The 144,179-nt window shown below is 44.1% G+C and overlaps 2 protein-coding genes across 4 annotated transcripts; one reads left to right on the top strand and one right to left on the bottom strand.

Annotated features, from left to right (window-relative positions):
• Positions 1-25,706: 25,706 nt before the first annotated feature.
• SLC9A2 (solute carrier family 9 member A2) lies at positions 25,707-116,079 on the top strand. The gene is made up of 12 exons (XM_055400270.2): positions 25,707-26,133; positions 55,190-55,653; positions 63,078-63,328; positions 81,872-82,089; positions 83,480-83,682; positions 92,569-92,658; positions 93,276-93,346; positions 101,277-101,438; positions 106,026-106,122; positions 110,260-110,391; positions 112,158-112,248; positions 113,455-116,079. Exons 1-12 carry the CDS (start codon positions 25,851-25,853, stop codon positions 113,823-113,825), a joined length of 2,433 nt encoding a protein of 810 aa, XP_055256245.2. The 5' UTR covers positions 25,707-25,850; the 3' UTR covers positions 113,826-116,079.
• A 3,302-nt stretch (positions 116,080-119,381) lies between these two features.
• Positions 119,382-131,850, bottom strand: SLC67A2 (solute carrier family 67 member 2). 3 transcript variants are annotated; one of them, XM_088841595.1, is made up of 7 exons: positions 131,658-131,850; positions 130,551-130,638; positions 129,381-129,424; positions 125,840-125,969; positions 123,930-124,139; positions 123,756-123,848; positions 119,382-122,341 (listed from the first exon to the last, which is right to left on the bottom strand). In XM_088841595.1, exons 1-7 carry the CDS (start codon positions 131,829-131,831, stop codon positions 121,551-121,553), a joined length of 1,530 nt encoding a protein of 509 aa, XP_088697721.1. In that variant the 5' UTR covers positions 131,832-131,850; the 3' UTR covers positions 119,382-121,550. The 3 variants fall into 3 exon arrangements, with proteins under 3 accessions (XP_088697721.1, XP_055256308.2, XP_055256309.2); XM_055400333.2 differs by lacking the exon at positions 123,756-123,848; XM_055400334.2 differs by lacking the exon at positions 123,756-123,848 and having other exon boundaries at positions 131,670-131,850.
• Between the last annotated feature and the right edge of the window lie 12,329 nt (positions 131,851-144,179).

Raw genomic sequence — 144,179 nt, 5'->3', positions numbered from 1 at the left:
AAGGAGTAAGCGTCTTTTAATTTCCTGGCTGCAATCACCATCTGCAGTGATTTTGGAGCCCAAAAAAATAAAGTCTGACACTGTTTCCACTGTTTCCCCATCTATTTCCCATGAAGTGATGGGACCAGATGCCATGATCTTCGTTTTCTGAATGTTGAGCTTCAAGCCAACCTTTTCACTCTCCTCTTTCAATTTCATCAAGAGGCTTTTGAGTTCCTCTTCACTTTCTGCCATAAGGATGGTGTCATCTGCATATCTGAGGTTATTGATATTTCTCCCGGCAATCTTGATTCCAGCTTGTGCTTCTTCCAGCCCAGTGTTCCTCATGATGTACTCTGCATATAAGTTAAATAAGTAGGGTGACAATATACAGCCTTGATGTACTCCTTTTCCTATTTGGAACCAGTCTGTTGTTCCATGGCCAGTTCTAACTGTTGCTTCCTGACCTGCATACAGGTTTCTCAAGAGGCAGGTCAGGTGGTCTGGTATTCCCATCTCTTTCAGAATGTTCCACAGTTTATTGTGATCCACACAGTCAAAGGCTTTGGCATAGTCAATGAAGCAGAAATAGATGTTTTTCTGGAACTCTCTTGCTTTCTCCATGATCCAGTGGATGTTGGCAATTTGATCTCTGTGTAGCAATAAGTAAATCTCTAGTCATAAAACCCACTTGAGATGGAATTCAAAACAACAAATTCCTCATCAAATTATCAAATTATTTTTGTAAACCTGCCTAAGATGCCAGGTTTGTCCTATTTATTTTTCCTCACACACCCTGTCCCTGAGGCTTTTGAACAGTGCTAAAAATGATACAAAACCTGAGAAATTAACAATAACATAGTTAGAAGCAACAGAGGAAAGGAAACCAAAGATGGGGCCAGAAAGGCTAAAAGTAAGCATAAACTTGGTACCCATGTGTCTCTTAGTCTTGGATGGGCCACAAATGTGTCTTTAAGCCTTTCAGCAGCCAAGGTGAAAACAGGAGCCTGACCAAGGACTCCTGTGCAGACCTTCTAAGATAAAAACAAATGAATTTCACAGAAGACAACCAAGGCTTCCTGGTATTAAAACCAAGAGAGGGAGGAAAAAAAAAAAACAAACACGTTATGCTCAGTCCCTATGAAAAAGAAACTACACAGTAAAATAAACAATATCTTCAACAACATATTAATACAAACTTTCATAGGACTTTTCCTTAAGTTATTTCTCAGGCTGGGGTGCCCAGGTTAACTTCAATTCCAGATAGACAAGGGAGAATGCTCTCATAAAACAATGATTCTTTGTTTAAGTGTTGATACAGATTTAGCTGGCACCCTGTACTATTTGTGAAATAGCGTACTATTTGTGAATTTGTGTACTATTTGTGAAATCTGGCAGCACTGGCCTAATATAGAAATGCAGATCCCTCAGTCTCTGTGCGTTTGCAGTATTGATCAGAGAATATGACTTTGTGCAGGGGCCAGCAGCAAGATCAGTGGTGTCGCTTAGTCATCGTAAGTATTCAGGGGAAAAAACGTTCACACGAGCTCAGAAGTGATACCATCTGATGAGAAAGCATTTCTGGGCTAGTTAAGAATTACAGGAGGTTTCATTTTAAAAAGCACATAAATCTACTATACAGGCAGGTCATTCCTGCTTCCCTGCAATTTGTGGAATTGTGTTTTTGCTTGCTTATTTTTCTGTTTGGTGCCATATACAATCACTGGACACTGACATAGATTAATACCTTAAAATAATGCTTCCAATGTATACAATGGGGCATGAGAAACGAGTAAGACTTCCCAAATGCATTTTTTAAAAAGATTTTTGTTGTTGTTGCTCTTTTGATGTGGATCATTTTTTAAAGGGGCTCCCCAGGTGGTGCTAGTGGTAAAGAACCCGCATGTCAATGCAGGAGACATAAAGGATGCGAGTTTGATCTCTGGGTTGGGAAGATCCCCCGGAGAAGGGCATGGCAACCCACTCCAGTATTCTTGCCTGGGGGATCCCATGGATAAAGGAGCTTGGAAGGCTACCATAGGGTCTCACAGAGTCATACAATACTGAAGTGACTTAGCATGCATGCAAGCATTTTTTAAAGATGTTATTGAATTTGTTATAATATTTCTTCTGTGTTATGTTTCGGTTTTTTGGCTGCAAGGCACGTGGGATCTTAGCTCTCCAACCAGGGATCAAACTGGCACCCTCTGCATTGGAAGGTGGAGTCTTACCCATGAGACTGCCAGGAAAGTCCCCCAAATGCATTTTTAAGCATTGATTATTGATAGAGGCATTTGACAGTCAGTGCTCTGTGGCAGCCTAGATGGGTAGGATGGGGAGGGGAGAGGTAGGGGGCTCAAGGGCGATGGGCCATATGCATGCCTGTGGCCGAGTCATGTTGATGAACGGTGGACACCATCACAATATTGTAAAGTGATTATCCTTCAAAAAAAATGAAGAAAAGGCATTTGACACAAATGACAATTTTAAAAGTGTTTTTAAGTTTGAATGCATTAGATCTAGCTACAGATACAATAAAGCTTAGAAATATTTCTAAACACTAATGACCTATTTAGTATGACATTTTAAAACTAAATTTAGATGCTTAGGGAAAAATTCCCATCACCAAAGCAATTTGAGTTTTCTTCATTTATTTCCTAGACGGATCACCCCCCATCATGGTTAGTTGTTAATATCAAGAAGAATAAATGGAGCTACTGTATTCACTTGATAACTTATTCTACTAATCTTAGCCTGAAAAAAATCAAGTACTGCATGTTTTAGCATATCCACAATAAACACATAACCAAGATGGGGAACGGAATTTTCTTTTCACATTCAACTCGCTAAATATATTTAAAGATAGTTTTCAAAATCTGTCTTCTAGGGACAGGTTAAGACTCTGCACTTCCAATGAAGGGGATGCGGGTTTGATTCTTGTCCAAGGAACTAAGATCCTACATGTCATGTGGTGTAGCCAAAAATAAATAAATAAAAGATAATTAATATTATTTAAAAAGTCTGCCTTCTAAAATTTTGTATCTGCAATAATAAAATGTACTCCCAATACTTTAGAATTCAAAATTAATCACTGATTTGACATTCAAGAATTTTATTGAATTCACAAAGCAAACTTTGAGGTATAAAATTTCTTGATGTTTATTAATCTGTTGAGACACTGGCCCATGAAGGGGTCAGTTCGTTCAGGTTGATTAATACCAAGTTTTTTCACAAAGCGACCTGAACATTAGTCCATAAATTTTGAGGGAAACAAAACAATTTATTCTATATTCTAATTAAATTTATATTGGCTCTTAGGGAGAAAATAAAGCTGATCTCTCAGATCAGTTGTGTCTTGGGACAAAATGGGGACTAGCAGTCTGATTAGGAGTCTGCAAACCAGAGAAAATTCTTTACCCACTTTGACTGGTTTTGATACCTCAGCCACTTCACTTCTCTGATTCCCAGGGTTTAAGCTCCCAACATGGAATTTGCTATTAGCAAACTTCATATCCATCCCACCCTCTCCTCCCCTCGCTGTGTCCACAAGTCTTGCGACCCCATGGACTGTAGCCTGCCAGGCTCCTCTGTCCATGGGATTTTCCAGACAAGAATACTTTCTATTCCCTTCTCCAGGGGATCTTGCTGACCCAGGGATTGAACTCAGGTCTCCTGCTTTACAGGTGGATTCTTTACCATCTGAGCCAGCAGGGAAGACCCAATTATGAAAGAGGCTACAATAAACATTCTTCTGTAAGTTTTTTTGTGGACAAGGAGTCTTTACTTCTGGGGAGTAATAACTAGGAGTGAAATTGCTGGGTCATGGGGTAAAGCTTATCTTTATGAAAAATGGCAAAGGAGTTCTCCAGTGTGGTCAAGCATCTCTGTACCCCTACCAGCAATAGATGAGTGTTCCAGTTTTTCACAGGTTCCTCAACATTTGCTTTGTCGGGGTGTCAAGTTTGGGGGTAATATCTCCACTAGTGTGAGTGAAGTAGTATCTCATTGTGGTTTTAAGTTGCATTTTCCTATGGCTGATGACGGTGAGTACTTTTTCATGTGATTACTGGCCATTTGTATTCCTTCTTTTGTGAAATATTCCTCCCCCTTAAGGTGAGGTGGATTTTTTTGTTTGTTTTTGGAGGGGATTTTTTGCCATTCTAAATTGTCTTTTTTATTATTGCTTGATATGAGTTCTCTTTTTTTGGTGGGGAGGGAGTGTGGGTTCTTAAATTCCTTAGTTCCTTGACCAAGGATCGAACCCATGCCGTGTGCAGTGGAAGCATGGAATTCTAATCAAGAAATTTCCTGAGTTCTTGATACAGTCTGGATTCAACTCTTTAGTCAGACATATGTATTATAAATGCTTTTTCTAAAAGTTCATTTTTAAAAATAAACAATGGCAAGTTTATATCATAACCATTCTCTGGAATAGCTGTACCCAAACATTCAAGTGACAGACATATCAGGAAATGACTGCTACAAGAATTTAGTGTTAAAAAAAAAAAACACCATCCTGAAACTCAATAACTTAAAGCCCATAAACCTTTATATAATAGCAATGGGTCCAGGTCAGTTGGGGTCAGCTGAGTTAGGCTGAGGGCAGCTGAAGCACCCTGGCTGGAGGAACTCTGCTCCGTGGGTCTCTTATTCTCCTCTGGAGCCAGTGGGTGAACATGGTCGTACTCTCCTAGGTGAGGCTGAGGCACAAGATGACTGATAGAAACACGCACAGCCTCTTGAGTCTTAGACCCAGAAGGACGCAGGGTCATCTTCACATCAGTCTATTAATCAAAGCAGACAGCGTGGTTGAAACCAGAGTCAGAGGGGGGAAACTGTGTCTCCTACCCACAGTTAGAGACCTGTGCAAAATCACGTGACAAATGACACAAATCCTGGGAGGGGAGGAGAATGAGAATAATGGAATCTATCACAAGTGACCCTGGTGGTAAAGAGCCTGCCTGCTGATGCAGGAGACGTAAGAGACATGGGTTCGATCCCTGGGTCAGGGAGATCCCCTGGAGGAGGAAACAGCAATCCACTCCAGTATTCTTGTCTGGAGAATCCTACAGACAGAGGAGCCTGGTGGTCTACAGTCAATGGGGTCATGAGAGTTGGACATGACTGAGAGATTCAGCATATGTTCACTTCAGTCGTTCAGTCATGTGCGACTCTTTGCAACCCCATGAATCACAGCACGCCAGGCCTCCCTGTCCATCACCAACTCCTGGAGTTCACTCAAACTCACCTCCATCGAGTCGGTGATGCCATCCAGCCATCTCATTCTCTATCATCCCCTTCTCCTCGCGCCCCCAATCCCTCCCAGCATTAGAGTCTTTTCCAGTGAGTCAACTCGTCGCATGAGGTGGCCAAAGTATTGCAGTTTCAGCTTTAGCATCAGTCCTTCCAATGAACACCCAGGACTGATCACCTTTAGAATGGACTGGTTGGATCTCCTTGCAGTCCAAGGGACTCTCAAGAGTCTTCTCCAGCACCACAGTTCAAAAGCATCAATTCTTTGGCAATCAGCTTTCTTCACAGTCCAACTCTCACATCCATTCATGACCACTGGAAAAACCATAGCCTTGACTAGACGGACCTTGGTTGGCAAAGTAACGTCTCTGTTTTTTAATATGCTATCTAGGTTGGTCATAACTTTCCTTCCAAGGAGTAAGCGTCTTTTAATTTCATGGCTGCAATCAGCATCTGCAGTGATTTTGGAGCCCCCAAAAATAAAGTCTGACACTGTTTCCACTGTTTCCCCATCTATTTCCCATGAAGTGATGGGACCAGATGCCATGATCTTCATTTTCTGAATGTTGAGCTTCAAGCCAACCTTTTCACTCTCCTCTTTCACTTTCATCAAGAGGCTCTTTAGTTCCTCTTCACTTTCTGCCATAAGGGTGGTGTCATCTGCATATCTGAGGTTATTGATATTTCTTCCGGCAATATACAGCCTTGACGAACTACTTTTCCTATTTGAAATCAGTCTGTTTTTCCATGTCCAGTTCTAACTGTTGCTTCTTGACCTGCATATAGGTTTCTCAAGAAGCAGGTCAGGTGGTCTGGTATTCCCAACTCTTTCAGAATTTTCCACAGTTTATTGTGATCCACACAGTCAAAGGCTTTGGCATAGTCAATGAAGCAGAAATAGATGGTTTTCTGGAACTCTCTTGCTCTCTCCATGATCCAGCAGATGTTGACAATTTGATCTCTGGGTTCCTCTGCCTTTTCTAAAACCAGCTTGAACATCTGCAAGTTCACAGTTCACGTACTGCTGAAGCCTGGCTTGGAGAATTTTGAGCATGACTTTACTAGCGTGTGAGATGAGTGCAGTTGTGCGGTAGTTTGAACATTCTTCGGCATCGCCTTTCTTTGGGTGGGACTGGAATGAAGACTGACCTTTTCCAGTCCTGTGGCCACTGCTGAGTTTTCCAAATTTGCTGGCATATTGAGTGCAGCACTTTCACAGCACCATCTTTCAGGATTTGAAATAGCTCAACTGGAATTGCATCACCTCCACTAGCTTTGTTCATAGTAATGCTTTCTAAGGCCTACTTGACAAACAAGTAAATGTTATATGTTTACGAATGTGTTTTTAAGCACTAATGATAGAACGCAGGCATTTTAAATGATTTTTAGACTATTTTGCCCTCATGCACCACCTCATTGTTTGATTTTTCCTCCCTCAAACCAATTTATTTCCATTTATTCTTAGCAAGTCCTAAAACAATTCACTTATCTAGGAATTCATGAAATAAAGAGCTATGTAGAACACTCCCTCTATGCCACAGCCACTGTATACCAGGTTCTAGAACCACAGCAATGAACCAGACAGGCAAGGTTTCTGAAATTACAAAGTGGGGAATTCCAATTCAACAGTATGTTACAGGAGCCCCCTGGAAGGGCTGTTTACCTGGATTCATGGCATTAAGGTGTGTTTTTACAAAGAAAATGACATCTAGGCCAAATCCTGACAGGTAAGCATGTGTTAAACAGACAAAGGTGGAGAAGACTGTCGGTATGCACGAGAGGTAGTTGAGGGCAGGAGACTTAGAAGTTAAAATAGCTGGATGAAGGACTTCCCTGGTGGTCCAGTGGTTAAGAATCTGCATGCCCACACAGTGGGGACACGGGTTCGATCCCTGGTCCGGGAAGATTCCACATGCCATGTGTCACAACTACTGAGCCTGCACCCTAGAGCCTGTGCTCCACAACAAGAGAAGCCCTACAGTGAGAAGCCCCTGAACCATCACTGGGGAGAGAGAGTAGCCCCTGCTGCTGCAAGTAGAGAAAGCCTGTGTGCGGCAACAAAGACCCAGCACAGCCAAAAAAAATTTTTTTTAAATAGTTGGAGGTAGCATGGAGGTTGAATGAAAAGATCCCCGTGGCCACAGAATGGAGAGTAGGTTTCAGGCATGGAGAAACACGTGACGGGGAGGCTCCTGCATTATCTAAGCCAGAGGTAATGGTGGAAAACAGGTGGATGCAATAGGGGTGGACGGATATAAATGGCTTCCAGTGAGCTTTGGAGTCATCATGAGGAGTCATGGAGTTCGATTCTATGTAGGATTAAGGGGGAGTGAGAAATCAAGTGAAATGCCAACATGTCTTAAGCAATCAACATATGGTTTTGCATTTAATGAAACAAGGATTAGAGGGAAGTGTGCGTGCATGTCCAACAGGCATGTCCAACTCTGTGGGACCCCATGGATTGTAGCCTGCCAGGATCTTTTGTTCATGGGATTTCCCAGGCAAGAATACTGCAGTGGGTTGCCATTTCCTACTCCAGGGGATCTTCTCAACCCAGGGATCGAAACCAAGTCTCCTGCATTGGCAGGAAAATTCTTTACCCACTGAGCCATCAGAAAAGCCTTAGAGGAAAGGCTTACATGGAACTGATGGGAGTAATAGATAATAAATTTTATTCTAAAAATATTGAGCTACCTGTGTTAAAAGATCCATTAGTAGTAGTGATAATAGTGTTGGATGCTCAGTTGTGTCTGACTCTTTGTGACCCCGTGGACTATAGCCCACCAAGCTCCTCTGTCCATGGTATTTCCCAGGCAAGAATACTGGAGTGGGTCACCATTCCCTTCTCCAGGGGAATAGATAACTTATTTTATCTTAAATTATTTTAACAATTTATTTGAACAAAACTGGACTCTAATCAGGCAACAGCCAGTCTAACAGATGGAAAGGAGCTCGGAGGAGGTGTACAGAAGGAGAGATTTTTATCTGCAGACAAGAGCAGAAACAAGGAAGTTACACTAGGCAAAAAAAGCAGGCTGGTTATGGCAAGATTCCTTTCTTCTAGGGGAATGGCAGGGTCTATTAGGCAGGTGACCTTGCTAGTGCTGGCGAGGTGATTTCTGATGAACTGGTTTAAGATTCCATTTCTGGGAGAGCTGAAACTGTAATTTAATTAAGTCTGGATTTGGCTACTTGGAGCTTAGATAAGTGATTTCATTTGGGGCTGTTGTCTTATTTTTAATAACCATGAAATATCCTGAAGGCATTGCTCTGTAATAAATATGAATCTGAGTTCCAGAGAGCATTTAGGTATGCATGCATCCTTAGTCGTGTCCTACTCTTTGTGACCCCATGAGCTGTAGCTCTGCCAGGCCCCTCTGTCCATAGGACTTCTCAGGCAAGAATGCTGAAGTGGATTGCGACTTCCTTCTTCAGGGGATCTTCTTGACCCAGGGATTGAACCTGAGTCTCCTGTATTGGCAGGTGGATTCTTTACCACTGAGCCACTGAGGAAGCCCAGAGAATTTAGAGCTGGTGGTCAATTTATGTATCACAAGATTGGCAGATTTGGACACTGGGGTGAGGGGGGAAATGTTCATGGAAAATACAAGAATAGGAGGACAGACAGAGGATAGAAGCTCAGCAATTAAAGGACAGATGTAAGGATCTTGCCAGAAAGGCTGTTTAAGAAAGTGCCTCCAAAGCCATGGGAGGAAGGACGTAGGGGAAGAGTGGACCCCTGCTTGTTTGGAGGGTGAGACTGAGGAGCCAAGAGCCGGGGAATCATCAGGACAGCAACTCCATAACAAGCCTCAAGAGAATGAGATATGCACAACAAAATTTAGGTCAGCAGCATGGCCCTCTTCAGTAGGAAAGAGAGGAAGCGAGTAAACAATTAATCTGGTGCAAGTGAGAGAGTTTGCACTGGTGGTTTCTGTTTTTTTAAGAAGGATAACATGGTGTGGGGAGTAGGTGAATTACTATCCTTGAGACAGAGAAAGTTTGAAAAAAATGAAACAATATAAACTGGGAGAGAAAATTAAGAAAACCTAGTCAGAGTCCTGGCAGAATGAAGGGTCCAGGGATGGGGGGAGACTGTGAATTGATCATGTCCCATGCCTTACTGGCTGTGCGGTTTTCCACTGGCATCTGTGGCCACATACAGAGAAGACATTTGGCTTCATCCAGGCAAGAGTTTGCCAAGTGCAGTGTCTGCCAGAAGGACAATGCAGTGAGAGATTTGAGGACGTTGGGTTTACTTTGCTCAATGCCAGCTTATTTTTTTTTAATTTTTCCTAGAATTGATTTAAAAATTCAGAATTTATTTTTTTTTGATGCTACTCAAAAATAATCAACTGCTTAGTCCATGGTAAAGAAACAAAAATGGCTTTCCCATAACAATGCATGCTTACTCCTTCAATCTCTTATACGTATGCTTAAGTTTCTTTTCAAGTGACTTCAATGGATGCAATCAATTTATTAGCTTTTCTTATTCTCTATATCCAAAGATTATTGAGGTAAGAGTCAAAGATAATTTTTAATATTGCATTTTTATAATGAATTTACTAATATAGAAATTCATTAAGCTAGAAAGCCAAGTAAATAGGATTGTCAACTTCTCAAAATTCAATATAAATTCACTAGCAAGATTGAAAATAAAATTCCTTTCAATAGAAATTTAAGTATAGACAGATGTTGAAGTACAGACTGTATAGATAAGAAATACCTCAGGAAAAAGCCTCTATATTAATATGCTAACTGACCACTATGCTTTCAAAATTTTTGAAAAAATTTATACAGATCAACAATTTACATGTTAATACATCTAACTAGGAAACATACGTTTTAATAGGCATCATTTCAACCACAGCTTTTCAGATCAAAATACAACCATGACTAATGAAGTATTTCCCCATTTTCTGGGGTGTAAACGCATCTTAGGATAGAGACACACTGAAATGTGGGTGACAGCGTGAGGGTGCCATTGCATTCAAGACTCGTGAGGAAGCATCTCGTGATAAAGTCGTGCGTGTGTGTGCGTGCGCGTGCGTTCATGAGTGCTTAGTCACTCAGTTGTATACAACTCTTTGCGACCCATGGACAATAGCCCACCAGGCTCCTCTGTCCACGCAATTTCCCAGGCAAGAACACTGGAGTATATTGACATTCCCGATCTATACAACAATTATAAAAGGTGGAATGTGGGTACTAGTAGAAGAATATAGGCCTATTTACAGAGACAATTGCACAATCTAATAAAAAGATTTATAGAAATACGTTCTTGTCTTCTTGTTACAGCCTAACAGAGGAACTGGTTTTACAGCTTTGTTTGATGTCTGTGAATTAAACAACAGGTCTTAAGAACAGGTTTGTAACTGGTTCTTAAATAGTAAGAACTGGACTGCACTGTGGGCATATTTTTCAAAAGTAAACTTACTCTTACCTTGAGTTGAATATTCACAAGGTGAGTGAGCCAAATATTCCATATATTTTGATTCTCTTCATATTCTTAGGACTCAGGTCACAAGCAACACCAGTGATTAAAACTGACTCAGCAATAAGCCAAATAATTTGTTCTTGTGAATACAGCCTAGCCACTACTTTTAGGTTAATGGATATATCCTTTTTTTTTCTTCTTGAAGTCAAATTTCCAGATTTTCCTGGTCATTTTACAAGCTTAAATCCTAGAATGTCTTCTCTCTTGGGACCAAAGCAAATGATGTTAATGAAATGAAGATGTTGAGAGTAATGAGAGCTCACTCTCCAACCAGCTGAAATAGACTGAAAACTCTGGAGCAGGTTAAATTTAGACTGGATCATGAAGAAAAGGAAGCATGCCTCCTGTTTAGAAGGGGAGAAGTTACAGGGGTGAAGATGATAGACAGATGGATGTATGGATGGATGGAGCAAACTGGATACTGATATACTATCATCAGATGGAATCATTTAATTCTCGATACACGGCTTCAAGCAGAAGTGTGCGTGTATGCATGTGTGCACGTGTCTGTGTGCATGTGTGCGTGAAAGGAAAGAAAGAGGAGGGGGAGGAGACGGAGGATTGGGGTAGGGAGGTTTTCTCACACACACCCTGAGAAAACACGTGAAAGCGCAGGGGACTGTCCCCGCCCGCCCTGGAGAGTCATTCTAGCTTCTCTACCCTCTTTTGTGGAAATGCAAAGGGAAAGACAAAACACAGCAACATGCATGTCTGCTTACTCACACAGTTGTGTCCAGCTCTTTTTTGACCCCATGGACCGTAGCCCTGCCAGGCTCCTCTGTCTGTGGGATTTCCCAGGCAAGAATATCGGAGTGGGAAGCCATTTCCTTCTCCAGGGGATCATCCCAACCCAGGGATCGAACCCAAGTCTCCTGCATTGCAGGCAGATTCAGATTCTAAGCCACCGGGGCATATAGAACTGACTTAAAAAATAAGTAAATTTGAGAATGTGTGCTATACATTTAAACACAGCTCCTAATATGGACCATACGTAGCATGAGAGAGTCAGATAGGGACGGGGAGTGACTGTTTTGTTGGGGTTATATTGGAGGCCAGGCCTGAATCATAAAAATTAAATAGAGAAGAGAACGAATTATACAGGTAATTTAGGGGAAAAAGCATGATCATTGACATAACCATTTCTTTCCTTTTGCTTCATTCATCCGGATAATTTAAAATTTCAGTAGACCTGAAGTCTGAAAAATAGTAAGGATCTTATTAAGTGAGTAAATGCAGAGGAGAGGAAAAGCAGGGTTGAGATTTCTTTTCTGCTTCCTCCTCATCCACAACCATGGAGATTCTTATCACAGCTGACCTTTGTTCCTGAGGTTTACCACATGGGAGCAGTTCTGCTTACTCACCAAGGCCTCCTCTCTGCAGCTGTTTTGCTAATCGGGGCAGGCCAGTCTGCGGGCGTCTGGAAAGCACGACGCGGAAGGCAGCAGGTGCTGGTGTCAGTGAAGCCCCGCCTGACTTTCCGGCTGAGAAGCCAGGCCACCACTGCGCTAGGCTGTGCGTGTGTCTGTGTGTGTATATATGTGTCTGTATCTGTGTGTGTCTGTGTGTGTGTGCATACGTGTGTTGCAAAATAGTTCCTTATTTATTAAAGAGTTTAGCCTGATTTGGCCTCAACTTCTGAATGAGCCTGTATTTTCATGGTGAATCAACAAGAACTTTCCATAATTCTTTCTTTTCTGTCGGCCAGAAGAATGGACCAGGTTATCTTGCAGACTTGCTCTCTGAGCTCAGTTGCTCAGTCGTGTCCAAGTCTTTGCGATCCCATGGACTGTAGCCCGCCAGGCTCCTCTGTCCACGGGATTTACCAAGCAAGGACACTGGAGTGAGTTGCCACTTCCTCCTCCAGGGGATCTTCCTGACCCGGGTATTGAATCTGAGTCTCCTGCGTCGTCTGCATTGGCAGACGGATTCTTTACCCCTGAGCCATGGGGCTTCCCTCTGCAGATTTGGGGATCAGAAAAATCATTTGTTTCTCTTCTCCTAAATCTCACTTACCTTGACAAACTTTCAGCTAACTTTCCCCCCGCTAAGTTTCATCTACCTTGATAAAAATATAGTATTTCAAAATGACAATCGAGTAGTGTGGAATCTCACTATGTTTGAACAATTTCTGTGATTATGTCTTTTATTCATGAAGTATCTTTACTGAGGGCACATATTCACATGGGAGATGTTCCATTCAGTTCCAGATAGGTACCTGGAAATATTTAAGTTTCATTCACTTTTTCAGAGGCTATGAGGATTATTAAGGTGAATGTCAAGAGACCAGGCTCTTGGATCAGGAGGTCAGAATTCCCTCCTGGGATGTGGCACTGACAGTTGCATCTGTCAGTGGATCTTTCAGGACCTCATTCGTTCTCTTCACCTGTAAATGCGGGTGTTGGAATGGAAAAAGATCGTATGTATGTGTGTCTAAGTTTTCCCCACAAGAGGAAAATGTAGTTCTTTTTTCTCAGCTTCATCCTTTTCAATAGATGCCCAAAGATTCATTTATGAGAGGAGAGGCACTGAACACGCTATTCTGTAGAACTGGCTTATGGACATCTCGCCTCCTTGGTTTCTTCTACTGGTTCGTATCGTGGAGATAGTCACACCCTCTGTAAGTGCTACTGAAAAGGCATCTGAGCCCTGTCCGCTTCAGGGATTCACAGGGTGTCAGTTTATCAGCCGGGTCCATGCTCATCATGTAACCACAAAGCATGAACATCTGGGAAACATCCCAGGCCAGTGTAACTTCACCGGCACCCCCTTGCTGCACCCTCCTCCCACATCCGCCTCCATGGCGGTAATTCATGTGTTCTTAAATTATTATTGGAAGTCCTTTCTGCTAGCCTTTAACCTCAAGGACTACCAGTGTTCTGGATATTTGAACCGTTAATTCTTTAGCTTAGTGACTGTATCAAAGTTTCCAAGTAGTTGGACGTGAATCCAAACATGGATGAATTTAATCTGGAACTCAAAGCCTGAATTTAAACCTTAGCAGACCTGAACTCTATCTATCAGTTCTAGTCCCTTAAATCTATTTCTTACTTCCATGGTATAATCATTAGGGATTTGATTTATGTCATATCTGAATGGTCTAGTGGTTTTCCCTATTTTCTTCAATTTAAGTCTGAATTTGGCAATAAGAAGTTCATGATCTGAGCCACAGTCAGCTCCTGGTCTTGTTTTTGCTAACTGTATAGAGCTTCTCCATTTTTGGCTGCAAAGAATATAATCAATCTGATTTCGGGAATACCAGAACACTTGACCTGCCTCTTGAGAAATCTGTATGCAGGTCAGGAAGCAACAGTTAGAACTGGACATGGAACAACAGACTAGTGCCAAATAGGAAAAGGAGTATGTCAGGTTGTATATTGTCACCCTGTTTATTTAACTTATATGCAGAGTACATCATGAGGAATGTTGGGCTGGAAGAAGCACAAGCTGGAATCAAGATTACCAGAAGAAATATCAATAACCTCAGATATGCAGATGATACCACCCTTATGGCAGAAAGTGAAGAGGAACTCAAAGGCCTCTTGATGAAAGTGAAAGAGGAGAGTGAAAAGTTTGGCTTGAAGCTCAACATTCAGAAAACTAAGATCATGGCATCTGGTCCCATCACTTCATGGGAAATGGGGAAACAGTGGAAACAGTGTCAGACTTTATTTTTTGGGGCTCCAAAATCACTGCAGATGGTGATTGCAGCCAGGAAATTAAAAGACGCTTACTCCTTGGAAGGAAAGTTATGACCAACCTAGATAACATATTAAAAAGCAGAGACATTACTTTGCCAACCAAGGTCCGTCTAGTCAAGGCTATGGTTTTTCCCGTGGTCATGTATGGATGTGAGAGTTGGACTGTGAAGAAAGCTGATCGCCGAAGAATTGATGCTTTTGAACTGTGGTGCTGGAGAAGACTCTTGAGAGTCCCTTGGACTGCAAGAAGATCCAACCAGTCCATTCTAAAGGAGATTAATCCTGGGTGTTGATTGGAAGGATTGATGCTAAAGCTGAAACTGCAATACTTTGGCCACCTCATGCGAAGAGTTGACTCACTGGAAAAGAGTCTGATGCTGGGAGGGATTGGGGGCGGGAGGAGACGGCGACGACAGAGAATGAGATGGCTGGATGGCATCACTGACTCGATGGACATGAGTTTGAGTGTACTCCGGGAGTTGGTGATGGACAGGGAGGCCTGGCGTGCTGTGATTCATGGGGTCGCGGAGAGTCGGACACGACTGAGCGACAAACTGAACTGAACTGAGACCTGAACTTGTCTAGTTGAGAACTAAAATGATTTTTTTATTTGTAGAGCCAACAGGATCCAAGCATTCTTGGTGTACAGTTCTATGGTTTCAAAGGTGGATGGAGTGCATGGTGTAGACAATTATACCCTCCACCCCCATTATTTTTCTTTCCTCATGACTGTTTCCGTAGTGCCTACATAATCAAAATATAAAAGTAAGATGACAAGTTAACTTTGAACCATTGAAAATTGAAATCCTTTGGAATCATAAGGATAAAAAAATTCATTTCCTATCTACACTTGTGAAGGAGTTACAGCTCCACTAGTTCAGACTGGGACCCTATGGGTAAGTGGAATGAAGATTTCTGTATATGAATAGATTCCTGTTTCTTTCTGGGATTCGCAGAGGACCCAAGTATCCCGTATGGATGGTCATTAGGCATTGCATCACGTGATACAGAGGATCTTGGGGCTGGCAGGGACCTCCAGGAACAGTGTAGGAAGGACAGCCATATTCATTCAGTGTGCACTCTTTGCAGACACAGGCCAGGTGCTGGGTCACCCATTTTCCCATCAACTCTGACAGCAGCTGTCTGTGGTAGACGATATTACTTCAATAGCATGAGTGAAGAAATATAGAAACTGAGACCCGGGAAGCAGCAGAAATCTGTGTCCACATAAGGACGCCCACAAATACCATTCACCTGCATGATAACTACCATGTTTTCCTTACCATTCATTCATCGTGCCTGTATATCATCTCTTTTCTCAACTAATTCTAGGATAAAAAGGTATTCACACCTAAAGAACAATTCAAGACAACAATATGATAAGTAAAGGTTTAAAATTTAAGTTGAGTCATCAAAGGAATAGTAATAATAATATGCACTAAAAAGTCTAATATTTGGTCAATGATTCCAGAAAAGGGACTATTTATGACTATTTATAGAAGAGTGACTTTACTTCCTCAACAGAACTCTCAGGGAGCTTCACAGTGATGTGAAATTTCATTTCCAGGGCCAGTGGTTGTGCCTATTTGAATCATTCATGTTGATAACGCCATATTGCCTCTTATAAAGGAATCCTCTTTGGATGTTTATAGCCTGTAATTTTATTATCATTATTATTATCATCATCATTATATCTAATGCAGCATACTATATACTTGTTAGTTGGCTGAAATTATAGTTATCTCTTCAAAGCTATTGCAGTATTTTTCATAAAATGAAATCTGCATTTTAACTGAGAAGAACACTGACAATATTAAATGCACATCATAAAATGTGCATAGTTTTAGGGAGTAAAACTTTCTTGATATTTGAAACACAATTTGTGCAGAAGTTGTGATAGGTATCTTTGCAAACAATGTACATGAATAATCTTAATTCTCTAAACCCATGTGTGTGTGCTAAGTCACTTCAGTTGTGTCCGACTCTTTGCGATCCCATGGACTGTAGCCTGCCAGTCTCCTCTGTCCATGGGATTTCCCAGGCAAGAATACTGGAGTGGTTGCCATTTCCTTCTCCAGGGGATCTTCCTGACCCAGGGATTGAACCTGCATCTCCTGCATTGGCAGGAGGGATCTTTACCATTAGCCCTGCCTGGGAAGCCCTCTATAAACCTAGAATGAGCAAACTGTTCTTCCCGGAGATGGTATAGGCAGGAAATGTATACTGTTTTCTAAAAATGTAAAAGATTGAAAATATAAGTAGCATATTAATCAAATTAAATGTAATATAATATGGTTCTGCATTAATATCCAATTTTATTTCCAAAAGGGAACACGTAGAACCATTTCCTTTGTCCTGCTTTCTTATGGTCCTTATATTTATCAGGTTCATCCATTTTGTATCTCCCATTATTATTACACATTTAAGATCTAATTTTTCTATTTTTAAGATTTAAAATACAAAGGTTTGATTCACCTGGTCCATTTGCGAGGACCTACACCTCATGCGACGAGTTGACTCACTGGAAAAGACTCTGATGCTGGGAAAGGTTGGGGGCGGGAGGAGACGGGGATGACAGAGAATGAGATGGCTGGATGGCATCACCGACTCGATGGACATGAGTTTGAGTGAGCTCCGGGAGTTGGTGATGGACAGGGAGGCCTGGCGTGCTGTGATTCATGGGGTCGCAAAGAGTCGGACACGACTGAGTGACTGAACTGAACTGAACCATACTTCAGGCACAGTCTGACCTGGGAAATTAAGAAAGAGTCACATGTAAGGCACTTTCACGGTAATGTTTGCACAGCCTAGAAGAGTGGAGACAAAGTCCTGGAACAGCATCAGCTCTGTCACTTAGCAGCTGAATAGAATCAACTTTCTTAACTTTTCTGAGTCTAGGTTTCTTCTACTGAAACAAGGGGAAATAATGCTCACCATATGGCTTCCAGTGAGTAACAACAACATCCTCAAAGTTCCGAATTCACGCTGACATCATAGTTATCATCACCATCAGCAGCATCACCACGACTGTCACCACCTTCAGACACCATCTCCATTTTCACCAGCGTTGTCATCGTCATCTCCATTGTGTTATAGCATAGTGTTTAATCGTTTAGCTTCTGGGTTAAATGACTTGTATTAAAATACTGACTAACTCTGTGACCTTGGGCACGTTACATCACTTTTCCATGTTTACACATTTGTGAAAGTGGCTGTACCATTAATAATAATATCCATAATCGTAAGGTATTATGAATATTTAATGAGATGAACAATACAGTGTTTGAAGACAGACCGTCTCATTGTGTGTGCTCAGTAAATGTAGCCATTGCTATTATTCTATCTTTTCTACCATGCTGTGTAGTTCTCTAGGGCAAGATTCATACAGCTTGTCTCTGTATCTCTTGTAGGAATTAATGCCCCGCACATACTAGATTGGGTTTCCCAGGTGATGCTAGTGGTAAAACACCTGCCTGCCCATACAGGGGAAGTAAGAAAAGTGGGTTCCATCCCTGAGTCTGGAAGATCCCCTGGAAGAGGGCAACCACTCCAGTATTCCTGCCTGGAGAATCCCATGGACAGAGCAACCTGGTGGGCTGCAGTCCATAGGGTTGCAAAGAGTTGGACACCACTGAAGTGACTTAACATGCATGCACATACTAGGTTCTCAAAAAGTTTACTTGATGTTTGATTGTTTGAAAAGATAAATGAATGGGTGAGTGGATGAAAACATAGGTCAAACATAGGCATAGCATAATGAAGCACACACTAAGTTTTAAACTAATACTGTCTCTTTAAGCTGTTTTCAAGTTTTAAGACTGATCATAAAATAGTAGGAGTTCAAGGACTATAGGAAATACAGAAATTCCAAAGTATATAGATTAGAGTTTGATCCTCCCCATTGGGGAAGTACTAGGAAACCACAGAAACAGTCCACTTTGAACAGCGAGGACCAAAATTCACACTGGAAGCAGCTGATGAGATTTTCTGAGAGTGAACTCTTATTAAATAAAATCTGCACAAGCATGCTTTTTAGAGTGACCTTTGGACAGATAAATGGAAACTTAAAAACTTTAAGGATTTATTCAAGATTGAAGGGGGTGGAAAGTAGATGAAGATGCTTAGATGAACATGTAAAAAGGAGCACGCTTAGAAGAAGATCAGTGTTTTAAACCCTGGTTCCTTTATTTCTAGGTTTGGGTTTGGTCATATCTCTGCCTCCACTATGGAGGGTGGAGGAAATATTACTTTTCCTCCCCACAATCCGTTGAAGCACTCTGACTTACTGGTTTCCATAGATGCCAAGAAACTTTTAGTTGCAGGTGCCCAGCAACTGTAGAGGTTGTATAAATCTAAGTTGGATTGATGAGTGGGTGTGCCTTACGTGTAATAGTGGGATGCTCCTCAGAAGGTCCTATCGGCTGTCGTTGTGCATTCTGACTGCATTGCACATCAGGGTAGAGACACAATGTGGCAAAGCTTGAAGGACAGGGTGACAGTGACCTTCCCTCACAGGGGACATTGAGGTCCCTGAGTAAGGTGAGGAGGAATGCTGGTGTGTGTCCTCTTCCGATAGACTTGTTGGATTCAAATGCTAGAACTGCAAAGCCTTTTATAAAGAAACAAATCTTCTTGTTCCAGATCTCTCATTTTATGAAGGAAAACTAAGGCTCTGAAAGACCTCCCAGTTGAATATCTCAAGGCAGAATCTCATTTTAAATATATTAGGAGATTTCCATATTAATAGTACCACTCTTATAACCTGGAATTTGCAGGCAGTAGCTTTTCACAAAGGAAAACATTTCTCTGCTGAAATGAAACAAATACCTCTGGCTACAAAGAAACAGAGAATGACACTTAATTCCATGCCACATCAATAAAACAATTCACACCACAGCACAATGGCAGGATCCTTCATAAGGCTGCACTCTAAGAACAGGGCTCTAGATTTTTGCTGAGAACTAAGTTTTCTTGTTTTTTTTTAAAAAGCTAGTTAAGACTTTGACTTCAAATATAACAGTAAAATCATCAACTGCATACCACAGCAAGATCGAAGATTCCCCATGCTGCAACTAAGACCCAGTGTAGCCAAATAAATATTTTAAGTCAAACCTCTCATTGTGCTGAACACATGAATGTATTAACCTATTTTAAAATTAAAAATTTAAAAAAAAACAAAAACTAAAATCAACAGTACCACAGATGTTGACTTTTCACAAGCAAATATTTTGAACTGCAATATTATTATGAAACTAAGGGAGGGAGGTGGGAGGGGGGTTCAAGATGGGGAACACATGTACACCCGTGGTGGATTCATGTCAATGTAAGGCCAAACCAATATAATATTGTAAAGTAATTAGCCTCCAATTAAAATTTAAAAAATAAAAAAAATTTATATAAAAAAAAAGAAACTAAGTGTTTATGGTTGTACAGCGCAGATTTCAAAGATGGGGGAGTTAAGGGATGAATATTATAAAAATGTGTAAAAAATAAACAGTGTGAAATATCAGTTCTAACTATTATCTAACTATTTCTAGGTACTTTACCGACAATTATACTATAATCGTATAGTGATGGAGGCTTTCTCTGTCTCCTGGCTATTGATTAAGCTCACACCGTGGGCTGGACGCTCAGGGAGTCGCTGACCCGTGGAGACGGTGCTGGCGCCACTCAGTGGAGGCGGGGGACACTGCCATTTAGGATCAGATCGCTTCCCCCTCCACCAGCCTCCATTCTGCATCTGACAAGCAGAGCTGGGATAGTCAACCATTCCGGAGCTGTTTGTCAGTGCAGAGACCAAGATCTCTGCTTGTTCTTTTTGCACAGCACTTCCTGGGGGATCAACACACAACATCTCTACACTCCGAGCTCTGTGTAGCAAGAGAAAGTGAAAGTGTTAGCTGCTCAGTTGTGTCTGACTCTTTGAGTCCATGGACTGTAGCCTGTCAAGTTCCTCTGTCCATGGCATTTTCCAGGCAAGAATACTGGAGTGATGGGATCTTCCTGACCCAGGTCTCTCACATTACAGGCAGATTATTTCCCTTCTGAGCCACCAAAATTAAATCTCAGGTCCTCTAGAACTTTCCACAGCAAAGGGCATGGGGTGGGGAGAATTTAAGACCAGCTTTGGACTTGGTGATAATTCTAATCTCCTCCGCAGGGCTCATATTTTTATTCTTTAAGGTACACTTCCTCCTAAGCTAAATTCCAAATCCTTCATGAGTTTTAGTGATTCCAGAGATACTGTCCTTCTTCAGTACAGTTATACCTGTTAAAAGATCCATTAAATATGATTACATTAAAATTCTAATAGGTCTTCATTTTTTTGTTTGTTTTTGGTTTTGTTTTGGCCACACAGCATGGCATGTGGGATCTTAGTTACTGGACCATGGATCAAACCCATGCTTCCTGCATTGGTTGGAAGGCAGAGTCTTAACCATTGTACCACCAGGGAAGTCCCTCAATAGACCACTTTAGATGGACAGGCAGAAAAAAGATATTTACTACTTTGAGAGGATTCCTATGTTCCTAGGAAGCATTCTTATGCTAATATGTGATGGTTCATCTCAAATCAGGTAATTATTATAAATATTAAAAGTTTCAATATTAAGTTTATTATTAATTTTAAAATAAACTATAATTTTAAAATATATCTATACAATTTTATAAAAATATTAAATATTTTAAATAGTTTGATATTTTGATAATTTTTATATTAAAATATTGATATTTTAAAATTTATTTTTAATTGGAGGATAACTGCTTTACAATGTTGCATTGGTTTCTGCCATAGAACAACATGAATCAGCCATAAGTATGCATATATTCCCTCCCTTTCCAGCCTCCCTCTGCTCCCCGCACCCCACCTCTCTAGGTCATCGCAGAGTGCCAGGCTGGGCTCCCCGTGTTACACAACTACTTCCCACTAGCTGTCTGTCTCACATGGGAGTGCATGTCTCAGTGCTACTCTCTCCAGGTAAGGGGCTTCCCTGGTGGTGCAGTTGGGAAAGAATCTGCCTGCCAGTGCAGGAGAAGTGGGTTCAGTCCCTGGGTTGGGAAGATCTCCTGGAAAAGGAAATGGCAGCCCACTCCAGGAGCCTGGAGGGCTGCAGTCCATGGGGTCACAAAGAGTAGGACATGACTGAGCAACTAACACATGACAACGGAACAAGCATCTGGAGACCGCGTGCATGCATGCTCAGTTGCTCAGTCCGGTCCGACTCTTTGTGACCCCACGGACTAAAGCCCGCCAGGCTCCTCTGTCCATGGAATTCTTCAGGCAAGAATACTGCAGCGGGCTGCCATTTCCTTCTCCAGGCAATTATTATGTATGAAATTATTTAGAAATCACACCATGTGATTGGATTTTCACATTTGGGTAGAAAAGAGAAAAGGAGATGTGAGCTCCCAAAATAAGAACCAGGATCATTGGAAGGAAACGTTTCACATGGAGCTATTCACATCCAACCTGAAACTGATCCAACCATGAGAAAGTTCTGTAGTCCATGTTCCCAAGGCTGGAGGACCGTCATTCTAGGTCAGACCACTTTTATTCACCAGGCACATACTCAGTGGGTACTTACTGTGCTCCAGGCATTGTGTCAGGAACTAAGAATAAAAGATTGAACCAAACAGGTCATCCTTACGTTCATGGAGCTTTCTGTCTAGCTGGAGAAAAGGAAAATGACGAAGTGCTAAGACAGAAAGGTAGGGGGAGAGATCAGAGGGCATCTGTTCAGTTCAGTCGCTCAGTCGTGTCCAACTCTTTGCGATCCCATGAATCACAGCACGCCAGGCCTCCCTGTCCATCACCAACTCCCGGAGTTCACTCAAACTCATGTCCATTGAGGCGGTGATGCCATCCAGCCATCTCATTCTCTGTCGTCCCTGTCTACTCCCACCCCCAATCCCTCCTAGCATCAGACTCTTTTCCAGTGAGTCAACTAGTCACATGAGGTGGTCAAAGTATTTCAGTTTCAGCTTTAGCATCAGTCCTTCCAATGAACACCCAGGGTTGATCTCCTTTAGAATGGACTGGTTGGATCTCCTTGCAGTCCGAGGGACTCTCAAGAGTCTTCTCCAGCACCACAGTTCAAAAGCATCAATTCTTCGGCGATCAGCTTTCTTCACAGTCCATCTCTTACATCCATACATGACCACGGGAAAAACCACAGCCTCGACTAGACGGACCTTGGTTGGCAAAGTAATGTCTCTGCTTTTTAATATGCTATCTAGGTTGGTCATAACTTTCCTTCCAAGGAGTAAGCGTCCCTTAATTTCCTGGCTGCAGTCAGCATCTGCAGTGATTTTGGAGCCCCCAAAAATAAAGTCTGACACTGTTTCCACTGTTTCCCCATCTATTTCCCATGAAGTGATGGGACCAGATGCCATGATCTTCATTTTCTGAATGTTGAGCTTCAAGCCAACCTTTTCACTCTCCTCTTTCAGAGGGCATAAAAGGGCCTTAATTAGTCCAGAAATGCAGGTGCCAGGTAATTGTTCCTTGATCCAGTTACCTTTGAGCTGAGACCCTAGCAGGAGTGAGCAAAATGTAGGGCAGAGGGCAGAAAGTTTCCTCTGCACAGGGACCAGTATGCAAAGACCTTGAAGTGAGAGGGATCCTAGAACATTGATCTGAGTTCATAGAGCATTGAGGGTGGGGCCCGGAAGCGAAGTAGTCAAAGGAAAGGGCAAAGGTCAGATCAGGTGGGTCACTGCAGAGTTTCTGTTTCGGAAGGTACTGAGGAGCCACTCAGGGATTTTTAACTTGGCAGAGATTTCATTCATTCCATGGGTACAGTAATAGGTGATGTTTTATCACTTTTAGGAGCTGAGTTCTTAGTCAGGCGGCCCTTCAGAGAAATGGCTCATCCAAACCCTTGTCAGCAAGGGGATGTAATTTAACTCTCTCTTGTTTGAGAGATGACAAGAGTGTTTACAGTCAAGTCATTCATCTTCCATGGATAAGAATAAATAAAACAGCATTTTTCCAAATGTAAGAAAAAGTTGTTAACCTTCAGCTACAGTGTTGTGTTAGTCCCTCAGTTGTGTCCAACTCTTTGTGCTTCCATGGACTGAAGCTTTCCCCTCCCACCCCTCCCCACCCAACCCCAGCCTCCTCTGTCTATGGGATTCTCCAGGCAAGAATACTGGAATGGATTGCCATTTCCTCCTCCAGGGAATCTTCCCGACTCAGGGATCAAACCTGGAGTTTGCAGTCATTACAGCTCCCATGGGCAGGAAGGTCCCACAATCATAGATTTGACCTTCATCATCCTGGTTCTGGGGTGTCATTATCCTTAAAAGGATTACGTGAGTTAGACTCCTAGAAATTACTGTCAGAATGTGCCCTTGGCCTACCATTATTTCACTCAATGCGTAGACCTGGCCTGATTTGCTGACTGGAAATAAGACTTTATTCTGCTACAGCTTTCGGGGATATTTCCTAAATGAATCTCCACTATTCTCTTTGAAAGCCCCTAAGGAAGTAACCTACTCTTTGGGGAGCAACTAGTCACAGGGTGGAAGGTGGGCTGGAACCAGTGTTACCTGGACAGGCCTGGGCTGGAATTCCGTTCAGACCCTTAACTGATTTGCCTGCTTGAGTAAGTCTTTTTGCTTGTTTGCTTTTACCTTTCTTCATCATAATTCTTCACTCATAAAATGGGTACAATGGGTACAGCATGTCTTTGGTTTTCAGGATGATTAACAACAACACACACAAAAAATACCTTGCATTGAGCTTCCCATGTGGAGATACACTTGTGCTTTTTTAAAAGCAGTTATTTGCTGCTCCTTCCTTAGAAGGAAATGTTAAGCTCACACTTTAATACAAATTTCCAGCAGATTTCCAGACAATTTCCAATAGAGAAGGGGAGGCAGACTTTTTGGATGGCTCAATTATTATTTTTTAAAGAGGACAGACCATTCTTAAATTCTACCCTGCTGCACTTTTTAAACAGATATGTTCTGTAAAATATTAAGGGAAGTGTTCTGTGCCCTCTGCTAGAATTCTCCCACTTTTCTCCTGGACTTGTCTCTCCTCATTTCTTCCAAGGTCTGAAGACGGCTGTTCAGGTCAGGAATTTTTGTTTTTCTTGTCCTTTTTGCTGACATTTCAGATTCCCCATGTTAGAACTTTGAAAGTAAAATCCGCTTCAAATATTGAACCTCAGGGTGTTTTAACAGTAGGAGCCATGTCTGGACACATTAACAAAACGAGGAAAGAGAAGGGTTTTGGTTTCGTAACGAACGCAAAACAGTTTCAGGTCCTGAAGTGGCCACTGGTCTGCTTTCAGGGAGCCTTCAGCTCCTGGTGACAAAGATGCTGCGACAGCGGATGGCAGGCAGCAAGGTCAAGGACGACTCCCGCGAGGCCGCTGCGCTCGCTCGGAATCTCAGAACCAGGACGACCGGCTGCGCGGGCAGACGGGGCTCCTTCCGATCCAGAAGGGGAACCGCGCTTCCTCGCCTCCGCTCTCCAGACCACAGCCTGTCCTGTAATTAGCGGAGCGGGTTCATCTGAACTCTGCAAATCACCGGCTTTCCACGAAATAATGATGTTCTGCTACTCGGGGACATGAACACCTCGAAGCCTGAAATCAGAGATGTTTTTCTTTTTCGTGACGGGGGCGGGAAGAATAGTGGAACCGACAGGGGTCTGGCGATTGACAGCCGAGCTCGGTGGAAAAGAAAAGCCGGGGCTCGGGTGGGAGCGCGGAACACGGCGCCCCGAGAGACAGACAGAGACAGAGAGCCCCAGGCGCGCCTGGCGAAGTGCAGGAAGGGGGCCCGGGAATCTTCCCCAGACCTTCCGCGCCGGGCGCGCCCCCGGGTCCCCCGCGCGCGCCGCGTGCTGCGCCGGCCCCTTCCCTGGATGGATGCCCGACGCGGCCTCTGGGGCGGGGACAGCTCCGGTCACCTCGCGCCCGGCGGGGCCGTGCGCCCAGAGCTCCCCGGCTCCGGGGCTGGCCGGTCTCGCCGCGCGGGTGGGCCCCAGGCGAGCGCGGCCGCCGCCCCCAAGGCTCCGGGCCCCGCGTCGCCGGCGGGCTCGGCAGGTGCGTCGCGCGCCCGCCCCGGGCCGGTCCTCCCGCCCAGCGGCCGCGGGCGCCGCGCCCGCCCCGCCCCGCCCCCGCCCGCGGGCCGCCCGGGGCCGGGCCTGCAGCCGCGGCGGGCGGCGGACGGGACATGGGCCGGCGGCCGGTGGCGACGGGCGGCTGAGGGCGCCGAGGGTCCGCGCTGTGGCCTCGAGTGTCCCGTGCGCGCCCGCCAGGCGCTGAGCCTGCTCGCAGCAGGGACGCGGCCGGAGCGCCGCAGACTCCCGGCCCCGAGCGGCGGCGGGCAGCGCTGCCAGCTCAGGGGCGATGCGCTGAGCGCACGGAGGGCCGACCGCTCGGGCTACAGCGGCGCGGGGAGCAGAGCCCATGGAGCCGGCGGGCCCTGGGCTGAGCGGGCAGGCCCCACTGCTGCTACTGCTGCTGCTCCTGCAGGCGGCGGGGCCGGCGGGCGCCCGGACCGAGACCCTGCTGGACGCGCCGCGGGCCCGTGGCACGAGCTCCATTCCGCCCAGCCCCGCCAGCGTGGTGGCTCCGGGCACGACGCCGTTCGAGGAGAGCCGACTGCCGGTGTTCACCCTGGACTACCCCCACGTGCAGATCCCCTTCGAGATCACCCTGTGGATCCTGCTGGCCTCCTTGGCCAAGATCGGTGAGCGCGCGGGATCCGCGGGGGTGGGGCAGGGGCCCGGCTCCGGAGGGCGTCCGGGTCCGCGGCGAATTGACCTCTGGGTCGTGGCCGCCTCCCTGGGGACCCGGGCAGGGGCGACAGAGCGGCTTCATCTGGCTGAAAGGGACCTCCCCTTCCCGGGGGCGTGTGGGGGAGGCCCACTTTATGCTTTGGTTCTTGTGGAACTTAGCCTTGAAATAGCCCCGGAGTTGCAACCTGTAACCAACTTAGCGATTCGCTGCTTCCTCTGCCTGGCATGCCGAGTGACAGCCCTCTGGCAAAGTGGAGACCTGTTGATTGCGGGAGGAGGGGAGTGGGGCGAAATTTAGGGTCTCACTTACTAGGAGCAGGGCGCTAGTGCTGCTAGAATGGTCGAAGCCCTTGATGCTTGGAGATGGATGCGCCTTGGCAGCGATGCAGACCCTGCCCCGCAGCTGACTGCTGCGGTGTCTGGAAAAGGGCATCAGGGACACCTGAGTGCCTGCAGCGCCGACGAGGTATCGGGAAAAGGGGCCCTGTGCCCTCCCTCCTCTGGGCCAAGGCTGGAGAGTGACAGCTCTCCAGGAAGCATTTTCATGGTGACTAAGGCCAGTGAAGCCAGTTGCGTGTTTAAAAATAATTAACCCACCTTTCAAAAACTACCTTAAACTCTCATTTGCAAATATATATCCAAATCTATTTTCTCACCTTTTTTAAAATTTAAAAAATTAATTTTTTTATTGTATTGGAGTATAGCTGATTAACAATGTTGTGATAGTTTCAGGTGGACAGCAGAGGGACTCAGCCATACATATGCGTGTATCCATTCTCCAAACTCCCCTCCCATCCAAGCTGCCACATAACATTGAACAGAGTTCCCTGTGCTCTACAGCAGGACCTTGTTGGTTTATTCATTCATCTTCGTCTATTTTCACCCCACATAAATTTTATTATGATTGTGGTGCTTTATATTATTTTTACTTTATATGTATATACTTTAAAATCTTAGAATATAGCAGTTACTGTTGTAATGATTCCAAAAAGTTCTCAGGTGGACAGAATTTATGCATTATTGCATATGTTTTATAGATTTGCCCCTTGAAAAGACCCATGCTCTAAGGTCTCCATAAAGGTTAAAAAGACACATTGCTGGCATCCTTACACCTGGAGATTGGGGGCAGGGGATGGCATACAGCCCAGTAATCATAATCCAGAAAAGTGCTAGGTGGAGTAAGACATTCGGAAAAGATAATATGCAGTGTAGGGAGAAGGGAATCACTTCCTCATGCTTTAGAAACATTTCAACTAGGTTTTCAGGGATGACCAGAAGACAGTCCATTGCAGATGAAAGGGGACAACATTCCAGAGAGGAATAAAAAAAGACATAAATTGAGAGGGAAGCGCAAAACAAGTTTGTGGAAGGTGCAAGTTGCAGGAAAGAAGCCGAATCTTCGATGTTAGATTACATTAACCAGATTCTGTTAACGGTGCCCAAAGAAGACATGTGCTTTACAGCCTGTAATTGCCCGGTTTTGACTTTAAAACTGGTTGAATGTTTTAATTTCCCTTGGGAAATGGAATAAGGGGGAAAGGATTTCTCCATTAAGCAGATGTGCACATTTGCATAAAAGTGTTGCCTGTCCTTGTAAATGCAGGTGCTCATCTCCTTATATGGTCTGCAGAGCAACCCTGCCAGGTAGGAAGGGCAGATAGTATATACCTGCTTGGTCGAGGTGGAAAATAAAACTCAGACAGGTTGCACAGACACACAAAGCGGAGAGCTAAGAGTTCGCTGTTCTCTTTCTCTCTTTGAATCTTTGTCCCTGGCGTAGTGCTTCCTTCCCCTGTTTCTATGACTGCTTCTCTGTTGCCATTTCTGTTCGACTGTGGCTCTTTCTTCTGTCCCTCACTCTTGATTATCTTCATCTGATCACTCACACTAATAACAGCCGCTGGTAGGCACTTAAGTTCATTATCTCTAATTTTAACAATCATCCGGGGCAGAAATGATGACCGCATTTCATATGCAAGGAAATTGAGAGATGGGGATGTTACCTTGCTGCCAGATGGTGAGCCAGAATTCCACCCAGCTCTGCTCAATGTCTCATCTTCCTGTCTACCCTGGAGGCTTGTTTGGTGTCAGGGTTAAATGAGAAGAGGTGTGTATAACCTTCTTAGGACAGCTGGGCATGCAGTGAGTACTGAGTATTGTCACCATCAGAAGTGGTAGAAGAGAAGCAGAAATTACTCTGACAGTTTTCTGGCACTATGGTGCCTTTGCCTCTGGACTGGGCTGCCTCTCCCCTTTTCCTGCTTCTGTCTTAGTCTCTGCCTTTTCCAAGTGTTCTTATCTTCAGGTTGCCTTTTAACACTTGCTTTATTTTTCTGTCATGATCTGTCTATCTTATTTGACCTTATCATGTTAATTGTACCATGTTTTATTAAAAGGCATTCTTCCTTGTGTGAGCTCATGGATGTATTTATCTTCCCATTGGCAGTTTTCTCATTCAGATGTGTTTATATTCCCTGGCACTTTGCTGTTCTGCCCATCTCTTTGCCTCCTCCAAATTTGGAGTTTCCTCTTCCCTTCCTGCATGTGATGTGGCATCCAGATGGAAACAGAGGATGTTCATGTCTCTTGGCCAGAAGGGTCTGAGTGGAATAGAGGCCACCGTGGTGGGATGAGGGTGTGGTTCTCAGAGAAATAAGGATATGCTAGTGCTGTGCTTAGTTGTTCAGCTGTTTCTGACTCTGAGACCCCATGGACTGTAGCCTGCCAGGTTTCTCTGTCCATAGGATTCTCCAGGCAAGAATCCGAAGTGGGTTACCATGGCCTCCTCCAGGAGATCTTCCCAACCTAGGGATCGAACCCAGGTCTCCCGCATTGCAGATGGATTCTTTACCATCTGAGCCACCAGAGAAGCCCAAGAATACTGGAGTGGGTAGCCTATCCCTTCTCCAGGGGATCTTCCCAATCCTGGAATCAAACCAGGGTCTCCTGCATTTCTGGCAGATTCTTTACCAGCTGAGCCACAAGCTAGTGCTTGAGGTCTTTTCTAGGTTCTTCCAGTGTATAGTCTCATCCCTGTCCATCTGCTGTAGCTCTGTTCCTAGAAGAGCTATAAAATGCCCAGGGATCTGCCCCCTCCTGTCCCCAAGGCCTTAAACTTGCTTTTTGGCTTTAGGGAAGACTGTGTAGGTCCCTAAGACATTTTTACAGCCCATTAAACAGTGGTCTGGTCATTCAGATTCTAGTTGAACTTTTGCACTGGAAAGACTGAAGCGATTTAGCATGTACACTCTGGAAAGACTGTTACTTTGGCAGGACTTGTACGATGTGATTAGCTCATATTTGGGTAGGGTGATGAATTGAGCAGTCGGTGCAGAGGATGTGAGGGTATGGGGGAATGGGATGGTAACTCACGCAAAATGTCGTGGTTTGCATTTAGGGCAGGTTTTTTAGCGTGTACCTAGTGTACCTGAGCTTACCTGCCCCAGAGAACATGGAGGAACATTGCTAGTGATTAAGCTGAATGTGGATCACAGGTCGCCCCCAATGGAGGCACCTAATAGCATTTGTAGGAGGTTGAAATCGCTTCCAGTGGTGAATTCAGAATCATTTTCTAGATTGCTGTCTACTATAACCTTAGAAATACAACAATCAGAAGTGAGAAAATGCATTTTCAGTGTTGAATGATTCAGCTTTAAGCTTTCAAATTGTGTTGGAGAAGACTCTTGAGAGTCCCTTGGACTGCAAGAAGATCAAGTCAGCCTAAAGGAAATCAACCTTGAATATTCATTGGAAGGACTGATGCTGAAGCCACAGCTCCAATACTTTGGCCACCGGATGCGAAGAGTCAACTCATTGGAAAAGACTCTGATGCTGGGAAAAATTGAAGGCAAAATAATGGGGAGACAGATAATGAGATGGTTGGATTGCATCACTGACTCAATGGACATAAGTTTGAACAAACTCTGGGAGGTAGTGATGGACAGGGAAGCCTGGTATGCTGTGGTCCATAGGGTTGCAAAGAGTCATACACAACTTAGCAACTGAACAACAACTTGATTATCAGGGACAGTCCACTTTCTAGTGACTTGATCAAAAAGAAAGTTCTGTAGTTTAAAAGTTTCCTAAATTGATGATGATGATGTTGTGTGTGTGTGTGTGAAGTGGGTTCAGTAAATAAAAGAACGCAGCAGATTCGGTCCACCTTTGAAAAGTTTTGTTTGGTTTTGTTTTTGGCAAGAAAGATCTCCTGAAATTTTTTTCGCTTAGATCCTCATGCATTTGAACTCTTATTGTTCTTTCACTTTGGATGTTTATATTTTGAGTGACTTGATTTTTTTAAACAGTTATAAGTGCTCAGTCTGCCTGGTAGATCCTGGACACAGGGATGGAGTTCTATGGTCTGGAATAATAGTAGCCAGAGGATGAAGAAGAGAAACATTTCCTGGAGTGATCTAAGATTGTTTGTTGCTTGTTTAGTCATTGTCATGCCCAGCTCTTTTATGAGCCCATGGACTGCAGCCTGCCAGGCTCCTCTGTCCATGGGATTTTCCAGGCGAGAATACTGGAGTGGGTTGCATTTCTCTCTCCAGAGCTCCTTCCTGAGGGATCAAACCCATGACTCCTGTATTGGCAAGCGGATTCTTTACCACTGAGCCACGTGGGAAACCTGTTCATTCTAAGTTTGTCTCCTCTGAAGGGTGAGCTTGGGCATATGTTCTAACTCTGCTGAGGGTCCTGGGACATAGCAGTGCGTTCCCTGCTGCTCAGGGTAACACAGCTTCCCTGTGTGTCTCCGTGGTTCCCCAGACACCCTGTCACCCATCTTGCAGTCATGTAAAGCTGGACTGTTTGCCTCTTCCAGGTGTCATCTCTTACCTTTGCCCTTGAACTTGGCTTAGCGTGCAGAATTTTCGTCTTCTCTTCATCCTGTTGTCTTGAAATGAAATAATTTGTTATTTTAGGGGGAAGACAAAGCAGTTTGGTGCATGAATGTTTCTCCTCCGGGCTCCAGGAAGTTCTGAATTTAAATATGAAACCAGAGAGCTTCTTTGGTTAATATCCACCTGATTACTGAGATCTTGATCTCTGGAAAAACCCATCCTTGCCTTTGATCTGTTTCTCTTTGTTACATTTGGTTTTCCTGAAGTGTATTCACCAACTGGTTGGTCAGTGGATGAGGCTCATGATTTTCATTTATTATTTGAACCACATCTCACTTTGAACACACCTGTAAAGCCAGGTGCTCCTGATGACGTGTGTTTGTTCCTAATAAAGCTCAAAGAAGAAATCTAATTTCTTACTTTCTCAAAGCCACCGTCTCTTCCTATTGGGCCGACCATACTTTTGCTGTTTTCTGTCCAAAAGTTGACTTCAAGCGTCTCTTTCTAAAGATCGTTTCAAATGCCTTCTAGAATTATCACTGCACTCTACCACAGATATAATTTTGTACCTTTTAAAATAACAGCAGGTGATTTCCTACCAAAAATGTTGGTCTTTGGGTCAACTTTTAAAATGAGAATAATATTTATCATTAATGAGATGCTTTGTCTTTTACAGAATTCTTTTGCATAGCTTGATGTCCTAAAGAGGTGTATAGAAATCTTTTGTATAAACTTATTTGTTCCTTGTAGGCTTGTAAAAGCTCACTTATAAAACCAGGTGAATTGGTTGGTTTGTGTATGGGTATATTTTCACTAATGATTCAATTGCTTTAAAGTTTATTGTTCTGTTGGCTTATCTATGTCCTCTTAGGTCAGTTTTGGTGTTTTTATTGTTCTAGAAAATTATTATTTCATTTGCATTTTTAAATTTATGGGAAGAAATCTATTTTTCATGATTTAAAAAATCTTCACTTTATTTGTGTTTAAGTTCTACTTTATTTTTCCTAATATTGTTATTTTTTTATATTATATTACTTATATATAATTGGGGGCGGGAGGAGAAGGGGACGACAGAGAATGAGATGGCTGGATGGCATCACCGACTCTGTGGACATGAGTTTGAGTGAACTCCGGGAGTTGGTGATGGACAGGGAGGCCTGGCGTGCTGTGATTCATGGGGTCGCAAAGAGTCGGACACGACTGAGTGACTGAACTGAACTGAACTGAACTGAATTATTTTACAATATTATATTGGTTGGTTTTGCCATACATTGACATGAATCCGCCCCGGGTGTACATGAGTTCCCCCTCCCAAACCCCCCTCCCACCTCCCTCCTCCCCTTATCCTCCCTCTGGGTCATCCCCGCACACCAGCCCCGAGCACCCTGTCTCATGCATCGACCCTGAACTGGCGATTCATTTCACATATGATAATATACATGTTTCAATGCCATTCTCCCAAACCATCCCATCCTCACCCTCTCTCACAGAGTCCCAAAGACTGTTCTATACATCTGTGTCTCTTTTGCTGTCTCGTATACATGGTTATCATTTGCATCTTTCTAAATTCCATATATATGCGTTAGTATATTGTATTGGTGTTTTTCTTTCTGGCTTACTTCACTCTGTATAATAGGCTCCAGTTTCATCCACCTCATTAGAACTGGTTCAAATGCATTCTTTTTAATGGCTGAGTAATACTCCATTCTTGCCTGGAGAATCCCATGGACGGAGAAGCCTGGTAAGCTATAGTCCATGGGGTCGCAAAGAGTCGAACACGACTGAGCGATGGAACGGAACGGAATGGAATACTCCATTGTGTATATGTACCAAAGCTTTCTTATCCATTCGTCTGCAGATGGACATCTAGGTTGCTTCCATGTCCTGGCTATTATAAACAGTGCTGCAATGAACATTGGAGTACATGTGTCTCTTTCAATTCTGGTTTCCTCAGTGTGCATGCCCAGGAGTGCGATTGCTGGATCATATGGCAGTTCTATTTCCAGTTTTTTGAGGAATCTCCACACTGTTCTTCATAGTGGCTGTACTAGTTTGCATTCCCACCAACCGTGTAAGAGGGTTCCCTTCTCTCCACACCCTCTCCAGCATTTATTACATGTAGACTTTTGGATAGCAGCCATTCTGACTGGTGTGAAATGGTATCTCATTGTGGTTTTGACTTGCATTTCTCTGATTATGAGGGATGTTGAGCATCTTTTCATGTGTTTGTTAGCCATCTTTATGTCTTCTTTGGGGAAATGTCTGTTTAGTTCTTTGGCCCATTTTTTGATTGGGTCACTTATTTTTCTTGAATTGAGCTGCAGGAGCTGCTTGTATATTTTTGAGATTAATCCTTTATCAGTTGCTTCATTTGCTATTATTTTCCCCCATTCTGAAGGCTGTCTTTTCACCTTACTTATAGTTTCCTTTGCTGTGCAGAAGCTTTTGATTTTAATTAGGTCCCATTTGTTTATTTTTGCTTTTATTTCCAATATTCTGGGAGGTGGGTCTTGGAGGATCCTGCTGTGATTTATGTCAGAGAGTGTTTTGCCTACGTTCTCCTCTAGGAGTTTTACATAATTAGCATTACTTTAATATTTTCAGTGATAAATACTTTTATGAACTGACAAGCTCTACAACTGGCATGGCTGTATGATGTTAGTCTGATTAAAATGAACAAAGATATTTAAATAGCTTATTGTTATAACTCCTTCTAAGCCATTTCCTTGTCACCATCTTGTGCAAAATATGGCTATTTATTTATTCTCATTAAATTCACAGCTGTGGAAAACTGACACTTGAGACTATGTTATAAACAAAACATTTATGATACTCTATTTTGGAGATTAATCCTTTGTTGATTGTTTGAAAAGACACATGCACCCTAATGTTCATTGCGGCACTTTTTCAATAGCTAGGACATGGGAGCAACCTAAATGTCCATCAACAGAGGAATGGATAAAGAAGATATGGCATATATGCACAACGGAATACTACTCAGCCATAAAAAGAACAAAATACTGCCATTTGCAGCAACATGGATGGGCCTAGAGATTATCATACTGAGTGAAGTAAGTCAGACACGGAAAGACAAATATCATATGATGCTGTTTATATGCGGAATCTAAAAAAATGGTAACTAATGAACTTATTTTCAAAACAAGAGTCACAGATGTAGAAAACAAACTTATAGTTACCAGGGGATAAGGTCAGTTCAGTTCAGTCACTCAGTCGTGTCCTACTCTCTGCGACCCCATGAATCACAGCACGCCAGGCCTCCCTGTCCATCACCAACTCCCAGAGTTTACTCAAACTCATGCCCATTGAGTCGGTGATGCCATCCAACCATCTCATCCTCTGTTATCCTCTTCTCCTCCTGCACTCAATCTTTCTCAGCATCAGGGTCTTTTCAAATGAATCAGCTTTTCGCTTCAGGTGGCCAAAATATTGGAGTTTCAGCTTCAACATCAAGCCTGATCTCCTTTAGGATGGACTGGTTGGATCTCCTTGCAGTCCAAGGGACTCTCAAGAGTCTTCTCCAGTACCACAGTTCAAAAGCATCAGTTCTTCGGTGCTCAGCTTTCTTTATAGTCCAACTCTCACATCCATACTTGACTACTGGAAAAACCATAGCCTTGACTAGGGTGAAGAGAGATAAAATTGGGAATTGGGGATTGACGTATACACACTGTGCTGTGCTGAGTCTCTCAGTCGTGTCTGACTCTCTGCAACCCCATAGACTGTAGCCCGCCGGGCTCCTCTGTCCATGGGGATTCTCCAGGCAAGAATACTGGAGTAGATTGCCATGCCCTCCTCCAGGGTATGTTCTTGACCCAGGGATCGAACCCAGGTCTCCCATTTTGCAGGTGGATTCTTTACTGTCTGAACCACCAGGGAAGCCCAAGAATACTGGAGTGGGTAGTCTGTCTCTTCTGTAGGGGATCTACCTGACCCAAGAATCAAACCGGGGTCTCCTGCATTGCAGGTGGATTCTTTACCAGCTGAGCTACCCAGGAAGCCCGACATATACACACTGCTGCTAAGTCACTTCAGTCGTGTCCGACTCTGTGCGACCCCATAGACGGAAGCCCACCAGGCTCCCCCTTCCCTGGGATTCTCCAGGCAAGAACACTGGAATGGGTTGCCATTTCCTTCTCCAATGTGTGAAAGTGAAAAGTGAAAGTGAAGTCGCTCAGTTGTGTCCGACCCTTAGCGACCCCACAGACTGCAGCCAACCAGGCTCCTCCATCCATGGGATTTTCTAGGCAATAGTACTGGAGTGGCTTGCCATTGCCTTCTCCGATATACACACTACTATGTATAAAATAGATGACTAATAAGAACCTGCTGTATAGCACAGGGAACTCTATTCAGTACTCTGTAATGGCCTGTATGGGGAAAGAATCTAAAAAAAAAGAGTGGAGACATATATATATGTGTGTGTGTGTATATATATGTGTGTGTGTGTATATATATGTGTGTGTGTGTATATATATGTGTATATATATATGTATATGATTCACTTTGCTGTATACCTGAAATTAACACAACATTTTAAATCAATGATACTCCAATAAAAACTTTTTAAAAATAAAATAAAAAATAAAAAGCATTCATGGTACTCTAAATTTATGTAAATTTATCTATCGCAAGTTATAATAATAGCAATAAAGAAAATGGTAAAGACTAAAGAATTCAGGGAGATGATGCAAATGAAATTGCACTTTCCTGATAATTGGTGTGAGATCATTACTGCTTTTTTAACTTGCAAACCATCTGTATTCTGAGGAGAACTTAACACCATACATTAGTGGTAAAGCTGGAAACATGGCTATCGGTGATGCTTCAGAACCTGTAAAATACAGTTTGGTCTTTATGAAGTCAAATAAATGCCTCATGAAATGAAATAGGAATATTAAGTGAAACTCTTCTTAAAGATGAATGAATTCTCATGATCCAAATGTGTATAATTTAGAGGAATGGTAATATATGTATTTAAGGCTAGAAATGCATCCTTCTGATCTTGTTTCAATTGCTTTGCATGGTTTTGATATATAGAGGTTTCACTTTAGCTCAATTCTCAGTGTTTTAAATTTTCCTTGTGATTTTTTATTGTAGCCCAATAATTATTTGGGATTATAGTTTAAGTTATAGTAATAAACATTTTGAGATATATGGTTATTTTTTAAATTTTATTCATAGTTTAGTCCATTTTGGTTATATAGACCTGATTGGTTTTTTATATTGATTGAGACATCTTCTGTGGCTTAATGGGGCTTCCCAGCTGGGTGAGTGGTAAAGAATTTGCCTGCCAATGCAGGAGACACAAGAGACTTGTGATCCCTGGGTTGGAGATATCTCCTGGAATAGAAAATGGCAACCCACTCCAGTGTTCTTGCCTGGAGAATCCCAGGGACAGCGGAGCCTGGTCAGCTGCCATCTATGGGGTTGCACAGAGTCAGACACGACTGAAGCGACTTAGCAGCAGCAGCAGCTCAATATTGTTACAATCTTCTGAGTAAATCCTTCCTTTACTTATTAGGTTACTTATTAATGTCCCTATTTTGAATATTTTTCTTGTGGCTCAAAGTCTATTTTTTCTTATATTCCTATTGCTATTCAAAATAAACTTCATTTTGCACATATATTTTTTCTGTATCTATGTTTTCCATACCTATATTTTCCAGACATATTTTTTTCCTAACCATAATTATATCAAATCAACTGGGTAATTTTCCTTTAGCTGTATCTCGTTAAACCACATGTAAGTAGACTGTCTATCTTTAATTTAAAATTTCAAATATCTGCAGTTTAAGGAGAAGGATAATTACGTATGTTGTGCATAATGACATATTTGGACTTTGCTGTCTGTTTACTACACTTTTACCTGGTCTCTTCAGTTCTCTTTTCTTGTCATATTTTCGCTTAGTCAAATTTTCCCTTCATTTTTTAATATATTATCATATATCCTCTTTCCATTTTTTTGTGGTTACATTTCAATTTTGATAAGATACCTGATTAAACAGGATCTAGTCCAGTCTGCCTTGGCTCACATCTCAGGAACATTTTCTTGCATTTGTAGTTGTATGATTTTTTGGTATGCAACTGAAATTCGGAGCTCAGTTACCCTTTGGTAAAATGGGGATAGTAAAAGTGCCATTGTCCTAGGCTGTTGTGAGAATTAAGTTTGTTAATATATGTAAAATGTTAAAATTACATTTGGGATCACAGTAAACATATTATTTTCTGTTTTATTATTGTTTTGTTATCTTCATGAATAATATTTAAATTAAAAAGTGTTTACCTGCTATCTCCTATTTCAGAATTATATCTTTTTACCTTATAATTTAGACCTGATTTGTACTTAATTTCCTCCACGAGTTAGTTTTTAATTTTTGCAAACAGTGTCTACATAGATTTCTAAACATGCTTACCATTTTTTCTTCATTGTTACTTCTTCTGTTTCCTCTTTTTTCCAGATTGTTTTCTTTTTAATGAAGTGTGTAATTTAGTGGACACTTTGGGAAGGGAGGCTTCCGTTGATAAATTCTCTTGATCTTTGTATGAAAATGTCTTTCTTTTGAGTATTCTCTTGAATGGTTATATCACAGAGTATAGGAGCTGAAATTATAATCATTTATCATCTGGTACTGATTAGTCACACAGTTTTGTCTGACTCTTTGTGACCCCATGGACTGTAGCCCACCAGACTCCTCTGTCCATGGAATCCTCCAGGCAAGAATACTGGAGTGGGTTGCCACTGCCTTCTCCAGGGGATCATCGCAACCCAGGGATTGAACCTGCATCCACTGTGTCTCCTGCATTGCAGGCGGATTCTTACCTGGTGAGCCATCGGGGAAGCCTTATCATTTGGAAGGTATTATTTCATTACTTTCTGTTCTCTTTGGTTGTGAAGGAGAATTTCATTGTCACTCTCATCGCACTTTGAGTTGACCTGACTTTTCTCTTGACCTGTAGTTACCATACTTGAGTAGAAGAGAAGTAGTTCAGCGGTTGAAGATGTGTTGGACCTACTTTTGGAAAAGATGTCTCCCAGTCAGAGGGTGTTGTTGTTGCTGTTGTTTTTCAGTAGCCCAGCTGTGTTTGACTCTTTGCAACCCCACAGACCACAGGACACCAGGCCTCCCTGTCTCTCGGCAGCCCCCGAAGGTTGCCCAAGTTCATGTCCATTGCATCAGTGATGCCATCCAGCCATCTCATCCTCTAACGCCCTCTACTCCTTCTGCCCTCAATCTTTCCCATCACCAGGGACTTTTCCAATGAGTCGTCTGTTTGCATCAGATGACCAAAATACTGGAGCTTCAGCTTCAGCATCAGTCCTTCCAACAAGTCTTCAGGGTTGATTTCCCTTAAGATTGACGGGTTTGATCTCCTTGCTCTCCAGGGAAGTTCCAGGCGTCTTCTCCATCACCACAGTTTGAGGGCATCAATTCTTTGGCGTTCTGCCTTCTTTATGGTCAGCTGTCACCCCCGCATGTGGCCACTGGGAAGACTGTAGCCTTGGCTACACGGAGCTCTGTCGGCAGAGCAATGTCAGAGGTAGGAAGACAATGTTCAGTTGCACTTCTGCCATGAATATTGTCTTGTGGTCCTGGCAGGTCTTCGCCTACTTGGTTCTTGCGTTTAAGGGTAGAAGCTGGGGTCTGTATCTGCTCCGAGCTGTTTAGCATTTCCATAGGGATAATGTGAAAGACTCTGTAGGGAAAGAAAACATTCGTAACAAAGATTTTACCTTTTATAGCAAAAGGAAACTTAAGCTGAGAGAAACATGTGTTCATTATATTAAAGAGCTGTGTGAACATGGGCGTCTTGTCGTGCTAAATGAGACATGCACAATTGCAGCTCACTCTCTGGCAATTACACCTTTTAAATGTAATGAGTCATAATTGATGTACTTCCTGGAACAATCCTGCACATTGTTCATCAGTGTCCAAGGGCTTTCTGATCTTGATTTTTATAGATTCATTTCTGTTTGAAGATGTGTGTGTTCCTCTGTCTCTAGTAGTTCCAGGGGAGGGCATGGGAATCCCTGTGCAAGCTCTCCTTGTGGTCATGAAAAGATCATATTTTTAAATGTAGTTCACTTTAATTTTTTAATTGAAGTATAGTTGATTTACAGTGTTGTGTTAGTTTTAGGTGTACTGCAAAGTGATTCAATTATATACATACATGTGGGCTTCCCTGGTGGCACCATGATAAGAATCTTCCTGTCAACGCAGGAGACTTGGGTTTGATCCCTGCGTTGGGAAGATCCCCTGGAGGAGGAAATGGCAACCCACTCCAGTATTCTTTCTTAGAGAACTCCACGGTTAGAGGAGCCTGGTGGGCTACAGTCCATGGGGTCGCCAAAGAGTCAGACATGACTGAGCAGCTGAGCACACGCACACACACACATACACATATGTATATATTATTTTTCAGATTCTTTTCCCTTATAGCTTATTACAAAATATTGAGTATAGTTCTCTGTGCTGTACAGTTGGTGCAACCACTATCGAGAAAAGTATGAGGATCCTTAGAAAACTATAGAGTTACCATGTGATACCACAGCCCCACTCCCGGGCACATATCTGGAGAAAACCATAATTTGCAAATATACATGCACCCCAGTGCTCACTGAAGCGCTATTCACAATAGCCAAGGCATGGAAACAACCTCGACACCCACTGACAGATGGATGGGTGGTACACACACACAGTGGAGGATTACTCAGCCATAAAAAGAATGAAATAATGCCATTAGCAGCAATGTGGATGGACTTAGAGATGGTCATACTAAGTGAAGTAAACCAGACAGAGAAAGATCAATATATGATGCTGCTTATATGTGGAATCTTAAAAAAAATGATACAAATGAATTTCTATACAAAACACAGACATAGAAAGCAAACTTACGGTTACCAAAGCAGGTAATGGGAGAGAGAGAAATTAGGAGTTTGGGATTAACAGATAACACACTCCTATATGTATTAATAACATAGATAACCAACAGGGACAGAAGTCATATTTTAAAGGTGAATTTCATGTTATTCCTCAGTGTTGGCCTACAGAGGCTCACGTGTCAAGGAAAGAGAAACGAAATTCACAGTTGTACTTAGCAGTTTTGACTGATGATGAAACAGAGTACACATACTCGCCCGGCATTGAAAGCACTCTGAAGCCACTTAAAGGTTTTGTGAACCATGGACATTCCTCATTGAGGCCCAGGACCAAGAAACACCCCACTGCTGTATTTCTGAGATCCTGCCACTGCCGGTCCTGCTACTCCCAATTTGTGAGCTTATTTCCTACGATGGGTGGGCTGTGACACCGGAGCCATATTATGCGCCCCGGCACGGCAGTGTCTTCCCCTGTGGCCTGGAGGGTGGAGATGGGAGAGGCTGATAGTCCCGGTATGGTGGCCTCTTTCATGGAATCATAATAGCTCACAAGGATGGAGCCTTTTTTCATGCCAGGAATCTGAGTCAGGTGCTTTACACCCAGTATTCTCTTTAATTCTCACAGTAACTCTTGAAGGCAGGCACCACTACGATCCCCAGTTTCAAAAAGAAGATGAGGAAACAGGTTTGGAGAGCTTAGGTGTCACAGCTATTACGTGGGAGAGGTGGGTCCATGGGGAGTGTGCTTGGGCACTCCCCTGCGTCTCACCCTGGCAGCCTGCCTTCTGTGGAGAAGACTATGAAGTTCGGAAATCTGCCCATGGTCTCCAGAATGTCTTGACCTGCCTGGTTCATTCAACCTTAACCTGGACCCAGAGACCTTTGCTGAGGTCCCGCTTGAACCTTATTGTCTTGTGTGGACTGTCTCAGATTTTCACTGTAAAATCAGACAGTAATGAGGATCATTAGAGGAACCAACTGAAATGATACATGAAAGCAAGTTGTGACTGCAGAGTTACGGTTAGGATGACACATGGCGGCTCTGTGCTGAGTTAGCATAGAAAACCACAAGAAGGCAAACCCCGCAACCCTAGAATTCCTCAACGTGCGTCTAGAGTTCCTGGGTCCTGGTCTGTCCTTCTGCACCTCCCTAACTCAGGGACTGTAGAATTTGAACGTGTGTTTGAAATCTGTACTTAGTTTCTCCTGTATGGCAGAGTGAATCAGCTATATGTGTACAGTGTTGTTGTTCAGCTGCTAAGTCATGTCCAACTCTTTGTGACCCCATGGACTGGCACACCAGGCTCTCCTCTCCTCCACCTCCCAGAGTTTGAGCAAATTCATTTCCACTGAGTCCGGGATGCCATCCAACCATCTCATCCTCTGTTACCCGCTGCTCCTTTGTATATGTGTGTGTGTGTGTACATATAGCCCCTCTAACTCAACATTGTAAAGCAACTATCAGTTCAGTTCAGTCACTCAGTCATGTCCAACTCTTTGCGACCCCATGAGTCACAGCACGCCAGGCCTCCCTGTCCATCACCAACTCTAACTCATGTCCATCGAGTCAGTGATGCCATCCAGCCATCTCATTCTCTGTCGTCCCTGTCTCCTCCCGCCCCCAATCCCTCCTAGCATCAGACCCTTTCCAGTGAGTCAACTCGTTGCATGAGGTGGCCAAAGTATTGGAGTTTCAGCTTTAGCATCAGTCCTTCCAATGAACACCCAGGACTGATCTCCTTTAGAATGGACTGGTTGGATCTCCTTGCAGTCCAAGGGACTCTCAAGAGTCTTCTCCAACACCACAGTTCAAAAGCATCAATTCTTCGGTGCTCAGCTTTCTTCACAGTCCAACTCTCACATCCATACATGACCACTGGAAAAACCATAGCCTTGACTAGACGGACCTTTGTTGGCAAAGTAATGTCTCTGCTTTTTAATATGCTATCTAGGTTGGTCATAACTTTCCTTCCAAGGAGTAAGCGTCTTTTAATTTCCTGGCTGCAATCAGCATCTGCAGTGATATTGGAGTCCCCCAAAATAAAGTCTGACACTGTTTCCAGTGTTTACCCTCTATTTGGGGATGATCTTCGTTTTCTGAATGTTGAGCTTCAAACCAACCTTTTCACTCTCCTCTTTCACTTTCATCAAGAGGCTTTTGAGTTCCTCTTCACTTTCTGCCATAAGGTGTCATCTGCATATCTGAGGTTATTGATATTTCTCCCGGCAATCTTGATTCCAGCTTGTGCTTCTTCCAGCCCAGCATTCCTCATGATGTACTCTGCATATAAGTTAAATAAACAGGGTGACAATATACAACCTTGACATACTCCTTTTCCTATTTGGAACCATTCTGTTGTTCCATGTCCAGTTCTAACTGTTGCTTCCTGACCTGCATACAGGTTTCTCAAGAGGCAGATCAGGTGGTCTGGGATTCCCATCTCTTTCAGAATTTTCCACAGTTTATGGTGATCCACATAGTCAAAGGCTTTGGCATAGTCAATGAAGCTGAAATAGATGTTTTTCTGGAACTCTCTTGCTTTCTCCATGATCCAGTGGATGTTGGCAATTTGATCTCTGGTGCCTCTGCCTTTTGTAAAAGCTGCTTGAACATCTGGGAGTTCACGGCTCACATATTGCTGAAGCCTGGCTTGGGGAATTTTGAGCATGACTTTCTAGCATGTGAGATGAGTGCAATTGTGTGGTAGTTTGAGCATTCTTTGGCAGTGCCTTTCTTTGGGATTGGAATGAAGACTGACCTTTTCCACTCCTATGACCACTGCTGAGTTTTCCAGATTTGCTGGCATATTGAGTGCAGCACTTTCACAGCATCATCTTTCAGGATTTGAAATAGCTCAACTGGAATTCCATCACCTCCACTAGCTTTGTTCGTAGTGATGCTCTCTAAGGCCCACTTGACTTCACATTCCAAGATGTCTGGCTCCAGGTGAGTGATCACGCCATCGTGATTATGTTCGTCGTGAAGATCTTTTTTGTACAGTTCTTCTGTGTATTCTTGCCCCCTCTTCTTAATATCTTCTGCTTCTGTTAGGTCCATACCATTTCTGTCCTTTATCGAGCCCATCTTTGCATGAAATGTTCCCTTGAGCAACTATACTCCAATAGAAGAAATTAAATAAAAAGAATTTCATAAGAGTAGAACATTTCCTTAAATATGTGAAATCTCTGAATAAAAGCTAATTATTAAAACAATATGTATTTAACATGTTAGAGACTCATAGGTTAGAGATTCCACCCGTATAACTTGAGCCACCGTGTCAATGTTAATTGGACAAAGTTCTGTTTCAGCAGATTGACGGGAGAAAAGATGTTAAATCTGTTTGACTGCTGCACATGCCCACTTACTAAATTGGGCACACGCACACATGTACATAGGCATGCATGCTCGTGTCAATGACCCTTCAGGACACAGGCTTCATGCAGGAAGGGGGTTTACTTATTGACTCACTCTCTAGAATGATGCCTGGCTCATCATAGGTACTCAGTAAACAATCATTGTTTAAATAGCTAAGCCACATTTAGAGATGCTTTTGGTCTCCTCTCCCTTCAATCACGTGGTCTTGAAGGGAATCATCCATCCTGAATTGTCCACGGTTTACATTTGTTGTCCTGGCGCATGCCTTAATTCTGTGCCCTTTCCCTCTCAAACATTCTAGTTTGTATGGTGCTTTACTCAGTCACCCCACTTATAATGCGTCTGCTGTTATTGCACCAGCTTAGAGTGGTGCCTTGGGCTCTGTTACCCCAAACCGGAGTGCACCCACTTACTAGCTGTGGATTTGGGGGTGAGTTGATGAACCTCTCTAACTTCAGTTATTTCATCTGTGGGACAGTGACAGTACAGTAAGTCCCCTACATACAAACAAGTTCCATTCTGAGAGAACATTCAAGTCCGGTTTGTTCTCTCCAACAGTGTTAGCTTAGGCACCCAACTGGTACAATCGACTGTACAGTCACAGGTTTATAATACTTTTCGCACAAATAATACATAAAAAACAAACACAAAAAATAAATCGTTTTTCATCTTACAGTACAGTACCTTGAAAAGTACCATTGTAGCAGCCCAATGCCTGGCACCCAGAGGCTGGCGTCGAGTGAAGGGGCAAGAAGCGCCACTGCCTGGAGGAGGGGGAGATGGCAGAGCTGCGGGATCATCCGCAGCAGGAGCCGGAGGGCGAGCTGCAGCCTCACTCGTGCCTGACGCTGATGGCACAGCTTCTGGCTCCTTGCTGGGGCCATACGTACATTCACGTCTTTGCAAGTTCACAACTTGACATTTCGTATGTAGGAGACTTCCTGTAGCTTCCTGATTGGGTGGTTGAGACAGAGTTTATCCACTTAACAAAACTTGCTCCCTGAGAGACCTTGAGATGTGGTTGGCCCTTGTATGAGCGCAGACGTCCTGTTTCCTTCTCCAGAGCCTCACTGTTACACCACAGAAGTCTCTCCTGTCCGGTGGTTCTGCAGCCAATTGTCAGATTGCCTAGACATCCCTGTCTCCAGAAGCTGGTGTTATGTGTACGTTTCTCTCTAAATTGTGTGTTATTTCAGAGTCCAATGCTGCCTACCCTTAAAAAACCATCATGCTTCTTTTGTAAGCTAATTTGCAATGGAAGAGAAAACTATTTTATCCCAGGTTCCTGTCTTGAAACCCAGCGCTCAGGGTTAGGGGTCAGGTGAGCCCTTCTCTGCACCAGCAGCCTCTCTTTGCCATCCTCCTCCTGACACCTCCTGAGCTTTTGGGTCTACAGTGTCATCAAGGTCCCTAGACATGTCTGCTCACACACAGGCAGGGGAAACATGTTTTTTTCAGTGTATTTCCAAGTCCCTTCGTACACTGTGTACAAACAGGGTTCCTTTAGAAATCTGGATGGGAAAGAGTTCTAAAACAAAGTGCTACTCAGAGTCATTATTGCAATTTTAAAACCATCCACTGACCCTCTCTGAGCTTCCCAGGTGGTGCTAATGGTAAAGAACCTGCCTGCCAATGCAGGAGATATAAAGAGATGTGAGTTCGATCCCTGGGTTGGGAAGATACCCCGGAGGAGGGCATGGCAACCCACTCCAGTATTCTTGCCTGGAGAATTCCATGGACAGAGAGGAGCCTGGCGGGCTACAGTTCATGGTGTCACAAAGGGGTGGACGCAACTGAAGTGACTTAGCGTGCACATGACCCTCTCTATCACCAGCATCCTTAGGCAGAATCGCATGTTGGCTGAGTGTACAAATGGTGAGGAGGAGGAGGAACGATGAGAAATCCCAGCCCCTCTTTCCTATCTGACTGAAGTTTCCGTTCTGCCGGATTGGGAAGGATACCCTGTTGGTACCAGCTGTTCTCACTTGGGAGAATGGGCATCTTTCCTTGTGACTTCTCTGGTAAACTATCTGGAAGGCAGGGAGGATGCTGCCTTTAGCTTGAGCTTATGTTTTTCAGGGAATTAGAAAATACATACGCCTGCATGCAAGCTCCAGCCCCAGTCCCTCTGCACCCTGTGGCCCAGGCTGAGTTTCTGCAGAACTCCCTATCAGTCTCAGACATATGGTTGTTTATTGGCTACCCTGGACTCAATGTCCTTCCCTTCTCAGGGTACAGTCTCCTGAGATGGAAACCATGTATCTTTGTGTTTGCCTCTGCAGAGCTTGGTGTGTTCAGAGATAAAGCTTAGGATATCTACATTGTTTTATATTTTCAGTTGTTTCATATCTGTCATCCGAGTTGCTTTTCCTGGAAATCTTTATTGTGTTTTATCTTATTCTGTGAGACAGGTTAGGATCTTGACTGTGTGGATCACAATAAACTGTGGAGCATTCTGAAAGAGATGGGAATCCCAAACCACCTGACCTGCCTCTTGAGAAACCTGTATGCAGGTCAGGAAGCAACAGTTAGAACTGGACATGGAACAACAGACAGGTTCCAAATATGAAAAGGAGTACATCAAGGTTGTATATTGTCACCCTGCTTATTTAACTTCTATGCAGAGTACATCATGAGGAACACTGGGCTGGAAGAAGCACAAACTGGAATCAAGATTGCCGGGAGAAATATCAATAGCCTCAGATATGCAGATGACACCATCCTTATGGCAGAAAATGAAGAGGAACTCAAAAGCCTCTTGATGAAAGTGAAAGAGGAGAGTGAAAAGGTTGGCTTGAAGCTCAACGTTCAGAAAACAAAGATCATGGCATCTGGTCCCATCACTTCTTGGGAAATAGATGGGGAAACAGTGTCAGACTTTATTTTTTTGGGCTCCAAAATCACTGCAGATGCTGATTGCAGCCAGAAAATTAAGGGACGCTTACTCCTTGGAAGGAAAGTTATGACCAACCTAGACAGCATATTAAAAAGCAGAGACATTACTTTGCCAACCAAGGTCCGTCTAGTCAAGGCTATGGTTTTTCCCGTGGTCATGTATGGATGTGAGAGTTGGACTGTGAAGAAAGCTGATCGCCGAAGAATTGATGCTTTTGAACTGTGGTGCTGGAGAAGACTCTTGAGAGTCCCTTGGACTGCAAGGAGATCCAACCAGTCCATTCTAAAGGAGATCAACCCTGGGTGTTCATTGGAAGGACTGATGCTAAAGCTGAAACTGCAATACTTTGGCCACCTCATGCGACGAGTTGACTCACTGGAAAAGACTCTGATGCTGGGAGGGATTGGGGGTGGGAGGAGACAGGGACGACAGAGAATGAGATGGCTGGATGGCATCACCAACTCGATGACATGAGTTTGAGTGAACTTCGGGAGTTGGTGATGGACAGGGAGGCCTGGCGTGCTGTGATTCATGGGGTGGCAAAGAGTCAGACACGACTGAGCGACTGAACTGAACTGAACTGAACCTGTCTCAAGAGCGCTAATAGTTTTGCCAAAAGGACTGGTTGATTGGATCGTTAATGTGTGTGTTGAATGACTTCACTCCCTCCCCAGCGATTTTGTTTGTTTGCTGTGTCTTTCATTTGATCTTGCTGTTTTCAAGTTTGTTTTGAGTTTTGAAATCCCTGACACCAGGGGAGTTGTTGCTGATTCTAAGTCTTTGGATAAAAGTGCATCGTCGGCAGGACTCCAGTCTTCCATTTCCCCCCTCAGTGTGTCAGTAGGTTGGACTGCTCTTTTGATGAAACATAATATATATGATGAGGGTGGAGCTGTAGGACTCTATATAAGGTTCCTTAAGATGCAAACATCTTGATGTTCCTTGAAACCCCAGTGGTCTTTGCAATGAAAGGTAAATGGTACGGCACTTGGTTGTACAAAGAGCTGGTAAAAATCAGAAGCCAGAGAGAAAGGAAAGTAGATGAACATGCTATGATTCTAGATGGTTTGGAAAATAGTGTAATTTACCAAATAGGACAGTCTCTTAGTTTAGCCCAAGGCTCCAGTGTACCCATAGGTCCCCACCATGTAAATCACTGGTGATTGAATACGAGCAACCACTTGATTGAAAAATGAAATCAGGTAGCAATTACTGGCAATTGTGGATTCCTTTCCTACCCTTTGATCTACTTATTTTAAGCAAGTGGTCAGTTTATTTAGAAGGCAGGCTCTTCAAGGATTAAAAACCGTACAGAAAATAAACCCGGGCACAAGGTGGCTGGGTGGGTGGGGTAGGCTTCCTGGATAGCCTCGTAGAACTTAATGATGACAGTGGGCAAATGGCAAAACCCCAAAGCAGCATCAATCATTGACTAACACGTGGGTTGAAAGACAAATGCCAGGATTTAACATCTAACCCGGGGAGTTAAAATAAATATTGCTTTCAACTGTTGGCCTGCACAGAAAGTTTTGAATCTAGGTTACAGCATCTTATCACCTCTCCCCCAGCTCAGAGCTTCCTCCCTCTGTGCTCCCGTCTTGCAGGCTCTGCAAAGGGTCTGTTCTGTAAACAGTCACCAGACCTTACTAAGTCCCTGAATTCTGAAATCCCCCCTAAACAACCGCTGCACACTGGAAAGTCTTTCCCATCAGAATGATTTTTTTCAGACCTGATCCTTTCTTGGTCATCCCCCTTCTATCACTAAAATGGAAAATGAAGATAAAGAGAAAAGGTGAGGGTCCAGAGCCACAAGGAGATGAAACTCAGTAAAATTAAAGATGTGGAGGGACTTCCCTGGTGGTCCGGTGGCTAAGACTCTGTGTTCCCAAGGCAGAGGGCCTGGGTTCAGTCGCTGGTTGGGGAACTAGATCCCGCATGCGGCAGCTGAGGAGCCTATATACCATGACTCAGCCCTGGCACAGTCCGGGAAATAAGTATTTAAAAAACGGGGCCCAGCCTGGAAAGAGGGCTTTGGGATCTGCTTCCTAGCCACACAATGAAGTGGGCTGGCAGGATGAACGCAGAGCAAGGTCTGCGAGGACAGTGCTGCAGCTCACACGAAACGCAGCCTGAAGACGTGTCTAAATGAGCATACCCAGCGTGGCCAGGCCTCGCACTCAGCATTTTGCCATCAGGGATCCTGTTTCCTACCCGGCTGTGTTAGAGAGCCCCCTGGATCACTTTACTTGGTGTTGGGAGGCACGTATTTCATCCCAGGGCATTGTATCTGCAGAAATACTTTGACTGTCCAAAGTCACTGTTACTTCCTGGGGCAGAGCTGCTGCCTTGGTGGGCTGTGTGTGCTCAATCTCTTCAGTCGTGTCCGGCTTTTTGAGACCCCACGGACTGCAGCCCGCCAGGCTCCTCTGTCCATGGGATTCCCCAGGCAAGAATACTGGAGTGGGTAGCCATTCCCTCTCCAGGGGATCTTCCCACCCTAGGGATCGAATCTGTGTCTCCTGCTTTAGCAGGTGGATTGTTTACTGCTGAACCACCAGGGAAGCTGGGTGGGCTGTGGGGTGGTCTTTTGCAGGCTGTCTGCATGGTGTGGGCTGTGTCTTCCACCTCATCTGCACTTTGCTCACAGAGTATTTTGCAGAATTGATATGATACAAGCCTCACATTGTTCCTCTGTTGGCTGTCCTAGACCCTGAGTGTGCTGATAGCAAGAACTGAACATCCTTGGGACCCATCCCCCTGTCCCTTCCCAGCTGTAGCTTCAAGAAGGAGAATGTGACCCATTACCAGGGCATTCTAAGTAATCTAATTCCTTGGCAGGAAGTAGTCAAGACTTTCAAGTACATAATTGGTTTCGGCTTTTGGAAGACTAGTTAGTGGTAAACGATTAAATATAAAATTCAAAACCATGAATAACTCTAAGTGAGGAATGAGACATAGGATTATGGAAAAGTGCAGTGTGTGTGTGTTTGTTTATTTATTTACCATTTCTTCATTGTCTTCTCTTTCCTCCAACTTCAAGGACAATTTCTTATCTTGGAAAGGAAGAGATCAATTTGCTTTTGACAAGATCATTATGCAAAATGTATACTTTACACAGACGCTATTAGCTGTCTCTTTCATGTCAGTCTCGGACAGTCCCTGGACGAAGAGTGACCCTCTTGGACTACAGAGGTAGCCCTCTAGCAGATGCGGCTTAAGCTTGTCCCTTCATTGGAATAGATTTTAAAGAGATGCTGGAAGATTCTAGAAATTCCACGAGGCACAGAGTGAGGGGGCTGTATCAGTGGACTATTTATTTCGCCCTGTGGTTCCTGAGTTCACTGCCGTAGTTTAGCCTCTTTAGCAGCCCAGAGAACTTCCCTTGTGACCTGCCTGCCCTGGACTGACTGGGGCAGCGGAAGCCTGGGGCCCTCCTGGGGCATGTCTGCTAGCCCTGACCCCCACCCCCAACCGCGCCAGGACCTGTGAGCCAAGGGATCCAGTGCCAGGAGCATCTTCCTGGCCACCCTAGCCCTGGTCAGAGCCTGGTTCCTCCCAGGCACCTCCAAGGTTGGGACCGAAGAACTCTGTCATTTGAAGGAATAGCTTGTTATTGTTTTCAATTTGTGACTTTTCTTGAAATCCAGAGAAATAATAGTCTTTATATATACATACATATGAGCTTCCCGTGTGGCTCAGTGGTAAAGAATCTGCCTGCCAAGCAGAAGACATGGGTTCAATCCCTGGGTCAGGAAGATCCCCTGGAGGAGGGAATGGCAACGCACTCCAGTGTTTTTGCCTGGGAAATCCTATGGGCAGAGGAGCCTGGAGGCCTACAGTCCACGGGGTTGCAAAGAGTCAGACATGAGTGAGCAACTGAGCCTGCACCTGTGTCTAAAAAGAACAGTGAGGAGAAATAGAATGGAAGTTTCCCCTGGCCCCTGCCAACCGCATCTTCATTACAGTCTTAGTTGCATCCTAAGATTGACTTTTGGAATTGAGCTCTTGACAGGTGGCAGACAGGCTGGACCTAGTGGTGCATGAGTAGGGACGGCATGTGTGAGATGTGAGTAGGGAGGCAGGGATGGGGGAAGCTGGCAGGTGAGCTGGAGGGCCACTCCTTGCCTTGGCTAAAGCTGGTTGACCCCTGAACCTACTGGTATGGGTGAGGGACAGAGGGCCCAGTCTGCTGATTTTCCAGGATAAACCAGACAAGAGAATTTCTACCTGCAAACGCAATTTCCAGGTATTAGCTCAATATTTTAGAACATCAGATGAATAAAACAAAATAGCCCTGAAGGCCATGATAGCCCATGGCCTGCCAGTTTGCAACCTCTGGTCCAGACTTTTTCATGTTACATGAAATTTTGTCTGTTGTCTGGGACAGTTAGGGTCACTTGGAATTTGTTGTGTATTCAACTTAATAATAATCAAAATGAGTGCCATTCTCAGAGTGGGATCATGTTACAAAGAGAGAAATAAGTCAGTACAGATGGTGACATACTCTTACCATTGATGAAAATAGGAAGCTGTTACGGAATTTGTATATGAGAGATTTTCATGTTTTACCCTTTGGATAAGGACCCTGTGCATGCAAACAGTGCTGGGGTGGCCATCAGGAGGCCAGCACATCCTTCTTATGCCTCTGACACTTGGTTGACCATTAGACCATTTTAAGTTACAATTTGGTGACGTTAAGTACATTCACGATGCTGTGCCACCATCACACTTCCAGAACTTTTGCATCTTCTCAAGCAGAAACTCTGCGTGTCAACCGATGAATCCCCCCCACTCTCCTCCCAACCTTGGGTAACCCCTGTTTTGTTTTCTGTCTCCATGAAATCGACTGTTTAATGTAGTCAATATCAGTTGAATCATGCAGTATTTGCTCTTTTGTGTTTGGAGACTGTAAAGATATTACTTTTATAGTGTAGTTCTTACAACCTTAACAAAATTGAGACAGGTGCAAATAAACCTTTAGTGTAATCAGATATAAACCAGTGGGCTGTACGCTCCACTGGGAAATAAAAGAGAAAAGTTAAAGGTTAAAGAAGACAGAAAAGTTGGAAGTAGGAAAGTGATTGTCGTTCAGTTGCTAAGTTGTGTCCCAACTTTGCAACCCAACCCCATGGACTGCTACACGCCAGGCTTCTCTGTACTCCGCTATCTCCCAGAGTTTGCTCAAATTCATGTCCATTGAGTGGGTGATGCTGTCTAACCATCTCATCCTCACATACTTAGGGGTGAATTTTCTAGGTCAAATGATGTCTTTGTTTATCTTTTTGAGGACCTTCCAGACTATTTTCCAAAATGGCTGCACAACTCATATTCTCACCATCATATGAGGGTTCTGATTTCTCCACATCCACAAAAACATTTGTTATTTTCTGTCTTTTTGATTATAGCCATCTTGGTGGGTATGAGACCCATAGATTAATTAGAAGTAAATTGTTAGGTCTCTAAGTTTAGAGGTTTTTTTTTTTATTTTCCATATTTTACTGATTTCCATTTCGACTCCATTGTGATCAAAGAATATATTCTATATTATTTCAGTTCTTTTAAATTTAACTTTTTTGACATTCGTTTTTATGTCCCAGGAAATGTTCTGTCTTGGTATATGTTCTGTGGATTCTTGGAAAGAATGTGTATCTGCTGTTGTTGGTTGGTCTTCTGTAGCAGTGGTCTAAAATCTTTTTGGCACTAGGGACCAATTTCCTGGAAGACAATTTTTCCACGGACTGAGGATGGGGGTTGGTTTTGGGGTGATTCAAGCTCATTACATTTATTGTGCATTTTATTTCTAGTGTTATTTCATCAGCTCCACCTCAGATCATCAGGCATTAGATCCCCAGAGGTTAGGGACCTCTGTTCTATAGGATTAGGTCCCGTTGGCTGTTGATCTAGCCATCATTGAGAGAGGAGGTATTGACGTGTTTAGCTATAATTCTGTATTTGCCTATCCCTCCTTTCAGTTCCATCAGCTTCTGTCTCGTATGTTTTATAGTTCTGCTGTTTGGTGCATATGCATTTGGACTTGCCATGTTTTCTTGGTGGATTGACCCATTTTATAATTATCCAGTCTCCCTCCCCATCTCTGGGAAATTTCTTTGCTTTGAAGCTTACTTTATTGGATATTAGCCAATTCCATTTTCTTTTGATCTTTTGATTAATATTTTTATGATGTATTCCCTGGTGGCTCATACTGTAAAGAATCTGCCTGCAGTGAAGGGGGCCTGGTTTAGTCCTTGGGTTGGGAAGAGCCCCTGGAGAAGGAGATGGCAACCCACTCCAGTGTTCTCTCCTGGAGAATCCCACGGACAGAGGAGCCTGATGGGCTACAGTCCACGGGGTTGCAAAGAGCTATATACAACTGGGTGACTAACACTTAATGATATAACTCTTTCCATTCTTTAATTTTCAACCTGCCTACCCCACTGCATATGAAGTAAAAGTTTTTTAAAGACAACATATGGTTAGGCGTGCTGTGATTCATGGGGTCGCGGAGAGTCGGACACGACTGAGCGACTGAACTGAAATGAATGGTTAGGTCATGCTTTTTATTGTATTCTGCTAACAGCTATCTTTTAATTGATGCATTTAGACAGCCTACATTTTTTGGTAACTATTGGTGTGTCTGTGGTGTTTGAAATTTAAAAAATCTGTCACTTTTTCTTTTCCTTTCTGTTGCTCTCTGTTCTTCATTTCTGTTTTCTTTTTCTTTCTTACTGTGGGTTACTTGACACTTTTTGGAACTCCATTTCCATCTATCGATAGTGTTTTTGAGCTTTGTATAGCTTTTTTTTTTAGTGATTCCTCCAAGTATTATATCATATTGATATACATTGATATGTATGTATACAAAATATATATACATATAGCTAATAACAGCTTACTGTTGTTGTCATTTACCACTGTGAGTGTAGAAACCTTTCCCCCTGAATGTTTTTTTTTTACTTTCCCCACTTATAATCGTCTTAAATGTTTTCTCTATATACATTGAGAACCACATCAGATGGTGTAATTTTGGCTTCAGTGGCCAAGCTGAATTTAGAAAACTCAAGGGGAGAAAGAAAACATATTGAATTTGCTTGTATTTTCACTCTTTCCACTCTCTTTTCTTAATCCTTGATGTTCCAAAATTCCATTGCTTTCCATTTTGAGGATTTCCTTTAGTCATTATTTTAAGGCAGATGTGCTGGCAACACATTTTCTTAGTTTTTCTTCAAATGAGATTGTTTTGATTTCTTTTTCATTACCAAAGGCTGGTCTCACTGGATACAGAATTGTGGGTTGGCATTTATTTTTTAATGCTGTGCCTCTTCCTGAGAGCCTCCACAATTTTCAAAAGAGAAATCTGTTCAAATTCTGTTTTCTCACCTATAGATAAGGTGTCCTTTTACTATCTACTATCAAGATTTTCTTTTCTTCTATATTTTCAAAAGTTTGAGTATAGTTTCTCTGGATGTGGGTTTCTTTGGGTTTCTCCTGTGTGGATCTCACTCATCTTCTTGATTCTGTGCCCTGGGTTCCCTGGTGGCTGCCTGCAATGTGGGAGAATCTGCCTGCAATGTGGGATACCTGGGTTGGATCCCTTGGTTGGGAAGATCCCCTGGAGGAGGGCATGGCAACCCACTCCAGTATTCTTGCCTGGAAAATCCCCATGGACAGAAGAGCCTAGTGGGCTACAGTCCATGGGGTCACAAAAAGGGACACAACTGGGCGACTAAGCACACATATTTTGGGCCAAATTTTGGAAGGTTTTAGCCACTATTTCTTGGGTAGTTTTCCACTCCCACCCTTTTCTTTTTCTCTTTCTGAAACTCTGATGACATGAATGTTGGGTCTTGTGCTACAGTTTTACAGGGCTGTCACGTTCTGTCTGTTAGAAGTCTGTTTTCTCACTGTCATTAGATTGGTTAATTTCTCTCATTTGATCTTCTGGTTTATTAATTCTTTCCTGTTTACTAATTCATACTTCCAGTTGATTAATAATATGCTTTTGAGCCAATACAATTGAATTTTTAAAAATTCTAGTTGTTGTATTCTTCAATTCTGCAGTCTCCATAGGGTTTTTCTTTGTATCATGTATTTCTCTACTCAAGTTTTAAATTTCTTTTCTCAAGCTTCCCATTTTTTTAATTTGTTTCAGGTGTGATTGTCATTACTCATGCAACATTTTTATCATGGCAGTATTAACATTTCTGTCAGATGAATCTAACATCTCTGACATTATGATGGTATCTTTTTAAAAAGTATTATTATTCAGCTTGCCATCTTCTTGGTTCCTGGTATGATGAATGATTTCCTGTTGGAACACAGACATTTGGGGTATTATGAGACCAAAGGTCTTATTTATACCTTCTGTTTTAGGTGGCTTCTTATGGCACCACTCTGGTGGGGGTACGATGGGGAAGGGCTGCCTTATCATTACTGCCAGGTAGGCGTAGACTTTCAAGTTCCCCACTTCCTTTCCATTGCCCACTGAGAGTCTGCTCAATTACTGCTGCATGGCCATGGGAGTCCCTGGTCCTCACTAGGTCTACACTGATTCTATTTATTTTTAGAGTTAAATTCTCTTACTTGCTCTTTGTCCATTAGAATTATCATGCAGTAATAGCAGCTTGTTGATGTATCTGATCAAAATGGTTTTTACTATTTTCTCACTGTTTCTATTGCATGTTGCAATTTTATTTTAAGAAATATATATTTGATTGCTATATAATAAGCAATTGCTATAAGATACCTACATAGGGACACTTTTATGACCTTATGGACTATATAGCCCGCCAGGCTCCTATGTCCATGGGATTTCCCAGGCAAGAATACTGGAGTGAGTTGCCGTTTCCTTCTCCAGGGGATCTTCCCGACTCAGGGATCAAAGCTGCGTCTCCTGAGTCTCAGGCATTGGCAGGCAGACTCTTTACCACTGTGCCACCTGGGAAGTCCCCATAATTCCTGTATAACCCGAATTTTGTCCCTGTGTTTTCCTGAACAGGATTCCATCTGTATCACAAGCTTCCCACCATAGTGCCTGAGAGCTGCCTGCTCATCATGGTGGGCCTTCTGCTGGGGGGGATTATCTTTGGAGTGGATGAGAAGTCCCCCCCGGCCATGAAGACTGATGTGTTTTTCTTGTACCTCCTCCCACCCATCGTGCTGGACGCGGGCTATTTCATGCCCACCCGCCCATTCTTTGAGAACATTGGCACCATCTTCTGGTATGCTGTGGTCGGCACGCTCTGGAATTCCATTGGCATTGGGGTGTCGCTGTTCGGGATCTGCCAGATCGAAGCCTTTGGCCTGAGCGACATCACTTTGCTCCAGAGTCTTCTCTTCGGCAGCTTGATCTCAGCTGTGGACCCTGTGGCCGTGCTTGCCGTCTTTGAGAACATCCACGTCAATGAGCAGCTGTACATCCTGGTCTTTGGAGAGTCCCTGCTGAATGACGCCGTGACGGTGGTGAGTAACAGGCTCATGCAGTGTCACTCCACCAGGCTGGGGGCCCATCTGCCGGCCCTCTGCACAGAGTGGGCACCAGAATGGTCCCCAGCCCCAGTGCTGGGAAGGGCCCCTTGCTTGGTTCCATACTCTGTTCTCAGTGTCTTAAAATTCTCAACACCTTTATTATTTGTTATTTATTCATGGACTTCCCTGGTGGCTCAGTGGTGAAGAATTTGCCTGCCAATGCAGGAGACACAGGTTTGATCCCTGGGTCAGGAAGATCCCCTGGAGAAGGAATGGCAACCCACTCCAGCACTCTTGCCTGGAGAATCCCATGAACAGAGGATCCTGGTGGGCTACAGTCCAACTCTCAAAGAGTTGGACATGACTGAGACTAAACAACAATAGCAACAACAACGATTTATTCATGATTATATAAAGTCACCTCATCTTCATTTGCCTGGATCACACCAGCTGTGTGGCTCATCCTGTTTGCACAGCTTTGCTGCTGCCAGAGGAGCTTCACCATGACTGTGAGCTATGTATCCTGGGGGTTTCTCACTGGCGGTTTCAACAATGGTCTTTGATCATAATTCAAAGGACTCAAGAGTGGGCAGCCATTCTCTTCTCCAGGGGATCTTCCCGACCCAAGGGCTGAACCTGGGTCTCCTGCATCACAGGAGGATTCTTTACCATCTGAGCCACCAGAGAAGCCTGTGACATGTGTAGTACAAGTGAAATGATCAAGCCCACTGAGTTCCGTTCTCCATCTGCGGATGCTGTGTTTTTCATTTCCTGATTTGAAGCAAAGTTTTCATTACCCAACTCACTTCCTATTCCTACTCAGCCAGCAGACTTCGGGTCCTCATTTTTCCATTCAGTTCAGTTCAGTCGCTTAGTCGTGTCCGACTCTCTGCACGCCAGGCCTCCCTGTCCATCACCAACTCCCACAGTTCACTCAAACTCATGTCCACAGAGTCGGTGATGCCATCCAGCCATCTCATTCTCTGTCGTCCCCTTCTCCTTCCGCCCCCAACCTTTCCCAGCATAAGAGTCTTTTCCAGTGAGTCAACTTGTCGCATGAGGTGGCCAAAGTATTGCAGTTTCAGCTTTAGCATCAGTCCGTAGGTGGGTATTAATTCAGAAAATGCAAATTGTTTTTAATTCTCACTAATTGACACATAATTAGAGTCAGAGGATCTTATGAGCTTAATGTGAGCAGAATTGACCTGCTTCCCGAGCTCAGGCAAGAAGCCTCTCTCCACACCCACACAGCTGCACAGAGCTCCTCCACCAGTCAGGGACACTCCGGTGACCTTGGGTATGTTAACCAGTCAGTGCATGTTGGTGATGCTGTTTTATGGTAGCCAGGGTTCTGTAGCAGTGATGGTGATAGGATCATAGTTGGTAGCCTTTTGTGAATGTATATCTTGTGTCCAGAGTTTTTATAGCAGCCCATGAAATAGGTATTCTTCCCATTTTGCATTTAGGAAAATTGAGGGAAATATTAAGTAAAGTATATTTAAGTAACTTAAGTAGTTTATTTTACCCCCTCTGTTAGTTCCTATTGTTAAAATGGTGTTCTTGATTTGTTTAAAAGTTCACATAGATTACAAGGAAAGAAAATCAGTTCCCTTCAGTTTTATTGGGTATGTGTAGTAGATCAATCCTGAGTGTTCATTGGAAGGACTGATGCTAAAGCTGAAACTCCAATACTTTGGCCACCTCATGCGAGGAGTTGACTCACTGGAAAAGACTCTGATGCTGGGAAAGGTTGGGGGCGGGAGGAGAAAGGGACGACAGAGAATGAGATGTCTGGATGGCATCACCGACTCTGTGGACATGAGTTTGAGTGAACTCCGAGAGTTGGTGATGGACAGGGAGGCCTGGCGTGCTGTGATTCATGGGGTCGTGGAGAGTCGGACACGACTGAGCGACTGAACTGAATTGAACTGAACTTAAGAGTACCTGGAAAGAGTCCCTCCATCTGAGTTAGAGAGAGGATCCTTTAAATGATATCTTTTCTAGTATGTTTGAGCTTCCCAGGTGGTGGAGTGGCCAGTAATCTGCCAGCAATGCAGGAGACACAGGTTTGATCCCTGGGTTGGCAAGATCCTCTGAAGAAGGAAATGACAACCCACTCCAGTGTTCTTGCCTGGGAAATCCCATGAACAGAGGAACCTGGAGGGCTACAGTCCATGGGGTCGCAAAGAGCTGGACACAACTGAGCATGCACACACGTGCGCACATACACGCACGCACACATACACACACACACACGCACGCACACACACATGCGTGCGCACACACACACACATGCACACACACGCACACACACGCACACACACACACAATATTTAGTATCCTGTGTGTAGGTCACGGGGCATCGGCTCTTCAAAGATAGGTTACTCTGATCAGCTTCAGAAGCAAACTGAGACTATCTTTTTAATAATTCAATTAAACTTTACAGTAATGTGACATCCAAAATAAAAGTTAAGATAGAAACCAACATTGTTCTCTGTTAATCTGTATTCACACTCTTGACCTGAATAAAGTATCACCTTTAAGGATATTCATTAACTCTGTGTGGATATTGGTATGTAAAAATAATTTTCTGATAAGGAAACCCCATTTTTAGAATGTTATTCAGTTGCTAAGTCATGTCTGACTCTTTCTACCCAGCAACTACAGCATACCAGGCTTCTCTGTGTCTCACTGTCTCCCGGAGTTTGCTCAAATGAACATCCATTGAGTTGGTGATGCTATCTAACCATCTCATCATTTTTAGAATAGCTGAGAGCTATTTTGAGACAGTGAAGTCACCTCATTCAAGTAACAAAATCCACTTCATTTATTCCATTATTCATTAATAGTGGTTAGTCATTCACTCATCAGCATTAAATTTTAAGTGGGAAACTGCCCTAATGATGAAGATGTTTTATAACTCATTCTAATTTCTGGAGGCATCACGTTTCCCTTGCTGACTGATGGTCGATGTATACACTGTTACCAGGGAGACTAGAAATTTTAGTTGACCATCTTGGATCTATTTAGTGTATGGAAAACCTCACCAAGAGATAACAGTATCCTGATGCATTGCTTTTAGGAATAGGGTAGCATCATCAGGTCTGTTTCAGGATGGCCTGCCACTTCTTTACACTGCTGTCCCTCCTCTTCTGAGATTTTACACTCAATCACCTCAGTGGTCCAGTCTTTGAGTGTGTCAGGAGTCAGACCTCATGGAGCGCCAGGCTGGGCTCCCCATGTTATTCAACAGCTTCCCCCTAGCTTCCTGTTTTACACACGATAGTGATACATATCTCTACCACTTCCTCCCGCTCCTTCCCCCGCTGTGTCCACAGGTATGTTCTCTACATCTCCATTCTTTCCCTGGAAGTGGATTCATCAATAAATATGTGTTAATATGATCTAGAGGAGTGGGATTCGGGGAGGGAAGGGAGGCTGAAGAGGGAGGTGATACAGTATAATTATGGCTGATTTGCGTTATTCTATTGTAGAAACCATCACAGCATTGTAAAGCAGTTTTCCTCCAATTAAATTAAAAAAAAGAATCAGATCTCACACAGATATAGAGAACAGATTTGTGGACACAACAGAAGAAGGTGGGCTTACTGAATAGTATGCTGAATTAACCAGGTAGGGCTTCCCCAGCAGCTCAGACGGTAAAGGGTCTGCCTACAATGCGGGAGACCTGGGTTCGATCCCTGGGTCGGGAAGATCCTCTGGAGAAGGAAATGGCAACCCACTCCAGTATTCTTGCCTTGGAAATCCCGTGGACGGAGGAGTCTGATGGGCTACAGTCCATGAGATCACAAAGAGTCAGACACGACTGAGTACAAGGACTGAGTCAAAACAGATCATATCGAATGTTAATACATACAAGTATTTTTAAAATAATAACAATAGAAACATTTGAAAGTACCCAGTTTTCACATTAGCCCATTTCAGAATTGAGCAAACAGGCACTCTTGGCTTTCCAGTTTTCTAAAACTACAGTTGTCAAGTTGAGGGCAGCTTTGCACGGACCAACTAGAGACATAATTGTAGCCACGTATGTAATATGTATACATATACTGTATATAAATTATAGCTTCAAAAACACCTTTCTGTATAGATTCCCTTGTAGTAAAATGAAAAGATTTAACTGGAATGAACTCACTATGGGGTTATGGCTGGTTGTACATAAAAGAATTTTATCTCGTGCTGATCGCTAGGTATCAGGTCCAGTGTACAACAGGCAGGAGGTTATGGAAAGCTCTCTCACTGTCAAGGTAACGTCTCTACCTAAGATACTTTCTCCTAACGTAGCCCAGCATGCAAGGAAGTTGAATGATCAAACAGGAGCTTCTGCCAGCTCGCTGAACATGGGGAGCCTGTGACTCAGCCATACCCTTTGCAAAACCTACAGGGATATGAAACACAGAATATATGCATTTGATAGCGTGATGGATGGGGCTGCCAGGAGAATGGCTTGGGGAAGTTCGGGGTGTATGCCAGTGAGTTGATCCTTAGGAATGAGCACCTGACTTCCTTTGGAGACGGCATTGGTGTCTGGATGGGGTGGGATGGGGAAATGAGATAGAAAGAGGAGAAGTCACAAGTTCTTTGCATAAGGAATTTCTCATTCTTCAGTGGAAATGAGGTCAGCGTTCGAGAGACAGCACCAACAACACAGGAAGCTTCGTATCCAGATGCTGAATGGTTTGGGGGATCACCTGTGTTGCAGGAGGGCAGAGGGAAGGACAATTTGCAAAGGCTGTTGGAGTCCAGAAAGGCCAGAGGGGTACAGCCGCTTCAGCTGAGCCATGGAAAACAGATAAAGTTTCCCCTGGTTTGCAGGCTGGGTTTCTGCCAAGAGAAGCCAGGGGCAGGGGTGCATAATTACAATGTGCTTTGTGGAGCAGTAATGAGACCCTGTCCTAGACTGCAGGTGTTATAATGCATTTAAAAAAAAATGCATCACGTGGAGACTTCCCTGGTGGTCCAGTGGTTAAGATTCCACGCTTCCAAAGCAGGGGGCACAAGTTCGATACCGGTTAGGGAACTGAGATCCCACATGCTGCCATGGTGCAGACAAAAATAGAAATGCATCAGGCATATTCAGCCTGCTTCCCAGAGTCAGGCAGCCAACAATTTTAAATTGGAGAGTGAGGAATGGAACGTGCTCAGTCTTGTCCGATTCTTTGCAACCCCATGGGCTGTAGCCCACCAGGCCCCTCTGTCCGTGGGATTCTCCAGAAAAGAATACTGGAGTGGGTTGCAATTTCCTTCTCCAGCCAATCTTCCTCACCCAGGGACTGAACTTAGGTCTGCAGCATTGCAGGCAGATTCTTTACCATCTGAGCCACCAGGGAAACCCGAGAAATGGAATAGCAGTATTTAAAGGAAGCACTACACAAATGAGTGATGTGGTTTGCTGGTGCAGGCTGCCAGCAGGGCAGAAGAAGCCATGGCACCTGGGAACAGACCCCAGAGCCTAAGTGGCCCGGGGTAGGGGGGCTGTCCATATAGAGCTGGCGACTGGGAAACCTGTCCCTCACCCTGGGCAGCAGGTGACCGTCACCTTCTGGCCTGGTTGTTTAGAAGCAGTGGATAAATATAGCACATCTCTGATTTACTCTCCGGAAGCAATCATGATGTGTTGATGCAGATGAAATCTGATGTGTGTAGCAGGCTCTGGGTGACAGTAGGAAGCAGCAAGATTTGAAGCCAGTTCCTTCCTGGAAAAGGATAATCTTTCAGGATATTTAAGTCCTTGGGTTTGTAAGTTGCTTATTTCTTCTCTTGTGTGCATGCTTGGCTGCTTAGTTGTATCTGACTCTTTGCAACACTAAGGGCTGTAGCCTGCCAGGCTCCTCTGTCCATGGGATTTCCCAGGCAAGAATACTGGGGTGGGTTGCCATTTCCTTCTCCAGGGAATCTTCCCAGATCAGGGATAGAATCTGTTTCCTGCATTGACAGGTGGATTCTTTACCACTGAGCCACCAGTGAAATCCCTATGATTGCATAGGAAAGAGGAAAAATTCCCTGAAACCTGTAAATTGTAGGCTATAAAGGACTTTAAATGAGGAGGAAAAGAGTGAAATGGCTATTTGCTGGGATACACCCTGATTAGAAGAGTCTCTGCCTCATTCTCGTGGTTAAAATTGAAGAACTGACCCAGAGGTGTGTTACCTGGATTCTGGTATCGCCTCTGATATTTTGAGTGCCTGTGGATGAGTGGGTTTAATTTTGAGTTTCTCAGAAATCCAGGGAAGGTGTCACATGGACTGTACCCTTAAGGTCTGCCCGCATGTCCCATCAGCTGACTTTGCTGGAGATTCTGGCTGCAGACATCACAATGAAAAGAAGCAGAGCATGTGCCTATCTGTATGTCACTTGCTGGTTTCGTGGGGAAAAAAAAAAAGGTTCAGGAGTGAGGCATTGTTTCCAGTGCCGTGTGCTCAATGATCCTTAGAAACATGTTTGAAAAACAGGTGTGAATGCCTGTTATTTTTGAATACTTAATTAAACTATGTAAAAGGCTAGATTTTTCAGAAACTGAGCACCAGTGTAGTCTCATCACTTCAGAAGGACAGACATGTATGAAGTTACGGCAGACACACACACACATACAGTGGTTGCTGCCTCTTTAAGAAAGCCCGATCAGGTCTTATGTTTCATAAGAGGTCTGTGTGTGTGCGGGGCAGGGAGGCAGGGACCAAGTGAGGACCTCAGTGACAGAGGGGGAGGGTATCTTCAGGGAAGTGACTGCTATGGATGGACAGACCGACCCCACAAGGAGGCCTTGAAAGGTCACTAAATTCACGGCCGACACCCACAAGCTCTCTCTGTGACACAGTCCTCATCGGGCATCGGGAACACAAGCAAGGTGTGCTGAAGGGTGACCAAGTCTTTTAAAATAATCTTTTAGGGTCTGAAAAATGATGTTTTAGGAGTAAGTCATGTAAATAATTTTGAAGTCTCCTCTCTCTTACATCTAGAAATAGATTTCCTGATGACACGCTTTCATCAACACTTTTTGTTTAAAGCTATTGAATGCCCGGGTTTTCCAGGTGGCTTGGTGGTAGAGAATCCACCTGCCAATGCAAGAAATGTGGGTTTGATCCCTGGGACAGGAATATTCCCTGGAGAAAGAAATGGCAATCTACTCCTGTATGCTTGCCTGGAGAATTCCATGGGCAGAGGAGCCTGGTGGGCTACAGTCTGTGGGGTCGCAAAGTGGGACATGACTTAGCAACTAAACACAGCAATTAAATGTACTGTTAAAATGTGAGATAAAGAGATGCCCAGTCGCTCCCACTCATCGTCCACTTTGGAGCACAGAAGACACGCCCTTATTAGGAGGCAGGTGTGTTTCTGGGGCTGCGTGGATGACGGGGAAGTTGGCAGGTCCTGATGTCCCTCTGCGTCTCCCACAGGTCCTGTACAATCTGTTCAAGTCTTTCTGCCAGATGAAGACCATTGAGACCATTGACGTGTTTGCTGGCATCGCAAACTTCTTTGTCGTGGGGATCGGTGGGGTGCTGATAGGCATCTTCCTGGGCTTTATAGCGGCGTTTACCACGCGCTTCACACACAACATCCGCGTGATCGAGCCACTCTTCGTCTTCCTGTACAGCTATTTGTCCTACATCACGGCCGAGATGTTCCATCTCTCAGGCATCATGGCGTAAGTATTTGACTCATGCACATGATGGCATTTCGTGGAATTCATGTGTACTAAGCTATGTTTTACATGTTATGTAAAAAGAGTAGATGCTCTTGAATGCTTTTGAGAAAAAATTAAAAGTAGATTTTGCTTACTTTTTGCTTCAAAGAAATGAACGTATGGGTCAGCCACATTTGTACTAAAGTGACCCAGTGCTGACATGGTACAAGTGACCTCTTGGGTCTCATGAAATATGGTGAGAAAGTGTTGGGGTGGATGGTGAGGCGCCAAGAATTTTCTGAGTTTGATGACCATTTAGTGTTGCCCAGGTCAGCTTACTCCAACAAGATTGTTTTCCAAGCTGAGCCTGGAGTCCTGCAATTGCTTCTGCATATTCATTTGAACAACTATTTTCTAATAGTAGAAAACCTTCACTCTGTGTGATATATTCGATTTGAGGTTATAGCTTTACATCATTCAAAGCAAAACTCAATGAATAAGGCACGCCATCATGGCCTTTGAGCTGAAAGAAGTATGGTTATAAATCAAGAGTGGATAGTCAGTTATCCACTATCCACTAGTTAGTGTATTACCCACTAACTGATTCAGAAGGGTGTTCTCAAAAAGCTCTACAAGTAGCTGAAGAATGGTTACATTTGGGTCCAGTGTTAGCTTATTAGGAGGGTCACTTTGACAGACTTTATTTGTTGGGTGTGGGTGTTTTGCAGCTTCCAAAAATAAGCCTATTATATGATGGCCATAACTTGTAGAGGACCAGTGAGAAATGCTTTGTAATAGAATGCCTTTAAAGGTTTTAATTTTGACAAATATTTATTTACAGCTTAACACATGCCAGAATCTCTACTGGGGTCTGCTGTTTAGGGTTTGTGTTGTAAGCATGGGTCTAGTTCTTCTTGGAGTTTTCTTTTGCAGTCTGATTTCGGTGATGTTTTGAATATGGACTGTTTTTTTCTGTCCATATCACCACTTTTGTAGCAGAAGCAGTGAGGTTTGTCTCTGTCCACAAGGAGAGTGGAACCCACTGTAATGAAAGCCATGCGTTAGGAAGTTGTGTGATGTTCTGTATCCCAGGGAACCTAAATAAAGCATCAAACTAATCCAGTCTGACCCAGTAATGAAAGGGGCAGCGTCTTCCTGGTGGCTATTCATATCATTTGTATGACCTCCAGTGTCCTCACTGTTCTTTGACTTGTGTCATTGAAAGTGTCTGATCAGCTGTGATCTGCAAAGATTACAGGGCTGGGATTTGCATCTAGTTTCCCAGTGGTGTTCTTGCAATGGTTGGTGTAAGAACCTTGAATATATATAATCTATATATGTGAATATCACCTGACCCTTGGTGTTTAGTCGCTCAGTTGTATCTGACTCTATTCCAACCTCATGGACCATAACCTACCAGGCTCCTCTGTTCATGGGATTCTCCAGGCAAGAATACTGGAGTGGGTTGCCATTTCCTTCTCCAGGGCATGTTCCCAGCCCAGGGATCGAACCTGCATCTCCTGCAATGGCAGGTGGATTGCTTACCACTGAGCTACCAGGAAAGCCCTCATTTTGACCCTGGCATATGTAAAAGTTCTAGACCATCCACAGAGCTACCTGGATATGCTTGTCCACTTTCCTGATGTTCAAAGCAGCAACTGGTATGGGAAGGTCCTGAGTGTGAGGGGGACAGGTGAAGTGCTAATAGGGGTGGAGTCCTGGTGCATCTCTGCTTAGCCGTGTCTGGGAGTCAGAGTCCACAGAACTCAGAGGGCTGGTGATGCCCCAGGTACCTGACCTTCTGCGAGGGTGGATTCAGCACTTTACTTGCTCTGGGAATTACGGTCTTAGGGACAAATTAGGGCCACCTCACACTTCCTAAGTGTTCAGGAGAGTTTTAAATTCAGACATAAAGAGTTAGCTAGTTTCTTGTTTTCTAATTTTCTGATACCTTCCTGCTCATTCTATACTGGGATAAGTCATTGAAATAGCGAAGGTGCATACTCGTGTATGTCTGTGCATGTGTGTTTCAGAGTGCATTCCCACTGCTCTGGAGCTCAGGTTAATGAAAAGTTTCTAGTCTCTTAAACATGAATCTTCACATTGCCATAGCATGGGACCCTCGAGTACCATAGCTTTACCACTGGGGATGGAGAAGGGACTCATAGCATTGATTTTAGAAATTCATGCCTTTGTTCATGTGTTTTGAACTTTATGTTCAGAAAACTGCTCAGAGATAATTCCCATTGGCCCTCTTACCCAAGGACACTAACAGATGCCTAATGTAATTCCTCAAATCAGATCCACAGGGATGTGAACTGAGCTGGGACTCTGTTCCCCCTCGTGAACATCACCCCTTTCTGGTCCTCACCTTGTACCCTTGCGTTGTTTTGGGATCCTGCCAGTGGGATGCTGAAAACCCACTGTCCCGAGGAGGGAATGCTTGGTTCCCATGGCATCCAACAGCCTGCTGGTCAATTACTGACTTCTTCTTGCTATGCTCTAAGAATTTCAGAAAATGTTCAAGTCCTCCTTTTGATATGATGGTGGGCATCCAATATTCTTGTTTTATTTTCATGGATTAATAATTTCTTAGTCTTTCTTCTTTAGAGGACATTTAACATACTTTTGGGCTTCCCTGGTGGCTAAGAAGGTAAAGAATCCGTCTGCAGTGCGGGAGACCTGAGTTCTGTCCCTGGGTTGGGAAGATCCAGTATGGCAACCCCCTCCAGTATTCTTGCCTGGAGAATCCCCATGGACAGAGGAGCCTGGCAGTTTACAGTCCATTGGGTCGCAGAGTCAGACACGACTGAGCGACTGAGCACAGCACACACAAAATATTTTTGATCTGTTGTTTCAGTGATTTTAGCAGCATTATTGCAAAGAAAGTAGAAAATGTTAATGACCAGTTCCATCTTATGAATATTCATTAAATATCCTGAATATTCATTGGAAGGACTGATGCTGAAGCTGAAATGGCCACCTGATGAGAAGAGCTGACTCACTGAAAAAGACCCTGATGCTGGGAAAGACTGAGGGCAGGAGGAAAAGGGGACGACAGAGGATGAGATGGTTGGGTGGCATCACTGACTCAATAGACATGGTTTTGAACAAACTCCAGGAGATAGTGAAGGGCAGGGAAGCCTGGTGGGCTGCAGTCCATGTGGTTGCAAAGAGTCAGACATGACTTGAAACTGAACAACAGCAAATCTTACGAATAAACAAACTGAGGCCCTGGTGGGCAAAATCCTTGGCTATAGGGTGAGGCCTGGACCCTGCATCTCCAGGTATCAGGCCCACCCAGGATATGTCCAGTAAAATCAAAATAAAAAATGAACACCTTTCTATGACATTTGTTTGTTTTTTTTTGGCTGTGCTGGGTTTTCATTGCAGTGGGAGCTTAGTTGCCCATGGCACGTGGGATCTTACTTCCCCAACCAGGGATCAAACCTGCATCTCCTGCATTGGAAGGCAGATTCTTAACCACTAGACCACCAGGGAAGTCCTCTCCGTGACATTTTAAAATGAGACTTTAATCAGAATTTCCAGAGTGATATGCTCAGCGATGAAGTCAAGTGTTGGACTGATGTCCCTGGACTGTGGCAGTCATCGCTGAGGTGTGAAGGTCATGTTCCCTTTCCTTCCTGTTTTCCTTTGTACGAGTTGGTGACTGTCATCTACTGAAAACTTGGAGAACTATTAGAAACCATGCTTTTGCTTGCCAGGTTGTAGCTTCTCTTCCGGTTCCTCCTGGTGATGATTTGCCCACCAATTGTAAGCAGTTAGAAGACCATCTCTTCAGGATGCAATTATTTGGGGCTTCTCTGATGGCTCAGGGTAGAAAATCTGCCTGACAATGCAGGAGACACAGGTTCCATCCCTGGTCTGGGAAGATCCCACATGCCGTGGAGCAGCTAAACCCGTGCGCCACAACTACTGAGCCTGTGCTCTAGAGCCCGGGAGCTGCAACTGTTGAAGACCGCGTGTGTCTAGACCTCATGCTCCACAATAAAAGGAGCCGTCACAAGGAGAAGCCTGCACCCGGCAACTAGAGATTAGCTCCTGCTCGTCACAACTAGAGAAAAGCCCACGCAGCAACAAAGACCCAGTGCAGTACAAAAAAAAAAAAGATAAATATGCAAGGTAGAATCTCATTTCTAACATCACTAAGTCAAGATGAACAAAGAAACACTTGCTCTACAGAATAGCAATGATTATAAAGATCCAAAAGAACCAGCAACGCTACTAACTGTTTCTAAGGCAGGTACCAGCCCTGGCCTCTGGTATACAGGCTTCTCTTGAAGTTTCCCAAAATACCTCACCCCTATGGCCACTGCCCCAAAGAGCAGTCCCAGGGAAGGCCCTGGTGCATGTGACATGAGCTGTGTCGTAAGAATAAGAACCCAGTTTTAACTTGAAGAGAAAATTCTTTAGACTTTGATGCTTGGAGTATTCATGAGCATGTTTTCAGAAGAGCCTCGGGGTCTAAAGGCTGCAGTTGTTCCAGATGAGGGGTCTCTTTTTCCAAGATTGGCACATGGCGTTTGTGACGGGAATTCCTCTGATGGGGGAGGTGGGGAGGGAGATGAAGTATTAAGAGGCTCAGAGCAAGCCTTGTTTGTTCTGCTGGGTGAATCCCTGCCACACCTGCATGCATCCTCAGAGAGAGAGCATCCTGTTTACATCAACACACCGAATCGAAGAACCCATTGAATCTCAAAGAACAACCCTCTGAATCACGAAGAACAATTGAGGAAGGAGAGAGGGGACCATAACACAGGCTTCCATCTATGGCTCTGTTCACTGTCTCTTTGTACCTTATGCTGTCTTGGCAAATAAAAGCTTTGTTTTTGATGATGCTTTTGGTACCTTCAGTTATATCTTAGACTGATCCAAACAGACCTCGTTAAAATCTTAGATATTTTTTGGATATTGAGCTTCATGAGCTGTTTGTATATTTTGGAGATTGACCCTTTGTCAGTTGCTTCATTTGCAAATATTTTCTCCCATTCTGAGGGTTTTTTTGTCTCATTTATAGTTTTCTTTGCTTATGTGAAAACTGTTAAGTTTAATTAGGTCTAATTTGTTTATTTTTGTTTGTATTTTCATTACTCTAGGAGGTGGGTCAGAAAAAGATCTTGCAGTGATTTATGTCAGTGTTCTTCCTATGTTTTTCCTCTAACAATTTTATAGTATCCAGTCTTACATTTAGATCTTTAATCCATTTTGAGTTTATTTTTGTGTATGGTATAAGGGAGTGTTCTAATTTCATTCTTTTACATGTAACTGTTCAGTTTTCCCAGCACCACTTATTGAAGAGGTTGTCTGTTCCACTGTATATTCTTGTCTCTTTGTTATAGATTAGATGACTATACTCCAATTAAAAAAGGAGTACATATATAAGTGTATAACTGAGTCAGTTTGCTATACACCTGAAGCATTGTAAATCAACTTCGATTAAAAATATAAATTAAAAATTTAAACAAAATCTTCTATTACCACCTCTATCACTAAATGCAGTGGAGGAGTGGGGGAGGGGAGGAAGATAGTAGAATGATGCAGGAAATTAGTTAAATAATAGAGAAACAAATCATATCTCCCCTAATTTTCTGGCCCTGTTCAAGAGAAAAAGAAACAAACAAAACTGCATTATTATTTTTTAATAGTGACTCACCTATCTTCTGTTTTATTTTGTATAATTTTCCGTCACCTTCATGGCAAAACTAGAAAATGCAGGGAGGAATCTGAAATTATAACCCGTGTTTTTTTGACTTTACTAAGATGTAATGGGCACACATCACTGTATAAATTTGAGGTATAAAATGTGACGATCTGATAATAGGTGTGTATTGTAGGATGGCCACCACCGTGAAGTTAACTGACAGCTCCATCGCCTCACATAGTTACCCGTCCTTGTATGTGTGTACTGAGAACTTTCAAGTGCATGATACAGCATTATTAACTGCCCAAATGTACCATCTTCTTTAGGACTGTCCAGCCACCACGTGGCCCCTTAGAGCCCAGAAGTTCTTATCTTACAATTGGAAATTTGTAGCCTGTGATCAATTTTCCCCTTTTCCCCTTACACCCCCTCCAAACCCCTGGCAACCACCAATTGACACTGTTTCTGTGACTTTGCTTTTTTTTTTTTTTAAATAAGATTCGAGATGTGAGTGAAATAATGTACTATTTGCCCAAAGTATGTAAATTCACCCAAAATAGTGTTTTTTATTTAAAAAAAAATGGCAAAAGGAGAAGGGAGCATCAGAGGATGATATAGTTAGATAGCACTGCCGATTCAATGGCCATGAACTTGACCGAACACTTGGAGAGGAGGACAGAGGCGCCTGGGGTGATACAGTCCACGGGGCCGCAAAGAGTCAGACACGACTTAGCAACTGAACAGCAACAGAAACAGCAAAGCGTAAGTGATTTGGGAAATTACTTTCACTTATTTTGATGGTTTAAACTTTTAATGAACTAGTTCCAGCTGGTGAGCTCCAGTGTTTGCTTGGCTTTTTTTGAAGGAGAAAGAAAACTGGTGGGCTGTCACTGTTTTTTTCCCTGGGTGTTGTCCAATACTGTGGTCATTGGCCAAATGTGGCTTTTGAGCATTTAAAATGTGGTTGTTCTAACTTGAGGTGGGCTCTAAGTATAAAATATACACCAGATTTTTAAGATTTAGTTGAAAGAGACTGTAGAGTATCTCATCAATGCTTTTTATATTGCTTGTTTTCATGTTGAAATGAAAATGTGTTAGATCTGTTGGATTAAATAGATACATTATGAAAGTTGCCTTCACTGGTTTATTTTTGTTTTTAACCGTGACCACTAGGAAATTGAACATTACTTACGCAGCTTGTATCACATCTCTGTTAGCTTTGTTCCATAGGATTCAGTTTTTTTTTAAGTTTACATTTAGAGATTTTATTAGATATTCTTTTTAAATGTATTTATTTATTTTAAATGGAAGATAATTACTTTACAATACTGTGATGTTTTGGCCATACGTCAATATGAGTCAGCCATAGGCATATATGGGCTTCCTTGGTGGCTCAGCTGGTAAAGAATCTGCCTGCAATGTGGGAGACCTGGGTTCGATCCCTGGGTTGGGAAGATCCCCTGGAGAAGGGAACAGCTACCCACTCTAGTATTCTGACCTGGAGAACTCCATGGACTGTATGGTCCACGGGGTCACAAAGAGTCAGACACAACTAAGTGACTTTCACATAGGCATACATGTGTCCCCTTCTATCTGCAGCAAAGGAGGCAACAGAAGTAAAGGATAGATTTTTTGATTCAGTGGGAGAAGGAGAGGGTGGGATGATTTGAGAGAATGGCACCGGAACATATACATTACCAGTGTTAGTTTTGCTACTTGGATATTTAAAGATTTGTTGAAACGTTTTTTCTTCCCTTTGATAAAGTAAAAGAAAAAAAAAATGAGGGTGTGAAAAAAAGGGGAAAAATAGAGCTGATGTGTAATTTCTCCATCAATGGTAACAGTGTGGTTTATAAAGAACCTTTCTTTCAGAACAGGAAGAGCAGAAATGAAGGGGAAGATCACTGAAGGGAGAGTGGAGGGGTCTTCTGAGGCAGCTTGAGATTATTAAGAAGTCAAATTTAAGCCACCATAAAAAATGAAAACTGTCACCCCAAACCTGCATTTAGGGGCTTTGCTGTGTTTTTCAGTTGCTCAGTCATGTCCGACTCTGCGACCTCATGGGCGACAGCACACCAGGCTCCCCTGTCCTTCGCTACTAGAGGAGAGAATGGCAAACCACTCTAGCATTCATGCCCCAAGAACCCCGTGAACAGTGTGAGCAGGAGTTTTGATATAAGCACCTTTAACATCTGGCTCAGTGGTGGGATTTTCTCTGAGGAAAAGTTGTCACTCCTATAGGCATGGGCTTCCCACGTAGCCCAGTGGTAAAGAGTATACTTGCTAATGCAGGAGACATAATGAGACCCAGGTTTGATCCCTGGGTTGAGAAGATCCCCTGGAGGAGTGTAAGGCAACCTACTCCAATATTCTTGTCTGGAAAATTCCATGGACAGAGGAGCCTGGGGGGCTATAGTCTGTGGGGTCGCAAAAGAGTCGGACACAACACGCTTACACACACACACACACACACACAATACAGGAATGAACAAAATCCTTTAAAACAGATTCCCTGTTTGGAGATTTCATATTTTTCATGAGCTAAAATCACAAACTTATCTGATATGTAATATTCAGAATAATATATTTTCTCACCCCATTTTCTTAGAGGTAAAACAACCCTTCAAGCACTATTTTAATCTCTGTTTTTGTCTGTATTTGTTCTGCAGACTAAGATCAATAGCACCTATATATTTTGGTCTGTATGGGAAATGCAATTTACTTATGCAGTCTGTGAAATTTCAATTACATGAGTCCTATGTGGTTCAATTACACAAATTGTAATTAGGTATTTTAAGGTATGTTAAGAATGCAAGAAATAGTATATGGGGTATTTCATAGTAGTAGTTAAAAATCAGAGAACAAAAATTTTAAATAGCTGACATAATAAATGCTACCAGAAAGAGTTTTCTTTTGTGAACAATATTTTACGGATTTCTATTTAAGTCCAAATGAATAAAGTGACATAATCTGGGGCCTTTCTCACCCAAGGTTTGTGGTGGCTTCTAAAGTGGGTCATTTTCAAGGAGCCTTATTCCAGGTAGACTCAAAAAAGATTTGATTTTGGTGGAGGCAAAAACAAACCAAAAAAACCTAAGTAAAATAAAGTACCCCATTATTGCGGATGACCAGGGATCGATTTTTAAAGCTATTCAGTCTCTCCCCATCTCCTAAAATGTTTTTGGAATCTTATGTTTATCAGTTGTACTGAAGGAATATAATTTTAGTTTGTATGAAACACAAACAGAAAAGTTAAATTTCTCAGGAAAAATTGGTACCATGTATAGTCAATCCAATAAATGCTGTATTTAAGCAGCTTGTGAAAACCTATTCATTACCTTCTCAGAATGACGTTTACCTAAAAGACAGACTGGGTAATTGCTTGGTTATTCTTTGGGACCGACCCGCTACTGCTCTTCTCAGTGAGTGCAGCTAATGGAGAGGGTTTTAGGCTGGGTTGAGAATTCTTAGACAGGAAAATATCTAGTATTTTCCTGGTAAATTTAAGTTTCATGAAACTGTAACATTTTGTTGAATTAAGAACTGATTCCCTGAGATCTATTTGAAGAATGGTTGTTTTCGCATGGTGAAAGGAAAGTTTGGCACAGTGAAAGAGTGTGGAGGACAGAGGAGCCTGGCATGCTGCAGTCTGCGGTGTCACAAACAGTCGGACATGACTCTATGACTAAACAGTTTTCACATAACTGGATAATACTGACTGTGCCATCCCTTTGCTTTTCCAACTGTTTCTTGTCTTTATCTGAAAATTATATTGCTTCAGGTCTATGCTTCATGGAAATTGCAGAAAATAACTTGATTCATTGATCAAGTCATCACTGGATTGCTCTTGGTCTAGAACCTAACAGTTTTTTTTTTGGCTGTGCTGAGTCTCCTTGCATGGGCTTTCTCTAGTGCTGCGATCGGGGACGCCTCTCTATGTGTGGTGTACAGGCTTCTCACTGCGGTGGCTTACCTTGTTGCAGAGCACAGGCTCTAGGGTGTGAAGGCTCAGTCGTTGCGGCTCCCAGGCTCTAGAGCACATGCTCAGTAGTTGTGCTGCATGGGCTTAGTTGCCCCCCGGCATTTGGGATCTTCCCTGATCAGAGATCAAACCTGCGTCTCCCACATTGGCAGGTGAATTCTTTACCACTGAGTCCCAGGGAAGCCCTAGAGCTTACAATTTAAAGTTGCATTTTCCTCTTTCAAACTCTCGAGTCTGAGACTTGCTATAAGTCTATGTAGGCCAAAGGTGCAAAACAAGGTTATAATCAGAAATGTAAATATGATATAACTGCTGAGAAATAATTCCCATTTCTGTTTTCAGAAAACTCATAGTGAAACGCAGTGTACAGGGACCACTCACTTCACACTTTTGAGTATGACAGCTTTGAACACATGATTAAAGTCACATTTTCATTCCTTTCATGAGAGCGTTAGACCAGGGAATTCAGCTATGGGTGTGGATCCAACTTCCAAAACCAATTGTTGTTTACTTGCTAAGTCATGTCTGACTCTTTGAAAGCCCATGGACCTCAGCCTACCAGGCTCCTCTATTCATGGGATTTCCCAGGCAAGAATACTGGAGTGGGTTGCCATTTTCTCCTCCGGGATCTTCCCAACCCGGGGATCGAACCTGTGTCTCCTGCATTGGCAGGCAGATTCTTTACTGCTGAGCCACCAAAGAAGCCTTGTAAGCAGGAGCCCAGCTGAAACAATAGAGGGAGGCTCTGGGTTAGTAAAGTGAAAGTGTTAGTTGCTAAGTCTTATCTGACTCTTTGAGACCCTATGGACTGTAGCCCACCAGCCTCCTCTGTCCATGGAATTCTCCAGGCAAGAATACTGTAGTGGGTTGTCATTCCCTGCTCCAGGGGATCTTCCCTGACCTAGGAATCCAACCTGGGTCTCTCGCACATACAGGCAGATTTTTTTTTTGAGCCACCAGGCAAACTCCAAATCAAACCAGGTTCCACCATAAAGGGGGAATGTATTGGCTCATATAAATAAATTCTTGTAGGTCTGGCCTTGGTGTGATGGTAACAGGGACTCCAGGTCAGCTGGCCACCTGGACAGTCTTTCTCTTTCAGTTTTGTCTTTCTCCATGTGATGACTACCTTCTCATCAAACAAAGGTCACAGACACATTGGGCTTTCTGTCTCTACAAATCTCATCCCTATAAACAGAGATCTACCCTGCCAGCCCCAGGCAGAAGAGATTTTGAAGGAAGGACTGTGATTGGCCCAGGGATTTGGAGACCTGTGATTGGATCAGCCTGTGTCTCATGACCAGCTGACAGTATGAGAAATGGAGTCTGTTAGCAGAAGAAAGCAGTGAGAGTAAACTCACTGGGAGAGATGGCCATCTCCACCTGTGTCGATGATACGTCATTAAGGGAAGCTCGATCCTTGATGATAAAGCATATAAATAATACAGTGGGGGTGGGGCTGGTGATGCCAAGTTGAAGCCTCAGTGATGAAGAGAAGAACATTTTGGAGAGAGACAGAAGGCTCCCAGGTGAAGCGACCACCTACACGTAAGAACTGAGTCTAGGGCGATAAGAGAGGTGCATGCTCTCTTTTTTCTTGAAGTGTAGTTGATTTGCAGTGCTGTGTTAGTTTCTGCTGTACATGAAGTGACTCAGTTATACATATATACATATTTCAATTATAGATATATATATATATATTTCTTTTCAGATTCTTTTCCATTATGGTTTATTACAGGATATTGAATATAGTTCCCTGTGCTATACAGTCGGGCCTAGTTATTTATCCATCCTATATATGATAGTTTGCATCTGGTAATCCCAAACTCTTCGTATGATCATCTCTAGATCCATTCATGTTGCTGCAGATGGCATTAGTTCATTCTTTTTTGTGGCTGAGCAGTATTCCATTATATATATGGACAACAGCTTATTTATCCATTCATCTGTTGATGGACACTTAGGTTGCTTCTGTCTCTAAGCTATTTAGTAGTCCAGCTTAATCATATACAATAGGACCTGGTTGTTTATCCATCCTGTATATAAAAGTTTGCATCTGCTAATTCGAAACTCCCACTCTTTCCCCACCCCCAGCAGATGCCTAGTCTTGGCCCGTGTTGTTCTGTAGACACTCGGGACCCTTTGGAAACTGTAAGCAGGGAAGTGACTTGCTCTGTTTTTGCTCTCTAGTGAATCCATGATTGGAGAGTTTCTAAACCCTTTTACACCATCCCTCAGGACACTGATAGTGTTTGAATCAGTTCAGTTCAGTCGCTCAGTCGTGTCCAACTCTTTGCGACACCGTGAATCGCAGCACACCAGGCCTCCCTGTCCATCACCAACTCCCGGAGTTCACTCAAACTCATGTCCATCGAGTCGGTGATGCCATCCAGCCATCTCATTCTCTGTCGTCCCCGTCTCCTCCCGCCCCCAATCCCTCCCAGCATCAGACTCTTTTCCAGTGAGTCAACTCGTCGCATGAGTTGGCCAAAGTATTGGAGTTTCAGCTTCAGCATCAGTCCTTCCAATGTTTGAATAGTCTTCTGCATATAATCAAAGCTGTGGTTTTTCAAGTAGTCCTGTATGGATGTGAGAGATGGACCATAAAGAAGGCTCAGCACCGAAGAAGAACTGATGTTTTCAAATTGTGGTGCTAGAGAAGACTCTTGAGAGTGCCCTGGACTGCAAGGAGATCAAACCAGTCAATCCTCAAGGAAGTCAAACCTGAATATTCATTGGAAGGACTGATGCTGATGCTGAAGCTCCAATACATTGGCCACCTGATGTGAAGAGCCAACTCATTGGAAAAGAACCTGATGCTGGGAAAGACTGAGGGCAGGAGAAGAAGGGGGCTGCAGAGGGTTTAGATGGTTAGATAGCATCACTGACTCAATGGACATGAATTTGAGCAAACTCCAGGAGATAGTGAAGGACGGGGGAGCCTGACAACTGAACAACAAGACCTGCAGTGGACGCTAGAAGGCAGGGCCTCAGGCTTGCTCGATGCCTAGGGATGAGGAGTCTGTCCAGGCAGGAGGGTGGGAATGTGTGTCCAGCGGCAGAGCAAAGGCACCTGCATACTAGTCTAGGCAAGAGAAGGTGGGAATGTACACCCGGATGCAGATAATGAATGTTGTGAGAAGGGAAGGGAAAACAGGTGGCAAAGTGTAATTAAATCCACAGCAGTCCTCACGTCTCATGTTAGCCCTTGTTTTCACTCTCCAGTAGATTTTTAAATAACAGGATTCAAGTGTCAGCTCTTTTTCTCTTTCGTTCTTCCTCCTCTGAACCTTCTTCCTGGGCTCCCTTGGTTTCCTCAAACTTTCATGTATTTTGAAATCACCTGAGAAGGTTCCTATGGATCCAGAATCCCAGGGCCCCACCAGAGATTCTGAGTCCATAGGTCTCAGATGGGGCTTTTGGCATTTGCATTTTTCCAAGGACTACTCAGAATCATGTGGTCTACAATCTGCACTTTTAGAAATACTTTTTGGCTACTAACGGGAGAAGCAGGAAGACTTCCAGAGCATGGCAGCCTCTGATGAGGGTCTCACTCTGCCTATTCACTGGGGCAGGGTTGTCACACAGCAGCTGATTGTCATACCTGCCTGCAACCCTCTCCCAGTGTCCACCAGGCGTTCTCCAGCTGGAAAACATTAATTCCATCATCATTATCTTGGTCCAATCTTCCTGTCACTCATGCCTTCACCAGCAGTCCTCAACTAGAGTCAGTGGACACCGTGGGTCCCTCGATGCCTTGTATTTCATATCACACTTTTGACAATGAGCTGTGGCCTCTTATGTGTTTTTGCACAAAACCATGATTGTTTTGTGTGTGTTAAGTCACTGCAATCATCTCTGACTCTTTGTGAGCCTATGGACTATGGCCCTCCAGGCCCCTCTGTCCGTGGGATTCTTCAGGCAAGAATACTGGAGCAGGTTGCCATTCCCTCCTCCAGGAGATCTTCTCAACCCAGGGACCAAACTTTAGGAGGAGCCAGAAAATGAACTATAAATAATAGTTGAACACATCGAAAGGAGAAAAATACAAAAGATGTGGAAAATCCATGAAATGGACAAGACATCATGAATAACCAAGCATCTGTATTTGTTGGAATTCATTTCATTTTGAAATTTTAAGAAAGGTTGTTCAGTTTTTGTGGTTGAATATTTCTTTGCAAAACTTTTTTTTTTTCACTTTCTCATGTGTCAGACTCACTCTCTCTGGGTTGTCAGGTTTACTGGAAGAGGCGATCCGTTATATAGTAATTCGTGCCCTGGAATAATTAATTTATCTCACATGAGTGAGTACTTTATTCTGAGAACATGCAGTGTACCCTGAGTCACCGCAGACCTGGCTTTAATCAGTGCAGAGAAAGCTTGTTAATTGTCCTTCGTCTTTGCTAATGCTTGGCTCTGATTAGTGGAGCAGGCTTTTATGTTTGATGAAAACTTTATGGAGAATATGCAACTGTTGCTTGGGCTGTCTTTTCCTGCAACTGAATCCATACATTTTAAGATCACACACAGTCATGGCATGGACACCAAAGACTTTTGCAGCATCCTTTCTATCAGTTCAATTCTAATTCTAAACAGCTCTCCCAATGTTGCAATTGAAATTAGAGAATGGATCACTCTGGCAAAACATGAAAGCGCTTATATTCATAAAGTGAAGGAACTGAGTCATGGCTACACAATATGTAGGTAAACACAGACAAGGTGTGTATGTATTTTATCTTCACAACCAGAAGTCTGCCTTCACCACTCACCATCTGTATGGATGCCTTTCTCTTTGGTTTTACAGTTGCCAACTGCCTAGTGAAGGATTCTGGGTCTCCATTAAGCTAGACTCAGCCAGCAGCTTCCTGGTGGCTCAGATGAAAGAATCCACCTGCAAGGCAGAAGATCTGGGTTGATCCCTGGGTTGGGAAGCTCCCCTGGAGAAGGAAATGGCAATCCAGTCTAATATTCTTGCCATGGAAAGAGGAGTCCATGGGGCTGTAAATTGTTGGACATGACCGAGTGGCTAACACTTTCACTTTTAGCCAGCAGCAGGTGAACGTACACGTGGTGCCACTGTGTTCAGGGAGCCACGGTGGAGGAAGAAGGCCAGCCCCTGCTTGGAGCGCCTGCATGCCGGTGGAAAGGAAGCGAACACTGTTTGACTGACCACCCAGGGTGGAGGCATGGAGGACAATAAGGAAAAAAGCGTTGGTTGGAGTTTTCTAGTCAGAAAATAGTCCAGTGACAGATTATCAGAATAGAAAGTCTGTTTTCCTCCTGAAGTCTGTTGAGACAGTATTAGCTGGCCTGAAATTTTCCTATGCTGCACTGAGAGTGGGACAGTGATGAAGAAAAAAAATCTCAACTGCTGGTGAGTCTAAAAACCACTAATTATAGTGCTTTAGCTTCTCCTTCTCTAAATTGGTGATAATATGTTAAACCCTACTATGGGTTTAACAAAGCAGAGGGCACTGGTGAGTTCTGTATGTAGTCCCATGGAATAGAACCTAACCCCTGTTCAAAGGTGGACCTGTTTGGGGAGATTATGTGGACCAAGTGCTGCAGTGGATTTTGAAAACCAACAATCTTTGTGGGAAAGAAGGTGACTCTAGTCTCTAGGTCGTGCCCATCCAGATCTGTCCTGCACATGTACTTAAGATTTCTTTCTGAAATACAGATCTGTCGATGATACCCCACCATTCCCGTGAATAAGGCATCCTTGGATCCATGTTGTCATTGGTTGAGAATACACTAACGAGGTGCCAGGCACTGTGATAAGCATTGATGACACTGTTTCCCCCACAAAGCTTCCAGTTGGGTTGTGGAGATAAACTTTAACTATATGGTTGAAGATATAATCTCATATTTTCCCCTCCAGCCTGTAGAATAGGCTCCTAAGCATCACATATTCAATATAAGAGTGTCATGTGCCATTGTTGTTCAGTCGCTAAGTCATGTCCGACTCTGCGACCCCATGGACTGCAGCACACTAGGCTTCCCTGTCCTTCACGATCTCCCAGAGTTTGCTCAAACTCATGTCCATTGAGTTGGTGATGCCATCTAACCATCTCATCCTCTGCTGCCCCCTTCTCCTCCTGCCTTCAATCTTTCCCAGCATCAGGGTCTTTTCCAATGATTTTGATCTTCGCATCAGGTGATCAAAGAATTGGAGCTCCAGCTTCAGCATCAGTCCTTCCGATGAGTACTCAGGGTTGATTTCCTTTACAATTGACTGGTTTGATCCCCTTGCAGTCCGAGGGACTCTCAAGTGTTTTCTCCAGCACCACAGTTCAAAAGCATCAATTCTTCTGTGCTCAGCCTTCTTTATGGTCCAACTCTCACATCTGTGCGTGAGTACTGGAAGAACCATAGCTTTGACTGTAGGGATCTTTGTTGGCAAAGTGGTGTCTCTGCTTTTTAATACACTGTCTAGGTTTGTCATGTGTGTGCCTCCCTAATTAGAGGGAGACTAGTGCTGCAATCCATGGGGTTGCAAAGAGTCAGATATTACAGAGCGACTGAACAACAGTGACCACAAAGCTCATCTGTGGTTTTGTGTACATAGGATATTATTGAAGGGGAGGTGGTTTGACTGGCTTAGAGCACCCTATGTCAAACAAAGATCCCTGTTTGCAGTGAAATACCTCCTGGCCTTTGTTTGAGAGGTCATGTGCATTGACCTGTACATGACAGACCAGAAAGTGACCCTTGAAACACTCGTCCCTGGCCTGAACAGCGCATCCACATCATAAAGATGCCCACATTCCCATACAAGGGCGCCATGGGCTCTGGGTCTCTGGTCCCTGCCGAGGCTTTTTCTCACCCTGGAGGATCGCACCTGTGCTGGTCGGAGTGTTGAGTTACAGGGAGGTGTCTGGCAGACAAGCCTCACTGGGTGTCATGTTAAGGACACAAAGCAATGGAAAATGATCCTGTAAACATTCATGTAAAATTCATGTATTTTTTAAAATTCCTACAGCAAAGCTGTAGTTTTCAATAGTTTCTGAATAGAAATTTTTGTTAAATCGCTCCCTGAATGAACTAGATTACTTTTCGCCTGTGTGGTTTATATTTTCCCCAGTGAATGAATGTGAGCATGATCTCAGAGGGAAATAAATAACACGTTTGCAAACCAACTTTCTTTAACCTTTTAAAAATCACTTCTTGAATGATAAAGAAAAATCCAAATCCAAGTGGGACTGAGAGAAATAGGGTTAGTATGAGGCAAGTAGGGGCTTCAGTTCTACATTGTTGTTTAGTCACTAAGTCATGTCTGACTCCTTGCAACCCTGTGGACTGTAACCTGCCATTCTCTTCTGTCCACGGGATTTCCCAGGCAAGAATACTGGAGTGGGTTGCTATTCCCTTCTCCAGAGAGTCTTTCTGACCCAGAGATGAAGCCCGCATCTTCTTCGTTGGCAGGTGTGTTCTTTGCCACTGAGGCTCTGGTGGGTTCTTTAATTCTGTAGCTGATGGTTTATTAACAAAAATAAAAGTGATTGGATACTTAGGTTGCTTCCACATTTGGCTATTGTAAATAGTGCTGCAGTGAACACTCGGGTGTATCTTTTTGACTTGTGCTTTTCTCTCAATATGTGCCTGGGAGTGGGATTGCTGGATCATACAGCCACTCTATTTTTAGTTTTTTGAGGAACCTCCTTACTGTTGTCCATAGTGGCTGCACTGATTTACGTTCCCAACGACAGGGTGGGAGTGTTCGCTTTTCTCCACACCCTCTCCAGCATTTACTGTTTGTAAACTTTTGATGATGTATATTCTGACCGGTGTGAGATAACTTGATTGTAGTTTAGATTTGCATTTCTCCAGTAATTAGTGATGTTGAGCATCTTTTCATGTGCCTCTTGGCCATCTTTATATTTTATTTACTCCAGTAAAAAACTTTAAAAAATTCTATACAACCAAGAAGGACCTACTGTATAGCACAGGGAACTCTGTACAATATTATATAACAACCTAAATGGGAAAGAATTTGAAAAAGAATAAATACATGTATATGTATAACTGAATCATTTTGCTATACACCTGAAACGAACACCACATTGTTAATCAACTATATTCCAATGCAAAGCAGAAAGGTAAAAGCACAGAGATCAAGAGAAAGGAGCATAAAGAGCTCTGTGGTCCCAGAGTTTTGGAAATGAGGGGAAAACAAGCAAAACAGTTTCCTTCCTTTTGGAATTTTTAGAGCCTGTGAATACATTTTGAATTTCCCAGAAGTGAATATAGTAGATAAGCATTGGGTTGGTCCAAAAGTTCATTCAGATTCTTTCCATGAGATGTTAACGGAAAAACGTGAACAAACTTTTGGGCGAACCCAATAGAAATGAGAAGCAGAAGTAAGACATCGGAGGCACAGTGAGTGAGTCGGTCCAGGAGACTCAGGATGAGGGGCGGAAGATGACTGGTGAGCAGACAAATGGTGAGGGGCACTGCGGATGTGCAAAGAGAAGCCCGGTGTGACCACAGCTTCTGATGTAGGACTTTAGGCAACAGTGGAAACTTTAAACCAAATTAGTTCATACACAGGGGATCTACTGATTTAAATAGTGGGACACTAGAGGAGAAAAGAAGATGGAACTGGCTTTATAGGAAGATAATGGCTTTTAAATTTATCAGGAGCTTGTTTTATTTGTGATGCTGGCAGACCAGCTGATGTACTAGTGCCCACATCCAGAGACGAGAAAGCTGGGCAGAGCCAAGTTGGAGCCTTGAATATTGATGAAGACTTCCAGAAACAGTAGGGTTTCCAAGGATGCAAATTACAGTCACTTACCAAAATCAATTAATGATGTAGTGGTGGGCGGAAGGGTAGAGCCAGCCTCGCCAGCTACCTGCTGACTCATATTCTGATTGGGACCATTATCCTGTTTAAACACAAGCTGATCTCTTCTTGCAGAATCACAGCTTGTGCGATGACCATGAATAAGTACGTGGAAGAGAACGTGTCTCAGAAATCCTACACGACCATCAAGTATTTCATGAAAATGCTAAGCAGCGTCAGCGAGACCCTGATCTTCATCTTCATGGGCGTGTCCACTGTGGGGAAGAACCATGAGTGGAACTGGGCGTTCGTCTGCTTCACCCTGGCCTTCTGCCTGATCTGGAGGGCGCTGGGTAATGAGCACGTGTCTCCTGCATGGGCCCGGGAGTCTGGCGTGGAAGGACTGGTGCTTCCTTCTTTCCTTCTGCTCTGTGGTTGCTCGTGTTACTTCCCTTCATCTTAGGTTCTTGCCTTTCTTATCTCCTTCTTCCAGCTCGTCCTCCTCCTCCTTATCCTCTGCGTCCTCCTCCTCCTCCTCTCCCTGTATCCTGACATATTTCTTTTCTTCCTGGAGTATGTTTGTGGCCTTTGCTTTAAGTGGAATTAACCTCTCTTGGGTCTCTGATTCCACGTTCTCACTCACTGTCTTGGAACAACACAGGGCCCAGAACCCAGTGACGTGAGCCAGGATGGTAGGAAAGGGCTTCTTCTGAAATACAGTAGATCCCCTGCATATGAACTAATTTGGTTTAAAGAGCATGGTCATACGTCCAATTTGTTAGTAAGTCTGACAAAGTTAGCCTAGGTACCCAACTAACCCAATCGGCTATACAGTACTGTCCTGTAATAGGTTTATGATACTTTGCACACAAACAGTGCTAATAAAAAAACTAGCAAATACGAAAAATAAAGGTTTTTAATCTTACTCTCCCTTGAAAAGTACAGTAGTAACAATAGAGCAGCTGGCATCAAGGGGCTGGCGTCGAGTGAACAGGCACGAAGAGTTACTTCCTGGAGGAAGGAGGGGAGGTGGGAGATGGTAGAGCTGAAGGATCATCAGCAACAGGAGACTTAGGGCGAGCTGCAACTTCACTCATGCCTGACATTGACTGCACATGTTCTGGTTCCTTGCTGTGTTCAGTTCTATGTACCCTCTTGAAAAAATGATCCTGTAACTTCTAGGTGGTAGCTCTTTTTGTCTCGTCATAGATGACATCCTGGGCTTAAAATGAAGTTACTATACTAACTGTACTCTTAGAGTTGTTGTTTAGTCGCTCAGTCGTGTCTGACTCTTTGCGACCCCATGGACTGTAGCCTGGCAGGCTCCTCTGTCCATGGGATTTCCCAGGCAAGAATACTGGAGTGGGTTGCCATTTCTTCCTCCCAGGGATCTTCCCCATCAGGGATTGAAACCACGTCTCCTGCATTAGCAGGCAGATTATTTTTTTAACCACTGAGCCCCCTGGGACGCCCACTCTGTAGAGTACTGTACAGTAAAGTACAAAACCACAGCCGCTGGTAGAGGACGCACGCACGTGACGCGTCACGGTGTACACCAGACCAGTGAACTCGTTTCTGTGGTTAGACCTGGGAACAGATGTTCACATCTTTGAAAGTCCGAAACCTGAAAGTTCCTGTGTTGGGGACTTAACTGTACTTTGCCCTGAGACAGAAAACTCATCTTCTGTTCCCGGGTCCCGGCCTGACGCACTCCATTCCCTTCGGTTTTGTTTTCCCTCTCAGGCGTCTTTGTCCTGACTCAGGTCATTAACTGGTTCCGCACAATTCCCCTGACCTTCAAGGACCAGTTCATCATTGCCTACGGGGGGCTCCGGGGGGCCATCTGCTTCGCGCTGGTGTTTCTCCTTCCCTCTTCAGTGTTCCCCCGGAAGAAGCTGTTCATCACGGCAGCAATCGTGGTCATATTCTTCACCGTCTTCATCCTGGTGAGTAGAGCTCTGTCTCCCAGCAAAGTCCCTCCTTTTACCGGGAGGAAAAAGGGTCACTTGGAGGGTCGTCTTGAACGTCTCTCATAGGATGCCATGTTGCTGAGGTGTCTTGAGGCTTTGGTGGGCTTCCCTGGTGGCTCAGTGGTAAAGAACTCACCTGCCAATGCAGGAGATATGGATTCAATCCTTGGATTGGGAACATCCCCTGGAGGAGGAAATGGCAACCCACTCCTCCAGTATTCTTGCCTGGAGAATCCCATGGACAGAGGAGCCTGGGGGCTATGAAGAAGAAATGAAAGTTGCTCAGTCCAGTCCAGCTCTTTGTGACCCCATGGATAGTCCGTGGATTTCTCCAGGCCTATAGCCTCTGGGAGTTGGACATGACTTAGTGACTGAACAACAACTTGAGGCTTTGGTCATTAGAACAGGAGAGAGACAGTATTTCGTCAGGTCAGAGGATTGTGCGACAGTCCCAGAGAGTCCAGTTTGGTCACTTGGCCAGCACAGAGGAATTACTATTTAAGGAAACAGCTGTGTGAGCTGAGTGTCCTCCTGGAAACTCTTGCTAATCCTTGGCATTTGTCTTCCTCACTGACCTCGTAAAGGTGCGTGTTAATGCTGGCTGTGCTGTGACTGTCCAGCAGCTCTGGGGTGCAGGTTCACTGTAGAGGGGTGTGTGCACGTTTAACATGGGGAGGGGGCGAGGCTGTGGGAGGAGGGCATGGACCTGAGTCAGGGTCCTGACTTTGCAAGTTAACTAACCTCTTTAGGATAATCATCTGAGCGACTTCACTTTGGACTTCCCTGGTGGCTCATCTGATAAAGAATCCACCAACCATGCGGGAGACCTAGGTTCAATCCCTGGGTTGGGAAGAGCCCCTGGAGAAGGGAATGGCTACCCACTCTAGTATTCTGGCCTGGAGAATTCTATGGACTGTATAGTCCGTGGGGTCACAAAGAGTCAGACATGACTGACCAACTTTCAGTTTATGTTAATCATCCAGCCCTTAAGAGATTCTGTTTTGTGGACATTCATTTAGAAAATCGGAGATGGAAATGACAATCCACTCTAGTATTCTTGCCCAGAGAATCCCATGGAAGAAGTCTGGTAGGCTACAGTCCATGGGGTCTCAAAGAGTCAGACACCACTGAGTGACTAACACACACACATTTAGAAAATATGCCTAGGGCTCCTGCTGTGTGCCAGACAGAGCTCTGGGCTTTTAGAACCCAAGAGTGAGCAAAATATCCAGAAATATCCCCAACCCTGTGGTGGTTCTATTCCAGTGAAAGTCAATCTAGTAGGTGAGGCAATGAGAGTCTATGAGAAGGTGAAAGATGCTGGACTGTAAGAACAGTAGGGTCTTCCCTGGTGGTGGTGGCTCAGTAAAGAATCTGTTAACAAAAGAGACACAGGTTGGATCCCTGATCCAGGAAGATCCCACATGCCACTGAGCAGCTAAGCCCATGCACAACAGCTATTAAGCCTGTGCTCCAGAGCCTGGGAGCCACAGCGACTGAAGTCTGAATGCCCTGAAGCCTGTGCTCCACAACAAGCAAAGACGTTGCATTGAGAAGCCTGTGCGCTGTAACTGGAGAGTAGCCCCCAGTCCCCGCAACTGGAGAAGGCCCACGCACAGTAGCAAAGACCCAGTGCAGTCAAAAGTAAATAAATAATCATTAAAAGAAATAAAGGAAAGAAACAGTGGGTCTCAGCCCGGGGAGGGGGAGCACGGTTATAATTCTCGATTGAATAGTCATAGAAGGCAACAATGAAAAACATAGTATTTGAATAAAGGTTTGCAGGAGGTAAAGGGACTTGCTAAGCTGAAGGACTTTCCAGGCAAAGAGGGCTAAAGACAAAGATCTGAAGGCAGTGTGGTCATGGCCCATGTGGCTGGAGGGAAGCACGGTGTGGGACAAAGGACATGAGGGAGGGTCTGGGGTCCTGGGTCATGTGGGGTCAGGGGGGCCGATGTCAGGACATGGGCTCTTCTCCAGGTGAAATGGAAGCAGCATGGGAAGTTTGGTGCTGCTGTGGGTGTGCTTTGCTTTGTAAGAGCATCTCACCGGCCGCTGTGGGGAGGGACAGTGACGATGAGCCGGCATGGTGGGAAATGGGGTGGGGGGCAGTGCAGCCAGTCAGCAGACGAGTCAGGAGGATGGTGGCCTGGTGGTGAAAGGGCTGGGGTTCTGGTTCCACCTGACTGCTGAAGGTGGAGCCTGCAGGACCCCTGATGGGTTCAGTGTGGGGTGTCGGGAAAAGGAGCCATGCGGGACTGAACTATTTCAAGGACTGACTGGCCCCACGTGAGAAGAGGCGGGCTGCGGGTGGCGGGGTGGGAGGGGTTAGGGGCTGTGAGACCTGCGGGTGGGGCTGATGAACAGGTGGGCGGGGTGCCTGAGCCTGGAGTCCAGGAGGGAACTGGGTCAGCAGCACAGGGCTGGGATCCATAGCTAGGAAGCTGGAAGTGATCACCAAGGGGGTGAAAATCCATTGAGGAAACCAAGAGAGGACCACTAACTGGGCTCTGGGGCAGCCCAACCTTAAGACCCTGGGAGGAGACGAAGCAGGCGAGGAGCCCGAGGAAGAGTGAAGAGTGACACTTACCATAAGAGAACCAGGAGATGTTTTATTTGATTTTTTTTAAAAAATATTTTGTTTACTAGGTGGTCACGGAATGCTTTCTAGGTGCCTGACTCAGATGTAAGCACCTTTGATGTTAGCTCTTGAAATCCTCATAACTGTTCTAAGGCACACACTCTGGGAGGAACCACTGACTTTGCTCCCATTTCATAGACAGGGAAGCTGAGTCACTGAAACCCAGGTGGAGACCTTCCCCCAGGTTTACACAGCCGGGAAAAGGTGGCTCAGGGGGGTTGAGAGCAGTTTGGTCTTAACTCTAAAAAAAGTGCCTGCGAGACTTCTCTGGTGGTTCAGGGGTTAAGACTCCTGGCTTCCAGTAGAGGATGTGTGCGTTCCATCCCTGGTCAGTGAGCTAAGATCCCACCTGCCTCACGGCCAAAAAACCAAAGCATAAAACAGAAACAATATTGTAATGGATTCATAATGACTTTAAAAATGGTCCATGTTAAAAACAATCCTTAAAAATAAAGAAATAAAGTACCTGGTAGAGCGGCCAGTGCAGAGTGAGCATACTGTGTGTCTCCTATTTCTTCTTTCTAGTTCCCTCTCCACGTAGCAGGTCATCCCTCACTCACTCATCCCTGCCAGCAGTGTGGACGGTAGTGTGTCCAGTCTAAGGAAGCCTGGCGAGGAAGGAAGGAAGGAAGCCTGGGGAGACCCTTCCCCGAGTGGAGAAATGGCCACTGTCCCCCAAGGCCCTTGTCATCAGCATCTTTGTCATGCAGTGCCTTCCAGTGACTTCTTCCTTGTTATGTTGGGCATTAGATGCTACCCTAGGTCCATGATCGCATTTCATCCTCCAGACAAGCCCTGGTGAAGGAGACCAGTGGTTCCCCCGGCTGAGGAAGCTGAGGCTCAGAGAAGGAGAGACGCTGACCAGGGCACAGGTTGGTGAGCAGTGGAAGCTGGCGGTGAGCCCGGGACCCTGGCTCCAGAGACAGGCTCAGAACCCTGGGGCTCTGCTGACCCCCGAGAGAAGGCAGTCTTTACCAGGTTATGGTTAGGTATGGTTCAGTTGATTAACATACTAATTGGGTTCAGACATCCCGGGTTGGTTAGAGCTCCCGTCCTAAATGCAGGGAGACAGCATCCAGCCTCTGGGTGGAGAGAGGCAGAGACCCCGTCTCCATCTTCTCACAGTGTGTTTACAGGAACCTTGGGACAAGCATCCAAGTAGCTGCTCTCAGAGTAGGGGGCAGATGATGCCGTGAAATGATCCATTTTTTAAAAAATTATTTTTAATTGGAGGGTGACTGCTTTACAATATTGCATTGTTTTCTGCTGTATATCAGCATGACTCAGCTATAGGTATATGCATGTCCCCTCCCTCAGGAGCCTCCCTCCCACCTCCCACCCCATCCCACCACTCTAGGTTGTCACAGAGCTCTGGGTTTGAGCTCCCTGCATCATACAGAAAATTCCCCCTGGCCATCTATTTTAAATATGAAAATATATGTTGAATCCATTTGTGTAACTTTTTGTTTTGTATCAGAGGATAGTTGAGTGACAGTGTTGTGCTAGTTTCAGATGTGCAAAGTGATTCAGTTATACACGTGACTCTTCTTTTCACAGCCTAAGTAGGAAACGAATTTGAAAAAGAAAGTGAATCCATTTTGCCTTGAGCGTTTTAATGTTGCAGCAGCAGCTTAAGGCAGAGTGGTTGAGGGGACAAGTCAGACCAAGGGTGTCACTCTCCTCCTCTTCCCAAGCCTGCTGCTCTGTCGTTACGCCCCACCGGAAGCCCTGGCCAGGCTGAGTCAATGCTCTGGACTCCTCTCCACACTCTCAGAGCTCAGGGTGTCATGTCTGAGTCTCAAATACAAAAATAGAACTGTGTCAGTCTAGAGCAAGTAGTAGCCGGGTTGTTTGGAGATGAATCTATCAGCTCTTATTATCTATAGAAATATCTACAGTGTAATAACAGCCCCCTGCCCCAACACCATGGGTGAGGCTTTGTAAAATGAAATAAAAAAGGCTGAATAAAAAGATGTAATCCGAGAGAGGACACACAAAATGCAAGTTCAGATTTTAGATACTATTGAATGGGTCGGACAGATGTAGAATTGCACTTCTACAATCAGAACAGAAATCAATAGGAAAAAGAAAAATGTTACAATAAATTTATACTAGTGCTCATTGAATGTGTGTGCATAGGTGGTTAATATAAGGTATCATTATTACACTCTTGGTATTTTGGCTTTTTTGGAATTGGAGCTCAACCAAAAGATACAAATGAGGTTTTGAATCTTTTTGTGACCCTATGGACTGTAGCCCGCCAGCCTCCTCTGTCCATGGGATTCTCCAGGCAAGAATACTGGAGTGGGCTGCTATTTCCTCCTCCAGGAGATCCCTCCATCCAGGGATCAAAATCCTGTCTCCTTTGTCTCCTGCTGTGGCAGGTGGTTTCTTTACCACTAGAGCCGTCTGGGAAGCCCAGGGGAAAAATAAACCTCACTGCACTGTTATGTTCCCTGGGGCCACTGCATAACCATTCCTCTCTGCCAGGCCTGGCTCTGGGGTGTTGTGTTTATTGCACCAAAGCTGCATGAAAGTATGAAAATTTAACTTATGCTTTGTAAATATGTCTTTCAGTGGTTTGTTGGAAAACTGAGGGATTTCTTTATTTTTTAACCTACATGGCTAGACATAAAATGAACATACACAAATTCATCCCATTTGGTTAACCCATTTGGTAATTTAAAAAGAAAACATAAACACCTACAGAAGAAAATTAGAGGGAGATGGTATATAATATTAGAATATGTGTGCTAAGTGCGTGCTAAGTTGATTCAGTTGTGTCCGACTCTTTGTGACCTTATGGACTGTAGCCTGCCAGGTTCCTGTAGTCCGTCAGACCTGGGTCGGATCCCTGGGTTGGGAAGATCCCCTGGAGAAGGAAAAGGCTACCCACTCCAGTATTCTGGCCTGGAGAATTCCATCACCGACAGTCCATGGGGTCACAAAGAGTCAGACATGCCTGAGTGACTTTCACTTTCACTGTGAACTGCAAGGAGATCAAATCAGCCCATCCTAAAGGAAATCAACCCTGAATATTCATTGGAAGGACTGATGCTGAAGCTTGAAGCTCTAATACTTTGGCCACCTGATGTGAAGAACCAACTCATTGGAAAAGACCTTGATGCTGGGAAAGATTGAAGGCAAGAGGAGAAGGGGCCGACAGAGGATGAGATGGTTGGATGGCGTCACCAACTCAATGGACATGAGTTTGAGCAAACTTTGGGAGATAGTGAAGGACAGGGAAGCACACTAGGCTTGGTGTGCTGCAGTCCATGGAATCCAAATGAGTTGGACACGACTTAGCGACTAAAGAACAACAGCAATCAGCTGTACTCCAATATCGGAGAAGGCAATGGCAAGCCACTCCAGTACTCTTGCCTAGAAAATCGCATGGACAGGGGAGCCTGGTGGGCTGCAGTCCATGGGGTCGCTACTAGTCGGACACGACTGAGCAAATTCACTTTGACTTTTCACTTTCACACATTGGAGAAGGAAATGGCAACCCACTCCAGTGTTCTTGCCTGGAGAATCCCAGGGACGGCGGAGCCTGGTGGGCTGCCGTCTATGGGTCACACAGAGTCGGACACGACTGAAGCGACTTAGCAGCAGCAGCAGCATACTCCAAAATAAAATAAAAAATAAAGTTAGGGAGTGAAAAAAAAGACAGTGTCAATGTTCCATTGCATCTCATCAATACTTTATTGTTATAAATATAAGACACTGCCTTATTATTAACTGAATGGATACTGGTAGGTAAAAGCATATGAAACCGCACTTTGTATACTGAGAACACACTATATCATTTTATAAATAGCATGGACTTTGTAGATTATTTTCCCCTAGAGCTATTATTAACCTTGAGGCTTCATGGAATCTGAAACTCATGAAATCACCCATCACTGCAAAACACATGCTGATACCCATTTTCAATCACATAAGTTAAAAATGGTAGATTATGTGTTGATTGAAAAATGGTTATTACCGCCTATGTTATTTCAAAGTGGCAGTTGGAAATACAGGTAGAACACAAGGTGTGTCTTATTCCAGATTTGCTTAAAATCATTTATGCTTCAGAAAATTAAAGTTGAAAAATGCTCGAAGCTGGATTGATGGAGCAAAATTAACAACCTCCTTTAAAATATCTGTGTCTCACAGTTTATATTATCAAGGGAAAGTGCTATTCGCAAAGTCGTGTCCTACTCTGTGCAACCCCGTGGTCTGTAGCCTGCCAGGCTCCTCCCTCCATGGTATTTCCTAGGCAATAATCCTGGAGTTTGTAACCATTCCCTTCTCCAGGCGATCTTCCTGACCCAGGGATCGAACCTGGGTCTCCAGCATTGCAGGCAGATTGTTTACCGACTGAGCCACCAAGGAAAGACTTAAAGATGTGCAGAGAGATGAAATAGCAATCAAATTCGTGTCAGGGAGCATCCCTTAACATATTCACCCCTTCCCCAAATCCAGTGACCCCATGAATTCTTCATGCCCAGCGGTAGCAGCCATCTGCCAACCAGGCGAGTAACTTGGGGGTCCTCCCTGACACCACGTTCTCACCCCTTCCTCCCCTGGCCTATGTTAGTGTCCACATCACATAATTTTAAACATATTAGCTGAGAGTTTATTTCGGTAGCTGTAAGTTCACCACCGTTCTCTTTTGTCTAAATTTTTCTGGTTATATTTACTCTTCCAGGTTAATTTCGAACATTTTCTTGACTTCTAAATATTCAAGTTCCGTTTAAAATCCTTTGGAACATGCGATTGGGATTGTATTGCATAAACGTTGAGATAAAATTGTCATTATGATGGTGTTATGTAATCCTGTCTAGGAATTGTGTCTTTTTAAAACTCAAATATTTTAATAACATTTATAGTTTTCTTTGTAAAGGTTTTGTGCATTTCATAAGTAGGATTATGTATTTCATGCATATGCAGAGAGAGTATATAATTATATATATATATATATTTAGTATTTATATAGTATTATGTATATAATGGGCTTCCCAGGTGGCTCAGTGGTAAAGAATCCACCTGCCAATGCAGGAGATGCAGGTTTGATTCCTGGGTCAGGAAGATTCCCTGGAGGGGGAAATGGCAACCCACTCCAGTATTCTTGCCTGGAGAATCCCCACGGGCAGAGGAGCCTGGCGGGCTGCAGTCCACGGGGTCGCAGAGTCAGACACCAGGGAGCATAGCAGCACAACGTCTTGTAGGGTTCAGATCCAGGGTTACCTTTCTACGGAGACTTCCTTGACCTGCTCCCTGTGTATCCCTCTCATTCTTCCTGTTTCTACTTTGCTAACTGTTTTGTGTGTATCCTTCTCCTCACAAGACTATGACGTCCTCAAGCTGAGGTTCTTAACTGTCCATCTCTGAGTCCCTGATTCCCAAGCCTCTGACATGGACACCGTAAAAGCTCAATTCAGATTGTTTAACAGATTAATGAATGAATCATTGAAAACGTTTTTTTGTAGATGACTCCTCTGAACTGGATGAGCCTTTATTATTTCTTAGAAGGATTTTCCCTTTCTTAAAATTACAGAGTATCACATTTTCAGTTTCTTACATCCTGTCCACATTTTGTTTCTAGTAGCAGCTTTGGGGACATGGCCCTCTGGAAATATGCCAGCTTTTAAAGAGGAAGAAAAATTAACAAAATGTTACTTATGCTCCATTAAGTCTTGGGGGCAGGGTATCTTTTGTTGGTTATCAAGTATTGCTGCTGCTCCTAAGTCACTTCAGTCGTGTCCGACTCTGTGCAATGCCATAGTATTCAGTTCAGTTCAGTCGCTCAGTCGTGTCCGACTCTCCGTGACCCCATGAATCACAGCACGCTAGGCCTCCCTGTCCATCACCAACTCCCGGAGTTCACTCAAACTCATATCCATAGAGTCGGTGATGCCATCCAGCCATCTCATTCTCTGTCGTCCCCTTCTCCTCCCACCCCCAACCTTTCCCAGCATCAGAGTCTTTTCCAGTGAGTCAACTCGTCGCATGAGGTGGCCAAAGAATTGCAGTTTCAGCTTTGGCATCAGTAGCATCAGTCCTTCCAATGAACACCCAGGATTGATCTCCTTTAGAATGGACTGGTTGGATCTCCTTGCAGTACAAGGGACTCTCAAGAGTCTTCTCCAGCACCACAGTTCAAAAGCAATAGTATTAGGAGGTTACAAATTATTCTTGAATTTTATAAGGTTTTCCTCCCCCCTTCTTTCGTGCAGGGAATAACTATCCGACCACTGGTGGAATTCCTTGATGTTAAGAGGTCCAATAAGAAACAGCAAGCTGTCAGTGAGGAAATCCATTGTCGGGTAGGTGTTAATGTAGCAGATCAATTTAAATGGTCAAAGGGAAAATTATGGGGTTAAGTCAGACATCTTGACACCATGGTCTCATTTCCTGAAGAAGAGGTAACTGGCAGAGGGTGACGGGGTGTGGGGTGTGGGCTGAGGAAGAGGAGAATTGAGGGTAGGATGAACATAGCCCCCCATGGAGGCTACACACCCGCAGGAATATAGGGACAAGGAATCGCCTTTTAGCCCTGACTTCAGCCTGAAATGTTTCTACTGGAAAATTGTGACCATATTTCATAGTTTCCAAAATTATAAACTATTATGTTAAAAAATATGAATTCTAATTATTGATATGACAAACATTTCTTGAATTCGTTTGAAGATGTCTTATTTGTTTCCAGTTAAAACTCAAGCAAACCAAAACCAAAAAGTATCAGCATCTTTGAAGTTTAGGCATGATAGAAATAGTAATAGTATTTCTATTAGAATTCAATAAATATCTATATTTATAATTTCTACACACAGAAATAATCACTATAATTTCTATAAGTAGGAATTAATAATTTCTGTAAATAGAACAGAAATGACTGATTTCAGGTAAAAATTAATCAACCAGCTGGCTTTTTCTGTTTTAGTTTTTTGATCACGTGAAGACCGGGATTGAAGATGTTTGTGGTCATTGGGGTCACAACTTTTGGAGAGACAAGTAAGAAGGCTTTAAGTGGCTCTGGATCGGTCTGGGAGCAGGACACAATGACTTGTGTTATTTTTCAGACTTTCAGATCTTTGCTTTTGTGCCATAGTCTGTCCTGTAAGATGAAGTTTGCTTTCATAGAGGCTTAGAACAACAGTAGCTTTAACAAGACAGAAGCTTATTTCTCTCATATGTAAGTATCAGGGAGGCAGTGTACCGTTAACAGGTGAATTAAGCTCCACAGACTCCTCATGGTCCCAGGACCCTTCCTCCACCAAGAGTCTCCATTTCCAAGGTTGCCTTTCAGACCAAAAATGGCTGCTGCAGCACTAGCTGTTATGTGCTTATTCCAGGAAGAAAGTCAACAAAGAGAAAAAGAATATGTGCTAGCTTCCTCCTAATCAAAGTTATCAGAGGCTTCACTCAGTTCTTCCAGCTGAATCACATGGCCTGGCCTTGCATGACCAGGACTAATTATATAGGCATTTCTCACTGTGGGGGAGGCCGAGGAATGCAGTTTGTTTGGTTTAAAACTGGGGGTTCCATTACTGTCTGTTCTCCCACACATGTTGAGGGGCTTTGTCAAATGCAGAGCTCCAGAGCACCTGAGGAGATCATAGACTTGCAAAAATAGCAAATATTTTTAAAGTTACTCTTCTCTGAAAAATTACGTGCATTTACATAGATGTGTGGGCTTCCCAGGTGGCACAGTAGTAAAGAATCTGCGTGCCAATGGGTTTGATCCCTGGGTCGAGAAGATCCCCTGGAGGAAGAAATGACAACCCACTCCAGTATTCTTGCCTGAAGAATTCCATGGACAAAGAAGCCTGGTGGGCTATAGTCCATGGGATCGCAAAGAGTCGGACACGAATAAACATGCACGCACACACATAAATGTGTATCTCTATGTGTATATAATTTATGTGGTGGTTTAGTCGCTAAGTTTTGTCCGACTCTTGGGACAGGCTCCTCTGTCCATAGATTTTCCAGGCAAGAATGGAAAATTCTTGCCCTTTCCTTCTCCAGAGGATCTTCCCAACCTAGGTATCAAACCTGGATCTCCTGCATTGCAGGCAGACTCTTTACTGTCTGAGCTAAGATATAATTTATATCTACATATATATACATATATATACACACACACACACACACACACATATATGTGTGTATACATGTATGATAAAGATTTAGAGCCTTTCTCAAGGATCTTATAGCTGAAATGCAAGAGGTAGACTACCAGGCAGAATTAGGTGCACTCTTTAATATATACTGAAAAACAGACTTACGGGATCAAGAAATAAGGATTAATTCTATTAGCAGGGTTAGGGCCCATGTGGTACAGGAGCAACTCCCATGGGTTGGTGGGAGCTGACTGTGTGTATCTAAGTCAATGCCATCCACATTGGTGACTTGATTCAGCGATGGGGGGAGTGAACCAGGGAACTGACAAATGGCTACAAATCATACATGTGTTAAATTTGCTGGCACATCACTGTCTGGGAAAGACTTTTGAAGGAGGGTGTTTCAACTGGTCCTTGAAGAGAGACAGACAGGTCCCAAGATATATTTGATGGATCCCTGTTCAACCTCTTGTCTTTTCTTTCCTAATTTGCAAGCAGATTTCCCCCCACCCTTGCAAATTTGCATGAAGTTCACCAACCTTCCAATTTATGTAATTTAACATAAGTACATTTTTGAGTGCTTACTGTTTGCTCACATATTCTGACATGACAGTGGACTACAGGAGAAGTAGGAGCCATAGACTTGGGCCTTTAAAATTTTGCAGTATAGTAAAGGCAACTAAACAGTCACATAGCAAACAAGGGTGTGTGTGTGTGACATCATTAAGTAATGAGTTATAGAGACTACAAGTGCTGGCACAACCTTTACAAGCCTGACCACGTTTGCTCGTATACAGAGGCCCCTGGACATAGCCTTCCTTCATAACTAAAGGAAAAATATTTTGTTTATATGAACAGAGTACTTGATTAGCGAGATGGGAGTACTTAGTAATAAAATAAAGTGAATTAAAATCTCTGCTGTAAAAACATGAAACAAAAGGCCAGTTGTCTTTGTGGTATTCACATTTTGGAGGCAGGAGGCAGAGCAGAGAACCCTGCTGTAACTCCCTACATCGTCCAAGCCCATGATACAGGCTTTTCAGCCTCTTGTTCTTTGTTGTTTGCATGAAAGTGAGTCACTCAGTCGTGTTTGACTCTTTGCAACCTCATTGACTGTAGCCCACCAGGCTCCACTGTCCATGGAATTCTCCAGGCAGGAACACTGGAGTAGGGAGCCATTTCTTTCTCCGAGGAATCTTCCTGACTTAGGGATTGAACCCAGGTCTCCTGCACTGCAGATGGATTCTGTACTTTATGAGCCACCGGGGAAGCCCCATGCCTTTATCCATCTTCAGCATCCCTTTCAACCCGACCACTTTTCTTTCTCTTGCATCGTGTCAGTCCTTTTCTGAAGTGATAAGTGAGCATGGTAATCCAGAGCGTTTGTCTTTTTCCCAAGGGGGAGACTGAACTAAGGATTTATCCCACTCCTCTGATGTCCAAACAGACGGAAACATAGATATGGTGCAGGAATGAGGTTGGTTGGCCCTGGGGCAGTGGTAGATGATGGAAGAGGTGAGCCCTGTGATCATGTCATTTGGTCCAGAAGGTGAAGGACTAGAGAAAGTATAGCTTCATCCTGCCTTCCAGGCAAAGACACCTTGTCTCTATATATGAAGTCGGTTCTGGGCAGACATCTGTAAGCTCTGGGTTCAGTTCAGTTCAGTTCAGTCGCTCAGTCGTGTCCGACTCTCTGCGACCCCATGAATCACAGCATGCCAGGCCTCCCTGTCCATCACCAACTCCCGGAGTTCACTCAAACTCATGTCCATAGAGTTGGCGATGCCATCCAGCCATCTCATTCTCTGTCGTCCCCTTCTCCTCTTGCCCCCAACCTTTCCCAGCATCACAGTCTTTTCCAGTGAGTCAGCTCTTCGCATGAGGTGGCCAAAGTATTGCAGTTTCAGCTTTAGCATCAGTCCCAGTTGGACCATAAATACAAAACATGGTGGAGCCAACTTTGATGCACGTCTGGCAGGTAATATTGCGACATGCCTGACGCTTTCTCTGCGGTGTACATGCTTCACTGAAGAAAGTTATGGAGCCTTACCTGTTTGCATGCATGGAGTTTTCCAGGTGAACACAAATAATTCTCTGGATTGTCAAGTGCACTGTGCACTGCGGTAGAGCAGAGAAGTTTGTGTGAAGGGATTTGATGCTGACACAGGTCATTCTTGAAATGAGTTCTCAGATCTCATTTCTGGTCTGTACATAATTGTGGATGTTACAAAAATGACATAAAAAACAAGCGACTGTTTTAGATATGTTGGGTATCCTTCTCTTCCTTCTGAAATCCTTTTACTGTATATTTCTAATGGTCTTTCCAGAGGGTTCTTGAACCATTTGACCCTTTGAAAATGAAATGAAAGGGTCATGCAGTAAGGATGTTTCTCATGTTTGGCAAAAGCTGTTTGATGATAGTAAAAAAGCCACCTATGTGTAGCTTGGTAGAGAAATGAAAAGTATGGAGATAGAGCAAATAAAGGGTATAAATCCTACACTGCATAGATCAGATGTCACTGTCTTTAATGTTTATTCTTTTTGTGAATCTGTAGTTGGGCTTCCCAGGTGGCACAGTGGAAAACAATCTACCTGCCAGTGCAGGAGATGTGGATTTGATTCGTGGGTCGGGAAGATCCCCTGGAATAGAAAATGGCAATCCACTCTAGGATTCTTGCCTGGAGAATTCTGTGGACAGAGGAGCCTGGAGGGCTACAGTCCATGAGGTTGCAAAGAGTTGGACACAATTGGGCAAACAAGAAAAAAGAGAGAAAACTAAAACAACAGCAACAATAATATTAATGCAAGTTTGAAAAGGTGTTGTGTTGGTGCCAGGTGTCCTGGTTCAGTGAGCTTCTCATGAAATTCAAAATAAACTTAGATAAAAAGAGGCCCGGTGTTTTGTGTGGAGACTAGTCAATAGCAAAACTCTTTCAAGATAGCTTTCTGCAGCTGTTCTGAGCTCTCCCGTGTTTGGAACAAGGACTAGTACCGTGAATGCAGCTTAACAGTGTTCACTTTCATAGCACAGGCGTGCCTGAAAACCACCTTGGACTTATAGTGACCATTGTGACACATTAATGTTTTTCTCCTCAAATATTTACTGCATACTGAGTCACTTGAATACTGGTATAACAGTTATATACAAACCAATGCTATTCAACTGCTTACAGGAGCAGTCACTTGTTATAGCTGATTCACGTTGTTGTACAGCAGAAACTAACACAGCATTGTGAAGCAATTATACTCCAATTAAAAAATAAAGAATAAAAAAAAAGCCCTCAAAAGCAAAGGGAAAAAATTGTTCAATATTTCACAAAGAACCACATTCAGGGTGACATATGCAGAAAGCATTCATCTTCTATCATCACATGAACATGCCACACAAGTGTCTTCAGAATCTATGATGCTGCTTAAGAAAATGTATTATTTTTGACAGGAAAAAATAAAATGAGATGCATTGTCTTTTTGCAGCAGAAAAAGGAAATAAAGTACTTAAGTTAGGAGGCAGAGAGTCAGCTCATCTGGCCTGGCCTTGCTCCAGCTTCAGGGCATCAGTGGGTCATCAGCTAATCCTGGCCGGCCTCCGCTGATGTAAGTGGGGTCACTTAACTCTGCTCCACGGGACATTCACCTTTGTCCTGGGACCAAGGAGTCACCCCATGTACATCCTTCTCATGCCAGGTGGCAGCATCAGAAGGGAGCTCCAGTGGGCGAGCCCATTCATGGCCTCTGCTCTCATCGTCATGTCTCCTAACTGCCCATTGACCAAAGCAGGGGACATTATTGATCTCAGTGGCAGGAAGCAGGACTGAGCAGGTCGCCTCAGCCATGGTGGAAGGGCATCACCAAGTAACCTGATCTGTTACAGGGTGTGGGTCCAGGGAAGAACTGGACCAGATGATTCAGCCTGCCTCTAAGCTTACAAAACACCTGGCAGTGTCCTGGACACTGGTAAGATAGGAAAACCGGCAAACAAAGCAAAACACAGCCTGCCCATGGATCATTCTAACGCTAAGAGAAGAAAATCAGTAAATAAGCATTGGATAGCCTGTTAGAAAATGATGACTGCAATGGAGGAAAATGTGTCTGGGAAGAAGAAGAGGAAGTTCTGGAGTGCAATTCTAGTGGGGTAGATAGGAAAGGCTCTTGTGAGAAAATGACCTTCAAGAAAAGACTTAGAGGAGGTCTGAGAACAAGCCCTGCAGGTATTTGGGGAAATCTGTTCCTGAATGAAGGAGAAGTAAGCACGGAGACCCAGAGGTGGGAGCAGGGCTGGCGTGTTTCTGGGACAGGGAGGCGGGACCTGAGTTAGAGCATCACAGCCTTGAGGCAGGCAGCTCCAAGTGGTGGAGAGCCTCCAGGTCACCGTACTTGTGCTCAATGAGAGGCAGACGGGTTGCGTGGTTTGACTTGCTTCTTTTTTATTGAGTTTTATGTATTTATTGTTTATTTTTGGCTGTGCTGGGTCTTCACTGCTGTGTGGGCTTTCTCTGCTTACAATGAGTTGGTGCGTGAGCTTCTCACCGTGGTGGCCTGTCTTGTTGCAGAGCACGAGATCTAGGTACACGGGGTTTAGTTTTCATAGTTGCACAGGCTTGTAGTGCACAGGCTTAGCGTGTGGGATCTTTTCTGGCCAGGGATCGAACCCATATCCCCTGCATTGGCAGGCGGATTCTCAACCACTGGACCACCAGGGAAGTCCTTGATTTGCAGTTTAATGGGATCCCTGTGGCATTAGTGGTAAAGAACCTGTTTGCCAGTGCAGGAGACGTAAGAGACACTGGTTCTCTCTCTAGGTTGGGAAGATCCCCTGGGGAAGGGCATGACAACCCACTCCAGTATTCTTGCCTGGAGTATCCCCATGGACAGAAGAGCCTAGTGGGCTACAGTCCATGGGGTTGCAAAGAGTCGGACACGGCTGAAGTGACTTAGCAGTGGCAGCTGGTTTGCATCAAGGATAGGCTATAGAAACATGGTGGCAGAAGCAGGAAAACCAATTTGGTGCCTGTTGCAATAACCCATTGAGAGATGATAATACTCAGGTGGTGCTAGTGGTTAAGAACCCACCTGCCAATGCAGGAGACAGAGGAGACATGGGTTCCGTCCCTGGTCAGGAAGATCCCCTGGAGGAGGGCATGGCAGCCCACTCCAGTATTATTGCCTGGAGAATCCCATGGACAGAGGAGCCTGGCGGGCTACAGTCCATGGGGTTGCACAGAGTTGGACATGACTAACGCGACTTAGCACGTATTGCTAGGCCCAGGGCGATGGCAGGAGAATGATTAGATTTTGTGTGTGTTGTAATGGTGGAACCAACAGAAGTTGTTGATAGAGTGGATGTACAGTATTTGTTTGCCAGAGCTGCTGTCATAAAGTACCACATGTTTGTGCCTTCAGTTCAGTTCAGTCGCTCAGTCGTATCCGACTCTTTGCGACCCCATGAATTACAGCAGGCCAGGCCTCCCTGTCCATCACCAACTCCCGGAGTTCACTCAAACTCATGTCCATCGAGTCGGTGATGCCATCCAGCCATCTCATTCTCTGTCGTCCCTGTCTCCTCCCACCCCCAATCCCTCCCAGCATCAGACTCTTTTCCAGTGAGTCAACTCGTCGCATGAGGTGGCCAAAGTATTGCAGTTTCAGCTTTAGCATCAGTCCTTCCAATGAACACCCAGGACTGATCTCCTTTAGAATGGACTGGTTGGATCTCCTTGCAGTCCAAGGGACTCTCAAGAGTCTTCTCCAGCACCACAGTTCAAAAGCATCAATTCTTCGGCGCTCAGCTTTCTTCACAGTTCGTGCCTTAAATAGGAGTTTATTTTCTCATAGTTGTCGGGGCTGGAAGTCCACAAGTACGGCATCAGTGAGATTGGCTCCTTTGGAGCTGAGAGGGAAGGGTCTGCTCCAGGCGCCCTTTCTTGCTTGCGGATGTGCTCCTTTTTCCTGCTTCTTCACATCATCTTCTCTCTTTCCATGTCTGTGTCTGAATTCCCTCTTGCAGTGCACACACCAGTCACATTGGATTCAGGTCCACTAGTGACCTCACTTTAACTTAATCAGCTATCTCCAAATACAGCCACATTCTGAGGTCCTGGGGACCGGGACTGTAACATATGGATTTGGGGGGAACACAGTTCAGGCCATAATGTGGACTATGAGAGAAGGCAAAGAATCAGAGATGCCATCAGGGTTTTTGACCAAGTGGAGTTGTCACTAACTGAAATGGGGATGACTTGGGAGAAGATCCATTAGAGCATGCCAAGTTTGAGATGTCCAAGTGGAGAAGTTGAGCAGGGGTCTGAATACTCATTTCTGGGGTTTGGGAGAGAAGCTGGAGCTGGAGACACACATTTGGGAGTCTTGGGCATGAAAAGTGAAAGTGTAAGTCACTCAGTTATGTCCGGCTCTTTGTGAACCCATGGACTGTAACCCATCAGGTTCCTCTGTCCATGGAATTCTCCAGGCAAAATGCTGGAGAAGGGCATCCCCTTTTCCAGGGGATCTTCCCTGACCCAGGGATCATGCTGATGTCTCCTGTGTCTCCTGCACTGGCTGGCAGGTTCTTTACCACTGAGGCCACTTGGGAAGCCCCGTTAGATATACGTATGTTGTGGTTAAAACAAAAATATACTCATATGTGCTCTGTCTGTATATTCAGATATGCACCTACAAAAGTAAATAGGATGATGAGACTAACTAAACACTGCTACTGTTTTTTTCCCTGGGAGTAGTGGAAATTATTTTCTTGGTAAAGACAGATTTTTTTCTTAATCAGTGTCATGTTAATTAATTGAAGTTTTGATTTTGCTCATTTCCAGGTTTAAGAAGTTTGATGACAAGTACCTGCGGAAGCTTTTGATTCGGGAGAACCAACCCAAGTCCAGCATTGTGTCTTTATACAAAAAGCTTGAAATAAAACATGCCATCGAGATGGCAGAAACTGGGATGATAAGCACTGTTCCTTCTTTTGCATCTTTAAAGTAAGTCCTATTTTGAAAATAGAAGTTAATGTGGTTTCCCAAGGACCTCAGTGGTAAAAGAACCTATCTGCCAGTGCAAGAGAAACAGGTTCAATCACTGAGTCAGGAAGATCCCCTGGAGGAATAAATGGCAACCCACTCCAGTATTCTTGCCTAGAAAATCCCATGGACGTAGAAGCCCGGTGGGCTACAGTCCATGAGGTTGCAGACAGTCGGACTTGACTGAGCATCTGAGCAACTTATTGCTAAGTAGGTGTTTATAGTTTTGTGAAACGAGTAATAATAAGAAATTTGACTAATGTCCTAACGTGAGTCCTTAAGACCTCACAGCAGAAAGAGCTACCGGTTAAAATGTGAAAACCTGGAAACGTGTCCATTGTTTTATATTACGTCATGTCACATCCCGTCGCACCATGATGTGTTATTGCAGAATGGACTAGTCAGAAAGTACATTGTCATGTTTAGGATGATTATGTGTTTATTGTATTTGCTTTGCACAGTCCAGTGTGTTCTGAAAGTGAAGCCTCTTTAGCAAGCATTTTAAAATGGAATAGTTTAAGGTGTGTTATGGTTTGCAATTATAAAGGTGTGTTATGGTTTGCAATTATAAAGATGCACGTAATTACATAGCTATTTCCTCATGGATTATTCACAGAGTTATAATTTAAGGCTTGGAAAGAACATTTAGTGATGATCTCGTGCAGAGGTGCTCAATGCAGGTTATACATTGGAAATACTGTAGGAGCATTTAAATAACACACATGCCTGGGCCCCACCCAGACCAATAAAATCAGGATCTCTGGTGTTGAGGCTCAGGTATAGGTTTTTTGTATATAAGTGATGTAGATGAACCTAGAGCCTATCATACAGAATGAAGTTAAGTTAGAGAAAAACAAATATCGCATATTAGCCTGTATATATGGAATCTAGAAAAATGGTACTGATTAACCTATTTGCAGGGCAGGAATAGAGATGCCAACTTAGAGAATGGACTTGTGAATACAGAGGGGGCAGGAGAGGCTGGGATGAATTGAGAGGGTAGCTCTAACTTATATACACTGCTGCTGCTGCTGCTAAGTCACTTCAGTCGTGTCCGACTCTGTGTGACCCCATAGACGGAAGCCCACCAGGCCCCCCTGTCCCTGGGATTCTCCAGGCAAGAACACTGGAGTGGGTTGCCATTTCCTTCTCCAATGTGTCAAAGTGGAAAGTGAAAAGTGAAAGTGAAGTCGCTCAGTCGTGTCCGACCCTTAGCGATCCCACAGACTGCAGCCTACCAGGCTTCTCCGTCCATGGGATTTTCTAGGCAAGAGTACTGGAGTGGCTTGCCATTGCCTTCTCCGCTTATATACACTACCATGTACGAAATAGATGGCTGGCGGGAAGCTGCTGTACAGCACAGGGAGCTCAGCTCGGTGCTCTGTGATGACCTGGAGGGGTGGGATATAAGGTGGGTGAGAGGGAGGTCCAAGAGGGAGGGGATATATGTACACATATGGCGATTCACGATGTTGTACAGCAGAGACTAACACAACATTGTGAAGCAATTATATTCTAATAAAAAATATATAAGCTTATAGAAGTTTATAATAAGGAATCCAGTATTGAGATGCATTGACCTAGTCTGTCTCCCTAATTTTAAAAACGAGGAGGTGAATACCCGAATGTAAAGTGACTTGAACTCTTATAGCAAATCCATAGCAGAATAATAAATACTGTCAGCAAATTAGCAAATGAGTTTATCACGTAAGCATCATTCCTCCTGTACATGACAGATTTCAGGTTACGATGATTTCTTCTTCCATTGATGAGCTTGAAGCTCGTTTCAGCAAAGTGTCACCTAAATGAAAATGCTAACTATGGAAGGGTTGAAATGAAAGAAACTCCAAATCACACCCAACCATATAAACTGTGATTTTCACTAGGATGATAGTCCCCTATAAAAATTATTGTAGTTTACACAATCGAGAATAAAAAGTAGTAGTGGTCAGAATGACTCAGAAATAAAGGCATTATATTGCACTGGAAATAGTGGTGATTGAGCAGAATGACTGATTTATAGTCCCAGCTCTGCAAATAACTCACTGTGTGACCTTAAGCTGGTCCATCTGTTTCCCTGAGATTGAGTTTCTTCAAGTAGAAAATAGGGCTACACTTGCTCCTTGAAGTTTACTCCAGGTTTACCATTTATGATCTTTCTTAGGCACTGTTCCTTTTGTGGTGCAGCACAAAATAATTCAACTATCCAGCTTCTCAAAAGGGAGTCATTGACTTCGTGGTCATAGAAGAAGGAAATCTCAGCTTTACCTCTGTTCACAGTTCATCTTGAAGCCAGTCAGAAGTGGAGTAAAGGCATAGGTTTCGGGTTAGGGTAGTGGGTAACAGAAATTGATGGATAGTTACATATCATTTACATGGGTAAACGAGTGCCCTGTTCACTATTCCGTCTCTTCTGAAGTGTTTTCTTTGGAGGAGGATAGAAGCAAAAAAGAGAGGCAGTACGGCATCATATTTCTGGCAATGATGAACTGAGTCCAGACCAAACTACTGAGAAAACTAGAGGAAAAAGCACAAAATATATTTTAAATATCTGCTGGAAAGCTGGACAGTATCCATACAGTGAGGAATTTCTTGGCTAGAAGTCAAAAAATAGGGAAGTTCAAGAGGATAGAACTGGCATTTATTGCTATTTTCTGTCTGGAATTTGGAGAACATGTCTTAAGAGTCTAAAAAGCTAAAACAGGGTTTTTGACAGACTAATTGGTCTTAGAGAATAAAATTAGAATTCAGAACCTACCAAGAAGGAGGACTATTTGTATGTTTTTACTTCAAAATCCTACACCTTAACCCGCAAGGGAAAGAAGCCCAGACTAGAATTATCTCAATTCTTGATTGTTTAAATCAGCAGAGATTGAGATTGCCTCTATCTCAGCTGCTCAAGAGAAGTAAGTTTAAATCTTCTCTGGAAGAAAATAAGATTGTAAACAGCATTAAAGTATCCCCATGATTGTTTTATATATGTCTAATACTCAATCCAAAATAACCAAGCATATGAGTAGAGAGGAAATACGACTGAAAACACTGAGAAACAATCAACAAAATATAAAATAATAGTCGACACAAAAGGGATTCAGATCATTGAATTGTCAGACAGGGACTTTAAAATAGAAATAAAAACATGTTTAAGGGAAGAAAATGGCATTGACACTTTTGGCATTGTCATGGAGATTATATAAACAAAAAAGACCAAAGTGAAGTATTTGAGCCGAAAATAAAGTAAATTTAGGATCTCATTTGACAGCTATCAAAGCAGACTAGATAAAGTTGAAGAGAAAAGGAATTAATTGAAAGATAGGACAGAAGGAAAGACCAGAATGAAAAACAGTATGAAAAAAAAGATGAAAAAGAAAGTGAGAAATATATGGGATCGATTCATGTATACTGAAAAGCTCCAGAAGGAGATGAGAGGGAAATTGGTAGAAGCAATGTCTTAAGGAATACTGACTGAGGATCTCCCCAAGCAGATAAAAAAGATGAATCTTAACAGCCTCAAGCAGATTAGATAAGGAGAGAACCAAATGTAGATACAGGTTCATAAAACTGCTGAAAGTCAAAAAGACAAAGAGAAAATCTTAAACATACTCAGAGGGGATAAAAGAGACCTATTTTCTTCAAAAGAGAAAAAACCTGACCACTGATTTTTCAATAAAACCAGTGGACACTATTGGTAGCTTCAAAATTCTGAAAAAATATAACTGAACCTAGAGTTCCATATCCTGGTAACATATCCTTTAAAAAAGTAAAATTAAAACTTAGGGACTTCTTGCACTTAGGAACCCTAGACAGCACTTCAGAACTATACTTGGGAACCATTTAAAACAACAGGATCACCAATAAAAAGCACAAAAATGTGAAGAACATTCCACTAGGTGGTGAAAAGGACATTTTTTTTTCAACAACATGAGCGCTGAGACAAAGAGGCAAAGGGTTGACATATTTGGTCTCATTTGGAAACCTGCATGCCCAGCGATGCAAATTTTTATTCACTTTGCACATGTCTGAGAATGACTGGGACGGTGCCCTGAGTACTGGGAATGTGTTTATAAATAAATTGTAGCAAATCAGTGAATTTGCAAATATGGACTCCCTGAATAAAGAGGGTCAACCGTATGGACACACATAGTATAAATGGTGTCTTTGTAAATATTTCTAATGAGGTATTTTAAAAAATAGTAGTAAAATTCAGCTGATTAAGTTCTGTGGGAATATAACATTCCTATGCTCCTTTATTTATGGAGCATTAGAAATAATAAAGTGATGGCATTGCAAGCTACTCTAGCCTTTCCTATTTAAATAGCTGCATGAACAGACTGAAAAAACTGGTGCATGATTAAACTTATGTGAGTGGTTTTGACACTGAAATAAATGTTTTAGATTTTTTTGAATTATTTTAAACTACTAAATAATTGCTAAGTTTTATTCATTAAGTTTCTTCTTCTTAAATGATGATATTACATCTCTAAGAAAGAACGTCGATGAATTTAATACTTATTGAATAGTAAAATATTTTTTCCTGAACGTTCACAGTGACTGTCGTGAAGAAAAAGTGAGGAAGCTCACACCTGGTGAAATGGATGAAATCCGAGAAATATTGTCAAGAAATCTCTACCAGATCCGTCAGCGAGTAAGAATAATTTATTTAGCAAAATATTTCCTTGCCTTTAGAGGAGGAAATGGCAACCCTCTCCAATATTCTTGCATGGAGAATCCCATGGGCAGAGGAGCCTGCGTGGCTATAGTCCATGGAGTTGCAAAGAGCTGGACACGACTGAGCGACTGAGCACACACATACTTGCCTTTGGTTAAAAACGTATCTGCAGATTTGATGCTGTTCAGTTACAGGGGGTGTTGCCACCATCGTGCCAGCCTCTGCAGGTCCCACACCAGGTACTTCCTTCCCTCAGACCCCCCCCCACCCCTGCCCAGGGGCCTGTCCCGTTAGCGTACAGCTCTCCTCCCAGACACCTTGGTCAAGGCTGGAGGCTGGAATCCCAGGGAGGTAAGAGTTCTGCTACCAAAGACCTGGAGATAAAAACATGTGTTATCTAATGGTGAAGAAAGTTAATTGATTGCTCTTTAAACTTTTTGAATGAAATAGCTTTATCACTTAGAAGACTTTTCAAAATGTGTTTACCCTTCTTCATTGTTTGTAAAGTGCAACCATTTCTTCCTTTGCTCTATCTTCTGAGCCTCTTTCAACCCGTTTCCATCACGGAGCCTCATTCTCATAGTTTGCTAATAATACAGCCGGCACTTAGTGTGTGCGGTTTGCCAGCCCCCATTTCCGTGTGTTGTGTGTCTTAAGGTGGTGTTACTGTTGTCTCCATTTTACAGATGAAGAAACTGAGGCACAATGCGGTGACCTGGTACGGGGACACAGTGCTTGTCAGGGACCCCGGTCACTCACATCAAGGGCTTTTCTGGGGCTTCTTAGCTGACCTCCTCACAGCCCATCCCATTCTATCTGACATCACGGCAGTTCCACTCTTTTCTTAAAGTTCTTTCTATTTATAGAAAATATTTTTTCAGTCATTGCTGAATTCAATATTGTTTCTGTTGTTTATGTTCTGGCTTTTGGGCTTGGAGGCAAATGGGAATCTTAGTTCCCCAACCAGGGATTGAACCCACACCCCTTGGATTGGGAGGCGAAGTCTTAACCACTGGACTGCCAGGGATGTCCCTTAAAGCCCCTTTTAATAAGGCATCTTTCTATTTAAAATGAGACAATACAGTTGTGGCTTCCAGCTCAACTATTCTTTCAGCCTTTGGGAGCTGTATTCAGGTTCTCCCTTATCCAACCGTGCTTCCATCCACCCACCCATACACCCACAGAGCTATGGGTCTGAATTCATTCCTCAGACTGTGTTGCTGTCTTCTGCATCTCCACTTGAAATGCCCCACTCCTTCCTGTCAGTTGATCCATATGCTCCGATTTTTAAGCTTTCCTCAACACCCTCTAAATGATTCCCTGGCCTGTCTTTGAATGGGCTATCACTTAGAGCTCCTACATACCACATCATTTTAGCATTTCTTTTCACAATTTCATATTATTTTGTTAGTTTCACATGCTCAACTAGATAGCGGATTCCTCAAGGCAGGAAATGAGTGTGGTTCTGTGGTACTTCTGTTTATCTCTACTAGATCTGATATGTTGTTTAGTCACTATGTTGTATCTGACTCTTTGTGACCCCATGGACTGTAGCCCACCAGGCTGCTCTCTCCATGGGATTTCCCAGTCAAGAACACTGGAGCGGGTTGCCATTTCCTTCTCCAGGGAATATTCCCGACCCAGGAATCAAACCCTTGTCTCCTGTATTGGCAGGTGGATTCTTTACCACTGAGTCACCTGGGAAGCCCAGGTCTGATACAGTTCTGGGGATAAGAATATTCCCAAGAAGTATGCATTAATTCTATCAGAAAATGAACTTAATTACTGACTACAGTTTATCTTAGGAAATGGATTTCTATATAGCTTATAGCTATACTTCTCCAAGCCAGGCTTCAATAGTATATGAACTGTGAACTTCCAGACGTTCAAGCTGGATTTAGAAAAGGCAGAGGAACCAGAGATCAAATTGCCAACATCTGCTGGCTCATTGAAAAAGCAAGAGAGTTCCAGAAAAACATCTACTTCTGCTTTATTGACTATGCCATAGGCTTTGACTGTGTGGATCACAACAAACTGTGGAAAATTCTTCAAGAGATGGGAATACCAGACTACCTGACCTGCCTCCTGAGAAAACAGTTAGACCTGGACATGGAACAACAGACTGATTCCAAATCAGGAAAGGAGTACGCCAAGGCTGTATACAGTCACCATGCTTATTAAGCTTATACGCAGAGCACATCATGAGAAACGCTGGGATGGATGAAGCAAAAGCTGGAATCAAGATTTCTGGGGGAAATATCAATAACCTCAGATACGCAGATGACACTACCTTACGGTAAAAAGTGAAGAAGAACTAAAGGGCCTCTTGAAAGTGAAAGAGGAGAGTGAAAAAGTTGGCTTAAAGCTCAACATTCAGAAAACTAAGATCATGGTATCTGGTCCCATCACTTCATGGCAAATAGATGGGGAAACGGGAAACAGTGACAGACTTTATTTTTGGGGGCTCCAAAATCACTGTGGATGGTGACTGCAGCCATGAAGTTAAAAGACGCTTGCTGCTTGGAAGAAACAATATGACCGACCTAGACAGCATAATAAAAAACAGAAACATTACTTTGCCAACAAAGGTCCACCTAATCAAAGCTCTCGTTTTTCCAGTAGTCATATATGGATGTGAAAGTTGGACTATAAAGAAAATTGACCACCGAAGAATTGATGCTTTTGAACTATGGTGTTGGAGAAGACTCTTGAGAGTCCGTTGAACTGCAGGGAGATCCAGTCAGTGCATCCTAAAGGAAATCAGTCCTGAATATTCATTGGAAGGACTGATGCTGAAGCTGAAACTCCAATACTTTGGCCATCTGATGCGAAGAGCTGATTCATTGGAAAAGACCCTGATGCTGGGAAAGATTGAAGGCGGGAGGAGAAGGGGACGACAGAGGATGAGATGGTTGGATGGCATCACTGACTCAATGGACATGAGTTTGAGTAAACTCTGGGAGTTGCTGATGGACAGGGAGGCCTGGTGTGCTGCAGTCCATGGGGTTGCAAAGAGTCAGACACGACTGAGCAACTGAACTGACTGACTGATAGCTTATAGAACTAAAAATGTATATCCTGGACAGCCCTACTTTATAAGTTGTGTGGCTTCAAATATTAGGATATGATTATTGCTGGTGGAGACAGCCACTTTTCTCAATTTGAAAAGAAATGCTCTTAATTAGAGGGTCATAGAGAGAAGGCAATGGCAACCCACTCCAGTGTTCTTGCCTGGAGAATCGCAGGGACGGGGGAGCCTGGTGGGCTTCCGTCTATGGGGTCACACAGAGTCGGACACGACTGAAGTGACTTAGCAGCAGCAGCAGCAGCAGCACCACCAAGTGGCCCAAAGTGGTTGGTTTTCCTACCAGTCGTTACTATCAGTAGAGAATGTATGACTTGTTTTTTACCCCAGCCGCTACTGATGAGTAAGTACATATAAGGTACTTCAACGAAGTCAAAGATGCTTGATGAATTCAGTCATTTTCCAATTTATAAAGATCATACTTTTCAATGAAAAGTATTCACTGACTTTTACTAGAACATGAGTTTTTTTTCCCCCGTAAGTAGAGAATTTTATTTGGTTCAATCAAACACAGTTATTGAATATATGTGGGGCTTCCTAGGTGTTGCAGTAGTAAAGAATCCACCTGTCAATGCAGGAGACACAAGAGACATGAGTTTGATCCCTGAGTCGGGAAGATCCCCTGGAGAAGGAAATGGCAACCAGCTACAGTAGTCTTGCCTGGAGAATCCCCGTGGACAGAGGAGCCTGGTGGGCTTCAGTCCAGAGGGTCACAAAGAGTTGAACATGACTGAGCGAGTAAGAACACATAACAACACTACCTGAAGTTACTCCCATTGTTACCAAATTTGTTACCAAATTTGAGATTTGATAGAACATGAATTCTTTCAAAATTCATGAATATTAATAACCTTTGAATGTTAACAAAATTTGAAAGAATGTTAACTTCCATTCTCTTTTTCCCCCCTCTGTACGTTCATCGTTAAATATCTCTTCAAGGTGCAAAGCCAAAGAAATGTAGTGAAGTGCTGGTACTTCCGGGCAGTGATCAGCGTTTTAGTAAAATGTCACTGGTGTCTTCGTTTCAGACCTTGTCCTACAACCGACACAATCTGACGGCTGACACGAGTGAGAGACAGGCCAAGGAGATCCTGATCCGCCGGCGGCACAGCCTCCGGGAGAGCATTCGGAAGGACAACAGTTTGAACCGGGAGCACAGGGTGAGGGGCTTCACGCCTCTGCGACACGGGAGGCTCCATCAGCAGAGCCTGCAGCCATCCCGGGGGAGTTGGTGACAGGACGGGGCTGTGGGGGGCTGGCCCACAGGGATCCTGGGATGGAGCCCATGGCAACACCTTTCCAGATGTTTCTGAAACACCTGTCCTGCTTCAGACGCTGTCCAGGCACTTGGAATACGTTGGTGAACAAAACTACAAAGCTCCCTTCCCAGGTGGAATTCACATTCTAGTCGGGGGAAGGCCACCAGGAATGGACCGAATAAGAAATTGTTAGGTTAGAGGCGATACGTGCTGTGGACAAAATAAACCAGAAAGGGCTGAGCAGGGAGGTTTGGGAAGACGGGGAAGGCTCAGGCAGTGTGCAGCGTTAAACTGAACAGAGGGGTCAGACTTCATTTGGGGAGTCACGGTTGTTCTTTCCAGGGAGAGGGTGCAGCCTGAAGGTGAGCCAGTCAGCGTGAGTGGAAACTTCCAGAAGGCTCTGTGTCTGTGTCAGGAGAGTTTCAGATGCTGTGTGCTCAGCACTCCACTTGGTCCAGGGCCCTGTCCTAGATAAGGAAGCCATTTTAAAAGGCTATTCTGGGACTTCCCTGGTGGCACAGTGGATAAGAATCCACGTACCAATGCAGGGGACACAGGTTCGACCCCTAGTCTGGGAACACATGCCACGGAGCAGCTAAGCCCGTGAGCCACAACTGCCGAACCTGAGTACTCTAGAGCCTGTGCTCAGAAGCAAGAGAAGCCCATGCACTGCAACAAAGAGTAGTCCTTACTCTCTGCAGCTAGAGAAACCCCACAAGCAGCAACGAAGACCCAGCATAGCCAAAAGTAAATAATTTTTTAAAAAGTATATTGTGATTGAATATAGCATGCACTGCATCTTATTGTTAATAATGATCTGTATTGCATTGTTAGAGATCAAAATGGTTATGTCTAAACAGTATTACATTTTATGTGTGAAATGTGGCAGCATCAATTAAAAGTTAAAGAAACTAGAGGGAAAGAAATCTAAAAAAGAGGGGATGTATGTATACATATGACTTTGCTGTACACTTTGTTGTACAGAAGAAACCAACAACATTGTAAAGCAACTAAACTCCAATAGAAATTAATAGAAAACAAAAGAAAAAAATTTAAAGAAACTAGAGGCTGTGGCATTGGAAATGCCAGCAGGTTAGCTACAGTGATATTTTTAATTCTATCATTTTCAAGATTTATTAAAGTGAATGCAACTTAAAGATGCTACATTTTTCAAATACCTTCCTCCCTATATTTGTAGGTTCTAAGTCTTTTTTTAGTAATGCTCTTATAAGTGGATGTTTCTGTTACTTTTCTTTAAGAAAAGCCAGAGGTTTTCATATCCTGTCCCTAAGGGTCCCAGTTGATTTCTGTTTTCCTTAATGGCACTGGTCTCTGTGGTGTTTTGAAAGAGACTGTCCACATTTTAAAGCAAATGGTTATCACTTGGAACTTTATCCTGTCCCTAAGGGTCCCAGTTGATTTCTGTTTTCCTTAATGGCACTGGTCTCTGTGGTGTTTTGAAAGAGACTGTCCGCATTTTAAAGCAAATGGTTATCACTTGGAACTTTATTCCCCAGCCTTACAGTTAGTTCCCGCACCCAGTAGTTTTGGAATCGAGAACTAAGATTCTAATTTTTAACACCAAGATTTGCTGTAGAATTGTAAACTTCTAACATACAATAAAAGGCGTGACACCTAAATAAGGTTTTCTGTTATTTTCTTTACAGGCTTCCACTTCAACCTCCCGATATTTATCCTTACCCAAAAATACAAAGCTTCCAGAAAAGCTACAGAAGAAAAAGAATGTTTCTAATGCAGGTAATGAAGGCAGTTGGAGCAAAAAGACTCTAAACTTATTTATTGATGTTTATAAAATAGAAAACTTTTCCACGTTTTCTCCTTTATTAAGGACAATGAGTTCGGTCATTTGCAAACATAGTAACATGGTGACCTTTATTAGCGTTGCATCCTTTTGGAATAGAGTTCGGTGCATGCTGTACATAATTTATTTTATCCCATATGATTCTGTTTGACATAGCAAAAGGAAATATTGTCACTGTGTGATTGGTGAACAGGTAAATAGAGAGTTGTCCATCTTCAAAGGTTTACATTTAATTCTGTAATTCTTACTATATTTCCAATTTAAATGTTCATAATTTTAATATATTTTCATAAAGGCAACAATATAAATGACTTCCGACTCTCGTTATTAAAGCTTTGACATGAAGGCTAATATCTCTTTATTTGATGGTAATCTTTATGTAGATTTCAAGCCATACTGGTGTTTTGACCATTTTATGAAAATATAAAGGAAATAAATCTGCACATGAGATTGTAGATCAGGACAAGAATCTGCATAATAGCAGCTAATTATTGATCTGTGTACTGTGTGCCAGACACTGAGCTGAGCAGTCCGGGCCCGTTTGAATGGGGCAAGTGGGTGGCCAACTGCTGCCAAATGGTCTGTTTGACATCCAGCAGGATGCTCAGTGGTAAAAAATCTGCCTGCCAAAGCAGTAGACGCAGGAAACACAGGTTCGATCCCTGGGTTGGGAAGATCCCCTGGAGAAGGAAATGTCAACCCATTCCAGTATTCTTGCCTGGAGAATCCCATGGACAAAGGAGCCTGGCAGGCTACAGTCCATGGGGTTACAGAGTCGGACACGATTTAGTGCACACACACACTCATTGACCCCTGACTAACATCTCTTGAACCTTAGTTACTGCATCTGTAAAGCGGGTGATTGTGAGGATTCCATAGGTTAATGCATTTGAAAGTGCTCAGTACCGCGGCTGGTGCATCAGAAGCTCTTTAGAATTAGTAAGCGTGCAGGCTTGTGGACACAGCTGTTCACGGAGCTTATGCACAGGCCCAGGACTCAGCTGGAGTCAGGGTGAGTTCTCTGGCCTTCCTGCGTGACCCCTAGAGCCCCAGGGAGGGCCAAGCAGGTGCCGGACCAGTTGCTTGTATCATCTTCTCCCTAAAATGCCTGCCCACGCTGTCTTTCTTTTGCTCCCTGGCAGGTGGCAACAGCAGCGACTCTGACCTGGAGGCGGGGACCACGGTGCTCAACCTGCAGCCTCGGGCCAGGCGCTTCTTGCCAGAACAGTTCTCAAAGAAAGCCCCCCAGGCCTATAAAATGGAGTGGAAGAACGAGGTGGACGTGGATTCCAGGCAGGATCAACCCCACAGCTCCCCAGCTGCCCACAGTAAAGAGGGGTGCCCCCAGACCCCAGGTATGCTCCGCCAGCCCCTCCTCTCCAAAGGCCACTTTGGATCTGTGCGGGGTGACCATGTCCACGAAGGCATCCGACCCAAGCCGCCCCCCAGGCTGGTCCGAAGGGCCTCAGAACCTGGAAACCGGAAGGGTCGATTTGGGAGCGAGAAGCCTTAATGGAAATGGCCAAAGCGGACCTGGGGGGACCGGTCCTGCCCAGCTGTGACTTGTTACCTAGCAACCTGACACAGCAACGGAATCCACCTAAATCCTCTATGCATCTAAATACTGTCCTTGGGTAGAAATCATGCCAATGGCCAGTGATCCATGGGGCAAATGGTCACCCCTGGAAGAAAATCAAAGAAAAGTCCCCTACAGTGTCTTCGATGACTTGTTGCTAGCAGTTGTGTTCTTTGCAAGCCTAAAGAAAGAGAGAGAGAGGAAAAAAAAAAAAAACAACACTTGTGCCTTTATTGAACTTGAAGGACAGAACTTGAAAATTTTAACACACCCTTGTTGGTGAAAGTTTTAATATATACATGTATGCCTCAGATTTTATTTATGAAAACATATGTATATCTGTAATTAGTTTTTCAGTGAATGGCACTAAAAATACTCAGAACACCTTTCCATGGCATCCAGGGCAGTTTCCACAGGATTGGGGGGGCAGGTCATCAGCTCCGGATCGGGGGTGTTTCCTGATGATTCTGAGCTGATGGCTGTTGGTTAAGAAAGATCACAGCATGGAGCAGAGATTCCTGAGGACACCAATAGCCAGAACATCTGGGCAGACGAGGCCTGGCTGCCAGACTGTAGGTCCTCTGAAGTTGTGAGAGTCGGCTGGTTTTTAATGTGTTCCTCATTCTCCTGTGTCTGTGGGCGATGTACAGATTCCATCTCCCCATCATGTTTAAATGGTACCAAAAGAAAGGTGAAAGGTGTGGGTGAAACCAGCTTACGCTTTATGGCAGACTCAGGGCCAGCGTGGGATGAAGCTTGGCCTCATGTGCTGGGTGAGGGATGACGGGACAGTGCCTGCTTGCAGCTGGCTGGCGGGTTTTGTGCAATACTGGGGGGATGGTGCCAGAGATCCCCTGTCACGCCCATCTGCAACCACCTGCTTTAGGATTTTTCTGTAAAACATTCTAGAACTTTGAATCCAGGACAGAGGCTCCAAGCAGACAAGGATAAAGGTTGAGATAAATGATATTCTGACCTTTAACAAACTGGTGGGGATTCAGGTTTTGAATTTTATACAGGAAGCACTTTGGAGAATGTGGGAGTTCTATTTTTTTTTTTTTTGCACTAGTCTAATTTGTTACCTCTCCCCCGTCAAGAAAATAGTAGCTCAGATTCTTCATATAAAAATGAATTCTACTCATCTGAGTACTTTTTAAAAGTATAGAAGAAAGACCAGAAATGGAACACAACCATTAAAGATTAATATTGGAATCGCTCAGACTGTAGATTTTATTGGCCTGTCATTTCCCCCTGAAAAACCTTTCTATAAAAATTTGACTTGAACAAGACTTGAAATTTCTGGGGTTTAGATATGAAATGAAGCCACTCTTGATGGATTCACATTGGAGAGACATTTGCTATGTCTTTTGGAGACATAGCAAAGGATACAAGTGACCACATATAATTGCTGGAAAAACAAGAATAAATTAAACAAAAGGATCCGGTACTTAGAAATTCTCAGGCTCAGATCTTGTCCCTTTCTTCTACCCTCACTGATGTGGAGAAGTAAATCTTCTACGCTTTTTTCTCATGTTCTAAAATCTTGGATACTGCTCGATTGTCAAGCATGAGACAGAAGGAAGGGTAAACACACAAGGTACAAGTGTAAAAAGAGCACAATTTCTTTCCCAAACTCTCCCAGGTTGACTGGTGGAAAGCAGTGTAGACACGGTTTGAAGACCACAAGCTTAGGACTCTGTGCCAAAATTCTTAATTTTAAATGGAAATATTTATATAAAAAGTATGTATTTCATCTGCTGGAAATAAAGCTGAATTTTAATGTAGAATCTTTATTATAGGACTATGATTCATCAAGAGACGTGATGTATATTTTTGAGAATTTGAAGAGTAAGTTACAGTTTATGAAATCTGAAATGGAAAGTTGAAATGTAAAATAATAACCTTAAAATAAATGTCCTGAATTTTCCTGGTGTCCTAGATTAATAAATATCACAAGGAATCTCATGTTCTGGAACTGAAGGAGAAAACATAAAAATGTTTTATTAGATGCTTCTTGTTAAGCACATAGACCAAATTCAGCTTTCACTAATTAAAAGTCAGATTAAAAAAAACTCGGGTATTGTGTCAATTTCTAAAAAATGAACACGTGTCATTTTATCTATAATTAATATAATTTTTCCTTATTTGTGGAATGGTAAAATTAATGAAAAATAAATTTGACTTTATTTAACTTTTCTCTATACTTCTTTTTATGTAATTCTAGACATTATGGGAGCGTGTATGGAGTTGAAACCCTTTAAATATCATGACAATCTAAATTTCTGTGGTACAGAAACATCCCTACCCTTATAAATAATTTCCCTGTTTCAAATAGCACTTGATACAATCAAGTTCCAATGTGACCGTGGAACTTGGCTGTGTCTTTGGTGTTTGCTGTAACAAATCTGAACTATTTACAAATGCAGTCCGGCTTATTTCCTTTTTTCTTTTCATTTTATTTTTTAGCTTTGGGAACATTTTTAACTTGTTTTTATTATTTATTATTATTATATATACAAATATATAATATATAAAGTATATTATATATTGTTTATATATAAAATATTATTTATATATTATTTTAATTTTTAACTATTTTAATTTATATTTTGACTGCACCATACAGCATGTGAGATCTTAGTTTCCTGATCAGGAATGGAACCCACGCCCCCTGCATTGGAAGCTCCGAGTCTTAACCACAGAAGCACCCAGCTTCTTTCTTTATATATGATGCTAAGGCTGGCTGTTGGGAGCTGGGAGCAGTTATGTCAGTTAGCAGACAGTTAGAAGTGGGTACCAAAGTCTGGCACTTCTTAAAAACATGCGTTTGCTGTATATGCCCCAAACATCTGGAGTGAAATTCCCTTGGGCCCTTGCTAAGCTTTGCAGTGGGGCTGTACCTTTTTACCTGGGGTGGGGGGGGCATGTTTGTTTATATAAAAAGAGAGGAGCATGGTTATCACATGTTCAGCATGTTTTGTGTTTGTTACATCACACAAATCACGTTTATGTTATAACTGGCATTTCACAAACAAGCGTGAGAACTGTAGTATTTTATTAGTTCCTTGTGCATCCTTGACTTTACTCTTTCAAGAGTGATTAGAAGGGTTTCTTTGTCCAGTTGAAGTTGCTGTGATATTATCTCTTGAAGCCTGAACACTGAATATTGATTTCTTTCATCAAACTGAACAAGTCAGGTTCAGGGGTTTTCTGTTTTTGTTTTCCCCACTTTTAGAGCAAAATGTGTAGCTTGCTGGTACTTTATTTTTTAAATTATTTTTTCAAGTCATCTTTAAAGCAATTTTTTAATTTTTTAATCTTTGTGGCCATAACTGGCAGCATGAGTTCCAATCTCTGAACATCCAAGAATAAATATGGATAAATGGGCTTCCCAGCTGTCTCAGTGGTAAAGAATCTGCCTGAAAGCGCATGAGACAGGAGCCCTGGGTTCGATCCCTGGGTTGGGAAGATCCCCTGGCGGAGGAAATGGCAACCCACTCCAGTATTCTTGCCTGGAGAATGCCATGGACAGAGAAGTCTGGTAGGCCACAGTCCATAGGGTCACACAGAGTTGGACACGACTAAGCGACTGAACAACAATCAAAATACAAATCTTTTTTCTAACAAGGTCTTTACAGTCCACTTTTATACTATTCATTAGTAATAATTAACAATCTTTAATGTTCGTAATTATCTTTTCCCCTTGAGGAACAACACAAAACTATTTGAGAGTATCCACTTTCAAAATAAAAATCAGCACACTTATGATGGATTGAATCAAGAACACAGCAGAAATTGTTAGTTTTGTTTTCACAGTTATCTATAAAATGGTGAGTTTAGATACTTGAGAAAAACAGATCTAAAGTAAAAATACTGTTTTTAAGTAAGTTGGGCTTCCCTGATAGCTCACCTGGTAAAGAATCCACCTGCAATGTGGAAGACCTGGGTTTGATCCCTGGGTTGGGAAGATCCCATGGAGAAGGGAATGGCAACCCACTCCAGTATTGTGACCTGGAGAATGTCATGGACTGTGTAGTCCATGGGGTTGCAAAGAGTTGGACATGACTAAATGACTTTCAAGTAATATTTTTATATCAATTTAGAAATAAATTCTACCTGAAAACAATCGGCTCACCATCAGTATAGAATAAATTTCAGATTATGTATATACTGGATATGATATGGTTTACAAGCCAAGGGCTTGTTGTTTTTACTATCAAGATGTATTTCAGAATGTTGTTGTTTACTCATTAAGTCATGTCTGACTGTTTTGCGACCCCATGGGCTGTAGCCCACCAGGCTCCTCTGTCCATGGGATTCTCCAGGCAAGAATACTGGAGTGGGTTGCCGTTTCCTCCTCCAGGGGATCTTCCTGACCCAGGGATTGAACCTGGATCTCCCTTAGCTCCTGCACTGCAGGCAGATTCTTTACCACTACACCACCTGGGAAGCCCAGGCTGGCTTTTACTGTGGATTTCAAATGAAAAGCTCTTCCTTCGCAGATGCCTAAAACTCACCCCGACAGATTGCTCCATATCTTACACGTGTCCTCAGCAAAAGACGCCTTCTCAGTGTTCTGAATGTTCCATAAATGTTCCCTGCCAGGTAACACAGGAAGGGCACAATGTACCGGACACTTGGGAGGAGCCTCTCAAAGCTGGCAGAGCTCCGCCAGACCAGACACCTGGGCGGCACCGCGGCCCCTCCCAGGTCTCCCAGAAGCCTCTGGGACTCTCCTTTCCTTGGTCTCCCTCCCGCCTCCCGCCCCACTCTCCCCCTGCTGCTCAGCCCAGACTACTCCTTCCCCTGCCTCCAGCTTGTCTTCCTCCCTGCAGCCAGAGGGGGCTTCCTGGAATATGGAACACCATCCAGCATGAATGCTTAGGGCTCCCAGTCGCGTTAGCACACGGTTACCCTGAGCCTGGCGGGTAAGCCCTTGGCGACTTAACCCCATGCTGCTCAGCTCTGGGTGTGTGCTGGGCATCTGGGGTTGCCCGGAGGTGCAGGGCAGGCTCTGGGCATCAGGCGACTGGAACACGGAGCCAGGGGCAGACGAGCCCCTCACGCCAGCCCCCTGCTTCCCTGCTCCAGGCACAACCCTGCAGGCCTCAGGAGCCAGGAGGGCATAGATCCCTGGGTGTGGAGCCGGGTACATGTCTCTGCTGGCCAGGCACACTCTGCTCCCTCCCTGCTCATCTCTCTGAACAGGTGAGAGCAAAGGTGCGCCTTCCTCTTTGGAAAAGGCCAAGTCTTTCGGATGCCCAAGCCCCAGGCTGTTTCACAGAACATACCAGCTGTGCTAACACAGTGCTGGACAGGGGGCCATTTCCTTTACATTCTTGGGCACATTCAGTGCCTCTGAAGTGACATTTCATCCTAACAGTTAATTTAAGTTGAACCAGATGTAAACTGCAGGTATTTTTAACATATAAAAACTGCAAATTCATGTGGCTTGACCCAACGCATTGCAAAAGACGATACTCAAGAAAATTAAAAAAAAAACACACAAATTTTGAGCAGATTTAATTTCCCTGAGATCATATTATAAACAAACAGTGTCCATCAGGCTGGTGGTGGTTTTCAAACTTCACTGTGCAAACAAAGCAGCTGGGTGTCTTGTGCAAACGACTCCTGCAGGTGTGGGGTGGGCTAGTGTCTGCAAGTCCGAGGAGCTCCAGGGACGGGACGTGGCTGGTCCCCACCCAAACTTCGAGTAGCCACATGTTAGACTATCTAATATAAATATCTGAAAAAATCACGCGAACAAAACACTAACATTTGCAGTAGTAGAGAATAACAAAAGTGTGTCTCTGCTTTCCACACTGAGATCAATTTTTAGGGTTCTCAGTATTTCTATGTCTCCAGTTCATTATAAAACCTCATTAAGCTTACAGGCTTTTATAACTTCATGAATAAAGTGCTACAGTTTAAAAAAATAAACACATGGCTAGATTTAAGAGCTTCTCAGAAACCTATTTCTGAGAGCGAAGAAAAGACGATCTTTGGAAAAATTCTTTTGAAATTCTCCTTCATTGCATAAACCCTTGATTATACATTGTTCCTTTGAGTCTAATCTCTGCGACAACTTGGTACACTTACTCAGAGCGAGGCCATTTTATATCATATTTTGGTTTCCTCAAAAGCACTTGTACAAAAGTTCACAATAAGAAGCTAACATTTTTCTTATAGCTAAACAGGAACAAGGACAATCTTCAAACCTGCAGTTAATTCTTCATCATAAATATTTGAGTTTACCCAACATACAACGTCTGCAGCAGCAGAACAATTTTTTTCTGCTCTGCAAGTAGCAAGTATTAAAGTTATAACAATTAGTGTATTAAAGCATCATTCATAATTACACGCATCAGGTGGAAGACTGGAATACAACCCTAGCAGACTGATTAAAAGGACTGAAAGGAATGTGAGCTCTGGGGGACTGTGTGGAGAGGGCCCCTAAACCGTTTGTGCCTGTAACTGACGTCACCTTGGAGAGTCAGTGAGTGCTTGCAAAGCCTCCTGGGCATCTGTGCTCACCCTGCTCGGGGCCCCTGGAGTAACCCACGTTTCCCTGTAGATCAACACAGCGCTTCTGTTCCCAGCTGGGATGTCAACATGAAAGTGAGGAAATGATTTTCAACAAAGACACTGTAGCACCTGAAAGAGCCTGATGCCAGCCTCTTATCCTGAAGAAGACGTTCATCTGAAAAGCATTTAAGTGGTTTGGTTTCTCCACCAGGTTCTTTCCCCTCTTCCAGGAGCAGATAAGATCATTGTGCCTGGTCTCCGGGAGATGTGGCTACAGGCAGGCTCAGGACTCTCGGGTGGGGGCCTCGGGGACACTGGGCACAGGGGAAGGGCCCCTAGAACTGGGTTCCCCTAGTATACAGTGTGACTGCCGAGAGCTGGGGAACAGGGAACCCACTGTGTGTGATCACATGATTTTAACAGACAATCCAAATGCGTTAGCTATTAATAACAACCGAGTCTCTGACTTTTACTTTAATCCAAACCAGCAGGTCTTGGAATGAGCCTTTCTCTACCTCCAGGAGAAACTGGAAGCAGGACTCACCCAACAAACCAGATTCCAGGGCCCTGCCTAGGCCCACGGACTCAGATGGGCATCTCTGGTTTTGAGCCAGCTCCCCGGGTAGAACACTGTGAGGCCCTGAAGAAGGGACAGGCTGGTTTCAGTACAGCAGCTTCTTCGGTCTCCGGCATTTTGGTGGCAGAAAAGCCTCCTTGGAGCTTATGGAACTTCACCTGACACCCACATCCAGCTGACCAGCATTACATTCATGTTTCCTTATTTTTGTTCAGCAGGGAAATCCCTGTGGTCTCTCCCTCCTGGCACGTGTCCTGCCCTGTAAGCCCACCACCATTCCCCTTGAAAACCCCGAGCTCTCTGGACAGATGAAGAGCAGACTCTTAGGGGAACGCCGACTACCTTCCCCTCCGGTCAAGCTCAGCTCCCATCTCCACGTGTCTATGTACCGCTTTGATTCTACCTGTCCCGCAGGCCTGACGGGACACCCACCACCAGAGCTTCTTTTTGGAGAGAAGTCATTTCTCATCACCACTGATCCTTTCCAATGCACCCATCTCGGGGCCTCTGCCCACATCCACGCACCTCTGGCTTTGTCTCTTCCCGCTGTCTGAATCCACCTACTCACTTTTTAACTCATCACCCCCTTGGCCACCGGAGTGAGGTCTGTTTCGTGACATGATGATAACAGCCACGAAACCTAAGGCCGCCCCCAGGCCGGGAGGGCCGCAGGGGCTCACCTCCTGGGCCATGCCCGAGAGGATGGGGGCGAGGACCCGGCCCACGGCTGTCACCGACTGCCCCATGCCCAGGAGGCTGCCGCCGGCCCGCGCCCCGCCCACGGTCAGCTGGAGGTCGGTGATGCAGGTCCTGCCGATGGCGGTGGAGAAGGACAGGAGCACGGAGCAGGCGACCGCGACATCCAGGCTGCGTGCCGAGGCGAAGAGCAGCAGCAGCGCAGAAGTGAGCACACTGGAGTGCAGCAGGAGCCGGCAAGACTGGTGGCTGTACAGCCGCAGGAGGGGCCCCAGGGTGAAGCCGGCCAGGACCCCCAGGGCGCTGCTGCAGCTGGTGAGATAGCCGGCCGCCCTGGGCCCCATGCCGAAGCGCTCCTCCAGGGCCAGGACGAAGTTACTGTAGTAGAGCATGACGGCCACGGCCATCAGCAGGCGCACCGCAAACACGACCCACAGGGCGGAGAGCACCAGGCTCCTCAGGCCCCACAGGGTGGCCAGCACCTCCGCCCAGGGCAGTCTGGCTGGGCCCGTGCTCACTGGGGTGCCCTGGGGGCTGGCCGCCCTCTGCACGGCAGACTCTGTCTTTCCCCAAAGCGCCTGGTTCCTACCCCGTGGCAAGTCATCCTCTGGACCGCTGAGTTTTACTTCACTCCATGGAAACAGCCAAACGAGACCTGTCAACACAGCACAGGACCTGTTAGAACCGCAGAGGATCCATGCTGGGCCTCCTCGGGGGGAGCCACTGCTCTGTTTTCCTGTATTAGTCCACTTACTGGGTGGATTTGTGAAACCTGTTTTTAACCATTCCCACAGCTACTTAGACTCCATTTTGATATCAGAATTCTGCTATTCACCTTAAGAAAGGAAATCAGCTCTGAATATTCATTGAAGGACTGATGCTGAAGCTGAAGTCACAACACTTTGGCCACCTGATGCAAAGAACTGACTCACTGGAAAAGACCCTGATGCTGAGAAAGACAGAAGGCAGGAGGAGAAGGGACACAGGATGAGATGGCTGGATGGCATCACCGACTCGAGGGACATGAGTCTGAGTGAGCTCTGGGAGTTGGTGGTGGCCAGGGAGGACTGGCGTGCTGCAGTCCGTGGGGTCGCGGAGAGTCGGACACGACTGAGCGACTGGCCCTTTCTTTCACACTCAAACGTACCCTTCTTGGACATCTTTCTGAATTCATCCCCGTGGTTTTCAGCCCTGCATCACTTCAGCGCCACGTGGACTGACCAGGGCTGCTCAGACCTGCCTGGGGCTGTTCTCACCAACAACACTGATGCCCGTGGTTCCTCGAAACACAGTGTAAGCGGGCTGGGTGCTGAGGGACAACTGATCCATGCAGAAAACAGGCCACAGAGAACGTGGCCTGTGAGGGCTTTTCACCTGTCCTCATCCTTGACAGAGGGCCTCGGACGTTTCACAGAATCGTGATACAAGTGCAAAGGGACTGTTGTTGATGAACCAAGAGGAAGAGTATAATTCAAGTGATGATAAAACGATCACAATCACAGCAACTAATGTTGACTGAATGCCCCTATCCTTGTGGACTTTATTTTCTAACTGTGTACGTGGTGGGGGAACAGAACATAAGAAAATAAACTGCTGATTTCAGAAGTGCTACCAAAAAATTGAGTTATTTTAGACAAGGATCAGGGACAGCCAGTCGAGGGAAGCAAACATCTGAAAATTGAATAATCAGCCAAGAAACAGTCAGTATAGATACGTGAAAAGAATACTGTAGGTGGAGGAAAGATTGGATTAGAGTCCTCCTGCGAGGAGAAGCTGACATTTGTGGGGAGGCAGAGGGCGGCCGGCCCACACCAAGTGGGCATGAGACAGACAGACAGACCCACAGGCACACACACGACGGGAGTCACTGCGCGGCCCCCAGCAGGGCCGATGTGACCTGACTGTCCTCTGTGAATAATGAGTCTGTCTATCCTAAGAAAGGGCTTCCCTAATGGCTTACTAGGTAAAGAATCCACCTACAATGCAGGAGACACAGGAGATGTGGGTTCGATTCCTGGGTCAGGAAGATCCCCTGGAGAAGGAAATGGCAACCCACTCAATATTCTTGCCTGGGAAATTCCATGGACAGAGGAGCCTGGTCCATGGAGTTGCAAAGAGTTGGATACGACTGAGCACGAACACAATACATTCTAAGGAAAACACTGTAATGAGAAAAAGTGGATAAGACTGGCTGGGATAAACACATCAAGCAAACCACCTCCTCATGATTCATGTCAGCTTACCAGCGTTGAGGACGAAGACAGAAGAGCAGACAAAAGCCGTGAGATAAAACCCGCCATCCAGCTCAGCCAGATACCCGCCGACCACTGGGCCCAAGATGAAGCCCATGCTGGACGCCGTGTTGAACTGTCCCAGCACCACCGGCCGTTCCTCCTCTGTGACCAGATCAGCGAGCAGGGCCCTTGAGATGGAGAGTGTGTGCTTAAAGATACCTGCGAGGTGACAAGAAACGCGTCTGTGCATTTTCCAACCTAAAGCATCTCACTTGGGATCCTGAGCTTCATCTTCATCCCTGATGGGAGTTCTGATCTCAGTTTTCCGTGCCCCTCTAAGGCAGCAGTCTCCACCCTCCAGCATCTAATGCCTAATGGTCTGAGGTGTAGCTGATGTAATAACAATAGAAATAAAGTGCATTAGAAATGTGATGTGTTTAAATCACCCAAAATCATCTTGTCCCCCTAATGGAAAAGCTATCTTCCATGAAACCTGTCCCTGACGTCAGAAAGGTTGGGGACCTCTGTTGTAAGGCGTGCAGGTCCCATCCCACTGCAGCTGGAGTCCTGGCCTGGCCCCAGACCCGAGCGGATCACCTTCATCTGAACCAAACCCCCGGAGCCCTCAGCTTGTCCACTTCCCACCAGGACATTCCAGGGTCTCCAGCCATGTCTGCGGTCCAAGTGCAGTTCATGGTGGTTTCTATGCAAAGACTGACCGCTCTTCATTTGCTCTGTAAATAAACAATCCCCACATGCCTTCTGCAAAGGATAACGGAAGGAACAGAGGGCAAAAACCCGAAATAAAACAGACGCCCATCCTTGTTCTCAGAGCCTGCATATCATTTTACACACACAGACGCGGGAGGGTGAGAAGTGCTATGAAGAGAAGCAGCAGGGGCGTGAGAGACCAAGAGCGGCTGCAAGTGCAAAGACACCGACACGGCCACCTAACCAGCGCCAGCCTTCCACCACAGCAGCCTGGGCCTCTGCTGACAAGCTGAACGCTGCGACCTCCCTTAATGGGAGATGTCAAAGGATGCAGCAACTTTACATCCCTCAAGCTTGTGCTGATACAACGGATGTGTGTATGTCACCATCTGCTGAACACCCACACGCGCTCACACATGGACGGATGCGAAAGCCACAGGCCGTCCACTGTCTTGACCAACATATGGCGGGTCTGACTGCCGCTGCTGTCTCAATTTGAGGTCACGAAGCCAAATTTCAAAACTATAAGCTCGCCGAGGGAGAGAACAGCAACTGTGGTGCTGGCCAAAGACATATCGGGAATTCCTACTGACCGGATGCAGAGAGAGGTGGACCGCAGCAGTCAGGTCCTATGACTGGGGCATGGGTGTTCATGCTGAGGGGCGAGGAGGGCTCCAGGCTCTGTGAGTGCAAGGTCTGTAATCCTGGAGCAGTCAGAAGAGCCCGGCGGTGCCGAGTGCTTGATCGAAGGCAGCTACCGGAATTAACAGTCGTAACTGCTATCATCATGATAGGCTCTGCACATAAAGTCTAACCAGGGACTTCCCTGACGGTCCAGTGGTTAAGAATCCGCCTTGCAGTGCAAGAGAGATGGGTTCGATCACTGGTCTGGGAAGACCCCACATGCTGCAGGGCAATTAAGTCCTAGAGCCACAACTACTAAAGCCCACGCACTCTAGCGTCTATGCTCTGCCACAAGAGAAGCCATTGAGATGAGAAACCAGCACATCCCAGCCAGAGAACAGCCCCCACTCTCTGCGACTAGAGGGAGCCCGTGCAGAGAAAAAGCACGCCGTGCAGCTAGAAGTAAATAAATGTTAAAAAATAAAGTCTGATCAAAGAGGCGCTGCCAGGCAGGGACAGGCTCTCTCGATGCACATGCATAAACTGTTTCTGGATGGACACCCAGCCACCGGGCGAGAACTCACCCGCAGGGATTCTAGCCAGGGTGAACAGGAACACGTTGGTAGATGCTCCGAGCAGAAGGTAACCCAGGGCGCTGCACAGGATGCACACCAGTAAGGAAGACCGTCTTCCGACAACGTCACTCCAGCAGCCCTGAGGAAGCAGGGGACAGGGGAAAGCCTCTGACTCCTTGTAAAACAACCTGGCCGCCCCAGAAACGCCCCAACATGTGACCCCATGGAAATCATGGGGGAACCGGGTTTAAGATCCATTGATCAATTCTGTTACGCCCCTTGCCACATAAATTATGTTCTCCGGTCTTTCCCATGTGGAATGGGAAAATACAACATAGTTTTGTTTTTGCATCAGCCTAAGATACCAAAGGAAGCAGCTATGATGACCTAATAGCAAAGAATGGCTGTGGAGATGGTGAAGGAGAATTTCTAAAGCCTCGTTCTGTCTTTATTCTCAATACTTTATGCAACTTAACTTCTTAGCAACTATCTTCACGGTTTAGAAATTTATAAAACACTGAAAAACAAAATGAATATAAAACCTTGTAATCCTGAATCTACATTTTTTAAAAAATGGTTCCTTGAGACTTGATCATTTCTTCCCTTTATACTTTTTAAAAGACATTTATACATATATTTTTGGCCATGCTGGGTCTTCGTCGCTGCATGGGCTTTTCTCTAGGTGCAGACAGCAGGGGCTACTCTCCAGCTGTGGTGTACGGGTTGCATGCTGTGGTATCATCTCCTATTGCACAGCACAGGCTCGAGGGTATAGCCTTCAGTAGCTACAGCACAAGGCTCATGGTCTGTGGCTCACAGGTTCCAGAGCACAGGCTCCACAGATGCGGTGTATGGGCTTAGTTGCTCTGCGGCATGTGGGGTCTTCCCAGACCAGGGCTTGAACCTGTGTCTCCTGCATTGGCTGGTGGATTCTTTACCACTGAGCCACCAGGGAAGCCCCCTATGTTTTTAACAAAATGACCATCCTATACATTCCGCATTGGAACATGCTTTTCCACTTTACAGTATATCTTGAACATCATTTCATGTTGTGACAAAGTTGCTTTTATCTTTCCTCACTTTTCATTTCAACGGATTTCTAGAAATTCTCCCCTCTTTCAATGTGGGAGAAGTCACTGGCCTCCCAAGTTCATAGGGCATGATGTAATCTGGCAGATAACGCCCTGGGCCAGGCTGTCAGGGTTCAGCTCTGAACTCTCGCCATTCCACACACGGTCCGGGCATCAGTCAATGTAATTACACAGGCGTATCTCTGAGGTCGGTTTCCCTACCATAAAGTCAGAGTAATCATATCTGCCTCAGCCATTCCTCTTCCCCATCGACATTTGCTACGTGCTTTAAGTTAAAATGAATCATTAGAAACCCGCAACTCCCAGACTGGTGGTTGAGACTGGTTATTATGAAGATTAAATGTAATAACGTGCCTAGAGTAGAGCCTGATGTATCACAGATAATAAATGCTGGTCACTTTTATTAAAATACACACATGAAAGAAATATTAACCTCACATGATTTAGCAAACCTTTTCTTTGAAAATATTTATTTTTAAAAGTAAAATGTTTTTATAAAACTTTTAATTAAAATATGTACTTACAAAAGTAGTGGTTAAAGAGGACACTTTAAGTAGGTATTCCTTTAACTGAAGGATGTCTAAGGAAGGGTCTCATTAAATTACAGCTGAGATCTACGAAATGTGCTTTGTAAGCACTACTGTCATAAAGCAAAGGATCAGTTTGAAAAACAGGGTTGGGCCGTGCCTGGCAATAAAAACTCATAAAGCACTGCTGCGTTCCAGGTTCTCTGATAAAGGCTGCTGATAAGCATATATAAACAAATCAAGCCTGGTCTGTATTCTCAGGGAGGTCAGAGTCCAGTAGGAGAAAGGCTCTTGAGTTTTAAAATACACGCGATTTAACTGGTCTAATATATACATGTGTGTGAATGCTCAGTTGTGTTGATTTTCTTTGCGACCCCATGGACTGTAACCCGCCAGGCTCTTCTGTCCATGGGATTCTCCAGGTAAGGATACTGGAGTGGGTTGCCATGTCCTCCTCCAAAGGATCTTCCCCACCCAGGGATCAAAACTGCGTCTCCTGCATTGGCAGGTGAATTCTTTACCAGTGAACCACCTGGGAAGCCAATATATACATACATTTAAAGTATTTTGGTATGGAGTTCCCAAAGACAACAGAAAAAATATTTACTAAGATGTATCCCAGACTGTTCTAGCATGAGAAAGAATATGAAATATGACATGCTGCCCTAAAGGAAATGCATTAGTTTCCTATACAGTTTGATACTGGCTATCTATTTACTTTTTTAGATCATTAAGGCAGTGGCAGATGGCATGGAGAGATGGCAGATGGCACTTAAGAGTTCAGATATTTAGATTAGGTGACCTTGTCAAATTACTTATACTTTCTAAGTTTTAATCTCCTCCTCCATAAAAGGCAGACTACTAACTACTTTCCTGGGTCATTTTAATGATTAAATGAGAATATGACTATTACTGCTATGCTAATTTAAAGCATGAAACACTGAAACAAAGATACATCAGCAAGTAGCTGTTCAGTTATCTGACAATTTGTAATGGAATCTCACCAGATTGCTCTTTGAGGTTAAAATATATTTCACACATGAGCCACTCTTGGGAAGCACAGTGCTATACGTCCCTGGTGCTCACTCGAGGTGAGACCAGTTATTTAGACCAAGGTCACAGCTGATCAGTCCCTGGAACCAAACTGACTTTTCTCTTTGAACTGCATGAGCCTCCGGAGGCCGAGGCCCCAGAACCTGTGTTAGATAGAAGGCACACAGAATCAGTGAAGGATTCTGAATTTCAAACCACTGCACAGTCAGAAGTGGGAGTGGTGAGGACTGCCTTTGAGGTCCAGTGGTTAAGACTCCGAGCTTCCAACATAGGGGGCACCAGTTTGATCTCTGGTTGGGAAACTAGGATCCCACATGCCCAAACAGCATGGCCAATAATAAAAGAAGAAGTGGGTGGGGCTGGCGAGATCAGCTCTGGGTCTTTCTACTTTCTGTGGTCAATGTCCAACCCATCACTGCCAGTGGCTCCTCTTTCTATACACTGAAGTTTTATAACTGATAAGCCATGTCATTCAAAAGGCACAACTTCACAGAGAATCCTAGGATTTGAATGGATTTGATGACTGTCAATTACTTGAAACAAACAAAAGTGGTCATAACATCTGTCTGCATCCTCTTCTAGTAAAAAGGAATCATGGGAAGAACATGTTATGATTTAAAAAGCAGGAGCTCACTCTGACTCAACCAGGTCCTTTTAGAGCCAGCTGTCCAACCCCTTCAGGCCTATGTCTTCTCAGAGGCTGACTAAGGGAGAGAGATGACCAACGCATCTTTCCAGGTCTACGGACACTTAGGTGCCCGCCATCCACACACTTCCTTTCGGGTAAACCTCAAGCCCTGATTTTTCTCCAGCCATGATGGATGGCCCTCAGAGGCATGGAGGCTTCTGAGATGTGCTGCCAGATGGAAGAGGACTTACCACTAAGGTGCTGGAAAAGAGTTGCAAAATGCCATAGGAGGAGCCTGCAAAACACAAGTGACATCTGCAAAATAAGCTAGATTTGTCAAGAAGGAGGATAAAATTAATAGAAAACATTAGGAGAAAAAGACCATTTTAAAAAGGAAATGACCCCATGCTTTTTCCAGATGGACGAGTCAGGTCATACAATGTTTAGTACAGGTCTTCAGAGTAAAACTGAGGGAAAGCAGAAAAGACACTGAAGGCCGAGGTCATCCTTAGGGATCTTGAGACAGTGCTTCTTACCCTGCGTGAGGCATACACACAGGAGGAGAAATCTGAATCCTACAAAGTCTCGACCAAGTCTTAAAATGTTAACATTACCTCCTATGTCTCTAACACTTCAGTTTTATAAAATGCTTGCTTTGTAAAGAACTTACAAAGTGTTATGGAGCGCTTTCAGCTCCATCCTATCACAGAATACTTTCCTTCTGCTCTTCAAAGACCCCTTCCCTCTGCTAGGTGGGCCAGTAAAACAAACTTTTCCAGGGAAATGCAAGCCATAGCATGGCTCAGGAGTTTCCAAATATTATGTACAAAACTCCCCCAACACATCTGCTCTTCTGGTTTGTGAATGATCAAAGGCTGTGAGTTTTTATCAATTTCTCATTAATTAGCAGAATCCTACCCCCACTGTTCCCTGGGTAAATCCACAACTTCTGAATGGAGATTCTATGCTGCACAGAGAGAGAAGCCCTCTAAGGTGTTCTGGTGGTGGTGAAGGAAGCCTGTAAGCAATCTGTTCCTCGTGGTGTGATTCCTGTAGATCATGTCTCTCTGGTCTTCCAATAGGTTACAGGTCCCTGCAGGCAGGCATCAATACCTAACCCTTATTAACAGGCGTGACCAGAACCCTTGGAGAGACTCAGTAAGTTACCTGTGACAGCATTGGTGTGGCAGGGCGTGGGGATGAACTGTACTGGGAAACCTCTCTGAATATACGTAGTCCAGGAAAAGATGAATCACATTTGCTCCATGGTCAGACTCTGAAATATTCTGAAAATTCATCTTATATCCTCTTCATTTTACCTTTGGATATTACTTAGCTAAAAGACTGATTTGTTTCCAGGTACTCAGTTCAGGGGGCTTAAAATTCAGTGCACTGAAAAGGTGCAGGATTAACCTACTCACCTACTATCCCAGCAACCGTTGGACTTGCTCCAAGAGACTTGACATGAACACTCAGTAAAGGGACGACCATGCTCACACCAAACAAATCCTAAACAACAAATTGCTGCTTAATGCAAACTGGAAACAGAGGCCTGGGCAGTTTTAAAGTGGAATCGTGATTATAAACTGATTTTTTTTTTTGAGGACAATATCTAAATTTTTGAGCAAACAAGAACTCATAATTGCATTCTACAGTAAGAGACACTCATCTGGTTAAAGGTATGGAGAAATCCATATACAGCGTGTTACAACCATTGCCATGACTCTCAAGCCTGGTGCCTGACTAAGGTTAGGGTGCTGAGCTCTACTGAGCCAGGAAGACATTCTCCTCCCCCAACCTCAGTGCAAGGTGTTCAACAGTCTGTTTTAATGCATGCTTCTTAGCACAGTTGTATCTGACTCCTTGCGACCCCATGGAGCATAACACTACAACGTCCTTTGTCCCATGGAATTTTTCAGACAAAAACGCTGGAATGGGCTGCCATTTCCTTCTCCAAGGGATCTTCCCCACCCAGGGATCAAACTCTAGTCTTTCAGGAATCCAAGGCGCATCTCTGGTGTATCCTGCACAGGCAGGAGGATTGTTCACCACTAGCGCCACCTGGAAAGCTCTGAAAATGTACCAAATTCTGCCCAAGTCGGGTTATCAACAGCGACTTTCCTACATGGCCCAGTATAAAGGGCCTGTGTGCTCCTACCACACCTGTAGCCACCGCACTGCTGGGCGACGAACCTGTCACAGCATCTACCACCCGGGGTCACCCTTGTGAGTGGCTCGATCACCGAGAAACACCTGAGCCTGGTGCTGGAGAGTCTTCGGTGGGCTGGGGCGAGGGTGGGGGCGAACTGGGCTCCGCCTGGGCGAGAGGGGCAAGCCTCATCTGTGGCCAGGTGCAGCGTGGAGCGGGGGTGTGGGGCAAGAAGGGACCTGAGAGATAGGGCGTCAGCAGGCGGATCGCAGGTTTCCATCCCTCGAAGAGCCTGGCGGCCACTCAGGATATGCAAGGGAAAGCACCTTGGTCGGGTTCCAGGTCGCGGACGCAGCCCGTTGGCCCCGCAGTCACTCACCAGGAAGCCTACCAGGTAGAGGCAGAGCAGGAAGCGGCGGGCTCGAACGGCACCGGTGCCGGGAGCCCCCTCCTGGGTCCCTGTCCCGGGCTCCTGCCGCGGTCCCTGTGGCGCTGAAGACAGACCCCGGTCCGGGGCCATGCCGCAGCTCTGGGCGCCCGGCTCCATGCGCATGCGCGCGGGGGCTGCTCGCGGGGCCCCGCCCCCGGCGGAAGCCAGCGGCCGCGCCTGCGCAGAGCGGCGCGCCTTCTCTCGGGGGCGGTGCTTCGGACGCAGGCGCAGCGAGGCGGGCTCCCGGCGGGGGCCCCGCGGGTTCGCGCCCCGCCCAGAGAGCGGGCGTGTGTGCAGGACGCGCCGGTTTTGTGACGGTGGTGGTGATGCTCTGCGCACCCTGGGGATAAAGCGCCCGCTTCCCCTTGCCATTGCCTGGGAATTGCGATGATGAGCTTTTGGCTCAGAAGTGACGGGGTGTCCGAGGGGATCGCCGGCTTCGGCGGGAAGAAACAGACTGGGCGTGCCTCGCTGTCAGCGACTCACCTGGAGAAAGAACCTTGGGCCCCTCCCAGCTTCGTTTTGCCCACTTGAAACTCAGGAGGACCCAGTGTGGACCAGCCTCCTGGAGGGGTGAGGAGTCTATGTATTAATACAAACACCGCCCCAGCGCTCTTTCTGGGACCTGCGAGGGCGGCTCACTGGTAGCACATTCGCTGCCGTCTGTCTTGGCAACTTGGAGCCTCCTGGTTTGGAGGATCCTGGAGGGCTGACCTTCCACGAGGGGTGGGGCAGAGGTTCTGCTGTGTTGGGCCGTGAGACCATCACCTGCATGGTTGGGCCTCCCGAAGCCACCAAACTATCAGAAGCCCAAGGGGACCTTCTCCCGGCTGAAGTGATGGAGCCGGAGTACTGAGGGCAAGTTGGGTGATCATTGTCCAGTGGTGTGAGGAAGGGCTCAGCGTGGAACGTTCCAAAAACAAGGAGACAAAAGAAGGTAGAACTGTGGAAGAATCAGTTCCTGGACTCCTGAAGAAAGATTTTCATCCTGCGTGAGGTAAAGACCCCTGATCAGCTGATGTTTAGGCTGAGGGCAAGGGAAAGAAGAAATAGGCCGAAAAAAGCAATGAAGCCAACACACATACACACACACACACACACACACAACAAAAAACCCCAAACACACACACACACACAAAACAAAAACCCCCAAACAGAAGAATCTCATTTATGAAATCAATGTCTCTTGTTATTTCCGTAATAGGTGTTTTCAGCAATAAGGTGATTAAAGGACACTTCGTTGCAGACTTCTTTTAAAGACATGAAGAGTTTGTATGTTAATTATCATGCTGTCCTCAGTTTGAATTAGGTCATTAACGTTACTATTTCAGAAATAAATCTCTAGAAAACTTTTCTCTTTTAGATAAAGAACCTTAGCCTTAAAAAAAAAAAAAAAGAAATAGGTGGTAAAATAAAGACAGAAGCCACAGATACCAGCTGTGATGACTCTGGGGCCACTTCCAGGGTGAGGACTGTTGAACTTTTGCGTATTTTCTGTTATACATGTGGGTGTTGGCACATGCTCACTATTTACTTCTGTTTTCTTCTTCCAAGTATAATTTTACATACAAACCCTTAAAGTTTAATTTTGTAAGTTTTAAAATTAAGTAATAATTTTAGTAAGTTTAGCTTAATTTAGTCTTTAAAAAGTAAGTCACTCAGTCGTGTCCGACTCTTTGTGACCCCATGGACTGTAGTCTACCAGTCTCCTCCATCTGTGGGATTCTCCAGGCAAGAGTACTGGAGTGGGTTGCCATTTCCTTCTAGTCTTTAGGTTACAGAAAATTCAGCAAGACTGCGTTTGAGGAGTAATGTATAGAGCAGAATGGGTACAGTGACTGTTGCGGTGTTTTCCCTTCGTGGAGTTGTTTTACAAAAATTGAAATGTGAGCAGAAGGATGCATTTGGAAGCCAAGTAGCCAAAGAACGGACTATGCTGGTGATCAGTTTATTGGTATCAGCTCCAAATACATGCATCATTGCTCTGTTGTGTGATCCTGGCGCTGGACTCTGTAGACGCATCTCCTTTGCTAGCTGGCACGGTGTGAAACTCTGTCTGTAGATGATGCTGAGGGACACTGCATGGGGAAGGAGCTTCTCTAACACACTAAAGTGCTTTTCTGTCTTCTTGTTCCTGCAGCGTGTGGCTGACTTGTTAGACATCTAGTGGTCCCTAGACCCTAGCAAGGTTCAGTGACACGCAGCACATTCCCTGGGCATCCCAGCTGGTTTCCAGGAGAACCTCCCAGGTGCCCCAGCAAGTAATTTCCTGGCCATTTCCACAGGCACCACTCTGGTAGCCTCCCAGTGATTTTCATCAGTTTCCCAGCTGAATCTTGTTCTTTGGCTACAAGATATAAAACACATCTGTATTTCGTTCAGTTCAGTTCAGTCGCTCAGTCGTGACCGACTCTTTGCGACCCCATGAATAATAGCACGCCAGGCCTCCCTGTCCATCACCAACTGCCGGAGTTCACTCAAACTCATGTCCATCGAGTCAGTGATGCCATCCAGCCATCTCATTCTCTGTTGTCCCCTTCTCCTCATGCCCCCAGTCCCTCCCAGCATGAGTCTTTTCCAGTGAGTCAACTTGTCGCATGAGGTGGCCAAAGTATTGGAGTTTCAGCTTCAGCATCAGTCCTTCCAATGAACACCCAGGATTGATCTCCTCTAGAATGGACTGGTTGGATCTCCTTGCAGTCCACGGGACTCTCAAGAGTCTTGTCCAGCACCACAGTTCAAAAGTATCAATTCTGCGGTGATCAGCTTTCTTCACAGTCCAACTCTCACATCCATACATGACCACTGGAAAAACCAAACCCTTGACTAGATGGACGTTTGTTGGCAAAGTAATGTCTCTACTTTTTAATATACTATCTAGGTTGGTCATAACTTTCCTTCCAAGGAGTGCGTCTTTTAATTTCATGACTGCAGTCAGCATCCACAGTCTGTATTTGGTAGGAAGATAGAAAACTGTGTTCATAAAACACATGATCATCTATGTAGAAAACAATAAGGAAGCTACAAAAATAATTTACTAGAACTCATGGAGAAGGAAATGGCAGCCCACTCCAGTGTTCTTGCCTGGAGAATCCCAGGGATGGGGGAGCCTGGTGGGCTTCCGTCTGTGGGGTCACACAGAGTCGGACACGACTGAAGTGACTTAGCAGCAGCAGCAGAACTCATAAAGTAAGGTTAATGAGGTTGCAGAATACAAGATCAATATACAAATTATAATTTTGTTCCCATATGCCACAAAGGAGAATGCAATGGCAACCCACTCCGGTGTTCTTGTCTGGGAATTGCCAGGGACAGAGGTGCCTGGTGGGTGCAGAGGCAGATATGACTTAGCAACTAAACAACAGTAACAAATGCTGCAACAAGCAATTAGAAATTGGAGTTTAAAAATAATTTTGAAAACATGAAATGTAAAACGGGGATGCATTTGACCAACAAATGTGCAAAGAGACATTCCTCTTTCTTTGGACCTGCTGATGCCTGTACTTCTTAGGGGTGTGCCAAGATGGTAAACCTGTAACCATTTCTGTTTATGCCATAGCTTTGGAAGATGTTGCATATCCCCACTGGTTAAAGGTAAAGCTTACTTACAGATTATAAAAATGATAGATACTGTAAGCCCAGAGTTCTCCCTTGAAAATCCACTAGATGTGCAGCATCAATATGGACATCACCTTCATGGGATGTGGAGGCAAGAGAAACAGACACAAACATGCCAGTGTTTATGCTGCTTCTCGTGTTGTGAGTAATAAAGTCTTTTGTTTCTGACGCAGGCGTCTCATGTCTCCTGCTGGCATCTGTGAAACTGTAGTAAGCTAACTTAAGTTTTAAATGGGATAAGATTAAATTAAAGGCTTAACAAAAACCTGTACACTGAAACGACAAAACAATGCTGAGAGATATGAAAAAGTACATAACTAAATGGAGAGATGTATACCGTGATCATGAACTGGAAGACTGAATATTATTAAGATAAGCATTCTCATTTATAGTATGCTGCGTTGGGATACAGCGGTTCGTCATTTGAGTATCTACAGATGAAAAGAATATCCCAAGAGTTGGTGGGATATGGAACAATAATGGGAATGTGTGATGCCACAACCAATTTGGAAAAGAGATTGAAAATACCTTAAAAAGTTAAATATACACCTACCATATGACCCAGCATATGAGATATTTACCCAAGAGATAAAGGAGCATATAGTCAAACAAGATTTTGTACACAACTATTGAAACAAGCTTTATTTGCAATAGCTCTAGACTGAACACAATCCAAATATTTGTCAAGTGAATTAGTGAACAATTTGTGGTATTACTACTTAGCAATAAAAATGAACTATGAATTCTTGCTACATCATGGATGAATCTCAAAATAGTTATGCTGTCTGAGGAAGCTAAATGAAGAGGATATGCTGTATAATTCCATTCATATAAAGATTTTAGAGAACTCTGGTTTCAGTTCCAGTGTATAAAGAGCTTGGCAGTTGCAGCTCCCACACTTAAAAATAAGAAGAAAAAAAAAAGATGACAAAGTGTAAACCAGTAACTTTTTAAGTCCAGAGTCGTGTGTGCTCAGTCATGTCTCTTTGCGACCCCATGGACTGTGGCCCTGCAGGCTCCTCTGACCATGGGATTCTCCAGGTAGGAATACTGGAGTGGATTGCCATGCCCTCCTCCAGGGATTGAATCTGGGTCTCCTGCATTGCAGGCCAATCCTTTACTGTGTGAGCCACCAGGCACCTGGGAAAAGGATAATTAGACTGCTCCAGCACCTTGCCTGTCTTTTGGTCTCACGTAATGGGAAGTAGGGAGAAAGCTAAGAAATGCTTCTGGAAGTCACCATCCAAGGACTCAAGCTCATTAAACACAGAGATTTAATCATAAGGTTATGAAAGTCCCCCCACCTTATGAAAATATAAACAGGGCTTTGCTATAGTAACAGTAAACTACAGCTGAGAAAGATGTAAGCCAGAGACCCTATTAAAACAAGTTTCTAGGGAAGTTCAAAGGCAACAGGGAAGGGAAGAAAAAGAGAACAAGAGGAAACTGAAGTCTCTGGCACCTACAGTTAGGAAAATATTAAACACGTAGCTCCAACGTATATTCACATAAAGCCTTATGCTGAAAGCCCAAGTATTTGAGTTTTTAGTACCTAATACATACGTTCAACTTTCAGGAAAACAATTGTAATTTTATTAGAAGGAAAATAGTTTTAAGAGACAAAGCAGGCATCAGAACCAGACTCTGATATGACAAAAATCTTGTAATTATCAAACAGGGAATTCAAAATAACTATGATTACTGTTAAGAACTCTCATGGAAAGTAGACAAGATGTAAGGACAGATGGGTAATATAAGCAGATACAAAATATCTGAGAATGAGTCAGAAGGAAATGATAGAAAGCAAGACCATTGTGATAGAAATTAAGATTGTTTTTGATGGGCTCATCAGTGGACTGGACTCAGCCAAGGAAAAAATCATGGAGATTGAAAATAAGTCAATAGAAGATTCCCATACTGCAAAGCAAAGACAAAAAAGAAAAAAAATAATCAGAATGTTGAAGAACTGTCAGTCAATTTCAGAACATATATACAAAATTGGAATACTAAGGCAGGAGGCAGATGGACCCCGCCCCCCAACCCAGGGTAAAACAACTTGAGATTCATTCTCTATTGACCGAAACTCTAAGACAAGAATAGCAGGGCAATTAAGGGAGGAGGCTGAACCCTGCACAGATGGCATATTTCTTGTTTCCAAAGTCAGGAAACCTTCCCGACCATACACGCACAGAAAAGGCTTCTTGGAGGCCAAAGGGGAGTCATGTCAAGGGATGTTCTACCCATAGGCCTTTTCAGTAGGATCCATCTTGGGTGAGAGACGTGTGTGCACACATGGAAGGATTCTAAGATATACCAAATATGGACTGTGGTGGTTCTTTAGTCGCTAATTCGTGTCCGACTCTTGGTGACCCCATGGACTGTAGCCTGCCGCGCTTCTCCGTCCATGGGCTTTTCTAGGCAAGAATACCGGAGTGGGTTGCCATTTCCTTCTCTAGAGGATCTTCCACACCCAGGGATCAAAGCTGGGTCTCCTACATTGTAGACAGATTCTTTCCAACTGAGCTACCAGGGAAGCACATATGGACTGTGAACCATGCAAATCAGAATGATTGGCCAAAGGAAACTGGAAGAAATGCCCCATAAAATCAATTCAAACTACCATGAGGGCATAGCTCAGGGACTGTCCCTCTGTCCACATGAATCGTTCTCAGTTTCCTCCTAATAAATACTCTACTTGCTTCACTAATTTCCATCTTTATGGAAATTATTTTCTGCAAAGCTGAAGCTCCAGAGACCTTGGCACCGACTGCTGGTCTAGTGACTAGAATCTGATGCTTTCACTGCCCCGACACAACCTCAATCTCTGGCTGGGAACCCAAGCCCCACTCCAAGCTATTGTAGGTCTAGGCCACCTGAGATCATATCCAGGAGAAGGGAGAGAGAACAATTATTTAAAGTAAAAATAGCCTCACACTTTCCAAAGTTAATGACAGGCAACTGTACACACAGGCACATGAAACCAGAACAGCAAGCAGGATAAATACCAAACCCCCCTCATAAGACATATCATATTCACAAATACAGAAAACCAAAGAACAGCATCAGCATTCCACTGGATCTAGAATTCAGCTGGATCAGCAGGATACCCGTTCATATCAAGATCACATTGACCGCAGTCTGGGCCATAAAATAGGCATTAACGGTCTCAAGAGAAACAATACAAAGTATACGCTATACCCCCAATGGAATTAAACTAAAACTCGATAACGGAAAGTAGCTGGAACACTCAGAAATATCTTGAGATGAACAGCACAGTTCTAAATAACACATGGTCAAGGGTGAAGTCTCAAGATAAAGAACATTTTCAACTAAATGAAAATGAAAATACAACTTGTCAAAATTGTCAGATGCAACAAACGTGTACTTAGAGGGAAATTTACAGCTTTGAATGCATGTGTCAGAAACAAGAAAGATCTAAATCAGTAATAAATGCTTGCACTGTAGGAAACTAGAGTTAGAGCAATTTTGTTTTCTTCGTTTAGAACCAGCTCTCTGATCTGTATCGCACTCCTTCTTCCTGAAGCCTTTAACATTTCTTATCTTCTGTGCTGGCAGTGAATTCCCCCTGTTTTTATACTGTGGCTCGTCTTGATTTTCCCTTCACTTTTAAAGGATGTAGAATATGAGATGAAATGGTTTTTTATTCATTCAGTCCTTGAAAGATGTCACTCTGTTGTCTTCATATTTGTATATTATCTGAAGTGTCTGCTCTGTTCCATCTGTGTCTTTTTCTTCTCTGGACTGTGCTCAGTCGCTCAGTCATGTCCGACTCTTTGCACCCCATAGACCAGCCTGCCGGTCTCCTCTGTCCAAGGGATTCTCCAGGTCAGAACACTGGAGTGCGTTGCCATGCCCTCCTCCAGGGGATCTTCCCAACCCAGGTTCAAACCCAGGTCTCCCTCATTGCAGGTGGATTCTTTACCAGCTGAGCCACCAGGGAAGCCCAAGAATACTGGAATGGGTAGCCTATCCCTTCTCCAGGGGAACTTCCTGATCCAGGAATTGAACTGGGGTCTCCTGGGTTGCAGTGGATCCTTTATCAGCTAAGCTAGCAGGGAAGCCTACTTTTTCTTCTCTGGCAGCCTCTTAAGATTTTATCTTTTTCTTTGATACTCAGCAGTTTGGGTATGATCGGCCTCAGTTCAGTTCAGTTCAGTTCAGTCGCTCAGTCGTGACCGACTCTCCGCGACCCCATGAATCACAGCACGCCAGGCCTCCCTGTCCATCACCAACTCCCAGAGTTCACTCAAACTCATGTCCACAGAGTCAGTGATGCCATCCAGCCATCTCATTCTCGGTCGTCCCCTTCTCCTCCCGCCCCCAACCTTTCCCTGCATCAGAGTCTTTTCCAGTGAGTCAACTCGTTGCATGCCTACTTGTATGTTTTTTCTTCTTAGTTTTAATCCTGCTTTATTTGCACGGAGTTTCTTTGATCTGTTCTTTGATGTGTCTCTAATTTAGGAAACACTTTCAGCCATTATTTCTTCAAATATTTCTTCTGCCCCATTTTCTGTCTTGTACTTCTGGGACTTCAGTGATACGATAACATGATCTAGTGCTATTGCCCATTAGACCTTGAATGAGTGTTCTGTTTATTTTTTTTCTCTCACTCTTTTTTTTTTGCGTTTTAGCTAGGATAATTTCTGCTGATCTGTCTTCAGGTTCACTGGTTGGTCCCTTGGCTGTCTTTAGCCTGCTGGTGAAATTGTCAGAGACATTCTCCACCTCTGTTCCTGTGTTTTGACGTCTAGAATTTTCATTTGATATTTTATTTACAGTTTACATCTCTCTGCTAAAGATGCCTATCTTATCTTACACATTGTCTATCTTTTCCAATATAATTTTTGACGTATTTATCAAAATTAATTTAATTCCATTGTGGTATAGTTTCAGCATCTATGTCATATCTGGGTTTAACTGTGATGACTGCTTTGTCTCTTCAGCCTGCATTTTTTTCTTTTTTTTCCAAAACAATATCGTTTAGTGACTAAGTCGTGTCTGGACTGTAGCCCACCAGGCTCCTTCTGTCCATGGGATTTATTATTAAGATATAATTTGCATGCTACCAAATTGGTAGTTTTGATGGACATTTGGGTTGTTTCCAGTTTTTGGATATTATGACTCATTCTGCTATGGACATTTGTATACAGGTTTTTGTATAAATACATGTTTTCTTTTCGAAGTGGGGCTTCTGGATCATTTGGTAACTCTATGTTTAAACATGAGAGGAACTGTCGAACTATTTTCTAGAGGGCCGGCACCATTTTATATTCCTACTGGCAGTATATGCTGCTGCCGCTGCTGAGTCGCTTCAGTTGTGTCCGACTCTGTGCGACCCCGTAGACGAAAGCCTGCCGGGCTCCCCCATCCCTGGGAGTATATGAGGGCTCTAATTTTCCCACATCCTCTTCCACACTTATTTTCCAATGATGGTGAATTTACATTTCCTTGATGGGAAGAGTGTAGGATTTTGTGTAGCATTTTGTGGTCATCTTTTCATGTGCTTATGGGTTGTTTGCATATCTTCTCTGAAGAAATGTCTGTTCAGACACTTTGCCCATTTCTAAACTGGTTGTTTATCTTTTTATTATTGAGTTATTAGAGTTCTTTGTATATTTTAGATACAAGTCCTTTATCAGATATATAATTTGCAAATATTTCTCCCGCCCTGCAGGTTATCTTTTCACTTACTTGGTAGTTTCCACTAATGAACAAAAGTTCATTTCATTATTGTCCAGTTCATCTAATTTTTGTATTGCTTGTGCTTTTCCTGGGTTATATAAGAAATCATTACCTAATTCATGGTCATGAATATTTATACCCACGTTTACTTCTAAGAGTTGCATGGTGTTAGTTCTTACATTTAGGCCAGTAGTCTGTTGTGAATTATTATTTTTTGTATATTTTGTGAAATAACGAGAGAGTGGGTCACGGCTAAAATGTCAAGGACGCTTGGTGTTCTTATAAAAATCTAAGGAGTCTTTTTTTTTGACTAATGTTCTATTTGCCTTTAGGACAATTTCCTTAGACTTTAAATGTTCAGATGTTTGAAATAGATTTCATGAGTTACACTCCTTTCACTGGGGAATGGATCTGTGAAGCTGCCCAAGCTACCATTCTGGAAATAGAGCTCAAGCTGGTTTTTCTCGCTTTTTACATGTCCTGTGATATTTTGTTGAAAGTTTATATGCTGTATAGTACAACAGGTAGTGAAGTTATGCTGTTAATACTACACACACACACACAGTTTTCCTTCGGCTAGTCATTCAGTGTGAGGGTGTGTGTTAATTGGGTCCAGAGTAGTGTGAGGGTGGTTTGTTGTTGCCATGGTTACCCCACTGCACCCTAGGACCGATGTTTCTCTAGCTCAGTGCTTCTCACCTGAGGGTGACTTTGCCTCCTATGGATATTTGGCGCTGCCTGGGGCATGTTGGCATTCGGGGTGTGCTGCCGACATCTAGTGAGTAGAGCCTACAGGTGCTGAATATCCTGCGACTCACAGGGCAGCACCCCGGCTTCCACAACAGCATTATCCGGTGCCTGATGTCCGTGGCGCCGAAGGTGGGCAGCACTGCCTTAGTGCTGCCTTATGTTTAGGGTGGCGGCCAGTTTGCCTCACCTCTTACTTGCAGGAAAGGTGGCAGAATGCTCTTTCCAGCTTTCTAAATTTCAAGATGGAAATGGAAGTCTTACTGATCTTGTCACATTGTGTTATTTATTTGTCAACTGATACTGAGCTGAGATATGCCCAGCGCATCTCACTCCTGATCTTGTTTCCCTGTTCTGAGGTGACACATTAGGGCCCCTTCCTTATGACCTCGTTTAACCTTAATTACCTCTTCCACAAGTCCTGAGTCCATGGAGGTTAATGGATCAATAAGCCCAAGGCTCCTCGAATAGTGCCCAGGACAAAGTGAGTGCTCTGTGTGTGCCCAAGGGGTTACTGTTTTGTTGCTGTTGTTGTTGTTATTTAGCTTTTGTGCTATCTGAGTATCCTGGTAGGTTCTAACTTTATCCCTTTTGCATGCGTGCCAGTTGCTCAGTTATGTCTAACTCAGTCCATGGCGACCCCATGGACTGTAGCCCGCCAGGCTCCTCTGTCCATGGGATTCTCCAGGCAAGAATACTGGAGTGGGTTGTTGTTTCCTCTTCCAGGGGGTCTTCCTGACCCAAGGATCGAACCTGTGTCTCCTGCGTTGATAGGCAGATAGATACTTTTACCACTGGGCCACATGGGAAGCCAGCTTTACCCCTTAGCACATGTGTAGTCACATTAAACAGGACTTAAACAGGGACTGGCTGAGCAGGACACGAAGAGAAGGCTGAAGTACCCGCAGCAGTTCTGACTGTGTTCACATCAATGCAACGCCAGCTGTTTCCCCAACAGAGACCTGGGGACACTCAGGTAACAGGGATGTGTCTCCCTGCCCTCCACTCTCTCCTGAACTGGATTCTCTTTCCTCTGCGGGTCGGTTTGAATTGGCTCACAGACCCTGGACTCATCTGAGCCTTCTATAAGTGTCTTCTTGGAAAAGTCTTTGGAATGGGAATTTACAAAGTCCATCTTCATCTTGATAGGTAAAGAATGACCCAGTGACAAAGGTTTTTAAGGGGAAGGCAACATACCCCAGCGGCAAGGATAAATACAAATGTCTTTCTCTAAGTTAAGACTCACATCGTGTATGCAAGATTCATGCAAAGCACTTTCACAGCCTAGGGACCAGAGAGCGGAATCTTCTCATTCACAGGGCTTCTGGTATAGGGAGTATAATGTATTCCTTCAGAAAGAAATACAAGAAAAAAAGGGATGAGTAAGTTAAAATCAAAATTGCCATCATTAAATCTGTATTTGTTTATATAATACATGCATTTCTATAAGTCACATTTTTTTCATTTCTGCTTTCATATATCAAAAAATTTCCCCTTTGGTCCCCAGTTTTGTTTCTGAAGTGGTGTGTGTGTGTTGATTTTAATCAAAAGCGGATTAAAAAAAATAAGTTCCGAGTTTTTTTCCCCTTTCAAGAGTTAATGTGCTTCAGCACACTAATGGAGTTCTTTGGGGAACTGAACTTGGAGCTGGGCATCAGACCCTTTTTCAAAGTGGAAGATAAGTTGTATAATATAACTCCCTTTGTGTGAGTTCCTTGTGTAAGTAGCTCTCAATTCAGTGGCATGTAAGCTGCCCGCATGAATGAGTGAGCCTGTGTATGGATCCTGATGCACTTACATTCAATGTAAGCTATGTATCAGAGCCTTAGTACTTGGATGGCACCAGCTTAGTTAAGGCTGGTCGGCATCAAACTCTAAAAACAGCAAAACCTTGCCCTGCAGTATTTGTGGGATAAAAATCCCAATGGACCTTAGTGCACTGTGGACTGCAGACTTCACCAGCGGCCAGCAGATGGCACTGTTCAACCCAATTTAATTCAACTCAATCGGATGGATATTTGGTCAGCCAAGTTTTTACTGGCAAAGTGAAAGTCGCTCAGTCCTGTCCGACTCTTTGCCATCCCATAGACTATACAGTTCATGGAATTCTCCAGGCCAGAATACTGGAGTGGGTAGCCATTCCTTTCTCCAGGGGATCTTCCCAACCCAGGGATTGAACCCAAGTATCCCGCATTGCAGTCGGAGTCTTTACCAGCTGAGCTACCAGGGAAGCCCAAGAATACTGGAGTGGGTAGCGTATCCCTTCTCCAGCCGATCTTCCCGACCCAGGAATCGAACCGGGGTCTGCTGCATTGCAGACAGATTCTTTACCAACTGAGTTACCTACCAAGAACCTACAGAAAGCCTTGTGCTAGGGTTAGGGATGTAGCAGTAAACAAAGAC

Source organism: Moschus berezovskii, chromosome 11 (genome assembly GCF_049115385.1).
Source record: "Moschus berezovskii isolate FMDL1 chromosome 11, NW_MosBer_1.0, whole genome shotgun sequence".
NCBI lineage: Eukaryota > Metazoa > Chordata > Mammalia > Artiodactyla > Moschidae > Moschus > Moschus berezovskii.
Note: the sequence above shows the minus strand (reverse complement) of the source record. Positions and strands in the feature narration are given on the sequence as shown.

Bases quoted from the DNA above. Each gene is read 5' to 3' on its own strand.
- SLC67A2 (XM_088841595.1), bottom strand. From the start codon at position 131,831: ATGCGCATGGAGCCGGGCGCCCAGAGCTGCGGCATGGCCCCGGACCGG. The intron at 124,140-125,839 runs GTGAGTTCTCGC...GTCACCTCGCAG, and splicing joins CCTGGCTAGAATCCCTGCGG to GTATCTTTAAGCACACACTC. The intron at 123,849-123,929 runs GTAAGCTGACAT...TTCTCATTACAG, and splicing joins TGTCTTCGTCCTCAACGCTG to TGTTTTCCTTAGAATGTATT.
- SLC9A2 (XM_055400270.2), top strand. From the start codon at position 25,851: ATGGAGCCGGCGGGCCCTGGGCTGAGCGGGCAGGCCCCACTGCTGCTA. The intron at 55,654-63,077 runs GTGAGTAACAGG...CGTCTCCCACAG, and splicing joins TGAATGACGCCGTGACGGTG to GTCCTGTACAATCTGTTCAA. The intron at 93,347-101,276 runs GTAAGAAGGCTT...GCTCATTTCCAG, and splicing joins CACAACTTTTGGAGAGACAA to GTTTAAGAAGTTTGATGACA.